The 141,488-nt window shown below is 44.0% G+C and overlaps 3 protein-coding genes across 3 annotated transcripts; all 3 read left to right on the top strand.

The window, feature by feature from the left end:
• Nucleotides 1-21,625: 21,625 nt before the first annotated feature.
• Nucleotides 21,626-110,115, top strand: kcnd3 (potassium voltage-gated channel, Shal-related subfamily, member 3; the record flags this gene model as incomplete). Its single annotated transcript, XM_080548696.1, has 7 exons — nucleotides 21,626-22,728; nucleotides 90,844-91,012; nucleotides 101,321-101,428; nucleotides 102,983-103,015; nucleotides 103,461-103,553; nucleotides 108,613-108,872; nucleotides 109,845-110,115. The coding sequence occupies 7 exons, from the start codon at nucleotides 21,626-21,628 to the stop codon at nucleotides 110,113-110,115; spliced, it is 2,037 nt and encodes a 678-aa protein (XP_080404822.1).
• A 10,084-nt stretch (nucleotides 110,116-120,199) lies between these two features.
• Nucleotides 120,200-121,536, top strand: LOC308173059 (polyadenylate-binding protein 1A-like; the record flags this gene model as incomplete). Its single annotated transcript, XM_080548025.1, has 2 exons — nucleotides 120,200-121,000; nucleotides 121,120-121,536. The coding sequence occupies 2 exons, from the start codon at nucleotides 120,200-120,202 to the stop codon at nucleotides 121,534-121,536; spliced, it is 1,218 nt and encodes a 405-aa protein (XP_080404151.1).
• Nucleotides 121,537-124,626: 3,090 nt separating this feature from the next.
• LOC308173058 (polyadenylate-binding protein 1A-like) lies at nucleotides 124,627-127,023 on the top strand (the record flags this gene model as incomplete). Its single annotated transcript, XM_080548024.1, has 3 exons — nucleotides 124,627-125,427; nucleotides 125,547-126,062; nucleotides 127,000-127,023. 3 exons carry the CDS (start codon nucleotides 124,627-124,629, stop codon nucleotides 127,021-127,023), a joined length of 1,341 nt encoding a protein of 446 aa, XP_080404150.1.
• Between the last annotated feature and the right edge of the window lie 14,465 nt (nucleotides 127,024-141,488).

Genomic DNA, 141,488 nt, shown 5'->3' with positions numbered 1-141,488 from the left:
AGCTTGCTTGCTCGAACACACGGCTAGCTGGATGGAAAACAATGAGCTAATCTTAAACTGTAAACATGTCCAAACTACAGATATTCAGAGATGTTGTCAACGAGCGATTAAATCTGTCTTCTCAGGGACAAAAGCGCAGAGTGAAGGGTTTACCGTCATCCACTAGGGGGCAGTATTGGATTAGGTCTGCGACCTGTTTAGTTAGAGTTAGTGTATTTCTTCACAGAGCAACAAAGAATGTAAAAAAAATTGATATGGAAGAATATTAAATTGACTTGTGATAAAAACGAAATCGACTACATTAAAAATAAAACTGTTCAATAAATCCTAAATGTTGTCTACCTATTGATGTATAAATCGCGCCAGAATCTCGCCGACTTCCGCGGTCATTTTAAGCACAAGTATTTGGCCAAATGAGCTATTATTTTCAGGGATAATAGCCATGGGTGTTCTAGACGTGTCCTGCAAAGGACAATTTGATAGGACACTCGTAGCTACTATGGCGAGTGTTTCTATGACTGAAGTGACTGCGAATTCTCAAAATGGCTTCATGTGATTGGATGAACAAAATGTCAATCTTTCAGCCCTGGACTCAATGCATGGTGAGGCCAGGCCTCCTCTGCCCACCGATTTTCAGTGATTTGGCCAATCACATATTGCCATGAAAAAAATTGCATTACATTGACTTCTATGAGAAACCACTTTCCTGGGGGAGGCCTGGCCTCCCTCAATACAAACGGATAGGGATTCTGGCCTGTAGGTGCTTTACAATTGCAATATTGGGTTTTAGCCATGGAAAACTTCAGATTTATGAACAAAACGGAAATAATGTTAATATTAAAATATGTTTTTTGTTAAATAAATAAATAAATAAATATAATTATTGCTTTTTTAAATCTCTCTCTCTTCTCTCAAATTATTGGGGAGGCCAGGCCTCCTCCACCTCTATGGAGGAGCCTCCACTGGTAGCCACTACGCGTCTGACTGTCTATCGCAGGCAACCAATGGCAGTTTAAAGCATACAGAACGACACAGAAGCCATTAAAAAGGTTTCTTTTGAAAGTCTCACCCTGCGTCTGATCCTGATGTTGTAGCAGCAGCGTAGCCTTAAGGGGTGACAAGCCAGTCTAGGGGTCAACCACTCGCAGACTCGAAAATTAAAGTGAAAGTTATTGTGTCAACAATATCTGGTTTTCGTTTTTTTTCCACAAACACACAATTCAAGTTTCCACTCGATATAATAAAGGACAGTTTCACGATCACTAAATACTTTGTAGATTGGATTCACTATTCTCATTTGCTGTAGGCTACTGCTATGGGAGACATTAGCTACTTCGTTACTTTCGTTTTGGGACGTGTTGTTCAAAAGCAAAGGTTTTGTTTGATCATCTAATTATGTGTAGTTATGTTGTAATGGAACGGTTTCCATGTATTATTTGAGTCCTTCTTCTGCCACTAGGAGGCATAGTTGTTTTATCTTTAGAGTCTTTCGCCTAGGCCATCTAGTGGTGTTTTGTTTAATGCTGCTTCTCTGACTTTTTTCTCAGAAATTCTGACTTTAAACTCAGAATATACCCCCCCCTACTTTCGGGAGAAAAAAAACAACTCAGTTTGTGGCCCTAATACTCTTCCGTAAGTAGGGAATAGAAAGAGAATATAAAAACCAAACAAAGAAATGAAGGAAAACAAAACAAACAAACAAACAAATGAAAGAACAGGAAAAACAAATGAGAAATTAAAGTAACGATTATTTTACATGATAAACTTAACATGAGAGAAAAAATGTAAGTAAATCAATCGTGATCAAGTTTGACAACCTTTGACAACCTTTTTGAACGAGTAGGGTGAGAGGTCAAAGAAATGAGAATGGAGTTGATTAAATACTTTGGCTCCTCTGAAGTGAAGACTAAATTGAGACAAGGATGTACGAGTGGATGGCAATAAGAGTTGAATCTTATTTCTTGTATTGTAAGAATGATTTTCTTCGATTCCCCTAAAGAAACTATTGAATGTAGAAGGAAACTGGTGGTGAATTGCTTTGAAAACAAACTGTGCTACGTGGAGAACGTTTACTTGGAAGATGTTGAGTATACAGTACATAATTCCTCAGAGAGGTTGAGTTTTTGAAGAAGATAGAAATGATTCAGCTTGGTTGGATGGGTACTGGCCCAAATAATATTACAATAATTATTAGTATTTATTATTTGTTCTTCATAGAAGAAATCTAAAATGCGGCCTACAGCCTATAGCCTGTGCGAGATTTTCTGAATTCAGTTATCAAGGACACTTAAATGAGCTCTTACTATTTATTATTATAGAAAATGTTCACTGTTTGTTATATGGAGATCTTGCTTAGTCAGGTGGCCGGAAATGACATTGATGACTCAGAGAGAAGGTTGAATCGAAATCATTGTATTATGCAGTAACAGGGTTACATTCTCTTGTACAGATGTTTCCAAGGCAGCATGCTCTGTTAGGTCCCAAGCTTCAAGCATGGCTGCGACATAGGGGATGCCGAGCCTGGCTGCGGCATAGGGAATGCCAAGCAAAGTACTGATTTTTGTTACAGCTTATATACTTGTTCACAGAGAGGGAATAGCTTTACATCTGTCCCTCGTAACTTACAATACTGACATTGGTTTCCATACATGGCTCTATCCTGTGTCCATGCTGTTCTACTCTGCTGACCACTGGGCAAGGCTCCTATGTCCTTAGAGTTAAACTGGTCTCACTTGTTACTTGATATATATGTGCCTGCTCCTAAGGATGTGTTGTTTACTACTGAGAGTGGGCAGTTTATGTCCACCATTTAAAGTATGTTTAAGACTAAACAATGAATATTGCAATATTTGATAGGCACACAAAATTGGCATATAGGCACACCAAAACGCATCATATCACTGTTGAACAGAGTTTTCATTGGCATATTAAGTTCTACTTAAATAGAAAAGAATATGTACAAACAGATATTACCAGCACATGTACCTTTTGCGTTTGCTGTGACGCACTGTGACCCTCCATGACAAACAAACACTCAGGCTTATGCAGATTTCCCATCTGGGCACTTTCACTCTCAAAGGTCAAAGGTCAACTGCTGAGGCAAGACACTGAACCCCAAATTGCTCCCAGTGAGCGGGCCAGCGCCTTGCATGGTAGCTTGCCGCCATTGGTGTGTGAATGTGTGTTGTAAAGCGCTTTGAAAAAAGGCGCTATATAAGTGCAGTCTATAATTTGCATGTCAGGTGAACGCCGCTGAAACAAATCAACTTGCCACCCAAGCACGCATCCTCTTTCACTGGTGTGACGGCTGATACTGTGGCAGGTGTGGTCGTGTGACCGTGTGGTGTACCGTAGCTGTGTGACAGGGGAAGCTGAAGGGTAGAAATCAGGGGACAGGCTCATTGCAATGCATATGTTTGATACCTCCATTCCTCATTCCGTTCCAGGCAGTACGATGGTCTCCCCTCCTGGTGAGATGATTGATTCAGTAGGAGTTGCATGGGGGGCTACATCGTCCTATGCTGTGGCCTCCTCAGAGCCAGAGGACTCTATATCTGACTGATATAGAACGTTGATGACTTCCTATAACCCCTACAGCACTGGGGGCCAGCCAGGCAACAGTCGCTGATAGCAGCCACAGGTTAGGTCTTAGATTGATTTTATTATACACATGAATAAACCAGTTGGTTGAATAAACCAGAGGAAGCTCCACGAACCACGTTCAACCGCGTTGCACCACAAACAAGGGTTTAAACTCGTTTACAAACTATGCAGTAAAGATGTGGAACGCCCTTCCTATAATCTTAAAGGAGTGCAAAACACTGCCCACCTTCAAAACCACTCTCAAAAAACATTTACAGGAGGCTGCAATCCGTAACTGGACCCTCTAAAACAAAAAACAAAAATCAGATTAAAAGACCCGAACTACCCACTGTACATACTTTGTGTTTTGTCCCCCGCCCCCACCTGTGGTGTATGTCCCCACCTGTCCTACCCGCTGTACATACCTTATGTTTTGTTGTATTGTTCTTCCCATGATGGATGTACGTTTATCTTGTAGATAGTAATAGTTATTTGTCTGTATTATCATGTAGATAGTACTAGTTCTTTTCTTATGTCTGTCTTACATGTAACGATGAATTGAAAATCAAGGACCCCAATTGAAATAAGCCAGTGGCTTTCTTGGGTTTTTATCCTTTTAGTTTGACCTTGTATGTAATATGTACTTTCATGTACCTACTTCTGCAAACATTCTAATAAAGTTTTCAATCAATCAAATTGGTAAATGAGTCAGTGTTAGCCAAATGGCTACTTTTCTACTGTTGTCCCTGTGGCCAGATGTCATAAGTCGTTCTCTAAAAGAATAAAAAAAATAAACATTGTATAAAAGCAAATTTATCAGAGCAGTATAGCAATAGGCTCTCATTAACTAACCAGGCCTACTAGACATTATATACAATATTATTTTCAGAGAAAGCATGTAAAAGCATGTAAGACATACATTACAACAATGAACTACATTTAAATCTAAGAGATACAGAGCATATATAACAAATACAGGGCATATAAATAACAAGTGCAGAGTAAAAGGAACAAGTATTAAACAGTACCAGGATTTACATGGAACATTGAGAATAACATTGTAATTAGTGCTCACACAACTGATTAGCAATAAGCCAGTCTTTAAGATTGTGCTTGAACGTGTTGTACGTTTTACTATTGCGTATATGGAATGGCAAAGCATTCCAGAAGTGTGCCGCTTTCACTGAAAATGCGGACTGGCTAAAGAAGCTTGTCCTATATGGAATAACACAATCACCTCTCCAGACAGATCTAGTGTGTCTGCTACTTTGAGTATTTTTGTTTGATAAAGTCACTAAGTGAAGGTGGGGCCAGTCCATGAAAAACTTTGAAAACAAGACATGCATCAGAAAATGTAATAAGGTTGTCCCAACTCAAAAGATTGTGTTGGGTGAGTGTACTGCAGTGATGGTAGCTCTTGTTTTTTTATCCAGCACTTTTAGAGCCTGTTTATGTAGAATTTTAACAGATTTTAATGTTGTGCTGCTGGCTTGTGCCCAACTAGTTAAGCAGTATCTCAGATAAGGGACGATCATTGCATTAAAGTACAGCTTTGCAGCCTCTATAGTTAGACTATCTCTTATATACCTAAAATTCATCAGATTATATTTTATGATCTTTGTCAACATTTTTTACCTGTTTTTTGAAAGAGAGATTAGAAAGAGACATGGCTTCCGCCAGGACACTGAAGCGACCTCTCCTTCCTTCCCCAGTCCCTGCCCTCCTCCTCTAATCCAATGGTGAGCCTCCCCTGTGTCATCTCAGTTTTGGCGTCTTGCATTGACCATCAGGTGGATATGAAATATTCATTTTCTTGAGGTAGAATCCAGGCTTGAGTTGCATAGGGCAAGGCAGAGGTGGGACACATATTGCACCCAGTGGAATTCTAGACATTTTGAATGAAACTAAAATGTTCTGGACAAAATGAAACAAACAAAAACAAATTCACATGGGTCTGACATTTAAAAAAGAAAAGTGAACAAACAGCAAACAGCATGAACTAATAAGAAAGCTGTAGAGGAAGGTGACACATGGAGCGATTTATCGCATTTGCAAAAAGGTATTGTCCCTAGCCTAATAAACCTGCCCTATCAAGGATGTTCTCTGCCTCTTAACAGTGTGTTTTGTAAGAAATATACCCAAGTGCTGGACCCGTGGAACAGAAGGCATGAAGAGATTAGATCAGATGGATTATAAATCTGTCTGGATGTGTTTCACCAAGTTTATTTTGTGTATTATTTTTTGCAGTTATATGCTGCAGTTGCTCACCACTGGGAGTTGACCAATCAGTTTGCTATGAACTTCACTTTGTAGTTATATTTACTAACATAATACATACAATTTAATGAGCAGACAAGATTGACATTGAAACCATGCAAATGTGATTTATTGAACACTGCTGAACATGATTTAGTAATAGAGAAATATGACGACAAGGAGTCCTTCAAAAAGCAGTTTAATCAGCTCCGATCTAAACAATTCTGGGATTAATCAAGAGTCCACACTCCTCCATTTCTGTATAAACAGCTGTGACATGGAGGGTTGGAGGATAGCTTCTATAGCTCTAGTGGAATTCTAGACACCACAAGAAAATATCACAGTTACAAATATGGTGAACAAATGGAAATACAAATGAACACAGAAACTGTGTGACTGAGGGCTGAGGCCTTGTCTGGCCTGCTGCCCGCCAATAAGATTTTAAAAAGTATACTCTCACAAACACTATTTAGACAAACAAGAGACAGAGAGAAATGTTCACACAGACCAAGATGGAGAAGCAGCCAGGCCATTGCACTGCTGCCAAGTTCCAGAAGGCAAAATTATGAATGGTAATTTAATCACATAATGGCACTCTCTCTCCAAATGGCTAATTTCTAGTGCCTGCTCCACTTTACCATGTATGCGGTGTGAATTCTAATGATGGATATCGGGGTAAAATGTATTACTTTATTTTAGTCAGGCAACCTCAACTTTCCCAGATACGAATATGTTTTACAGATCAGATCAGGGGGGATGAAAACGTAAGATGTAGTATGAATGGACTTTTGATGGTCAGATCAAAACACAGCCTGAAGACTTGACAAGCCAGATTTGACAGCAATAACATATCAATGAATGAGAACAGTAGATAAGCATACGATCCACCAGAAACTAAATTATACAGCACTATATCTATTTCTGACATTTTTCCTTTTTTCTTTCTACAGTAAGTAATGCATCAGATTCCACTTCATTGGTCTGTTGGAGCTTAAATGGATTTTCACGAGGCGGAGGAGACCAGCGCCTCCTGCTGAGTAGAAGCCCAATCCCAAGCTGTGTGCCAGAGAAATACTAATATTTTGTCTGACACACCAATTGTATATGCTCACTTTATAGTGTTGAATAGTTGATTCATTCATTTTCACATTTGTCATTTTTACAGGTTGCAATCACAGTTGTAGAAGTATGACATAATAATAGCATGAGCGTTTGAAGAAGTGATTTTTATTTAACATTTAACATGACATGACACATAATATAATGTATTCCCCACATAGTATAAGAAAATGAAAAAGGTGTCTCGGAGGTGTGAGTGCCACACATACCAAGTTCCCTTTTTTTGACAATGCTGTGAAGAAAAGAATGGGCTGATATTCTCCATCTCAGGCTACACCTAATCTATATTCTGGATGAATTTCTTTTTTGACCAACTGAAAGTATCCCACAGGACATCCAACTAGGACAGGATATTCCTCAGCTAGTTTCCTGGTGAAGACCTGCACACTGTAGTTTAAGTTGAAAAGGCTTCAGTATCGATCCATGCATCAACTGGCGAGGCCTTTCAATTGCTTGGCAGTACATCAAGGCTTTCTTTGAGAGGATTTGCAGATATACTGTATATTCCTGCTAGAAATCCACCATCATAAGCTCATGAATAGCACACCCAGAGAGACCAACGCAATGGTGTGAATAGAAGTGATTTTTTAAATGACTATTACAAAGGTAATGATAATAATACATTCAGAGAATTTAAAGTCATTTCAAGGTTTCAAAACAACAATAGCCTTGAGGAGTTCTGTAGTGGAGAAAAAATGCTATTCCTTTCTGGCAGACTCACACAGAATTTGTGAAAAATGAAGGTGTCTGAGTTTATATCTTTCTAATCCTAATTCACAAATGTGATTCATTCAGACAGAGATGAGAAGCAATTGTTGTCACCGTCTCTCTGATGGCTTAACAAAAACAACAGTATGAAATGCATTTAACATTATATTTAATCAAGAGGCTATAAAAAAAGATGCCTAAAAAAGTAATTCCTCCTCTGTGGACAGAATGCCAGGACGTTCCCGCCCGTGGAACTATCTGGTGACTGGCCCACTTCCTCATTATCCCCTAACCAGACAGATTGATCCACAGGTTCAAAGTCCCAATAAAGAAGATTGCCTTGTGTGTGTGTACGTGTTTGTGTGTGTGTGTGTGTGTGTGTGTGTGTGTGTGTGTGTGTGCGTGTGCGTGTGCGTGTGCGTGTGCGTGTGCGTGTGTGTGAGTGTGAGTGTGAGTGTGTGTGTGTGTGTGTGTGTGTGTGTGTGTGTGCGTGTGCGTGTGCGTGTGCGTGTGTGTGAGTGTGAGTGTGAGTGTGTGTGTGTGTGTGTGTGTGTGTGTGTGTGTGTGTGTGCATGAGTGCATGCATGTGTATGTGAGTGTGTGTCTCCCCCTTGCCAATAATCACCCAGCATGCAAAAAATCTTTAAAGACCGAGTGGTCTTTCTTGTAACATGGGTACTGAATGTTATAGACTGATTGATGGAGGAGAGGGAAATCATTAGAAAGAACAAGAGAAACATTTAATCAGTGGTGAATAGAGGGAGAAGAGGCTTTTTTGTGAAAATATAGGGATGCCAAATCATTATTATTATGATTATGATTATGATTATTATTATTAACAATTATTATTGTTTAACAACTCAACAAAACACTTGCTTACATGTTTTATTTATAGTGCATTTCAAACATACCACAACATAGGAAAAGGGGGTAGTTTGGATTCCACTTGCAAATATGTTAAGCACCACCCATCATGCTTCACTCTAATTACATTGGAAATTAAAGTTCTAACATCCAGGCTGAGGTAAGTGACAGAGGCTTTTATAAATGAGGTACTGGTCTAAAAATAGCCAGGGAGAAGATGGTGTAATGATATCCAGTCAAATTTAGGATAACCAAGTCCATCTTTATTTCATGAAATGCAAAACGTTCTGTGATGGTAAAATGTCATGTACCGTATGTTAAACGTGTCTAAAAGAAGCATAACCTCTGTTAGATATACATGCTTAATTATTAAATATCCTGGACCAAATTATCCATCAGAGAATGTGTAAAAACAACAAAAAAGAGTTGTTTATGAGAGTGAGTTCACCAAACTATCATTTCAAGTTCAAGTTTAGTTATTCAATTCACATAGCAGGTGGTCATCAAGACCTCTGAATTGCATAATGAATAACAGTTACATGAAATGAAGGCTGAAATACTGTATTAGAACATCAACATCCACTGCTACACATTCCTCCTACTACTTGTGAATGGTTCAACTAGTTCTGTCTGGCATTTTAAACCAATTAAAAACCAAGAGAAGGCCGTGTACTGTAGGTAGGTAAGTTCTCTCAGTTCAGTGTTGGTGAAAATACCATCTAAATGTCATCACGATTTGACACCCCCTCCCCTCGTGTGGCGGTGTCTGGCCGCTGACCTACACCTGAGTGGTCACAGTCTGCACAAAAAGTTTGTCTCCCTGTCTCCACGTCATCTTGGGTCAGAGGGCCTCCCAGGCCAGGACAACAACCCAACTTTCAACACTGTGGCATTCTCTGTTTATTGATGAAATGTCACCTGTCATCAGTCTGCTTGCATCATGATTATTTGTGTCACAAATGGAATCACAAAATCAGAACATGAAAGACATTATAATGCTGGTCAGTGAGGCAATGAATGAAAATATACATTAAAAATATACATAAATATGTACATGATAATAATGATGTGATGTCTTTTCTCTGTCGTAATTTGAATTTCACCGCAGTGGTTTAATGTACAACAGATTGCCTTTTAATGCATTGTAAATGTGTCCTTTGTCAATAAAAAAAAAGCACTTTCTATTTTCCGCAAAAAGTGGGGGGTATTTGATGATACAATACCATATACAACATCTGATTATTTTGCTATTGATTTAGTTCAGAACATAACTTCAACATTGGGAAACAGTGAAATCTGTTCAGGAGCATTGAAAAAAACATTAATTGAGCTTCTTCCTCCCACCCTCAGGCTGTCTCGGTGCCGTGTGTCTCCTAACACTTTGATGTCATTGCACAACTGTGAAGTGTTTGTGGATAATGATGCAAGCCATTATAACTAGGTCAAGAAAGGAGATGGGTATAATAACTACCAAATTGCCTACTCGTCACACTTCCATCATCACAATTCATAATGCATGATAGTGGGTTTACTGTGTAGGGGTGTGGGATATGGTCACACTTCCATCAGGAAAACTGTTGATAGTGGGTTTACTGTGTAGGGGTGTGGGAAATGGGCGAAAGTGTGGTTTGACTGCAAAAGTCCATAAGGAGAAAACAATATAGACAATATAGATTAAGCTAGATGCATAATGCCTCATTATTCCCCAGAACTATTACAGGAAAGTTAATTTCTCTGCTTTGAGACTTTTCGGGTGCATTTGTCATTGTAGACGTCTCTAATTGAAGATATTCATTACAGTGTGTAATTCATTACTCTGCCTCCACCAGTATCTGACATTAACCTGCCGGAGTCTCTACCACCCCATGAGTGATCATTTTAGTTTTAATTAAAACATAGTCTAAGATAATGTATTTTTTCCAACACATTTCTAGGAATAGAAACAAGAAAAGTAATGTTTTAAAGAATAACAAAATAAATTTGTGACACAGTCTAATCATTTTGGTCCGCATGTCGGCAACCAATCAAAATGTTCTGACTTTTCTTTTGAAACACGGAACTACGTTTCAACGTTGTTGAGAATCACAACACAAACTCGCTAGACAAGCCAAAATACTGCAACGAAATGGATCTGGTGAGTAATCCCCACTGCTACCTAGTTAACTATAACACTGCTTTACATTGTTAGCAGGCTCACAAAACAAGCTGTGTTAATTGACTAGCGATATGTCATTGATTTTCAACTTTTCGAAAGAAAAGTCAGATCAGATCAGATCGCGACATGAGGACCAAAATGATCAGACTGTGTCACATTTGACTTTTTCATATCGAGTGAGAATAGTGCCTTCTTTCTCTGACAAACTCAGGGAGGGATCCGTCTCTGTCTTAGAATCTCATTCACTCTCTCTATCTATTGTTTGGTTATTTCACAAAGATCTCTGCTGTCTCTGTCTTTACCTCCCTCTGAAGGTCTCAGCATGCCCAGTCATCTTTGGACATTATTGATGCCCTTTGACCCCTCTCCTCCTCCCACTCTTGTTATTCCTTTGTTAGTGATCCTGTGAACCCTTGTCCTCTTCATTACCACACTCTCCTCCGAGGGCTGTGTGACCCAACGATACTGTTCCACCATTCACTTTGTTCATCACCGCCTGCCCTCTCGCAGGTTCACCTTTGATGCATCCCAGAGAATATGAAGTGGGCTTTACTTTCACCTGTGTGTGGTAGGAACACAGGTAGTTACCCAAGGGAGGGAGAGGGAGGGATGGAGGGAGGGAGGGGGGGGGGGGGGGGGGGGGGGGTGGAGAACGAGAAAGAGAAGGGGTGGGTGGGGGGGGAGTAGTAACTAAATTGACATAGAACAACAGTGTTAATACAGTCATTGTTATTACTAACTACAGTAATTACATTGTTATTAGGCAAGCATCTTAAATACTTGCGGCTGAGCGATCCTGGCTCTATTCTGGTCCAATGCCGCCTCAATCCTGGTTTAATCTACAGGTGAGGAAAGTACAGCTGTTGATATTTAGCGTCATTCACACCAGATGGACGTGTGCGTCAGTCTCACCGTTCATTCACACTATGAAGTTGTCCCACAGAATTTGGCAGCCAGACAACTGGAGGTTGGCAGCAAGTCAAGAACACGTTCATTCATCTGCTGCTGCTAAAATAGACATGAGTCAAACAAAGCTATCATGCAAAGCTATCAAAGCAAATCGATGAGATATATCAGACAGGGTATACAGTAGATAGACCCATAAGCCCAATAGAGCTCTCAGGTCTTCTGACGCTGGTTTTCTCTGTGTACCACATGTACAAAAGAAGAGATTTGGTGAGGCTGCATTCTCATTTTATGCACCCAGATTGTGGAATGCATTGCCAGTTTACATTAGGGATGCAATGAACCATACAGTATGTTCAAGTCAAGACTAAAAACCCATCTTTTTAATATTGCCTTTAAATGACTAAATAATGAAATGAAGATTATAAAAACCCATCCTTTTAATATTGCATTTAAGTTACAAAATAATTAAATTAAGATCATATAATGATTAAAGCACTTTGAGCTGCAGCGTTTGCAGGAAAAGCGCTATACAAATGAAGTTATTATTATTATTATTATTATTATTATTATTATTATTATTATTATTATTATTATTATTATATGACCAGGATAAGGCTGGAGCTAGAGTAAGGGCTAGGGCTAGAGCTAGGACTGGGTTAAGGCATTTAACATCTGAGTGTGCCAAAGGCTGGTGAAAGGTGAAACCGTTTGCCCACCCTGAAACCTTGTTAATTGTAAAAAGAAAAATAGCTTTCTTTTAAAAACAAATGTATATATTTTGTTCATTATAGGCAAATTTAAGTTCTGAAGTACCCACTCAATATAACAAACAACAGTTGTACGATCACTAAATAAGCCTAATTTGTCAGCAAATAACGAACTGCTCAGAGTATGGTTTGGGGGTGGAGGGGGTTTTCAAGAAACCAATCAAACCAAAAGTGACGAAGGGACGGGATAAACAAAAATGTCACAACAAGATGGCGGCTACTTCATTGGAAACACGTTCTCTTTTACTAGCTGTTACTAGCATAGAGATGGCCATGGAGTTCACATTCAAGCGGAGGGGAGAGACACTTCACTGGCACGGAAAAACCCCACTCTTAGCAGATGCTTTTATCCAAATGTATGGCCACGGGGTGAAATGGGATTGGGCCTTGAACTCATGATCACCAGTCCAACTCACTATCCATTAGGCTAAACTACCCACTACCCCTGAATATAGGCTAATCTAAATTGGGATGGAAAATAACCGGAGTTGGGATGGAAAACCCTATTTCAATTACTGTGAAAATGGACCTACGAAAGTAGACACTTTATAAACTTGATAATGAAGATGCGAATATGCACTTATCCTAGAATATCAGCAACCTTACATAATGAACCAGGTCTGGGGAACAAAGAAAAAGACGTTGCATTTGCTAATGAGAAATCTGATAACTAGAGCAAGGTGCCAACCTTTCTAAATCCTACTCTTATTGGATTTAAATCCCTGAGATTCAAACAGAATACACATGGGTACCACCCACACTCCACTCCCTCATTACTGACAAAAAAAAGTTGTGTTCATGGACTAGCAATTTGATTTGATGAGTTTATTATTAATATTCCAATCCTAGATTTCCCCTTTTAAGGATGCTATGCACAAATCTGGTTGGTAATCTGCTGATCTTTTTTTTCTTTCAAAGCCTTTGGCTTAAGCCAGAGAGCGAGCTCAGCTCCCTATAGAGCAAAGTTTGTGCACTGTCTGGGGGATGAGAGTGAATCAGAGGAGAAGTCTCTGAGGAATAATAATGGCACAGACTTAATTCACAATTTGTGGGAGATCACATCTAAGGAACATCTAAGTGATCTAGGGATACATCTGTTGGTTGGTTGAACTGGTTGATTAAACTGACCATCAAAATTAAGCTTTTCTTTTGAGAACATTCACCCCACTACTGTATGTCTACAGTTGGTCGAAAATCTATTCTTCTCCTCTTTTTTGCATTGTGATGATGACATCACGGTATATCCACTCAACAATCTGATATTTCAATCCATTACCACACAATAGGGGCACTTTATCCAATAGCTGGTATCTCTGGTGCCTCCTGAGAAGGGTGCCAGGCCTTCCATGAATACAAATCTATTTAAATACTGCCTTGACAGTTCAGTATTTCTCACTCATCTAAGGTCGTTTCACAATAATCTTGTAGAGACCAAGCTTGCCCTTGTTCAGAATGCCTGGGGAAATTCAAGGCAGAAGTGTGTTAGCAAGACACCCCCTGCCCGTCAATAGGCAGCTCAGTACGTAACATCCAACACTGTTCACTGATCCCCACGCGGGTTAGGGCTTCAACAACAAACTTATAAATCATTCCAGGAAAAATCAAACCACTTCAGCAATGTGGATTTAGAAGAATGTAGATTTCTACACGTTAGTTATTTTTTCATGAAACATTTTCTCTGTGTACCACATGTACAAAAGAAGAGATTTGGTCAGGCTGCATTCTCATTTTATGCACCCAAATTGTGGAATGCACTGCCAGTTTACATTAGGGATGCAACCTCAGCAAATATGTTCAAGTCAAGACTAAAAACCCATCTTTTTAATATTGCCTTTAAATGTCTAAATTAAGATGATAAAAACCCATCCTTTTAATATTGCATTTAAGTTACAAAATAATTAAATTAAGATTATATAATGATTAAAGCACTTTGAGCTGCAACGTTTGCAGGAAAAGCACTATGCAAATAAAGTTATTATTATTATTATTATTATTATCACTTCTGCTCAGCTAATCAAAATTAGACCATTCACACAGCCTGCAGTCCATTCAAACAAAAACGGCTAATAACTGTGATATGCAAGTATGGCTACGCAAGATTAGTTTCATAACAACAACAAAAATACTCAAACAGACACACAGGGAAACGTTAGTAATTCACTGAGCTATTTGGGAAAGTGAGACGCCAGATATAGCTACTGTTGGAGCAGATATAGCTACTGTTGGAGCAGATATAGCTACTGTTGGAGCAGATATAGCTACTGTTGGAGCAGATATAGCTACTGTTGTTGGAGCAATTTTCACACAATGTGTCAAAAGGTTGTTTGATTCATTTTGCTCACATCCTCTCCCTTACAACCAGCTCTTGAATACTTTTGGTTGGAATACGGATATAAAACAGAATGATGAGGAATATACCCCCCCCCCCCCCCCACACACACACACACACACACATCTCTCTCTCTCTCTCTCTCTCTCTCTCTCTCTCTCTCTCTCTCTCTCTCTCTCTCTCTCTCTCTGTCATTTACCATGAAGCTAAAATGTTTTCTTTATTTTGTATTTGCCTTGTAATTGATGTATGTTACGGTAAATGTGGGAATACAGTACATGTGGGAAAGCTAGGGTTAGGGTTAGGTGCTACGTCGACTTGGTACATGCTGGCATGTCTAACCCTAACCCTAACCCTACCCCTACCCCTAACCCTACCCCTACCCCTACCCCTAACCCTAACCTTAACCGTAGCACCCTAGCACCTAACCCTAACCCTAGTTTTCCCACATGTACCATAACATATACATTTACAATGTTATTAAATCCTCATTTAATTTGTTCTCACTTGATCATTCTTTCTCTAATCAATCGAACACTCTGCATATAGTGTTAATTAAATTATTTGGAATTAGATTATTGTTATTAAGATATGCTTTGTTATGAACGATACATAGACAAATGTCTTTGCTAATCCTTCATTGTAATATAAGGCTATAAGGCTGGCAGAGGTGCAGTGGTGCAGTGCATACCTGAGGGATTAGAGCATCGAGGGTTTTAGGGAAAATAGACAGTTTACAATAAACACAGATGATCACATTATCTTGAAAAGCTACTGTATTTGAATGATGGTTGCCATAGTTACACGCTTACAGCATTCCCTCTCACTCTCCCTTTTCCCTCTGGAGAGCACTGCAGCAGCAGCAGCCTTTTCTGCATTAATTTCATTCAGTTTCAAACTCTCTAAAAAGTGTCATCTCTTCTTCTCTCTGATAGTCACTGTCTCTTTGTTTGTGTGTTGTTTTTGATCGCGAAAACACTGTACATAAAAGTTTTTCGCTTCAAAGTTCAACAATCATACCAGGGGGTGGGGGGACCTTTCACTGAAAAGGGCGTATACGTGCTTCAGTGATGTTTGTTATGATATGCAAAACTCCCCATCCTCTCCTAAGGTATATATGGAGAAATAAAGTCAAGTAAATGGACTTACTCAAGCAATGATTTTCTCTCATTGGTTGAGCTCCGAATCACTGCCTTCTTAGAAAGGCACATTTCAAAGGGATCTTTTTTCTTCTTCTAAATCTTTCCACAAAGGGGCAGCGTCAAGGAAGGTGACACCAAGAGGGTGAACAAGCTTATCAGGAAAGCTGGTTCTGTCCTCTGTGTCACCCTGGAGACTGTGGAGGAGGAGGTGGCTAATAGTAGGATGAGGACCAAACTCTTGGCCATTATGGACAATCCCTCCCATCATGGCACTTGTGGCAGAGCAGAGAAGCTCCTTTAGCAACAAACTGTTACAACCACGTTGCACTCAGGAAGCGCTATAGGAGATCTGTTCTGCCTGCCGCAATAAGACTGTACAACACCTCCTCCAGCTGGCTTGATCTGGGTGATCAGAGTCAGGCTGGGGGATGGTAAATCATACTGGTATGTTCTTACTGTATATCATGTTTGATCATTCATCATTTTTATTTTATTTTATTATTCAATTGTGACTTTCTATCTATCTATCTATCTATCTATCTATCTATCTATCTATCTAGTATATAATATCTGAGAAGATGAAAGGAGTTGATATGATGGCCAAGGACAAAGTAAACCATATCAATATCCCTCTAGCTGCAGCTACTGTATGTATAGTGATAATCTATAATATAATATTATATATAACCATAATCTAAGAGATACTATAGTATTCTAGAGCATTCCATAGATCTCAAATCAATTATGCATTTCTATTCAAAGTGTTCAAAAACGGTATCCCTAAATGCTTTTAAATATCGTCATCTGAACAAACAAGACTCTTCATAGCCTTTTTCATTTCAACACCACATCTCCTCACCATCTCTCCTATGCTCAGTGCCACAAGATGTCTAATTGAAAGGCCTGCATACCACAGTCCCTAAAGGGGTCTGAATGGAGCCTATCCACTGGGATTGAAGAGGGGGATGTGAGGAAGAACTGGTGCTCTCTCCTCCCTCTCCCTCTGTGATGAGAAGGCTTAGGACCTCTCTCTCTCTCTCTCTTTCTCTCTTTCTCCCTCTCTCTTTCTCCCCCCTCTCTCTCTCTCCCCCCCTCTCTTGCTCTCTCTCATCACCACAGGCTCTGACTTTTTGGGCAACTACTAGGAGTCTACTAGGAAAATACAGAGAATTCAACAAATACCCTCTAAAAAGGCCCTATAGGTTATCATAGTAATGTGAGTGGACTTTAGACAGGAGCTGGACATGAACTGCTTTTCATCAAAACTAACTAAGCCTAAGTTTAAATAAAAGTACATGTGTTATGTGTACCTTACTGCATCAAGAATCATTAACATACTGTTATTAATAAGGCTCACTGTAGGTCTACTGTAACAAGGGGGTTTAATGGGCTCTAGATTCAAGACAGACCATATTGACTGCCGGTCTCTTGGGTAATAAGGTTGGATATACCGTGCTAGTAATACTGGAAATTATTCTCACCTGATCGAAGACAGTTTATTTGACTCTCAACCCATGAATATGCTTATAACACCTTATTCATGAGCATTCACAACATTTCATTTAGTTGTCTTGCAATTAGACATCATCATAAAGCGCACACACAAGTGGCAGAACTAGAGTAATTGGCGATGAGGAACCGAGGCGAGGGAATGCAGAAATATTTACGAATTAACTGAGGGGAGACTGTTCCGTTTGTCGGTATCTGGTTTGAGAGGAGGGTGAGTAAAAGAGAGAGAGAGAGAGAGGAGCACCTGGCATCCCCCTAGTAGACACAGAAGTCAAATGTCTACTGTTTGCTGATGACCTGGTGCTGCTGTCCCCAACCAAAGAAGGGCTACAACAGCACCTCGACCTTCTATACCAATTCTCCCAGACCTGGGCCTTGACAGTGAATCTCACTAAGACGAAAATTATGATTTTCCAGAAAAGATCCAGCCTCCAGCACCACAAATTCAAATTCTTCCTAGAATTCTTCCTAGAAATTGCCCTAGAACATACAAAGAATTATACCTACCTCGGCCTAAACATCAGCACCACAGGTAGCTTCAACAAAGCTGTGAACGACCTGAGAGATAAGGCAAGGAGGGCTTTTTACGCCATCAAAAGGAACATCAAGTTAGACATCCCTATTCAAATCTGGCTCAAATTATTGGACTCCCTTATAGAACCCATTTCCCTCTATGGTTGCGAGGTCTGGGGTCCACCTGCCAACCAAGATTTTGCAAAATGGGACAAACACCAAATTGAGACTCTGCATGCAGAGTTCTGAAAATCCATTCTTCGTATCCAACGCAAAACACCAAATAACGCATGCAGAGCAGAATTAGGACGATACCCACTAATTATAAAAATTCAAAAGAGAGCGTTTAAATTTTACAACCACCTAAAAGAAAGTCACCCTGACACGCTCCACAACAAAGCCCTTACCCACAGAGAGACTCTAGGGAGATGCCCCCTCAGCCAGCTAGTTCTGGGACTCTCACAGTCACAAGCAGAGCCACCTATTAGACTAAACCAAATTATAAGAAAACAAAAAGAAAACTACCTGACACATTGGCAAGAATCAACCAAAAACCAGAGCAAATTGGAATGCTATTTGGCCCTAAACAGAAAATACACAGTGGCAGAATACCTGAGTACTGTGACAGACCCAAAGCTAAGGAAATCTTTGACTATGTACAGACTCAGTGAACACAACCTGGCCATCGAGAAAGGCCGCCACAGGCAGACCTGGCTCCCCAGACCAGACAGACTGTGCACCCACTGCACACAAAACCAGGTGGAAACAGAGCTGCACTTCTTAACTACCTGCCAGCTGTACAAGGACATCAGGGACACATACTTCCCACTGATCACTAACATCCAGGGAGACTTTGAGGACTTGACCAATGTCGAAAGGCTACCATATCTGCTGGGTGAGGTACAGCAATGTGCAAACACAGCAGCAAGATTTGTTAGCTGCTGTGATGGAAAAAGGCAATCAAATGGGCTAAAACCACCATAAGAATTGAAATAAGTTTTATTTCATTTATTTATTCTAGTATGTAATCTATTTGTAATCTATTTATTTGTAATCTAGTATGTAATCTATTTATTTATTCTAGTATGTACATTACATTCTTTTTGTTTTTGTTTTTTATCTTCACACTTCACATGCTTTGGCAATGTAAATGTATGTTTCCCATGCCAATAAATCCCTTTGAAATTGAAATTGAATTGACAGACAGAGAGAGAGAGTGATAGAGAGATATAGAGAGAGTGAGAGAGAGAGAGAGAGAGAGAGGGAGAGATAGAGAGAGAGAGAGACAGAGAGAGTGTGTGTGTGTGTGTGAGAGAGAGAGAGAGAGAGAGAGAGAGAGAGAGAGAGAGAGAGAGAGAGAGAGAGAGAGAGAGAGAGAGAACGAGAGAGAGGACGAGAGAGAGAGTGTGTGAGAGAGAGAGGAGAGAGAGAGAGAGAGAGGGAGAGAGAGAGGAGAGAGAGAGAGAGACAGAGACAGAGAGAGAGAGGGAGAGAGAGAGAGAGTGTGTGTGTGAGAGAGTGTGTGTGTGTGATAGAGAGAGAGAGAGAGAGAGAGAGAGAGAGAGAGAGAGAGAGAGAGAGAGAGAGAGAATATAATAGCAGCCTGGGTTCCGACGGGCGCTTTGCGGACCTCAATCTTCTCTATCAGCCACTTTGCAGCTCCTTACGGAGAAGGTCTGAGAACGTCTAACAGACAGACAGGGGGACTCTCTCGCTAAAGTCTCTCCTGAAGCTACTTTTCAGGTATGGTTTATCAGCCAGGTATCGCTCCCTTTTATCAACACGATTTTGGTATTTTACCATACCTCCTTGCTTCGTCCGTTTGCACGGAGATCTTTGATCAATGCGGAGCTTAAGACACTTTCCTGTGAGCGTCTTTCTTTCGACCGTTAGTTTTCCTGGAGCATTTCTGGCTGCAATGATCTGGACCGTTCATTCATTGCTTGGAGGTGAGTGATCAAAAAAAATAATAATCGAGGTTTATTTCTGGTGTATTGGTATAATGTTTTAGTTCGATTTTTGATTTGATTTGTCATTTTGTTCAGATTAGTTAATTGAGAAATTAATTAATTAATTGTCAATTATTATAATCACTTTGAGCAGCAATTAACGGGGTTTCATGCATTCAAACACTGGATGCGTATGCTGTAGCCTACTGTAGTTCTGTCCTAGTACAGTAACTGTAGAAGTGTTTTTCACTCGATTTGATTGTGGACTATTTCCACAGTAGCTAGATTGGTAGAATGAATCTCGTACTTTATATTCAACAGGTCTCGACTCATCATTTTTGTAACAGAACTTTCTAAGGAGACTTGACTGTCTAAAACCTGGTCAGTTCATCTTGATATCATTTGATTATTACATGATCATACAAACATGACACTATTGCGTATTTTACTGTGCAGCACTGGCGGACTCACGTGGGGGGCAGGGGGGGCGACCGCCCCTCCTGGTGCCCCCATGGTTGAAAAAAGTCTCTCTTAAGTGCCCGTTTGAGTGGCAAAAATGCCCTTTTGAGTGGCTAAAGTGCCCTTTTGAGTGGCGAAAATGAGAGGATGTGCCCTATTGGTGCCCCTCCAATAGGTCTAAACTTGACCATGTGCCCCCACAGTTGAAAAACGTCGCACTAAAGTGCCCTTTTGAGTGGCAAAATTTGAGGATATGCCCTATTGTCTGCCCTTCCAATGGTCTAAACTTGACCATGTGCACTGATGGGGTCCCATGTTGTGCAGTAGGTGCCTTTTTTTTCTTTTCGCCCCTGCCCTTCAAACAGCCTGAGTCCGCCACTGCTGTGCAGTACGTCTGGCAGTTCGTGTACAGTATTTCAAATGTGTGTTAGTGGAACACTCCACCAGCAGTTCCACACTCAGGATAAGTGTTGTGATTCATTGCCTTATCATGTCAAATAATTATGTCAAAAGATAGCTCTAACCTATCAAGAGGTAGGCCGACGAGGAGCTGAACTGAGATCCTTAACTGCATGGAGAGAGGGTATACTAAACAAAGACTAATCACAATACAATCAGCTCATAATCAAAGTTTGGTTTTTGCTCTTCTGTACAACTCTAACCGGGTTGCACCAACCTGGTTTAAACTAATCCTGGTTTAGGCTTAATCCATCTTTATCCTTAAACTAGGTTTAAAGTTAATCAGAGATGTGTTGCACATCATCATACAATGATATCACGATAAAATTATTATTACAATTAAAATGGAATAAAATTCTATTAGGTTTAATCTGTCTTGAATTTTCCTGTGAGAAACTCTTTCCTTTATTCCCATCTAACGAAGATATGCAGCCATATTGTCATTAAAACTGAAATAAACCTAACATAAACCTCCTCCAGGGGTGGTTTAAATATAATTGCTAATCCAGGTTTAAACTAGGTTTAAAATTACTGGTGCAACAGACTTTATTTAAACCAGGTTTAAACCAGGTTTAAACCTGGATTAGCAGAGGCTTAGATTTAAACCAGGATTAAATTAAACTAGGTTTAAGATTTAAGATTTAAAATAGGATTAAAGTTTGGTGCAACATGATTAGTAGATAGGACTTGATTTAAACCGGTTTAAAATGTAAACCAGGTTGGTGCAACCCAGCGTCACTGGCCTTGTATAGACTAACCCCATGATAAGCAACTGTTTTATTATGGAAATGATTAATGCCGTAGTCTGTATTTTGTGTGTTTGCTTCCTTCAGATGACAGTTGATTTCATGGCACTGAGAGTCTGAAGGTGGTACGCCTGTACCCAGAGTCCCTGCGTCATCACCATGGCAGCGGGCATAGCTGCATGGCTCCCCTTTGCCCGAGCGGCAGCCATTGGCTGGATGCCCGTGGCCAACTGCCCCATGCCCATCGCCCCCAGGGACCACAGAAAGGGACGGGACGAGCTGATCGTCTTGAACGTGAGCGGCCGGCGCTTCCAGACATGGAGGACCACGCTGGACCGCTACCCAGACACTCTGTTGGGCAGCTCGGAGAAAGAGTTTTTCTACGACGAGGAGACCAAGGAGTATTTCTTCGACCGCGACCCGAACGCCTTCCGCAGCGTCCTCAACTTCTACCGGACGGGGAAGCTGCACTACCCCAAGTCGGAGTGCATCTCCGCCTACGATGAGGAGCTGGCGTTCTTCGGCATCATCCCGGAGATCATCGGCGACTGCTGCTACGAAGAGTACAAGGACAGGAAGAGGGAGAACCAGGAGCGTCTCCAGGAGGACCAGGACGACAAGAAGGATGTTAAGCCGCCTAACATGACGTGTCGCGAGTCCATGTGGCGGGCGTTCGAGAACCCCCACACCTCCACCTCCGCCCTGGTGTTCTATTACGTCACAGGGTTCTTCATCGCCATCTCTGTCATCACCAACGTGGTGGAGACGGTGCCCTGCGGCGCCACGTCCAGCCAGAAGGACGTGCCGTGCGGCACGCGCTACACCGTGGCCTTCTTCTGCATGGACACGGCCTGCGTCATGATCTTCACCGTGGAGTACCTGATGCGGCTTTTCGCGGCGCCGAGCCGCTACCGCTTTGCGCGTAGCGTGATGAGCATCATCGACGTGGTGGCCATCTTGCCCTACTACATCAGCCTGGTGATGACCAACAACGACGACGTGAGCGGGGCGTTCGTGACGCTCCGGGTGTTCCGCGTGTTCCGCATCTTCAAGTTCTCGCGGCACTCGCAGGGCCTGCGCATCCTGGGCTACACGTTGAAGAGCTGCGCCTCGGAGCTGGGCTTCCTCCTCTTCTCCCTCACCATGGCCATCATCATCTTCGCCACCGTCATGTTCTACGCCGAGAAGGGATCCTCCTCCAGCAAGTTCACCAGCATCCCCGCCTCCTTCTGGTACACCATTGTTACGATGACCACATTAGGGTAAGTACCCCTTCCCCCACCTCCCACCCCTCTTTTGTTTTTCTCTCCTTCTCTCTCTCACTCTCTCTCTCTCTCTTTTCTCTCGCTCTCTTTCACTTTCTCTCTCTCTTTCTTCTCTCTCTCTCTCCGTCTTTATTTCTCTCTCTCTTTGCTCTGCTCTGAGGTGGTTTTTAATGATTATCTGACAAACAGTCCTTATTCCACTGCTGTAATAACACAACCCACTTAACTCTATTACTCAGCAATTACATGAGCAATTCCTAATATACCATGTAACAGCGTGTTAGTACAATGTTATTACTTAAGTGATAACAGTTGAGTTGAGTGAGTTACACAGGTATAGGGCAACTTAATATTATGTGTCATCACTCTCTTGTACTAAATGTGTCCCTGTGTTTTACTGCAAGTGATGTTGTTGTATATGCTGTTGCAAAATACAATGTGGACTAATGCCAGACTTTTTGCTTAATTAGAGGTTAATCAAGTACTGTATAAATAAGACAGCTTCTTCTCTCCTCCAATAGATAATTTGGTGTTAGACCCTGCCAGTGTGAGTAATGGTGCGTACTGTAGCATCACATTCACCCACCAGTATAAACTCTCATGACAGTGAGATTAGTGTGTGTGTGTGTGTGTGTGTGTGTGTGTGTGTGTGTGTGTGCCTGTGTGTTCAGTGTTTAATTCCCCACTAAAGGCAGACCGAATAAGGACATACTCTAGTTGCTACATGCTGGGACAGAGACTGTGTGTGTGACCAGTGAGAGGTACTGTATGTACAGTAGGCTTAGTGTTGTGTCCGTTAAACGACCTTCTCTCCTGACTTTTGCGGGGACTTAAATAACTGTGCCGCAAGGTTCAGAAAGGTTCTTTTGTTCGCTGGGTAGCTCCTCTTAACTCAATATCAAGCATATAGTTTTGTATTCTACAGGCTTGCATTGGCATTGTTCATGTTTCCATAAATCTATTATTTATTTATGTTTATCTGCTTTCAATATAAATGTGAGGTCAGGTTTGGGCTAGTATTCATTGAACCAGTGGGGTTTTGTCATTCGGGGTCAGCCCCACCAGCAGATGGCGCTGCTGCAGGAATTAAGCATCACTCCTATGTGACAGCAGCTGGTGAAACCGGGAACAAGTCGCCAAACGACTAGGTTTACAAGCTAACTAAGCTAAGAATGACACACTAGCTAATCAAGCAATGTTTAGAATACAAGTCTGAACATTTTGATTGGTTGGTGACTTGTTCCTGGTTTCACCAGCTGCTGTCACATATAATTGTGGTTAATGTGGTTAATGTGGTTAATGAAACATTCACGGCTGTGGTTTACTTTATTTTCCTTGAGTTTGGAAGCTCTGACATGCGTGAAATTAGCTGTTTTTCAAAGCTAGCTGGCTAACTCAGTGCTACTGTTTTCTATGGTAGTGGGGCCACTCCTGGGGCCAACCCCTCTCTGTTGGTTGTGCTCCTGTTCAAAGTATGCCTCTCCGTTGAGTCAAAGGCTCCACCATCCCCCACGCTGCCTAGTGGTTCAAAAAGGTAGTGCAGCCAGAGAAAGACACTGTTGCCTTGTTTATTGTTTAGATCTCTGCCATACCTTTCATTACTTTCCCGCAGGGTCTGCTGCGTGCAAATTGAACTGGCGAAAGTAGTCACATAGCAAGTGGTCATAGCTAAACGGTGATGTGACTGATGTGCCTTGTGTTTGACAGAGGCCCCACCAACATTTGGTGTTAAAAACACCACTGCATTTAACATTTACTGTAAGATCTGAGAGTAAATTACGGCAGGCAAAGAGGAGGACATACCTTACCACTGAATCAGTCTTTGCGAGCAGTCTTTGTAAGAGTCTATTTTATTCATTCCATTGCTGTAAAACACAATGCATTTGGATTAAATCTTTTTTTTAAAGAACTGTTCTTTATTCATGTAGAGTATTTATTTAATTTCATTTGGTTCTTTCTTTCTTTCTTTCTTTCTTTCTTTCTGTAGAGTACATTTATCATCAGCTCTGTTTCCCGCCCTCTCGTGCTTTTTCTTCTCACCATTTCTTTGTGCTCGCTGCTCTAGGGGCTTTCTGTCTGTCACTCCGTACAGTATTGTGTTAGACTTTAAGAATGACCTCAAACAGTGAACGCTTCACTGGGAGACAAGTTCTGTTCCAGCTTTCCTGATTGGCAGGGTCTAACACCACACATAACACCACACATACCTAAGTACGTACCATACATAAGTGACCTTGAGGCCCTCACCAAGCAAGCAGCAAGCTAGTTTAGGAAAGTCTACTGTAGACAGTGGATCCAATCAAACTGAGCTCTGCTCTCCCAAAAATACCAGCTGCTTTCAGTACGGACTGACAAAGTAGTTGACCCTGAATTTTCACATTCTAATTAAATTGTCTTGCTGTCTAACTGATACTGAGTTTAGTTTGCACTACTCATATTTAGAATATGTTTACCTTTTTCAAAAATAAAAAAGTCTGTGTGAAAAGGTAAAATTCGGTAAATGAAATGTAGGTCAAATGAAGAAAGTTTCATGCTTTGTTTTATCCTACATTGGAAATAAAACTGGTGAAAAACAAACAATCCCAAGAGCAATGCTAATTGGTTGGTAGTGCTAATTTCATGTAAGAGAGGTTAAGTTATTCATTATCTCAGGCTGGCTGGTGGTAATCACCACAGAACCCAGCCAAGCAGCTTCTCCGATACAGTGTCTCTATAGTAACCCCGCCCCTTTGCTCACCTGCTGAAGGGGCATATGCTCACTGATTTCCCATCTGTCTCTTTATGTAAGAGCCATGGGGGCAAATCAACCGTCTCCATCACGAAGAAACTCCAGCAAAATCTTCCTATTCAGACAAAACGTTCTTTCTTTCCATTTGCAAGAGCTGCCCATCCCCTAGACCACTCCCCCATGCCCAGGGTAGGGTAGATGTGTTCGGGATAGATGCACTGTGCAAAGATACCTGGGCTGTGGAGGAAAGGGGCATTCAATCAAACTCAGGTAGCTGATAAAAGGATCTTGATTGAATCCCAGCGAGGAGCCAATCAGAGCTGCCGTGTCACTGTATTACCCAGTCATTGGCAGCAGTCAGGCAGGCAGGCAGGGAGCAAGACTGGATGCCGTAAGATTGATGAGGAGGATAGAGGACGAGGAAGGCCTCAGTTTATCTCCCCCTTCACCACATTGGTTCCCAAGGGGACGGACAGCCATTTTGGAGAACATCACATCAACAAGTGTGATGATATCTGTTTGAAATGAAATCTGATGGGTTAGGGTTAGGGACAGGACAGACGGCAATCGTGTTTATTTATTTAAGATTGCAAATGACAGGACAGGACCCCTCATGGACCATCTGGTTTTAGTTGTAATATTTACCTGCACCCAACAAGCACGGACGTTCACTTCACTTCACTTCACTGGCTATGTCATTGACTCCTCAAAACATTAACCCGATAACGAGAAACACATTAACGAGGTGTGTCTTGAAATATGACTCTGTGGTATAATTAGAGCACTTTTCCCAGTTGCAGGGTCCTGAAGAACGTATCCTGTAGCAGAGCAGAAGTGAGAGAAGTGTTGTTATGCATGTAGGTCATGTTCCCGGCCGCCTTAATCAGTGGCTATATTTAATCTGCTTCAGAGAGACGTTTAGCCCTCTCTCTCTCCAGCGCTCAGGCCGTCACTCTGAGAAAGAACAGAGTGACTGGGTGCCATGGAGAGAGACAGGGAGGGAGGAGAGAGAGAGAGAGAGAGAGAGAGAGAGAGAGAGAGAGAGAGAGAGAGAGAGAGAGAGAGACACACACACACACATGCACACACACACTATGCCTCTGTCCAAGTAACCTCTGGAGAAGCCTGGAGAAGAGAGAGAGAGAGAGAGAGAGAGAGAGAGAGAGAGAGAGAGAGAGAGAGAGAGAGAGAGAGAGAGAGAGAGAGAGAGAGAGAGAGAGAGACACACACACACACACACACACACGCACACACACACTATGCCTCTGTCCAAGTAACCTCTGGAGAAGCGGCATGCTGTGTTCGCCTGTCTGGATCTTGGAACTTGTTGACAAGTTGGTTGCAGACAGAAATTAGGTTTATTATTGCCCTATTCCACTATCGATCCTCGTGGCACTGAGACGTGGAGCCGAGTGAAACTGACTTGACAGGCAGCAGTTGATCAGCGGTGGGGAAAGAGAGGCAATAATCTCACAGTTAGTTACGATGAAAGACAATATGGCTGCGGTCTCGTATCCTTGGCATCAGTCTGTCTCAGACTCAGTGTGTTCAATCAACATTCCATTGAACAAGTCACTCATACTTATTGATCCATTAACATCATTTTGAAGCAGTTTGTTTGTCTGCTATCAGTGTCTACTATTGTCTGCTAAACAGTACAGAAGTTTCTATGTTTGTAAAACTGTTGCAAATTGTGGCATGTTACTGTAGACAAAACTCTCAACAAGGAGACTAGAAAACTAAAGAGAGAGAGAGAGAGTCAGTGAGGAGAACCTGTAGGAGGGAAGTGTTTGAATGGTCAAATGCAATCTGTAAAATGGCTTTAATTCTTTCCGTTTTTGAGTGGCAGCCGTACATCATGGGTGAATAATTCAGCTCCTCTGTAAGCTAGATGAAACACAAATGAAACACAAACGGTGCTGCACCGTTACGGTTTTCTAAGCATAAGGAGGAAGTTTCACCCGAATCATCTGGCAAAGCGATCCTGGATGGCAAACCTGACTTCAAATAGAATTAATGGTGCGTTTTGCTGCCCTACAGCCAACGCAGATCAAAATGACCAAGCCTGGTATGTGTAGGAAATTAAAAATATCCCCTTTTATCTGGGAAAAAACTGTGAGCCAATTTCCCAACACAGGCATCTTTAATGGGAACCTTTCTAATGATAGCTGTGGAATTTAATTTAGCTCTGTCAGAGGGTTCATTTACCACCTAAACTCATTTAAAAAGAATTATACTTACAGACGCTAGCCGTGTCTGGAATGCTTAATGACCCGTGGTGCTCTCAACTGTCTCAACACGCAGGCTTGGCTATGGACAAAGGTCTGATACCCCCCCTACACAACTGCAGTCCCTGAAGTTACCTGTGTGTGTGTGTGTGTGTGTGTGTGTGTGTGTGTGTGTGTGTGTGTGTGTGTGTGTGTTTGTGTGTGTGTGTGTGTGAGAGAGAGAGAGAGAGAGAGAGAGAGAGAGAGAGAGAGAGAGAGAGAGAGAGATACTGTTAGCAGAGTGTCATGAATACCTATCAACACATTGGAATGTTTGATTATATAGCAGAAAGGTTGATATGGTGGCCTGGGGTGGTCTAGTGGTCTGGCACCACGGTCTACGGTGCACACGTGTGTCCATGTCGGCATGGGTTCGAGTCTCTCCATTCTTCTCCTTCCTTTCCTGTCTGTCTTCACTGTGTCTGTCCAATGGGATGAAGAGTGTGGGTGGGACTGCCCCACTCAGAAAAAAAAAGCTTAAAAAAAATAAATGGAAAGGTTGACATGATACAGGGTAATAATTTTATATCCACTAAATCAGGGGTGGGCCAACTTTGGCTCGGGGGCCACAATGAGTTTTACAATTTGACAGATGGGCCGGGCCGGGCCAGTAGCAGAGAGTGTTTGTGTGAACCAATATAAATTACAAGTAAAAGCCATTACCTAAAAAGTAAAGAAAACTTGCCAGTGCATCAAAGTTTGGTGTCAGTTTGGTTGTGGCAATTCTCAGGACAGATCTGAGGTGTTCATCAGTTTACTAGGATCTGTGTCGTGATTTGTTGAACTGGAACGTAGTAGACGTGAGACTGCCATATACCATATCTATATCTGCCATATAATATACTTCTTTATATGTATTTATCATCATATTTTTCACATTAATAACAGTAGTAGCAGTTAGTAACAGCAAGTTAATTTGTATTATGCTTACCATTACCAAGTTCGCTCCCCAACTAAAGCACTTGATTACCGTTGATAAAAACATACTATACTAGTCCAAAAGCACAGTATGGGAGAATTTGGTGATAAGCATAATATGAGTTAACTCAATTAGACATATTGCTAGTAACAATAAACAGACAGAACAGCGCAGCGCGCACAGTATTGTCGGCCTGAAGCCCAATTTATACTTCTGCGTAAAATCTACGCCGTAGCCTGCGTAGGCCCGGAGCCTACGCTGTAGCTTTTCGTGCACCTCTCCAAAAATTTAACCACGCCGCACACCTACGCAGACCGTAAGAACTGTGATTAGTCCACATGATTCCGACATGATTCCGACTCTCTCGTAGGCCTAAATGCGGAAGCCATGACAGAAATGTCATTTACTTTTTCTGTAATTACTTATTAATAAAGATTTGAAAAATTATGATAACCTTATTATCTTAGTTTAATGTCATTTCAATGGATTATAGACATTTTCTTTAGAACAAGCATAAAATAGCGCTATTATGCCGCTATGAGTACACCGACCAACGCGACGCAGACCGACCAACGCAGAAGTATAAATTGGGAGAGCCCTTGCGTAGGCTACGGAAATATAAATTGGGTTTCAAGCCCAATTGAGTAAGCACAGTAGAAGCGAGGGAGTGACTGGAAGTGCCACTGGTGCGCACTGTGTAAACATATCACACATGTGCATTTGATAAGTAATCTAGCTAAGTAATTAAGATAGTTAACTATGATTGGAAATGAAGTAGTATCCAGTTGTGGAATTATATTTAGTAGTAACGATATTCAGGGTCTGGGGCAGGTCTTATGCGCTCTGCGGTGCGGGCTCTCTCCCTGCTAATTGCGCGATGCATCTAGTATATCACAAAATGTACATTTGATAAGTAAGTAATCTAGCTAAGTAAGTAATCTAGCTAACTATGATTGGAAATGAAGTAGTATCCATTTGTGGAATTATATGAATCACTACTTTGGCTGATGTGATGTGGGTTAACTAGCCCACTCTGTAACATTAGCGGAGCAAACCAAAAGTACTAAGTGAGAAACTCCCAGCTGTGATTGGTTAACTTGTTCCACGTGAGAGGATAGACCAGACTCCAGCAAAGGTCAATTGGGCCTGGAGTGCGGCATCTAGTGGGATCAACTGAAACGCCGGGTATTGCAGGAAAAAGCCTAAATGATTGCGGTCTTTACTATAATTTGGACAATTTTGTACCAATATTCGACGGCCCGGTTTAAAAAGCCCAACGGTAGTAGTTTGCCCATGCCTGCACTAAATGTATTTCAAAAGAAGCATTGAAGTTCTTCATGAAGGCATCATACTTGGGATGGTGATTGGGCATCATTCTCAACAATCAAGTGTATCAGGGGAGGCTGGTGAGGGTGGAAATCAGAGGATAGGAACATTGTAATGCGTGGATTAGAATGGTATCAAATTCTGTTTGAGAACAGTAAAATGAGCCCGACCTTTGATTTCTACTTACATCGGCCTCCACTGAAGTGCAAGATGCGGTACATACAGTACATACACTCCACTTGTTAGCTACATGGATTACATCCATGAGTTGGGGTTAATGTGTCCTAACTGCTGCTCCCAGTAGCTATAGCTGGAATGGAGCAGCGTGCCCAGTAGCTATAGCTGGCATGCAGGAGCGTGCTGCAGGACCAGAGACAGATGGATGTGCAGCCTGTCAGTGGGAATGTGAGATCATCTGTTCACACTCTGGCTTAGCATGGCAGAGGGAGGTCAGGCCAGAGACTATGGGAGTGTGTGTGTGTGTGTGTGTGTGTACGTACGTGTGCGTGCGTGCTTGCATGTGTGCGTGCCTGCCTGCCTGCCTGCCAGTGTGCGTGCGTGCGCGTGGAGAAGGGCGTCACTGTAAGCATAGGTTTTGGCCAGGTTTCTGGTTTATGTTTGTGTGTGTGTGTTGTTGTTTTTTTTGCACAAGCTAATTTACATCAGAGCAGAACAGCATGCTCTCCCCAAATGAGCAGGCTATTTTTATCTGGGGCCTTATCTCTTCAAGCAGCTGGTGGGGGGTCAGCTCAGGTACACAGGGGAGGTAGAATCATGTTAACCTCTCATACTCATGCTACGCAGTACGCACACAGACTGAGTCACTGATGTCTGAGAGAAGATACAGCCTTCATATGAAGGTATGAACATGCCCAGTTAAATCAGTGAATATGGAGGTAGAAACGTTACCGTCGTGGAGTATTGACATGAGTGAGATCCATCAGTGTGAAGTATAGGCCGGCTGTAATAGCATTATTCATCGAGAAGCCACCATACCCTAACCTTGCTCAACTTAACCCAAATTAGATTGCGACACGGCCCCAGACAGTAAATTCCGAAAGGGTAAGGCTGTGCCTGTATCTGTCTCTCTCCTCTCTGTCTGTTTGTGTGGGTATATGTGTGGGCGTGGCCCAGGCTCCAGCAATCCAGTCTCATCATCACCACCTGCTCAGTCTTCACACCTGTGGTTCATCAGCTCATCTACCCGCCTGTCTACCCGCCTGTCTACCCGCCTGTCTACCCGCCTGTCTACCTGTCCTGTCTGTCCTGCCTACCTGCTCTGCCTACTGGCCCTGCTTTCCCAGTCTACCCTATCGCCCAGCCCTGCTTATCTTACCCAGCCTTCCTATTCCCCTTGTTCTTTCATTAAAACCAGTTTTTTATATATACACTACATAGACTAAAGTATGTGGACACAATTATGGTCTGGGGCTGTTTTTCATGGTTTAGCTTAGTATGCTTAGTTCCAGTGAAAGGAAATCCTAATGCTACAGTATACGATGAGATTCTAGAGAATTGTATGCTTCTAACTTTGTGGCAACAGTTTGGGGAAGGCCCTTTCCTGGTTTCAGCACGACAATGCCCCCATGGTGTGGAAGAGTTTGGTGTGGAAGAACTTGACTGGCCTGCACAGTGCCCTGATCTCAACCCCATCAAACACCTTTGGGATGAATTGGAACGCTGACCAGCCAAGCCTTCTCACCCAACATCAGTGCCTGACCTCAGTAATGCTCTTGTCGCTGAATGGGAGAAAATCCCCACAACCATGTTCCAAAATCTAGTGGAAAGCATTCCCAGAAGAGTGGAGGCTGTTATAGCAGCAAAGGGGGGACCAACTCCATATTAATGCCCATAGTTTTGGAATTAGATGTTCAACAAGCACATATGGGGGACCGCTGAGAGAGAACTCTATATGCACCACATATGGTTGTGTCACGTCTCCGTGTCCTGCGCTTGGGTTCCTTAGCTCTGACCGTAATCGTACGATCTGGCTCTTGACGATCCCAGTAGATACAGAGGCTTTCCGCCCAAGCCCTTACCAATCAAGGCGGCATTCTTGGACAACATTCTCAAGCCCTCAAGGCCATCTCCGGTACGTGGGAGTTTCTTGCTCTGAACGAAACCATCAAGGACCCGGGATGAGCCTCAAGGCCTCAAGACCTCAACCAGATCATTTTCCTTGTCATCAGCTTGGACAACGGTCTCCGCGAGCACCGCAGGGAGAGATCCCTCAGGTCACTACCGTCTATCTCGTTCCCGAATTGGTGACTCCCCGATGACCTTCTCCGAAAGGAGCCCCGTCGAGTCTCCCCGAGCCACTCTGACCCCGAGCTGGCGAGCTGATGCAGAGGTAGAGCTTGTCTATCCCCAGAGGAGAGGGCTTGCCGCCTCAGAGATGGGGCTTGCCTGTATTGCGACCGGGGTGGTCTCCTGGTGTCTGCTGGTACCTGCCCCAGGCCATTCAGGTAAAGGGGTGGCTCGTCAGTAGTGGGAGGGATACGGACGAGTCAAGCAACCCCTCTCCGAGGTTCTCCTCTCTCTCCCATCCCTAGATCCATGACACCCTCATGTGGTGAACTCAGTCCCTGCCCCTCTCGGGTTGGTAACTCACACACACACGCTGGTATGGTATTGAGATCGGGGGTATTGAGATCGAGGTCCCTGAATTGCTACTGGAAGCCAAGGCCCTCGCCCTTTCGTAATATGCAAAAAACAGAAAACACGTTATTTTAAAAAATGTATAATAATAAGAAGCTTTTTGCTCATTTGCACAACTTGAGAATTGCCGACATGCGGCCCTTTTCACCAAACCATGTCACAATTGTGTGCTAGCAGTGGGTCTGTGTGCAGTGGGTCTGTCTGGCAGCCAACATGCCTGTTTGCAGGAAACTGTAGTGATGTGCTGGCCTGTATGCAGGAAACAGAGGTCACCCCGACTTCATGTCAAATGTGTGTGCTGTTTATCTGTGGTTTAGAATGGTCGTACTGGACTGGGCTTCATTTTACACACACTGCCCAGCTAATACTGCATTATGTTCTGAGCAAATTAGCTGCTGGATGCTAATATGTATTTAGTGATCCTAAAACTGTTGTTTGTTATATTGATTTATATTGATTTTCACAAATTCACGGTTGTTGACTTGGTACACCTTTCTCCAGCCTGCCACACATGTATTAGCCTATTATTGTAAACAAATGTACATTTTAGGATGTGTTCAAAAGCAAGGCCTGTGTGATCATCTCATTATTTGCAGTTCTGTGTGACAGAAAAAGTGATTTTTTCATAATATGACCCCTTTAAAATGTAGTTTTTTGTCTCTAATTCTCTCATTCTCATTTCTCTCTCATTCTCTATTACCAATGATTTGGTAAAGCATGTATACGCAGATATGTAGCTTAGGGAAATTAGAGCATCCAAGATCAAATATTTGAGATCCATTAAAGAACATTGACTTTGTGATTGGATCAGATCAGCTTGGCCAAACACCATTAGCGTCTTGTCTCATTCATGCCTTGTGAACACATTAACATTAATAGACTCATGAGCTAGTAATTCTGCCATGTGTCCATTAGCACAAGAGAAGAGGTTGCAATGCCTCATTATTTATGTCACAGGATGACAATTTGAATTGGAATTCATGTTTTACAAACTTGTTGAATGGGTTTTAGTGCTTTGTGAATTGTACGTCACTTAAAATAGTATAGTGCTCTACACTTTTGCAGTAACATTGGAATTACGCTAGTTTGAACGGCAGGTCAACATTGTACATAGCAATCTAATCTAGTAATCACTTTGTACCGGTAATTGCATAATAATAGAGTTGTATTATTCTTTTCATTACATAAGTGGAAAAGGAAGTGGGATGATTCTGTAAGCCTCAGCTTTGTGGAAAGCATAGAGTTTCCTCTGCATTATACAATATCTTCATTTACCGTACATCACACTGACAAGTTCCTCCATCCACAGCCACATGCAGTGCATACTCAAGCTGCTATTTCAATATAAGAGAGAGAAGAGAGAGAGAGAGAGAGATACAGAGAGAGAGAGAGAGAGAGATACAGAGAGAGAGAGAGAGAGAGGCGGAGAGAGAGAGAGAGAGAGGTGGAGAGACAGAGAGAGAAGAGAGACAGAGAGAGGTGGAGTTTCATATTGTGACCCTTTATGGAATGGAATGGAATGGAATGGAATGGAATGGGCTTTATTTGTCATTGCTACAGTACAGGTACCAAACAACGAATTTGGACACACTCCCCCATTCAATTGAATGGGAAAGTGTGTCCAGACTTTTGACTGGTACTGTATGAGAGGGTTGGCAAGCTCTTGGGCTTATTCATGCTTACTATTCAGAGAACACACCGGTCACTTGATGACATGTTTCACTGAAGCACTTCAACAATACTGCTAGTGGCAAGGCTAATGGCCACCTTACAGGATGGCTGTTGGAGTCACGGACAAGATATAAGGAGAGAGAGAGAGAGATAGATCTTTAGCTCCCATCACTTAAAATGTGAGTTTCATTCCTGTTGACATTTGTCTGTCATAAGATACAAGACATAAGACACTCACTGGGGAGGTTGTTAGCTAGCCAACCATTCATTGCCGATACAGTATTTCTTCTTTGTGTTTGGCCAGAAATGGAGGAAGATAGTTGTTGCATTCTGTGGCATGCTGTCGATAATAATCACTTAGTCAAGTCTCGAACCCACAACCTTCGGAACTCTAGCTGGTTGCCTTAACCACTGCGCCAGCCAGACCGCTGTGTCAAAAGCAATGCAAGTTGATAGACATACCTATTTATTTTATTTATTTTTTTACACTTTTTAATTTATTTATCTATCGATCTATCTATCTATCACACTTTCAAAATATCAGGTTATCTATCACACAATCAAACTATCTATCTATCTATCGATCACACTTTCAAATTATCAAACTATTTATCTATCTCGTAAAAAGTGGGAACTAATATTTCCTAAAAGACACTTGATGGAACTGTCGTTCGGGATATAGTTTCCGCCTGTGAGACAATTTTGACGCACGCATTACTTTAGCCAGCCTTTTAGCCTGCTCGCGACCAGGCTAATTATATCTGACTCAGAAGGATATGTTGCATAGCAACCAAACAGCGAATTATTTGAGCCACATTGATGGCACCGAACGCAAGCTAACATTATCGCCGATTAGAACTTTATCGAGGCTTAGAAGATAATTTCGCTTAGTGGAACGGGCCCCTGGTGTCACTGTAGTACTACATTGACTGGGGCATTGGTCCTCTCATGCTTAACTAGTGGGCTGTTATGAGACTGAACGGTCATGGCTCGTCGACAGAGCCTGATTGATGAAAACCTGGGGCAGAGACGGTCACCTGACATTTGCTGGCAATTATGACGGTTAATCACAATCTATTTATGCGGATGGATAAATTCAATCAAACTTTGCACAGGGTTGGCTGACACGAAGCAATGTCAGGATGAGGCCCATTACATTACAATGTGGCAATCATGTTGAATTTTTTTTTATGTGACACTACCTGACTTACAAGAACAGCAATCAAAAGGGAAATAATGTCCCCTGCTTTTCTTCAGAAGGACTAGTAGCAGGCTAACTGTTTAGACTAGTATCACGCAGTGTTTTTCCACTTATTTTCCATCCCAACTCAATTACCTTAATTCAATCCATTTCCGATAGTGTGTTTCCAGGATATCTAAAAAAAAAAGATGTATTCAGACTTTAGAATACTGTTTGGGGCTCACGTTGTAGACGTTGTTTTCCTAAGGGCATCATGAATCATAATGGCCATGGGAGGAGAATCATGCTTGTGTGTTGTCCTGAAAGCCAGTATGTTGATTACATTGAGGCCTAAGTATGATTTCATTAGAGGCAGTTCCTAGCCGTGGAATCTAGTTAACATATCATCATCATATGTATGATATTTAGGCAAGAACATAATTTTCCTTAAAAGTGACATAAGCCATTCTTTTAAAAAGGTGACGTATCACATCATGGAATGTATGATATTGTTCATGTGATTGGTTGAAAAGTCAATAAACACCCCTGGAGATATTTTCAGCAGGGCCAAACAACTTCAGCCTAAATCTCCTACTTTAATCTCTGTTCTGATGAGAACAGTTTCCCTCAATGTCCAAACTGTTGCCACTGACTACGGCTCCAGGAAATACTGCCTGTGCATACACAAACAGCAGAGGATGCTGGGAGTGTGTGTGTGTGTGTGTGTACGTGCGTGCATGCGTGCGTGGGTGTGTGTGTGTGTGTGATTTATGGATGTAATCTATTTCTGTGCAGTAAAGGTATCGGTGCCTCTCATAGACCATAATAGGAATCAAATGGTCTCTTGGAGTTGACCCACGAGAAAGGAACAGCGGAGCAAATCCCTTGGCAAACGGCCCGATCTCGATGACAATCTGATATTGTGGTTTTTTAGGGCCACTGGACCCAACCACAGCGGTTTTTGTTCTTCATTGCCATGTTTGTACATTGACTTACTGCCCTGAGCCCTTGGCCTTTAGCATGCGGAACAGGTACAGTCACTCCACGTTGATGGCTTTAAACCTCAGGGTGGCCGGCTTCTCTCGTGGGGGAAACTATGTGGGGATATTATGAGAAGCTAATGAATTCGGTGTTGTAACGTGTTGTAAACAGTGTTTGTAACTATGGTGAAATTCAAAAGTGTAATCACTTCATCTCTATAAGGGTTAGGGCAACGCTGGTGATATTAAAGAGGGAGGCTTTGTACTGTATAAGTGTTCAAGTGTGTCTCTCCTGTAGTGAGAGAGAGAGACCTGGAGAGAGACGTCCCTCCTGTAGTGAGAGAGAGACCTGGAGAGAGACTTCTCTCTCCATTACCTTTGTTATTGTAACCTGCGGGAGAGGCTGGTGAAGGTACTGGAGACATCGTTGTGATGCTCATTGTGATGCATGGCTTGGAATGAGGAAGGGTATTCATTTGATCGCTCTTACTCCTATGTCTCTATTATCTCTTTTTCTCAGCTCAAATTAAATTAAAAATGTTTCCATACACCTGCAGCGACAGCTGGGCTTGGCAGAACAGATTGAGGTTTGTTCATTTGATGAGTCGTTTACAGATAATGTCCTGAGTGTCCAGGAATTTGCGTATTGGCAGTACTACAAAAGCAGAAAACAAATTATACACAGGATCCAACATTGAAATGCCTTTCAAGTGGGCTGTTAGAAAGCAACTTGAAGTTTTCCACAGATCAACTCTCAAGATGAATGGTGATCACTTCCATTGATCTCTCTTGTTAGTCTGCCTGTATGTTGTTGGCTGTTGAGGCGACTGAAGCTCACTTTTTGTTCATTTGAATCTCTTTTTATCTCCAGAAGAGAACACAGATCTATAAGTCCAGACAAGACTGATGGCAAAAGCTTGTGCTTGAACCAGAGGCTGATCCACATAAAGCCTGTCAGCTGTCCTCTATCTATCCAGACTATCCACTGAGAGTTGATGGGATATTAAAAGACCTTGTGTTCAAATCAATTATGTAGCAATTGTTGGCATGGTTTGGGTCTGTCCCCTGTTATGCATATATCAAAATTTGATTGCTTGCCTGGCTTATCCTTCTCACCCTAGCAACAGGCGTTCCCATAGTAACTTTGTTAGGACTGGGGATGAGCAATTCCACCGCCGCCCCCCCCCCCAAATAAATAAACATATAAATAAATGATAAAGGTTTGACAAGGATAACAAATCCACTCATTTGTAGAGGCAAACATTCTTAACTCATTTTCTTGTCAGTTAGACAATGAACATCTCCTCTCCTCACAATGGACACATTTTTTCTGTCACTGGAAACTGAATTTGTATGACTGTCTCCTGATTGCAAGCTCCCTATTTGAATACGAAGTGAATATCGATCAGTCTTAACTACTAATTTATGGTTTATGATTGAATCATTATAAATAAACAGATTATAAGTGATTTATTATATAATTGTAAACCATTTTATGAACGTTTTACAAATGTGACCTTAAAGTAAAGTGTTACGGTGATGGTTTATGCTCAAACAATTAGAGAAGAGGTGCTGCTTTGAATACAAGAAATGACTGTATGTATGTAGGTGAGGGTTTGTTGGATGGGCACAGGGACGGTCCTAGCCATTTAGGTGCCCTAGGCGAGAGTATGATTTGATGCCCCCCCTGTCCCCCCAAATTTTAGGGGCGCCACCACCACCACATTAAGCCACCAGTACTGCCTCATCACCACCCACACATTCAACAGTAAAAATATGGACAACAATGGTTTCAAGACAAAAATATTAATTTGTATAAATTAAAATGACAGAAATCAGAAAACAAGGTACAAATAAACATATTCAAACATTAATAGTGCAATCAGAAATCAGAAAACAAGCTACAAAATGATTTAAATGTAAAAAAAATAATTAAAAAGCCTAGGACCGGCCCTGTATGGGCAATACTGTAGTTCCTGTTTTCTTGGTGTTGATGCGTCTCTTGATAGATGAGCGCCAGCTGCTGAGCCTGTGACCTGTGAGCGTTTTCAACTTTCATATCTGGAAATATCTCTCACTTCTCCTCAGTGGCGTTCAGTCTCCTCATCCTGGAAAATCCTTGACATCCTTTTTTATGAGGTTACTTGAGAGCTTAAACCACCGGCCTATATTTAGTTGATCCCATAATGATGAATCATTTGTTCTGACAGAATTAAATTGGATAAACCAAGCGTTTTTCAAAAAGGACCACAATCTCACTAGGATGTGTCCATTTAAGAGGTCATCATAACTGGATAAATATAGACAGATTGTTCTCTTTAAACGTTTAAAAAAAAAAATCCCTTCATCTCCAGCTATAACAGAGACCTAGTTTTCACAGAAGCATACAAAATCATTTTGCAGATAACTCCCAAGATAAGCTATTAACGGTCCCTATAACTCATCCTTATCCTAAAAGACCCCTCTGTCTGGTCAGTACAGACGTCTTTGTTTCCAAAATATTTTCCACAGCAATAAGTCACACTGGAGGAGCTGGTCATGGGTCACCATGGAGACGTCAGGCACAGTTCGAAATCGTCCTAGCCTATTCATCATGTCACTGTAACACAGGCACACAACAGCAACACTCTGTGTCTTTTCTTCTGTCAGTTTTGTGTTCTTCGCCTGTTCTCACAAGGCAGAATGCCGTACTGTATGGCTCAACCCGGGACTTCAGACTTCAGACTATCTGGACCTGTTTGTGTTTGAGACAGTGTCGTTGGAAAGCAGCAATAGAATTCTGGAATAGAATATGAGCTGGTGAGATCCATAGAATATAGTCGATTTCTATTACCTTATGTTTAGGTCACCCATGTCATGACTGAAGGAATACTGCCTGAAGTGGTGAAGTTGATTGAATTCTGTCATTTGGAAATGTTCTACATACAATATGTCAATATTTGTCTTCATACATGACTGAGTTGAACTCCAAATGGTTTCTATGGACACAGTATGTGGCCATTTAATCTACTGGAAAACAGTGACCTATGTAGCCTAATAGTGAGGTTAGGCAACCATCTGTTTCCACTGTCTCCAAACACACCTATTTACTGCATGGCTACACAGTGCAAACACACGGCTATGATTCCAGAGAAACGAACGCGCTGATGGCTTAACATGGAACAGTGGGCCCTCCATAAAAGGAGGCCATAACATGCCCACTTAAACAGTGAAACAACCAACCAGTGATGCACCAGGAGCTGAACGCTACGATCAGTACCATCTCCGCTTCCGTCTCCGTCGACAAATATAATCTGTATAATCTGTTAGTTCTCTTAGGAAATATGGCAGACCGAGTTACTGTAGCACAACTAAATCCTAAAGCAAAGAGAGTTAATCGTGGTGTCAGAGGTCGTATATCCACGTATCCATCTCCTGTATGAGAGAGATGCTGTGCTGGAGGCTAACTGACCACAAGGGACAATACAGACACTAAAAGAGAGGCCTAAATCCTAACCCAAAGGCAAAGAGGGTGAGCTACAGTGTCTGGCCAACAGTACTGAATGAGGCTATCGTCTTTCCTTTATGAGTGAGATGCCTACCGACCCACCTAGCCACGAGGGAGCAGACGGACACTAGCAGAGTGCATCATGGTCATAAAAGAGAGGGCAGCCAATTAGCCTCGTAACCCTTAGATGGGACAATAGACTAAGTGACTGACTGGTCTGGTGAACTTTATCGCAGGAGGCATTAGGTTGTTTGACCAGTGATGATGCCGGAGGTAAAGGTCTCTACATTAATTTGGAGATGTTGAAGGCAACTATGTTCATCTGAGGGGACAAGAAAGGAACTGTGCCGCTACCTCGTTACTTACTGACCAAGATGCACGAATCGAGCAGTAAACTGAAGTGAAGAGGATAATGGAAATGGAGAAGAAATAAATACTTTATCGGGATAGCCTTCATCAGGGTAATCTGAGTGGAGGACAGAGGTTAAAGTAGGAGATATGGCTGCAGTGGTCTGGCCCTGACCTGGTGGGCCTACTTCCTGCATGATGGCATCTTTGGATATTTGCGTTTTAGGAAGACACAGTTACAGCATCCTTCCTCTGTCCTGCTTGTTGATCCCACTGTTGTTCTGAGGTAGATTGCTCCCCAGCACCAAGCCTTGCAATGAGATTTTAGGCTTTTTCATCTCTTTGCATCTGTGATTTTTCTTTTTATTGGAAATGTTCAAGTACATAATCTGTAGTGCATGCATCTGTGATTTTCTTATTACAAATCATCCTCTTTCTTGAAGCGTTTCACTGTAGGCCCAATTAGTTTTGCAAAGGTAGTGGTTTGTTTTCTTTTTTGCTGAAATGTACTTCTATCTGACAAAATAACACACAAGCACAGACCATAAGCAGAGTGTTCTTTTAACAGCTTCCAAGCACAGCACCCAAACATAGTACTTGGTTTTCCCCCATATAGGGTTGAAAATGTATGCTAATTAAATTGTAAGCGCTAAAAATAGATGTCTGAAAGCAGTTTGTGTGGGGGTGGGGTGGCTCTGTTTTCACAGCCTAAGCGAGAGAGACAGAAAGACTTTACATATTCTCAAATATACACTCAAACGAATCAGAAATGTCATATAAATGACAAGAAGAAAGAAAATATAAAAAAAATATTACATTTATATAGCACTTTTCGAAGCAGGCCACAAAGGGCTTCACACAAAGAGAGATATGCTTTTGACTAGACTATGCTATCAGGGTGATGGGTGGATAGATAACGTCTGTGGAGGGAAGTTGGACTTCTAATGGAGTGAAAAGCAAATTTCAATTAGTACTGTCTGGAAGCAAATAATGGATTATGAATAATGTATGCAGAAGATTACAATAGTTTTCAATGATTTTAAATGAATGAAATTAATGCACACATGTAGTTATTTTAGACCTATTTTAGACACTTTGCTGACAGTTGACATGCAGTGTTTTGCAGTGTAGTTAATGTCAATTTGCTCTCCTTCGTGTTGCACTTAACGCTCAGGTTTCTTGCGTGAGAAATCTATTTGAATGTAAAATCCCATTCATGGTCTTGATCTCTCATTCTGGATTTATCTCAGTGTTGCATATTGTTTCATATGACACATGAACATTTGATTCCTCAAGTGTGTTATTTCAGTAACAACATGCTGTCTTTTCAGAAACAGATGAGATAGCTCTTGAAAAGTCACCCTGCAACCCTTATTTCAAACATTTCAAACCTGAAACTGCGACACTTTAAATGAATGTGCAATAACACTATGTGCAATATGACAACCCTCGCGTACATAAGGTTCAGAGATAGGAAATGTTAGAATAGGTATAGCATAGCATAGAGTACAGCACAGTATTTTATTTGTATAGTATAGTATAGTGGATAGTGGATAGTGTACATAGCCTTTATTTATGTAAACCAGCTCTTTTCCCTTCTTGTTTTTAGTTTTTTTTTCCTAGCACCAGGGGAGCCCCCCCTCCCAAATGTCGTTGTTTGGTACCTGTACTATATCAATGACAATAAAGACCATTCATTCATTCATTCATTCATTATGAGATAGACAATACAGAAATACCATACTACTTCTAGCGAAGAAAGCAACTGCAAGTTCATATAAGGTAACCTATTATGCGGGGTGGCTGTGGCTCAGGTGGTAGAGCAGGCGTTTAATGATCGCAAAGTCGGCGGTTCGATCCCTGGCTGGCCATGTGTCGAGGTGTCCTTGAGCAAGACACTGAATGAATAGCTTGCTGCCATTGGTGTGTGAATGGGTGAGTGAGAGGCCATTGTAAAGCGCTTTGGAATAAGGTGCTATATAAGTGCAGTCCATTTACCATCTATTATATATACATGTATGTATGGTGGTGCCTGAGATACCAAATCCAGTTTATACATACATACTGTGGGATGAGACAACTTGGATGGCAGATGTCTGCTCAGACTTATAGACAAAGCCCAGTAGCAGACCCCATCAGCTAGCAATGGAGATGATTCTTGGATGATGATTAGGTCCCTGAGGGCCTGAAGATGCCTCATTCAGGGGTTAACTCCAAACACTGGATCCCTGAGGGCCATAAGGGAGAGAGGCCTCCAGATGAGGATTTGAAGCAGCTGTGGAGGGACTGTATACGCCAAGTGGTGTATTTATAGACATGCAGTACTCCTTTATAATGAATAGGTGGCCTTGATGAGGTATCTACGTATAAACTGGATCGATAGGTATCTCAGGCACCACCATATTGTACAGCTGTGTAATGACCACTATCGTTGGCTTCAAATCACAAGGTGAAAACCAAAAAGGGTTCTTCAAAAGGGTGCTCCTACACTGACAAATGTGACAGCAGCTGGTGAAAGAGGGAACAAGTCGGCAACCGACCAAATGTTCAGACTTTTTATTCTGAAAAATGTAAATACATTTCAACATTATTGAAAATCAATGACACCCTCGCTAGTCAAGCCAAAACATTGCAATGCAATGGATTCGGTGAGTAATTCCCACTACTGCCTAATTAGTGTAGAGTAGTGGGGATTACTCATGGAATCCATTGCATTGCAATGTTTTGGCTTGACTAGCGAGGGTGTCATTGATTCTCAACAACGTTGACATTTATTTAATTTTTTGGGAATAAAAGTCGGAACATTTTGATTGGTTGCCGACTAGTTCCCACTTTCACCAGATGCTGTCACAAATGAAGAACCCTTGTTTTCTAAGAGTATAACCTCAAATGTGAGCTTCTAGGATTGAAAATTGATGATGGTATGCAAACGTTTGACAGAATCAATGCGTCCTTGTCTGTCCTCTATTGATTGAAATCCCCTATTGGTGCTCTGATCCACTTTTCATGGCTTATATTACTGAAGAGGGATTTTTCTAATGCGATACTCATTATGCAAAATAGATCATAACTGGATGCAATTTCTCGAATCAAAAGAAGATTGATAACTCCTTGGAAATGACGACGAGCCCATGAATTGGTTCTAGTGCTTGTGGAAAGGGTTCGTCTCGGGTTCTAGGCGCTTTAAGTTGCATTTCATGTACGAAAGGCGCTATATAAATAAAGCTTTACTTACTTTACTTACTTAGGCAGAACCAATAAGGGCTATTCTAAATGGACAAGCTGACAAACCCTTTTTTTATTCTAGGGAGAACCTTTTTTTTGTGCAGGCAAGTTTGTGAGTAGGCAAAAACAGTGTTTGGTTTCTCGGGGTTAAGTCTGTTTCCCCGAGTTGCGTGGTTGTGCAGTCAGACTTCAGATGAGTGCAGGCCTCCTCGCCTCTACAGCCAGCAACACTGTAATTGCACAGATGCTGGAGGGAAGTCAGTAAATAACGCAATTTAAAGGGAAACTGTGTAATGGCTCCCACTGACCTCACCTATCATTGGGTTTGTCACATTGCATTATGGCTCACAGTCGTGTGAGTGCCGTTGATCATTTTCATAAGAAAGAAACTCAGACCTGGAAATGTAATGACTCTCAGCTGTGGTGAACCAAGATTGAATACTAAAGAAATGACCAGCAAGGGGCCAATGTGTAATTCAATACGGCTATGTATTGTATTTACTACGGTATGTTTGATAGGTTGTACAATAGAGAGAGAATTGACCTAGAGCCTGGCATGCATGCACAATGTGAATAGGAGAAGGGAGCACCTACACATCGCACACCTACACATAAACAGATACACACATACAGATATACACACACACACACACACACACACACACACACACACACACACACACTCACAAACTGTCTGTTCTGTAGAAAGAGTAGCGATGTTTCACTTTTAGAGAGTTTTTAGTTAAGAAATATTTTAAAGGACTTGAGGGAGACCATTTACAGACTGAGGCTACTCTCACCCACTGCTTCTCAGTAGATGTCGAAACGTTTTTTTACACGTGTATTTATGTCTAGATGTGTCTGAAGTTTAAATGCAAGAGGGAATTTGAAGTTTTGTGTAATTCTCACTCCCCGATTGCACAGCTCTGAATCTCTCTCTCTCTCTGCACTTACTTCAATGTTGCACTCAATGCAAGTTGTTTCCTCAAAGGAAAACCATTGGATGCTTCAAGATTCTTAATGATGGTTAATCTCAATCATTTTCCCCCTTTTTTTCGGTACAGAGGCTGTTTTCCTCAAAAGCATGTGGCAGACTACAGAACAACCCCCCCCCCCCCATGTTTCATCCCCACCATGAATGCGGCGTATGAAAGAGAATAGACACAGAGGAGATGTTTAAATGAAGAAGTTAATAATTCCAAACTGGCAAATGCCACAGGCACCTCTTTTTTGAAACGGGATGAATTGAATTTGGAGAATCTTTTTTTATTAATCACGCAGAAGCTCATTAATTTACTTCTTTGTCAGAAAGCTTGTGTGTGATTAATTCCCCATCTGATTCTGACTTCTCCATTGCGATAGTCCCTTACTTCCATGGGGCCTCGATCCTGGTACGCTTGATTTGTTTTTCATTTCGTCAGTCGGAGTGGGTGTGTCTAAGTGGGCTGATGTAATAGGCTAGGTGCACGATCTCCCTACTTCCTGAAAGGCAACTGGGATGAACATATCCTGTCTCACTCTATTGGTTTAATTGATTAATCAGCTGTGCACTGTGTGTTCCAACAGTTTACCGCACAGCTGATAAATCAATTAAACCAATAGAGTGAGACAGGATATGTTCATACCAGTTGCCTTTCAGGAAGTAGTGAGATTGTGCACCTAGCCTATTGTTGAATCTGCGATAGCTCTCTGTGCTGTGCCCTGTCGGATCGTAGTAAACAAATCGCTGGGCTCAGACACCAACAGCTGGACACTGCAGGCGTCTCAGACAGGAGAATAAAGGTGTCTCGCAAATTAAATCTACGGAGGTAAATTGCAGTCAATGCGATGGAGAGTGAAGAGGCTGACCGGGTGATTTGATTTGAGAGGCTTTACGAGCTGCTCAGAAGCACAATATTTGCGGTCCAGTTCTCTTTCTCGTTGTTTACGTGTAAACGTCATCTTGAAACATCTAACAAACTGTTAACTTTGTTAAATAAAATGCACACAATAGCTCAATCCTATTGCAACCCTTCTCAGCATTGGACATCATAGCCCCCATGTGTACTTTAAAAGGGACGTACTGTATTGTGTAGTTGTCATCGACCATGCCTGTAAAAAATATCCCTCTAAGTCATATTTCAGACAGGCCCTGTGGTACAGAATACAGAACATCAACGTCAGGGAGAATTCCATTTATAGGAACTCCGTTGGAATAGGAAATGCAGTTCAAAGGTGCTCCTTTCATGAGGGTCCACTCTCTACTGTGAAAAGGGGAAAGGCTTTGGTGGCAGTACAGAGATAGAGAGTGTCCACCTGCCTGTCTGTGTGTCTGTCTGCTGGTGGTAAAGGTTGGGGCCAGGCTTGAAAGGGCCCAGGGTGAGGTCTCAAAGCCAGGAGGGAGAAGGGCCAGACATGCAGCAGACTCCCCTGCTGAGACCTCCGTGGGAGGGAGAGCTGTGAATAGTCTGAGCATGTTCTGTAGCTACTTGAACCCACCACCCTGTGTGGGATGAAAGCTGCATGGTGGTGATGAGGAAGACACGGCTGTGGGGAAAGTGGAGTTTTTTTTTAGTTTTTTTTTTTTTTTTTAATGTAACCTTTATTTAACCAGATAGGTCAGTTGAGAACCGATTCTCATTGGCAATGACGACCTGGCCGAGAGGCAAAACAGAGGCAAGTCTGTACAACACAACACAGTATATACAATATAAAACATGAGTACAACAATAAACAACAAAAGTTCATTTTAAAAACATCCTAACAAATACAACATCATAATACCGTATATAAAAACAGCAGGGACCAGGGGGAAGTTTTTTTTAAAAAGCAGGTACAGTGATCAGAGACTATATCTAGTAATGAGTTTTTAAAAGAGGGTAACGAGATGAAGGTGTTATAACGCAGTCAGTAAATAACGCAATTTAAAGGGAAACTGTGTAATGGCTCCCACTGACCTCACCTATCATTGGGTTTGTCACATCGCATTATGGCTCACAGTCGTGTGAGTGCCGTTGATCATTTTCATAAGAAAGAAACTCAGACCTGGAATGTAATGACTCTCAGCTGTGGTGAACCAAGATTGAATACTAAAGAAACGACCAGCAAGGGAACAATGTGTAATTCAATACTGCTATGTGTTGTATTTACTACGGTATGTTTGATAGGTTGTTCAATAGAGAGAGAATTGACCTAGAGCCTGGCTTCTGCAACTCATTCCAGTCAGTAGGGGGCAGCAAACTGGAAAGAGTGACGGAGGCCAAAGGAGGTGTGGACTTTGGGGATGACCAGAGTGATGAATTTGCTGGAGCGTAGATTGCGTACGCTGGTGGAAATGTTCAGTAGTGGGCAAAGGTACGGGGGGGGGGGGGGGGGGTTTGCCGAAGATGGATTTATAAATGAACTGATACCAGTGGATCTGTCTCCTGGTGTGGAGGGATGGAACTGATACCAGTGGATCTGTCGCCTGGTGTGGAGGGATGGCCAGTGGGTCTGTCGCCTGGTGTGGAGGGATGGCCAGTGGGTCTGTCGCCTGGTGTGGAGTGATGGCCAGTGGGTCTGTCGCCTGGTGTGGAGGGATGGCCAGTGGATCTGTCGCCTGGTGTGGAGTGATGGCCAGTGGGTCTGTCGCCTGGTGTGGAGTGATGGCCAGTGGGTCTGTCGCCTGGTGTGGAGTGATGGCCAGTGGGTCTGTCGCCTGGTGTGGAGTGATGGCCAGTGGATCTGTCGCCTGGTGTGGAGTGATGGCCAGTTGACTTGGGGATACAGGTCGCAGTGATGAGTGTTGAAAGGGGCACCGGTGGCAAAGCAGATGGCAGTGTGATAGATGACGTCCTGTTTATTGAGACGTTTTTTCCCAGAAAAAAGGCCAGAATAAGTAAAATTGTCATTTTAACCAAGGTGTGTTTTGCAGAGTGGGTGAAAGATGCTTTATTGCGGTACAGAGAAACCGATTCTTGTTCTGACTTTGGTGAGCAGGGTATTGATGTGGGTTTGAAAGGAGAGTGAACTGTCAAGCCAGATACCTAGATAATTGTATGTGTTGACAAATTCTAGTTCTGACCAATCAAGTGAGGTGGTTTTCGGGGGACAGGTGGCTTGAGGTAGGGTCTGGTTGAAGACCATACATTTCGTTGTTTTGGTATTTAGGAGAAGGTGGAGGAATTCATGCTGTTCATTCCTCCTTTGTGAAGATCACATTGTGAGAAGAGAAGAGAATTTGTTGGGCTGGAGTCAGGAACACTCACACTGTAGTTTAGCTATTTATTGAATATGAAATGGTAATACTAATAATAATACTAATAATAATAATTATCCTTGGCATATTTGGATGGCTCTGCTCTTTTGAGAGCTCCCTGCCTGGGACTTATAAACGACGACAAAACATACTGTACATGTACCTGTATATTAAATGGCAGGTAGCCCATACATCTATCAGAACCGAGCAGAACCAAAGCAAGTGGAGGCGGCAAACAAACAAACAACAATACAACAAACAAACAATGGGAACAAAACAACACAACACTGCTCCATACAGTTGTTTGACTTGTAATGTCCAACTTGAAATGTTGTTGCAGTCCGTTTGTCCATCACATTCCATTACAGTCTATCCATTATCCATGTTACACAGGGACCACAAAGCCATCATGGGATTGGACTCAGAAAAGTGTAATGTTCCATTCTGTCTGTTCCATCCTACCATCCTGCCTGTGCTAAATGACCCTTCTGATGTCCACTGAGGGACAGTCATTACGCTGCCACCGCTGTGTGAGCAGAGATGGAGTCAGTCCAACGGTGAACACTCAGAGCTGCTGGTGGGGATGAAAGTACTCTCTGGAGTGAACATGCACAGAGAAATGGGGGAGAATTATATACATTTATTTTCAGCTGTTTACTCGAGCTAGGTGTCACGGTTTATGTATTAATACCGAAAATCTTCGGTACGGGTCTTTCAGTTCGGTTCACGTGTACCGAACAAAATCTGCTTTACCCACAGCACGCGCATAACTTTTTTGTGTGTTGAAGTAATCCCAGCCAGTACGCATGCGCACACACGCCACCGAGAGATTGTCAGTAGTTTAGCTTAAACTACTACTACTACTACTACTACTAATAATAATAATAATAATAATAATAATAACTCTTTAATTTATATAGCACCTTTCACAAACCCAAGGTCGCTTTACAAGGGAATGGGACAAACAGAACAGAGCCAGAGAGACAAACACACAAAACAAGAAACAGTAAAACATCAGAACGAACTAAAAGCTGACATGCAGACTATAGGTTGAATGCAATGGTGAATAGGTGAGTTTTAAGGGCAGCTTTGAATATGTCCAGGGTTGGAGAGTCGCGGATATCCTTGGGTAGCCCTTTAATAATACCAATTGGTATTGTTTTTTATATCGTTGATAGCCTGATTAGTCACCTTAATTAGTCAGCATAAAATCTGGAGATTCTCTCTTTACAGACAAGCTGGATGTGGCTAAGTGCTTAAACACTTTCTTTACAACCATAGCCACTAAATTAGTTAACAATCTACCACCCCACTCAGGGCGTTATGGTGTAGAGCACATCCGTGCGTTCTACAATAAACTGGGTGTACGCAAAGATGATTTTAAACTCTTCATGGTGTCAAACGATGAGGTGTTTAAAAAACTGGGCGCTCTACACTCTGAAAAGGCCACGGGCCATGACAATATTCCAGCCAGATTTCTAAAAGACTCAGCTGCCTCCATTACCCCAATCATCACCCACATAATAAACCTCTCCATCAAACAGGGACACGTCCCCCTTGACTTTAAAATAGCAAGGGTAACCCCACTGTATAAAAAAGGAAGCAAATTAGACCCAGGCAACTACCGACCTGTTTCTATTCTTAATTCCATCTCGAAACTTATGGAAAAAATAGTTTATGAACAGGTTGATAGGTACCTTACCGGAAAAAATCTGATGTATGAATTTCAATCAGGATTCAGAACATCCCATTCCACTGACACATGCCTTCTCTATTTGAACGACCACATCAACCATGAGGTGGACTCGGGCAAGTACTGCGGCATGGTCATGCTGGACCTCCAGAAGGCCTTCGACACAGTAGATCACCACATATTGTTAGATAAACTGAAAGCAATTGGGTTCGATAGAACATCGGTGAGCTGGATGCAATCCTACTTAGAGGGGAGGGAACAGGTGGTTAGTGTGAACGGAACACTGTCCCCCCCCCTCCCAGTGACCTGCGGCGTTCCACAAGGAAGCATATTGGGACCTTTACTGTTCCGAATATATGTGAATGACATGTCATCAGCATGTGATTGCAATTTGTTCCTGTTCGCGGATGACTCGGCTCTGCTGGTCTCTGACAGGGACATATTGCAGGTGGAAAAAGCGCTAAGCACTGAACTGAGTAGAATCTGCATCTGGCTAGCTGACAATAAACTATCAATACACCTAGGTAAAACTGAAACCATCCTATACGGATCCCCATCTAAACTCAGAAAGGCTGTACATTTCAAAATAAAAGTGGGTAACATTAATATCACAAGAAAAGAGGATATTACATACCTGGGCTCCATCTTAGAGGCAAATCTTTCCGGAGATAAAATGGCAGCAAAAGTAATCCAAAAAGTGAACCATAGAACTAGATTCTTGTACAGGATATCCTCACTTGTCAGTAAAAACACTGAGGACCCTATCAGGAGCTCTCATTCAATGTCACTTCGACTATGCCGTAACATCATGGTACTATAGAACCACAAAGGCCCAAAAAACAAGACTCCAGACAGCCCAAAATAAACTGGTTAGGCTTCTGCTAGGCCTCAACCCTAGGACACATCTAACCGCTGCTCATTTTTTGAGCCTTGGTTGGCTACGAGTAGTTGACAGAGTGCAGCAGCTTGCACTGGGCCTGGTCTTCAAGATACGCTACACCACAAAGACACCCAAGTACCTGTCAACATACTTCCAAAAAGTGAACAACGTCCACACATACAATACCAGAGGAAGCTCCACGAACCACGTTCAACCGCGTTGCACCACAAACAAGGGGTTAAACTCGTTTGCAAACTATGCAGTAAAAATGTGGAACGCCCTTCCTATAATCTTAAAGGAGTGCAAAACACTGCCCACCTTCAAAACCACTCTCAAAAAACATTTACAGGAGGCTGCAATCCGTAACTGGACCCTCTAAATCAAAAATCAGATTAAAAGACCCGAACTACCCACTGTACATACTTTGTGTTTTGTCCCCCGCCCCCACCTGTGGTGTATGTCCCCACCTGTCCTACCCGCTGTACATACCAAATGTTTTGTTGTATTGTTCTTCCCATGATGGATGTATGTTTATCTTGTAGATAGTACTAGTTATTTGTCTGTATTATCTTGTAGATAGTACTAGGTTTTTTTTGTCTGTCTTACATGTAACGATGAATTGAGAATCAAGGACCCCAATTGAAATAAGCCAGTGGCTTTCTTGGGTTTTTATCCTGTTAGTTGACCTTGTATGTAATATGTACTTTCATGTACCTACTTCTGCAAATCTTCTAATAAAGTTTTCAATCAAAAAACCTTTACAACGAGGTACAACTTGTAAGGATCATGCATTCATGGAAGGAGCAACACAGCTAAACGTGTGGGTAGAGGCCCAACATTTTTTGCCAAAATCCCCTGCAAAAACAGAACTTGTCATCATTGAAGGCAATCTCAATGCAGTGAGATATCGGAATGATATTCTGGAGCCAGTGGCGATCCTATATCTCCAGAATCTGGGACCAAACTCCATCCTCCAGGATGACAACGCTCGCCCCCACAGAGCCAGGACCAGAGTGACCAGCGCAACCATGTTGGCTGACTTGCGGCAAATCCTAGTTGAGGAATGGGATGCCATCCCACAGCAGTGTGTGACCAGGCTGGTGACCAGCATGAGGAGGAGGTGCCAAGCTGTTGTGACTGCGTATGGATCTTCCACACGCTACTGAGGTCCCTGACAGTGTAAAATTAATAAAGTATAAAAATGTCAATATGTATTGTTTTTTCCTTATTACTGTGGGAGAGTGCAATCATCCAATCCACCAAGCAACTCAAAACGAGAGTGAATACCAACAGAAGAATATTGCTGGGGATTTTGGCAAAAAATGTTGGGCCGCTACCCACACGTTTAGCTGTGTTGCTCCTTCCACGAATGCATGATCTTTACAAGTTGTACCTCGTTGTAAAAGTGACTAATCAGGCTTTCCAACGATATAAAATACAATACCAATTGGTATTATTAAAGGGGAGGAATAATCGACCGAATTAACGTCTCCGAACTTTTTTTGAGGAGTTTATATATATACGTATATACGGTATATATATGTTTTGTGAATTTTTACCCTGCTGTACCGAAAACATACCGAACCGTGACTTCAAAACCGTGGTACGTACCGAATCGAAATGTGTACATACATTGTTGTTGTCCTTCTTTCCTGTATTCAGGATAATTTTCAGTGCAGGAATAGGATTGATTATTTTTTACTACAAGGGATACTTTGAAACACACCACAACAGTATCTCACAGCTGACTGTGAGAAACCCCTATGGGAGTGAGAGATGGGTCCTGTCCATCTCTCGCTCCTTCTCTAATCCTCACATCCTCTTCCCTCTCCTTTGATGGAGTACTTCTCCCTCGCTGCCATTCTTCATCTTCATAGGTCCCTTCATCCCTACAGGCAGCCGGTCCCATCATGTTCCCTCTCTCCGCCTGAAGCACAGGCATAAGCCACGCGGAGCGACCTCTACTACCTGATGACATCGTCACCAGGGGGATCAGAACAGGGCTCTGCCAGCATGCTACACACCTCCCTCCCACCCCTTCCCTCTCTCTCTCTCGTCTCCCCCTCATCCCCCCCCACCGCTCGTCTCTCCTCCCCTGTCTGCAGCTGTCTACTGTAGGGCATCGGTGGCGTTCTGGTGACTGATGACGTGATGCTGCAGTGCAGCCATGACTTGATGATTGGGATAATTTTTCATGTTGAGAAGCATCTCCTGTCCTCCTCCTCCATTCAATATGCGTAGTGTTCATAATACTTAACATGTCAGGATCATATATCGTGTGTGATGTTACCATCTGTTTGGAGCTGCTGGTTAGAAACGCCAAAGTGTTGCCTGCTGCCAGAGTCGGGCAGCAGCCCATCTGCATTCTACAATGGCCTGTTGGGTTTTTTCCCCATCCACATCTTTTTGTCCCCTTTTGTGCCTACCTTCTGTTTTTCCGTCATTTAATTATTTTGAGAGAGAGAGAGAGAGAGAGAGAGAGGGAGAGGGAGAGGGAGAGAGAGAGGGAGAGGGAGAGGGAGAGGGAGAGAGAGAGAGAGAGAGAGAGAGGGAGAGAGAGAGAGAGAGACAGAGACAGAGAGAGAGAGAGAGAGAGAGAGAGAGAGAGAGAGAGAGAGAGAGAGAGAGGGAGGGAGAAATGGGGGGGTAGAGAAGACAGACAAGGTGGCCTTAGAAATTCACAGAGGAACACCTTCCAAGTTTTTTGTATACCTCTGCAATAACTACCATGGTATATTTGGAAAGACAGTGTCTTGAATACACACATGAGAGTAAAAAAGAGACAAGCAATGATTCTATTTAGCTGTAGCACCACAGACCCACTTGTGTGATCACCTTCTGGAAAATATCAAATATCATTTAGTCTGGAAGTATGGAGCAGCTTGTGGAGCAGAGCATAGCCGAGCAGCTCAGCAGCTGTTTGCTAAAGGGAATGGGGCAAGTAAATGATGTTTGTTTTAAGGCCTATAAAGTGCAATGACAAGCATGGTCAGATGCTATGGGATTTTAATGATGTTTGTTTTAAGGCCTAAAACATGCAATGAAAGCATGGGCAGATGCTATGGGAATTACATGACATGTGTCTGTAAGGGCATCCAGAAACTAGGTAAATCCATGTTTAAATATCAATATGTGCAACATTATTGTGATTAATGTCTGCTTTGCCACTTTGAATTACCACTTTTTCACTGTTTGTTTTGACTCCTCATTGATTCTACCATCTTCCTCACGTAACGCTACAGATTTCAAAGTTACAGTAGTCGCCACTGTAGTTGCCATCCGGAGCAACAGGCATGAATGAAGTGGTTACCCCCTGTATGTGTTTAGAAACATGGTAATGTATGCACACATCCCCATTTTTTTTTATCAAATTCACAATAGTTGAGAAATGAGAGAGATCTCCCAAAAATGACCCCAACTTCGTCAGACAGTAGTTTCACAATATCTTTCTTTATTAAATACCGGGTAAATACCCGCTGATACAGATGTCACAAACCCGAAGGTAGTGTCAAACATAAGGGAGTCCACACGTGTTTAACTTAGACAACTTAAGTTTTATTATCCTAATAAAGCAAATTAAACTAAATAACATATGTATAAGAATATGGATATGGAACCAGTAGTGTATGCCATGTGTGAATGAGTGTAAAATGTGTGTTGTATGTGTGAGAGGTGTATGTAGGTATGTAGTGTAAATAAAAATAGGAGGCCCAAAACCCAGGTAACCAGAGACCTCACAGAACCCTAAATGGAAGAAAGGTAAATGGAGGAGAGAAAGAGCTGAGGACAATCCCACCATCCTCACCTCCCCAAACCCAGGTGACACTAGTTGGCTCCCAAGGGAAACAACAGAACAGCCAATAGGCCGGCAGAGTGGGAGGCTCGTAGAAGAGCCAGGGTGAGGCTGCGTGAGGCTGTCTCCCCTGGGCACGGTGTTGTTCCACTCAGGAAGGAGCAGTTAGGTCCCAGGGGGGTCTGTGTGATTGAGGTCTCCATGCCTCTCCTGTCATTTGGATGGGCTGATGACATTCATAATGATGTCCTTCACAGGAGAGTAGAGATGTCAAAGTGATGTTGTGAGTTACAAAAATGTATGTGTTTGGGGCTATGCTTAGGTGGCGTAGCGGACCAAGCGTTGACCATGTATCCGCAGGGTTCCCGGTTCGATTCCGGCCGCGGACATATCCTGCATGTCATCCCTTCTCTCTCTCTCACCCATCCTTCCTGTCACTCTCTACTGTCTCTATCACAATAAAGAAAAATATGAGTGGGACTGCCCCACTCAGAAATAAATACATAAATGTATGTGTTTGTGTTTGCTTTGGCTCTTGGTTGGTTGAGGATGCGGTGATGGATCAGCTGTGCTACATGAATGAGGCACTTTTTAAAAGGATTTTGTTAGTATGCTTAAAGACTTTCTTTTTTCCTGTTTACTGACATTAGTTGAAACAGAAGTTCAGCTGTCATGACCATGGTACAATTGTAATGCTTTCTCCACTTTAACTACTTTGTTATTATTACATCCAGGCTCACTGTTCCTATTCATATTTAACACATGATAAAAGAGAGGCCTGCTGTGTTGTTTTGAAAGAACTTAGTTTAGTCAGGGTGTTTTTTTATTTTAGCATTCAGGAAGTGTATTGTTTATGTCCATTGAGTATAACATTGTCGAGGCCCATGTGGTCCAAGCATCTCACTGCTCTGCTCGCGGGGTATGTGACAATAAAGAACGTTAAACTTTGCACTTGAAATTTAGAATCACTCAGCTCCGAGGCACTGTTTACAGAGACAACAGGGGGAAACATTCTGCCTGAAGCCTCTCTCTCTCTCTTCAGTGAGAAATGCACCACATTAACTCAATGAATCTAGCTAGAGGAACACTAATTGGAGCCTTCTGACTGTAGAGAAACGGTTGCTGCTGTGAATGATTGAGCAATATGCATGCCTAACGGGTATTCCACTGCAGAACTCCAACTATGATTATACTGCGGTGAAAGCTAAATGTGTTATCTACATTAAATGTAGAGTGGGTTGGGTTGGGTTGATGCGGTGCTCACTGTGCTCACATCTTCCATACATAAATAACCAGATTGCATGTAGTAAGACCAGAAGGAGCCATTCACAGTCATGCCAGGGTTAAGGGTTAATGGGATTTAGGGTTAATGGGATGCGGGTCGAGCGTGTCCACTTTTCTGTCGCTCCCATATATTTTACAAATCTCATATTTGACATATTGACACTATATCATCTGCCGCCGGCTACTGGGTTAGTGATACATGGCTTGTAAACAAACTTTAAGTTTTAGGACGTGTTCAAAACGTGTGAGCATCTAATTATGTGCAGTTATGTGTTTTTAGCATGTTGATGTTCTATCAGCATGATGTGATGTGCTGTGATGTTGTGATGTTTTTTGGTTTGAGGTGTACCAACATTCAAATAAGCATATGTGACAGGGTCTGGTTAAAAAGTCCTCAAGTAGGGCATGGGCATTTTTCCGTTTTTCCAATTGCTGAAGAAGATATGCTCATTTGAATGTTGGTCCACCTCAAACCAAGTAGCGGAGAATAACGCTCTAAATCAAAATACACGCAAAACAGCTGCTAATAGCTAGCGGCTAAAACGGTACATCACTATGAACATCTAACTTCGTGTTTAGCCCATCACAACATGCTGATAGAACATCAACATGTTAAAAACACATAACTACACATAATTAGATGATGAGCAGTGTTCCTAATCCTAGACTTAAGAAAGGCCTTTGACACCGTCAAAGTCCTCATCTCAACATTATCTGGGTTAAATCTCTCCCAGACTGGCCTCAAGTGGATGAATTCCTACCTGGCAGACAGAACTCAGTATGTCAAAGTACTTTCCACTGCTGGGCACCCACCTACTGGGGTCCCGCAAGGTTCCATACTTGGGCCGCTGATATTCAACTTGTACATTAACAAACTTCCATCAGTATGTGTTGAAACCCAGATGTACGCAGATGACACAGTTATTTATGTACACGATGAAAATAAACAGCAAGTTGCATCAAAACTGACTGATGCAATGGCCCGAGTTGCCATATGGTTGGAACGTGTCTGCCTACAATTAAACGTCTCCAAAACAGTTGGCATGTATCTCAGTAAACGGTGAAACAACAACCTACCTGATCCTGATATACTAATCTCTGGTGAGAAAATCACACTGGTCAATGAATTCAAATATCTTGGGATAATGCTTGATTCAAATCTGTAATTTAAGCCTCATGTCAAGATAGTTATAAAGATAATTAAATTCAATCTCGTAAACTTCAGATACACCAGAAACGGTATGTCTAATTGTGTTACAAAAATGTTCATGAATGCAATGATTATGTCTCACATAACATACTGTATAACAAGCTGGGGGCAAGCTAGTTCATCCACACTGAAGCCAATTGAATCACTATATAAACAGTCAATGAAAACATTGGACAGGAAGCCTATTAGACACCATCACTGCAGTATCCTAAGGAAACACAACCTCTTGAGTTGGGAAAATATCATTACATTTGCTAATCTCTCTTTAGTTTAAAACAATTCCACACAACCTTGCACCTCCTCCACTATGTGCCTTAATTACACCACTGCCACAGTACCACCAGAGCTGCTGTGAGAGGACACTGCTCCATACCATTCAGAAAGAGCACATTCAGCCAGACTGCATTATCAAACAAAGCATCTCATGATTGGAATAAACTACCTGAAAACATAAGAAAGTGCACCACCAACAGATCATTTTCCAACCACTTGAAATCATGGCTCATTAGTAATCAGCAATGCAGTCACTAATAGGCTAGGTGCACGATCTCCAAATACTTCCTGAAAGGCACCTTGCATGAACATATCCTGTCTCACTCTATTGGTTTAATTGATTAATCAGCTGTGCACTGTGTGTTCCAACAGTTTACCGCACAGCTGATTAATCAATTAAACCAATAGAGTGAGACAGGATGGGCCCTATTATGCACTTCTTAACTTGCCGTCTTAAGTCTTAATTGAGACGCACCGCCAGGTTAAGACCTACCGCCACCCTTATTATGCGCTTCATACGCGCTACTGCTATTATGCAGGTGTCGATAGGCGCCCACACATAAGACGTAATACTCCCGTGCATATATTACTCATTGTGGGAGTGTTCATATGTTAATGAAGTGCACTAGGCGCCCCTGCTATTATGCGATCTGACTTTGCTCCTAGCACTAAGAAGTGGTTTGAAAAGTTCTTAAGTTTAGACTTCATGCACGTTTTGAAACACGAGCGCGCCTCCGCGGTTTGCGCATGCATGTGGGCACACATGAACACGCACGTGGCTCCACGGCAAGACGTCAATTACGGTCACAGTATAAATGCTTTATTTCAGAAGGGAGAGGCCAGCGCTGTACAGTATGTTGCCTCCGCATACTGTGCACATACAGTACGAGCATGCCGTGCGTAATATAATGACATCAACATCTGTCATTCCTGCAGTCTTCCAGCGACCCCTCTGTAATACTTCTCAACTCACAAGCGGAGGTATTGCCGTGTTTATTCAGAAAATAATCATGCACGAGCTTGTTACTTTCTTCTGCAGAGAAGCGCGCTGACCTCCTTCTTAGGACTTCCATAATAGCATAGCGCTCATGACTCAACGCAGCCGGTTCTTAAAGGGAATGGCACCTGGCACGCTGATTGGGTTGATTGAGAAGACGCCCAAAACACACCCATGACTAATTTCTTTGCTTAGCGCCGGGTTTTAGGCGCCCACTACCGCACGCATAATAGCAAAGTGGCCTTGACCACGCCTCCACGTCTTAAGTTTAGATCTACCGCCTCGTCTTATTGCTTAAGACTTATGAAGTGCATAATAGGGCCCGATATGTTCATGCAAGGTGCCTTTCAGGAAGTAGTGGAGATCGTGCACCTAGCGTCCTAGCCTATTCCACTAGCAATGGATCGTGTTGTGCTGATGTCTTTATCGTTTCTATGATTATGTTTTTATGCTGATATTAACTGTATATTGGTTGTTTTATTTTTTAATGCTGATGTGCTAACCATGTGTGCTAACCATGTGTAATGCAATGTAATGTAATGTGTAATGCAGGGGCGGCGCTAGAGGGTGGCTACTTGGGCTCAAGCCCCGGATGTTTTCTGAAAAGCCCCGAATGTTTTACTTTCAAAAAAAAAAAAATAAAATAAAAAAAAAAATACAAACTCTCGTGAGTAACGTGCAGTACCGGAGTCCAACAGAGAGGCAGCAGCTGCGCGACATTAGCCTGCGTACTGCGTAGCCTGCCCTGCCCTGAAGAAGAAGTGATCTCATTCAGTGCCTGACTTGCAAAATTGTAAGGATGGATATCCCAAAGTTGTTTTCAACAAAACAAGCGCCAATAACTGTTGCAGCAGCAGTATCAGCAGCTGACAACAATAACATCACCAGCAGTGATGACATAGATGATGTTTCAGGTTTGTGAATCTTATTAGAAAGGTGACTGACTCACTGACACTACTTTTCCGCTTTGCTAATGCTAGCTGGCTATCATAACATAACGTTATGTTATAATGAAAATGAAACATAGCAAGGTACTGTTACGGTACATGGTAAGAAATCAAACAAAGGATAATACTTATACAAATAAAGTGAATAACAGGCTGATAGTCTTTGATATCTGCACTCTGGTTGACTGAGTGAAAAAGAATGATGTAACGTTAATGTTACAGCTAGTAAACATGGAGTAACCACATTAAGTATGCCCTTATGGTAGTATGTATGTATACAGAACATGACTCAAATCTATCCTAAGATGTAACGCTAACTAACTAAGTTTGTTTAATGTCCCAGGGGGGATTTGATTTCACAGTACTATACACAGGCCAACAATACATGTAATATATCGTCATATAACACAGGACAAGACAATCAATACAATATAAGTGGTGAGCACAGAGTCTGCCCTGATATACATACTGTAACATAACTAGCCTCAGCCCATCAATTATGTAATTCTATACAAATATAAATGATGGTGACTGACAGGGGGAGCTACGTGTGCTGACCTCCCTCTGTGCCCAGAACCACCACAATTAGTTTGCTTCATTAAAGGGTGTGAATGTATATGTGTTCTCCAGTGCCTTTTGTCCGCTTTAAGGTGGTGGTAAGTTGAAGATTGAAGGCAAAATTTTCCGGCGCGCTCCACGCGCATTATATTCTCCATCTGGGCTAAGCCCCGGATCTGATGCGATCCTAAATCCGCCCCTGGTGTAATGCAATGTAATGTAATGTGTAATGCAATGTAATGTAATGTCCAATCCCTGTCTTTCCTTTTAAGCTGTTCAGGGACTACGGATGAAAACTAGTTTTCTTGGCAAATTCTGGTGCATTCTTTGATGTACACTGTCCCTGCCAAATAAACAATAATAATAATAATCAAACACAGTCCTTGCTTTTGAACACGTCCTAAAAGGTAAGTTTGTTTACAAGCCATGTATCACTTACCCAGTAGCCTATGGCAGATGAGACAGTGAACCCAATTCACAAATTCACAAAGTATTTAGTGATCCTAAAACTGTTGTTTGTTATATCGAGTGCACTTCACTATACACTTCAACTCTCGTAATATGCCCAAAAAAACGGAACACGATTATTTTATTTTTGGGGGCTTTTTGCTCATTTGTGTGACATTTGTCTGACATGCATGCAGCCCTTTTCACCAGACCGTGTCACATATCATCTTGAACTATTTTCAAATGTCAGTGTATGTTACATACAATCATGTTACAATCTGCACTTTCAACCTCTCCCTCCCCACGTGCATAGTGCCCTCCTGCTTCAAGTCATCCGCCATCATCCTAGTACCGAAAAAGGGCACGGTAACATGCCTAAATGACTGGCACCCTGTTGCTCTCACTCCCATAGTGGCCAAATGCTTTAAAATGTTTATCAAGGTCCTGATCTACAGAACGCTACCAACCACCCTGGACCCTCACCAGTTTACTTACCGGGACAACAGATGGACAGACGATGCCATGGCCACAGCACTCCACTCTGCCGTCACCCACCTTGATGCCATGGCCACAGCGCTCCACTCTGCCGTCACCCACCTTGATGCCATGGCCACAGCGCTCCACTCTGCCGTCACCCACCCACAGCACTCTGCCGTCACCACAGCACTCCACTCTGCCGTCACCACAGCACTCCACTCTGCCGTCACCCACCCACAGCACTCCACTCTGCCGTCACCCACCCACAGCACTCCACTCTGCCGTCACCCACCCACAGCACTCCACTCTGCCGTCACCACAGCGCTCCACTCTGCCGTCACCCACCCACAGCACTCCACTCTGCCGTCACCCACCCACAGCACTCCACTCTGCCGTCACCACAGCACTCCACTCTGCCGTCACCTCGACAAGAGAAAGAAACTCTTATGTGAGGATTCTGTTCATAGATGACAGTTCAGCATTCGACACCATAGTCCCCTCCAGACTCGACAGCAAGCTCAGGGTGCCTAGCCGTCGACCCCAGCCTGCGCAACTGGATCCTGGACTTCCTGTCGGAAACATGAAGATGTGATGAAGATGGGCTCTAAGACTTCCGCCCCTCGGACCATCAGCACAGGAGCCCCCCAAGGCTGGTTTCCCCCCAAGGCTAAGCCCCCTCCTCTACTCCCTGTACACCCACGACTACATGGCTACTCACAGCTCCAACACGGTGATCAAGTTTGCCAACAACATGACGGTGATCGAGCCTGATCACCGACAGCGACGAAACGGCCTACAGGAGTGAGGTCGACCGCCTGTCTCAGTACAGCCAGGACAATAACCTCACTCTCAAGCCCCGCGGTGGCCTAGCGGTCTAAGCACTAGCCACTAGTGCAAGCTGCCCACCGGGGATCGAATCCCGGTCTCGCCAGACCCGGATATGACCGAGGCACACAGGGAGCGGCATATTGAGCGGCCGCTCCAGAGGGCGGTATAGGACTATTTCCGGACAAGGATCCGTCGCGGAACAGCGCCCCCGGGGTGCCGGAATGGTGCTGTTTGCCGGAATAACGGTGCTGGGCTCGAGGAGCCAGTCAGCTAGTCTGCCTGGCGATCTCCTCTGGGGCTGCCGGCCACGGGGTCGTGCGGCGGATCCTACGCAATAGGCAGGGGATAATTGGATGCTAGGTTGGGTTCAATTGGATACCAAATTGGGTGAAAAAGGGATAAAATCTGAGAAAAAAAAAAAAAAAACTCACTCTCAACGCCGACAAGACCAAGGAGCTGGTGGTGGACTTCAGGAAGAAGAGGCAGGCACAAGACCCCATCACTGTCAACAGGTCTGCTGTGGAGAGGGTCAACAGCATCAAGTTTCTGGCCCCGCGGTGGTGTAGCGGTCTAAGCACTGGCCGCTAGTGCATGCTGCCCACCGGGGCTGGGGTTCGTATCCCGGCTCGCCAGATCCAGATATGGCCGAGGCACACGGGGAGCGGCATATTGGCCGGCCGCTTCCGAGGGGGGGTATAGGAGTATTTCTGGACTAGGATCCGTCGCGCAACACCGCCCCCGTCTGGTGCTGGAGTAACGGTACTGGGCTCGAGGAGCCAGTCAGCTGAGTCTGCCTGGCGGCCTCCTCTGGGACTGCCGGCCACGGGGTCGGGCGGCGGATCCTTCGCAATAGGCAGGGGATAATTGGATGCTAAGTTGGGTTAAATTGGCTACCAAATTGGGTGAAAAGGGGATAAAATCTGAAAAACAAATTAAAAAAAAAAAAAAAAAAGTTTCTGGGGGTTCACATCACCAACGACCTCTCCTGGGATGAACACACCAACCAGGTGGTGAAAAAAGCACAACGTCCCCTCTGTCATCTTAGGCAGCTGAAAAAGTTCGGCTTAGAGCCTAAAATCCTAGGCGTCTTCTTCAGAGGCACAACCGCAGGCCGCATCATGGCGGGATGCATCACTGTCTGGTATGGGAACTCCACTGCCCAAAATCACAAAACGCTGCAAAGGGTAGTGCGGACAGCTGAGAAGATCAGCAGATGTGAGCTTCCCTCCATCCAGGACACCTACAAGGACCGCTGTGTCAGAAAGGCCCTCAGGATTATTACTATTATTACGATTATTACTATTACTATACTATTATTATACCCCAGTCACCCATATCAGAAACTGTTTGAGCTATTGCCATCGGGGAAACGGTACTGAAGAAAGAAGGTCTTTGACCGAAAACTATATGTTTTTTTGCACAGATTTGAGTGTGCGGATGCTGTGTAGATCAATAACAAAAGAATATATTACATTAATTGACAGTATCTTCAGTATCAGGGACATGGTTTCGTTTGCAGGGAAAGAGATACAGTAAATCTGTCAACAACAGAGACGAGCAACTTTAAAAAAATGTTTTTACTCTCATAGGATCACATTCAGGATCATAGCTATTTCTCAGGCACTTTTAAAAGTAGCTGAAGGATTCAGTGCTGTCTCAGGAGATGGTATGTCATTTCAAAGATAGCGATCCCTGAGGTCACACAATTTGGGCACTGAAAAGACATAAACTGTCAACTCACTAATTAAAAGTTTTCAAACCATAGTTACTGGCTCCCATTCACTTGAAAACTCTTGGTGATGACTTGGAGTTTCATGAAGGGATGGTAGGGAGGGGGCAGACGTTGTCTTTATAGGGATTTCAATAGCTGTTGTGTTGTGATTCAGAGCCTCATGCAGTGAGATCTTTTGGAAGACTCTTACCGTCCAAACACACATCCAGTGTGAAACTCAGCAGCTCGTGATTCATTTCGGCGTCCATGGTAACGGGTTAGAGCAGCCATACAGCTCACGTGAGAGGCTGTGGTGCAGGAGGTAGAGCCAGCGTCTAATGATCGCAAGATCGGCGGTTCGAACCCCGGCTGGCCACATGTTGAGGTGTCCTTGGGCAAGACACTGAACCCCAAATTGCTCCAAATGAGCGTGGTAGCTTGTTGCCGCCATTGGTGTGTGAATGTATGGGTGAATGAGAGGCCACTGTAAAGCGCTTTGGAATAAGGCGCTATATAAATCTGTCCATTTACCATTTTTTTACCATTATCTAAACTAAGTAAAGTTAACTTACATAAAAAAGAAATAGATAATACGTTGTCCTAGACAGTCTATTTTCTTCATGATCAACATGCAGTTTCACAATTAAACAATTGACGTGACTGCTTTCCGCTTAAAACCATTTCACTTTTCGAACCACTTATTGAGGATGACAGCAGAGACTGAACCCAGAACTAATTTATAATCAAGTGAAATTAAACATTATATTATTGACGGCCATTATCGAAGGCAAACTCAATGTACAAAGATAGGGCTGGCTGTAGCAGCTCCGCAGTACAGCCACAGTAGAAACGCTTCCAGTAGGGAAGACGCGACAGGAAGTCCAGCAGAAGGATGTTTCAGCCTGTGTTCTCGGAGGCGTGATGTGGTCCTTACCAGCCAGATGATTTGGCCCATGTCTGCAGGGCTCATGCCAGCCTCATGCTTCTGCTCTGACACTGTTCACCTCTGGGTGTCCTCTGGGTGTCCTAAGCTGACCCTGTAAGTGTTGTTTTATAGCTATTATCTCCTTCTATATCTTGAAACTATGTTTCTTTTTTGTTTTGACAGTCAACCAATCTTTTGAATGTTTTTTTGTGGTGTATCAATTATGTTATTCAACATGGAATAGCATGGCATGAATGTGGCAATTAATGAGCCCACAAGAGAGACAGAACAGAAAGTTAATACATTTACATGAACATTTTTGGTATTTAGAAGACGCCTTATTCCAAAGTGACTTACAGTCAAGCAAGTGAATCATCAATTCACCAGTCGCAGCAGGAAGAGTAGAAGAGTGTCAGGCCAGTGGCCACTGGCAGTCGTCATGATAGATTTTTTTGTTTGTAATTAAGTAGACACTGGAGAAACAGTACAAGGGGGTAGTAGAAGTCTTAGGAGACACATTATAGGGGGAAGTATAATTAATTAAGTTAATACTGGTCCCTGTCGTCTAAATAGCCAGGAAATATAAACAAATATGAAGAAATTTGTGAGAAAATGGCGTCCTATCGGACCAGGAAGTATGTATGTATGAATGATGTACTACTACAACGTCCATAGGGATTAGTGCCTCCAAGCCAGCCACAAAGGCACGTCAAAGATGAGATAAGCAATGTTTATGTATATAAACAAACCAGGCAGTAGCTAATTCAGGAACGATAACCTCACTCCTCCCTAAACCTCCTCTTGTTTTCAAAAACCATTTGATTACCCCAAAAGGGTGAAATCCTCAAACTAGCTGTACCTAGCTTTTGATCTACAGAACACATTTTTAAGATGTTTTCACATTCGTAAGGTGATCTGGACAATGATTTCGAGGTAAAAAAATCAAAAGTGTCCTTTTGATTGGATTTAAGATTTGACTGATTACGTGTTACAACCAGGTTTTGGACAAACCTAAATCTCATCAGTGTTATGAACAATACAGAAATGTGCTGTAGCTGAGTTGCTTTTATTTTTTATTTATTTATTTATTTATAGTTCCTCTAGCAAAAAGAAAATAACAAAAGAATGGTGTAAGAGGTTTTCAATTAACTCTCTCTGTCTTAAGAAAATGAACAGAAGAACATTACAATGCTTGTTCTTATCATTTAATGAGCTTTGTTTCGTGCCACCTGTCTTAAATGAAGGGATTTAATTACAACATCTCTTAAGAGTTTGCTGAAATTGGTCTCGGTCTTCTTAACAGAATTTGCGATCTCTTTAAAAATCCCTATTGATTTCTGTACCTAGTTAGCAATGTTGGCTTGTCTGAAAGGGCCATACATCATACAGTTTAGTACGGAGCCCCCCTGGGTCACATGGTAGAAAACAATTATTTGATGTGTGAATCCGTTCCCTCGATTTTGTAAATCTGTTCCTTCGGTTTTGTAATCTGTTCCCTCGGTTTAGATCGTTCTGGCTCGTAGGGCCTAACCCTAACCCTAACCCCAACCCCAACCCTAACCCTAACAAAATGAATAACTAAACCAAGGGAACAAATTACTAAACAGAGGGAACGGATTACTAAACCGAGGGAACAAAATATATTTTTTCTACCATGTGACCCAGGGTGGCTCCGTAGTTTAGGACAGATGACAGTGCACTACCACATTTCAGTTTCACTACATTTACCATGTACAGTATACTGTATCACAGTGCCCCTGATGAGTGAACCTTGAGACTGAGCTTTTAGTAGGGTCCAACCCCATACCTACTGCCTTACACATGGCTCCTGCTCTCCTTCCCTTGGTGTGGACTCCTGAAGTGGCATGGCCCCCTGCAGAGTGATACGATGGTAGCTGCTCAGGTCTCCCGGGCCTCACCGGCAGCCTAGTTCTGCCTGTAACCTACTTTAGGAGCTTTTTTAAAAGGCCAGCATGGGAACCAACCAGGAATTATTCCTGTTCTTGTTCCCCTCGTTCGCTGAGATAAAGCAGGTTGAAGGGAGAGTTTTTTTATTATTATTAAAGAGTGCTGAACTGAAATAGAGCCTGCAGGTGTGGAGAGAGGTGCCAGGATAGGCCAGGTGTAACTAGACAGGCCAGGTTTATCTGTACAGGCCAGGTTTAACTAGACAGGCCAGGTGTAACTAGACAGGCCAGGTGTGAGTGGACCGGCCAGGTTTAACTAGACAGGCCAGGTTTAACTAGACAGGCCAGGTTTAACTAGACAAGCCAGGTTTAACTAGACAGGCCAGGTGTAACTAGACAGGCAGGTTTAACTAGACAGGCCAGGTGTGAGGGGACAGGCCAGGTGTAACTAGACAGGCCAGGTTTATCTGTACAGGCCAGGTGTAACTAGACAGGCCAGGTGTGAGTGGACAGGCCAGGTTTAACTAGACAGGCCAGGTGTAACTAGACAGGCCAGGTGTAACTAGACAGGCCAGGTGTAACTAGACAGGCCAGGTGTGACTAGACAGGCCAGGTGTAACTAGACAGACCAGGTGTAACTAGACAGGCCAGGTGTAACTAGACAGGCCAGGTGTGACTAGACAGGCCAGGTGTAACTAGACAGGCCAGGTGTAACTAGACAGGCCAGGTGTAACTAGACAGGCCAGGGTTATCTGTACAGGCCAGGTTTATCTGTACAGGCCAGGTGTAACTAGACAGGCCAGGTGTAACTAGACAGGCCAGGTGTAACTAGACAGGCCAGGTGTAACTAGACAGGCCAGGGTTATCTGTACAGGCCAGGTGTATCTGTACAGGCCAGGTGTAACTAGACAGGCCAGGTGTAACTAGACAGGCCAGGTTTATCTGTACAGGCCAGGTGTAACGAGACAGGCCAGGCAGGGCTCTACGCTAACCTTTTTCACTAGGAGCACATGTGCTCCTAAATGAAAAATGTTAGGGGCACACAAAGAAATTTAGGAGCACAGTGAAAAATGTAATTATAACACATTTTTATTAGTGATTTTGCCATTTTTGCACCAAAATCACACATTGGCCCATGCCTACAGCCCTACTAGACGCAGAGTTGATGGCATTGTATTATGGTAACTAGCTGTGTCAAGTTCTCCTGGTTAGCAGCATGTTCATTCATTCATCCATGTCATGCCTGTCAGCTAGCAGCTAGCAGCCCAGCCAGGCTTTAGGGCTAGGTCTGTCAGCTAGCAGCCCAGCCAGGCCATGCAGAGGTCTGTCTCCATGCTGCCCACCTCCCTGCTGCTGGGTCAGGCTACATCAGTCACACACGGTGGCCAGACAACTCCACATCTAGGGGTATTAAACTACCCCACATCCAGATGACCAGTCCCCAGCCCCATGCTGCCCGGGGTGGTGACATGTGGAGGTGGCCAGCCCAGCACGGTGCCTCTGCGGCGGCTAGCTGTTAGCACACCACCATCCCCGGGGGTCCCACCTCTCTGCCACACTCAAGTACAACATGTTGCATTTTCATGCCATTAGGCAACTTGCTTCCTAGGGTTTCCTAGGATTAGAGATGCATTTGGACTTCTGGAGTACCTCCACTACTTTCAATGGGTTCTGAAGGTCTGAGAGCTTTCTACTTTCTACCCTGGGTAGTTAACCCTGGTTGTAACCTTGGGTTCAAATCTGGAGTGTGTGGGACCAAATCTGTAGATGTGGTGAGCTAATGAAGCTAATGAAGCTTGAGATGAGAAAAGGGCGCTTGTCTCTTTAAGGCCCAGGAGGGAGTTAGCGATTAGCGTTGTTAGCTTAGCGCCAGTTTAACAGAAGTAACTTCACTTTTAACATGACTTCCCGTGGTCGTAGCGGGCTGGCTGACGGCTTAAAATGTGGCCACACGGTTCGCGCAGATTTATTTTTAGAATTTTAAAAAATAAATAAATAAATAATAATATTCGGTACTCGCACGTGTGCTCGTGAATTTATTTCTCTAGTCGCACAGATGTATTTTTAGTCGCAAATGCGAGTGAAATGGTCGCACTGTAGAGCCCTGCCAGGTGTAACATCAGTTCATCTCCCTCTCCGGTCACACCTCCTCCTCCTCCTCTGTCACACAGGGGGTCCCACAAGGCTCAGTCCTCGGCCCCCTGCTCTTCCTCTGCTACACACTCCCCCTCGGTCACATCATCCGCCAATTCAACCTGGACTTCCACTGCTACGCCGACGACACCCAGATCTACATCACCACAAACTCCACCCAGAACCCACCCCTCACTCACATCGAAAACTGCATTTCAGCAATAAAAACCTGGCTCACACACAACTTCCTCAAACTCAACAGTGAAAAGACCGAAGACATCCTCATCGGCACCAAATCCACCCTCAATAAAACCGGACCCATCACACTCACCATCGATGACACTACCATCACCCCCTCCCCCCTGGCTCGCAACCTCGGCTTCATCCTGGACCCCACCCTCTCATTTGATCCCCACGTCAGCTCCATCGTCAAGACCTCCTACTTCCACCTCCGCAACATAGCAAAAATCAGACACTGCCTCTCCCCGTCCGCTGCTGAATCCCTCATCCACGCCTTCATCTCCTCCCGCCTTGACTACTGCAACTCCCTACTCACCGGCATCACCTCCCGCTCCCTCCATAGACTCCAGATGGTCCAAAACTCTGCTGCACGCCTCCTTTCAAACACCCGCTCCCGTGACCACATCACTCCTGTCCTCCACTCTCTCCACTGGCTCCCCATCAAAGAACGCATCCAATTCAAAATCCTCATCCTCACATACAAAGCCCTCCATAGCCTGGGCCCCCCTTACCTGACTGACCTCCTTCTCCCCCACCGCCCTACCCGTACCCTCCGATCCTCATCCATTGTTCCCCTCACTGTCCCACCCTCAAAACTCAAAGGCTTCGGTCACCGTGCCTTTTCACGAGCTGCACCCCGCCTCTGGAACTCTCTCCCCCAACCACTCAGAGACTCACCCTCACTTCTCCCTTTTAAATCCTACCTCAAAACCTACCTGTTCTCTCATGCCTACAGCCTCCCCTACCCCTAGCCATCTCCCCCATCCCGGCGCCCCCGCCCCCTCCCCCCCCTTGACACGCATACAACCTCCCCTACCCCTACCCATCTCCCCTAACCCTGCTACCCCCCTGATATGCATACAGCCTCCCCTACCCCTCCCCTGTCCCCCCCACCCCCCCCCCCCTCCCCGTTCGCTGACTCTGTGTTCCATGTTACTTGTTGTTTTTCTGTTTTCCGTATCCCCTATATTGTCAGCGTCTTTGAGCCTCGGAAAAGCGCTATATAAAATCAATTAATTATTATTATTATTATGATTAACTAGACAGGCCAGGTGTAACTAGACAGGCCAGGTGTAACTAGACAGGCCAGGTGTAACTAGACAGGCCAGGTGTAACTAGACAGGCCAGGTGTAACTAGACAGGCCAGGTTTAACTAGACAGGCCAGGTGTAACTAGACAGGCCAGATGTAACTAGACAGGCCAGGTTTATCTGTACAGGCCAGGTGTAACTAGACAGGCCAGGTGTAACTAGACAGGCCAGGTGTAACTAGACAGGCCAGGTGTAACTAGACAGGCCAGGTGTAACTAGACAGGCCAGGTGTAACTAGACAGGCCAGGTGTAACTAGACAGGCCAGGTGTAACTAGACAGGCCAGGTGTAACTAGACAGGCCAGGTGTGACTAGACAGGCCAGGTGTAACTAGACAGGCCAGGTGTAACTAGACAGGCCAGGTGTAACTAGACAGGCCAGGTGTAACTAGACAGGCCAGGTGTAACATCAGTGGCTATGGCTAGAGAAGGTATGTGCTGATGCTACACACATCAGCTTGTGATGTCATTTTGTTATTCACACAGTGTTTGAAATTCCCCATGGCATATCTCTCCTCATGCGGATAACTCCACTCCTGCATAATTGCTGACATCTGGACACAGTCAACTTCCAGTCTGATTCTTCAAACAATATCACCCTCTTCTAATTTTTGAAGTTACATGATGCTCTGTTATTGCTTCTTCATTTGGGTTTTGAATCACAGGTTGTTTCTCAAAGCAAACAATTTGAAAGTATTATTTTATTGGAAAATATAATGGCTGAAGAGTCTGCTGTAATAGATTGTTGTTGAAATGTGTTGAGGGAATATGCAACTGCTTTCAAATTCTGCCTGTGTTCTCCATGAGATAATGTGTATCATTAAGCGGATGCTTTAATACAAAGCGATTTACATTACAGTGAGTGGATACATTCATTACAGTCTCAGGATGTGGGTTGCACTTCTCCTCTTGCAGTGGAACACTGAGACTCCGGCGTCGGGCGTTTCCGCTCATCAATGCACAGATGGGGCTTGGCCCCAAATGCGTCGTGCGAGTGTGGCGCAGAGGACCAAACCGCAGACCATGTTATCCTGGATTGCCCGGTGTACCACCCACCCAACGGGATGCCTGGTCTGTCGGTATTAGATGACGAGACGATGACGTGGCTTCTGGAGGGGTGTCCAGAAATATACCAGGCCTCAACCAGGTCTCGGGGTGGTAAAAGGGTAGCCCCTCAACCAGGTCTCGGGGTGGTAAAAGGGTAGCCCCTCAACCAGGTCTCGGGGTGGTGAAAGGGTAGCCCCTCGGCCCCGAGCCTGGTGGAGTGGAGAGGAAACAACAACCCATACGCCGAAGAAGACTGAGACTCCTTCCTTCCTGTTGGGGCCGTCTGGCTGACCGTCTGGACCAAACAGAGGCCTGTGACCTCTGACCTACCTTCCCCCAACCTATACCTGTCTTACACACTCCAGGGCCACACTCTCCCATCACACAAGGCATCTACAGTATGGAATTTCAGTGGGATTTTTAAAATGTATTTAGCTATAAAAATAAATAAATATACAGTATACTCTGTACTCAGGTTAATACTGTTTACATTAAGTTGTACCTATATATGGCATTGAATAAAAGTTCTAGAGTAATTACAGCTTTACTATACAAGTGTAGTAAGTGTAGTATATCAAGTGCAACTTGATAGAGTGAAGTGTATGTATTAAGATGAAGCAGAATGTCCAGGCTGATATCGATGTTGGAGTCACTCTCTTATACTGTACTCACCTCTGACATGAGATGTTTGTGACAATCGTTTGTGACAATCGTCTGTGGGTCAACAGACAAACTTCAGCTGTCCACTGATCCCATTCCACAGTTCAACCTGAACATTATTACACACAGTACTGTGCGCGAGTGTGTGTGTGTGTGTGTGTGTGTGTGTGTGTGTGTGTGTGTGTGTGTGTTCGTGTGTGTGTGTGTGTGTGTGTGTGTGTGTGTGCGCGCGTACGTGCGTGGTGCGTGTGTGTGTGTGCAGGTTTGCTCACACGTGTGCTCTGGTGAGCCAGACTGCTGCCAAATTGCCTATTAGAACGAAGGAAGGACAAGCTGACAAGCTCTTGCTTAATTGCTATCTTTTCATTTCCCCCATTTCCTGTGTCGACGTAACTCCCGAGGACAGCCCCCCTGTTTCATTCCTAATGGTTCGCTGTTCCCTTATGTTATGGAGAAATTGAAGCGGCATTGATCGTAGGGTATAACTCCTTCGACGAGAACGCCTGGCCAATGGAGAGATTAAAGCCGTAGAGGAAACCACCGCTTAGAGAGGAGAAACTAATTGGTTACGAGTTCAATCATCGGGAGCAATTATATACGGTTCAGCATTAGTCTCACAATATATCACACCGATTGATATTTCTAAGTGATAAAAGGAGAGATAGTTATGTTGTTATGAGCAAAAAAATTGGCTTTTAGCACGGTAGTGGAGGTGATTTGGAGTCGCGCTCCTGTGATGAGGTAGCCCTGCCTGCAATTTTTAATCCCAGATATAGCTCTCGTAACCCCAAGGATCATATAACGGATATATCGTGTCTGTGGAATCCATGTGAGAGGTCCTTGGTTCAAACCCTGCCGGTTGCAGCAGCACTTGGATGCCAATAATTCAGTGGACTTGGTCGAGCCAGGTGCTTGACGATATATCAAGTCCCTAGGCATTTAGCCGATAGCCCAGGCAATCTTCATGAGCTCGGTGTTGCTGGGCGCCTGAGAATCGTGTGACCTGTGCAGTGCCATGAGATTACTGACAATGAGGAAGACTCTCTATTAATGTCCTAATTAGGCAGACCTTTTTACTCCACCTGTCGACTCAAGCTATGCATGCTCACTATACTCACTATACTCACTATGCCTTCTCAATAGAACGGAGGTAAGCAAAGAACACAATCTGTTCAAAAAGTGTCAAATGAATGCTTTGCAATGCCTCTGATGAATGAATGAATGAATGAATGAATGAAAACCTTTATTGTCCCCAATGGGGAAATTTTGTTGTCAAACAGCCCAGTTAGGCCAGACAGAAAACACTCAATAAATAAACAAACAAAACAGTGCAGGCTCAATAAGTAAAAAGTGCAAGATAAAGTGCTCAAGTGCATGTAGTCCAAGTAGCAGTCTTAACGGCCTCTCAGCTCCAGGTCTCCCCCACCCTGCAGGGCCTGGTTGTAGAGTCGGAGTGCAGCTGGAACAAAGGACTGTCCAAATCTTTTTGTACTTTGACGGGGGAGAACAACTCTGTGGCTGAACTTGCTCCTCATCCCCGCCAGCTCGCAGTACATCGGGTGGGAGGGATTGGCCAGCATGGCCGCCAGTGTTTTCCCCATCCTCTGTTCTGCCACCACCTCGAGGCTGTCCAGCTGTTGTTATCTACTGTTACTTAATGTTATTCAAATTCATACAGTACAACTTTCTGCATCCATGCAAATGCATCGATGCTATCAATAACATTAATAATCCTGGTCTAATGCTGCCACCAAACCTCTGGAGCGTGGCTGTAGAGTGAAACTAAAGAAACACATGTACATTATCATCACATTCTCTGAATATCATGGTCCATTACTCCTCCTGATTGCATAGCTGAGATTGTCAATGAACAGTGTGGCAACATGCCTTCCAATTCTAACAGGGCCACTCACTCACACACACACACACACACACGCACGCACATACACACACACACACGCACGCACATACACACACAAAGACTGAGACTTGAAGGGGCACTTTAGGTCTTAGTTGTAACCCCATAATAGGACCTTCACAGCATCAAGATCATGTTCAGAATCAGAATCAGATCAGAATAAATGTTATTGCCAAGTATATTCACACATACAGGAAATGTACTTGGTGGTTGGTGCTGCATAGGACATAAAGATAAAAAAAAAAACAATGCAATAAAACAACAATATTTAAGCAGAAATATCTATTATAAGTTAATTATGTAGGCTGTAAATTAGAGTAATGTAAAAGTAATATAGATTACATTGTCAGTTGTATGTGTGTGTGTGTGTGTGTGTGTGTGCGCGTGTGTGTGTGTGTGTGTGTGTGTGTGTGTGTGTGTGTGTGTGTGTGTGTGTGTGTGTGTGTGCGCGCGCGCGTGTGTGCGCGTGCGTGCGTGTGAGACGGGGGGGTGGGGGTGGGGGGGGAGTGGAAGTCCCAGAGTTCGCCCATCACCTACATTACAATGGATTTAAGATGATGTTAGTGCTACAGTATGAAGCTCTCTGGATACTCCCCCCTACGGGCCCTGGTTGGGTACAGAAGCGTCCAGTGTCCAGCTAGTGTCTGCAGAGGAGCTGTCCTTGGGGCCGACCCACCCCCCAAGCTGTGATAGAATAGACTGTAATTGACCCTGGCTCTGTATTGAGCGAACCTGGGCCATGATGGATGGTGTCCCCTCCCAAAGGTGAAGGAGTCACACACGTGTTTGATACGATACCTCTCCTTCCATTCCATGCGTCCATGCGTTCCATTCCATGCATAGAAAAGTAGAGATCGTAGCAGGTGGTGCCGGAGAAGATTAACCGAAAAAAAACTGGTACCCTGTGTACCTTGCAATTCTCCCCTGGGTAGTTTTTCACTTATTGCTTGTGTTCACTCTGTCGACGTTCGTTTAGCGGTCCAGATTGGTTTCTGTGTTGGCAGAACATACGATGATGGGCCCGAGGAGGAGGGCCACGAAATGTGCCTTGAAGTGTGAAAGTAGAACAAATAACCAGAGAGGGCTGTGGGTTTGACCGGTGAAAGCAATACCTCTTTTTGCAAGTCTCTTGTGTTGCTGTACACAAGGTGAAGAATAGACATTGATCATTAGTTTGTCTCGCTAGTTAGACTGAATGACTTTGCCCAGAGTATACACCTGAATCCTTGTTGTTTCAATCATGTCCGATCCTTTGAGGGAGTATTCATACTGATTCTGTGGATAGGGGGGGACTACGGATCTAATCCAGGTTATGTTGATGACATGCTGTCAGATCTGATAAGAATTCTTAGGGCCAGTTTCACAGACAGTTTCTTAAGCCTAATCCTGGACTAAAAAACATCTTCAATGGAGATTTTACATTGAAAGTGTGATTTAGTCCAGGACTAGGCTTAAGCCTTGTCTGTGAAACCGGCCCATAAACCCAACTAATAGCTTGCAATGTCACAAAAGTATGCAGTATACAGTACCATAGAGCAGCTCTGAGGAGAGATTCTGCCATCGCATCCATAGATTAATAACCTGTCAAGGCCAATGCACACGGCGTGCGATTTTTGTTGCACGACAACATTCGATTTTGAAGTTTGAATGGAAGTCTATGAGAAAATCTCATCCCAATGCACACGGCCCCGATTTTAAAATGATTAAATGGATGACAAAAAGCTCATAACTTGTCAACCAGTCAACCTGACATCTTCAATTGTGGATGGAGCAATCCTCTATTTTAACGGTTTGACAGTCAAGGGCAAGATATGAACATCACCATCAGCCAGCCACTACACCTAGCCCACAGCTGCCACTATACACATTACTAGCTATACAAATTACTGCATGCATGATTTATTTCCGTGTCATTGATTGATTGAAAACTTTATTAGAAGATTTGCAGAAGTAGGTACATGAAAGTACATATTACATACAAGGTCAACTAACAGGATAAAAACCCAAGAAAGCCACTGGCTTATTTCAATTGGGGTCCTTGATTCTCAATTCATCGTTACATGTAAGACAGACAGAAAAAACTAGTACTATCTACAAGATAATACAGACAAATAACTAGTACTATCTACAAGATAAACATACATCCAACATGGGAAGAACATTACAACAAAACATAAGGTATGTACAGCGGGTAGGACAGGTGGGGACATACACCACAGGTGGGGGCGGGGGACAAAACACAAAGTATGTACAGTGGGTAGTTCGGGCAGGGGGACAGACATATAATATGTACAATGGGTAGTTCGGGCGGGGGGACAAAACAACAAGTATGTACAGTGTGTGGTCATGGTGGGGGGGGGGGGGTACAAAAACACCAGTAGATTTAGGCGGGGGGGAGGGGGGGGGGGCGACATAATAACATTGCGTTTGCTCAGAGTGTAGACCAGGTAGGGGGGTGGGACAAAACAACTAGTATGTGCAGAGGGTATTTCGGGTGGGGGGGGGGGGGGGGGGGGTGTGGGAGACATAACAACAAAACCACAAGAATATATAGAGGGTAGTCCTGGTGGGGGTGTAGTCTTTTAATTTGATTTTTGATTTAGAGGGTCCAGTTACGGATTGCAGCCTCCTGTAAATGTTTTTTGAGAGTGGTTTTGAAGGTGGGCAGTGTTTTGCACTCCTTTAAGATTATAGGAAGGGCGTTCCACATTTTTACTGCATAGTTTGCAAACGAGTTTAACCCCTTGTTTGTGGTGCAACGCGGTTGAACGTGGTTCGTGGAGCTTCCTCTGGTGTTGTATGTGTGGACGTTGTTCACTTTTTGGAAGTATGTGGACAGGTACTTGGGTGTCTTTGTGGTGTAGCGTATCTTGAAGACCAGGCCCAGTGCAAGCTGCTGCACTCTGTCAACTACTCGTAGCCAATCAAGGCTCAAAAAATGAGCAGCGGTTAGATGTGTCCTAGGGTTGAGGCCTAGCAGAAGCCTAACCAGTTTATTTTGGGCTGTCTGGAGTCTTGTTTTTTGGGCCTTTGTGGTTCTATAGTACCATGATGTTACGGCATAGTCGAAGTGACATTGAATGAGAGCTCCTGATAGGGTCCTCAGTGTGTTTTTACTGACAAGTGAGGATATCCTGTACAAGAATCTAGTTCTATGGTTAACTTTTTTGATTACTTTTGCTGCCATTTTATCTCCGGAAAGATTTGCCTCTAAGATGGAGCCCAGGTATGTAATATCCTCTTTTCTTGTGATATTAATGTTACCCACTTTTATTTTGTAATGTACAGCCTTTCTGAGTTTAGATGGGGATCCGTATAGGATGGTTTCAGTTTTACCTAGGTGTATTGATAGTTTATTGTCAGCTAGCCAGATGCAGATTCTACTCAGTTCAGTGCTTAGCGCTTTTTCCACCTGCAATATGTCCCTGTCAGAGACCAGCAGAGCCGAGTCATCCGCGAACAGGAACAAATTGCAATCACATGCTGAGTCATTCACATATATTAGGAACAGTAAAGGTCCCAATATGCTTCCTTGTGGAACGCCGCAGGTCACTGGGAGGGGGGGGGACAGTGTTCCGTTCACACTAACCACTTGTTCCCTCCCCTCTAAGTAGGATTGCATCCAGCTCACCGATGTTCTATCGAACCCAATTGCTTTCAGTTTATCTAACAATATGTGGTGATCTACTGTGTCGAAGGCCTTCTGGAGGTCCAGCATGGCCATGCCGCAGTACTTGCCCGAGTCCACCTCATGGTTGATGTGGTCGTTCAAATAGAGAAGGCATGTGTCAGTGGAATGGGATGTTCTGAATCCTGATTGAAATTCATACATCAGATTTTTTTCGGTAAGGTACCTATCAACCTGTTCATAAACTATTTTTTCCATAAGTTTCGAGATGGAATTAAGAATAGAAACAGGTCGGTAGTTGCCTGGGTCTAATTTGCTTCCTTTTTTATACAGTGGAGTTACCCTTGCTATTTTAAAGTCAAGGGGGACGTGTCCCTGTTTGATGGAGAGGTTTATTATGTGGGTGATGATTGGGGTAATGGAGGCAGCTGAGTCTTTTAGAAATCTGGCTGGAATATTGTCATGGCCCGTGGCCTTTTCTGAGTGTAGAGCGCCCAGTTTTTTAAACACCTCATCGTTTGACACCATGGAGAGTTTAAAATCATCTTTGCGTACACCCAGTTTATTGTAGAACGCACGGATGTGCTCTACACCATAACGCCCTGAGTGGGGTGGTAGATTGTTAACTAATTTAGTGGCTATGGTTGTAAAGAAAGTGTTTAAGCACTTAGCCACATCCAGCTTGTCTGTAAAGAGAGAATCTCCAGATTTTATGCTGATGTTTGTAGACCTGGTTTTGAGTTTTTGACTGCAACCTAGTTGGCTATTAAGTAGCTTCCAAAGGTCACGTGGTTTTCTTCGATTTTGTTATCGAGGTATTTTTTCTTAGCAGATTTGGTCATGGTAATTACCTGATTGCATAGTTTGTTGCATTGTTTTTTAATTTTCTCAAAGTGGGTTTTGAGATCTTCGTTTTAGTGTTTCACTAATTTTGATTTGCATTTTTGAACTTCAGAGCATTTTAGGTCTCTGACTTTCATAGCATTTAGAATGTCCGAATTCATCCATGGTTCCGATCGGGCTTTAACCCTGGTGGTTCTCATGGGGGCTATACTGTCAATAATATTTAGGAATTTGGTTTTGAAACCTAGCCATGCCTCCTCAACCTGTGTGCTTATCCATGCCACATAGCTACACGGCCCATCTCACATACAAGACGCCTATATTACATAATAATAACAAAAATTGCACGCCGTGGGCATTGGCCTCTAGGGGTGAATAGCTAGATGTTGGACTGTCTCCGTCCTCCGAATCTATGTCTGCCTGATCATCGCCCATAATAATAAAGTGGCTTTTATAATACACCTTTCTGGCTGTGTGTTTTGTGCGCTCCCTCTCCTGACCAATACCCTTAAATCAGGGGACCCACATATTTTATCACAATATGTCCAGTTGTATCTTGTAGAAATTGTGGAAGCAAGGCAAGCAATATTGGTAGAGCCTATTGTAATCAGCCTGCCTGGTCCGACTACGTAACAATAAAGTAACATTTGAGAATGGAATGTTGTGGTGCAACACAAATTGCACGCCGTGTGCATTGGGATGAGATTTTTTATGATTTTCTCATAGACTTCAATGGTGTGAGTTGAAAATGGAATGTTGCGGTGCGACAAAAATTGCATCGCACGCCGTGTGCATTGCAATCGAATGTTGTCGTGCAACAAAAATCGCACGCCGTGTGCATTGGCCTTCAGTAGTCAAGTTTATGCATTTTAACACTGGTTTAGAAGATTTGTAGATTTCAAATCCTATATTTTCAGTAAGGATTAAAGGTAGCATACATAATACGTCAGAGTCAAATGTTATGCTGTATAATGTTCAAACTCAGGGTATGTGTGCCTTTCCTGCTATTCCGACTGCACTAACCCTACACATGACCAGATTCCACTAGCTTTCTGATCTAGATGTTCAGACTTTCCTATTCATTACAGTTTTTAGTTAATATTTCCTATTCATTACAGTTTTTAGTTAATATATATATATATACTGTATATATGTTACGGTACATTATACGGTATATTCCCACATGTACTGTAACATATACATACGGTACCAGTCAGTTAAATGGGGAAGTGTGTCTGAACATTAGTCTGGTACTGTGTATATTGTATGGCATTTAGCAGATATTTTTATCCAATGGAAGTAACGTTATAGTGAGTGCATACTGTATATTTTTGGTGTATGGTCCCAGCTGAAATCAAACCCACAACCTTAAAATGGCTTGCATCAGCATCATGCTCTGTCACCTGAGCCACGAAGGACCAAGCTCTATGACTGGTCAGCTCTATGACTGCTCTATGACTGGTCATACAACATGTATGTACCACAGACCTCTGGAAGAGTATTCCAATGGCTATTGTTGTGGAATTCTTTACTTTAAGAAATAACAATAATCATAATCACAATAACAATCATGATAATAATAATAGTAATATGAATAATAATAAAATAACAAATACTTATTATTACAAATAACAAAGCCTGAGGCAGTCCATGGAGTGTCTCCTGGGCCACCTCAGCACATAAACCCATCTTTTTAATATTGCATTTAAGTTACAAAATAATTAAATTAAGATGATATAATGATTAAAGCACTTTGAGCTGCAACGTTTGCAAGAAAAGCACTATACAAATAAAGTTATTATTATTATTATTATTATTATATGTTAACTGTTTGAATTCTGTCATCCTTCTCTGTTTACATTGCTCATATGCTAATTAGTCATACCTCATTGGATGTTTGCCACCAATATTCCATGGCTGATGGATGTTCCAGTACCAGTCTGCAGCGCTCTCTGACCTCCAGGGTACCCAATGTTCTGATATCCCCAGCCCCATAACAATGTTCTGATATCCCCAGCCCCATAACAGTGTTCTGATATCCCCAGCCCCATAACAATGTTATGATATCCCCAGCCCCATAACAATGTTATGATATCCCCAGCCCCATAACAGTGTTATGATATCCCCAGCCCCATAACAATGTTAGGATATCCCCAGCCCCATAACAATGTTCTGATATCCCCAGCCCCATAACAGTGTTCTGATATCCCCAGCCCCATAACAATGTTAGGATATCCCCAGCCCCATAACAGTGTTCTGATATCCCCAGCCCCATAACAATGTTATGATATCCCCAGCCCCATCCCCAGGCTTCAAGCACACAGCTGTTGGGCCTATATCTCTGGGCCTGTGGCTGTTTTAACCTAAATATACATTTTCTCTGTGTTGCTAGGATTTATAAAACAGAAATCTTGACCTTTAGTATGTTAATGTATGCACTCAATACTTGGTCTGGGCTCCTTTTGCACAAATTACTGCATCAATGCGGAGTGCCATGCAGGCAATCAGCCTGTGGCATTGCTGAGGTGTTAGGGAAGCTAGGTTGCTTTGATAGCAGCCTTTAGCTCGTATTTAAAAAATAAAAATAAAAGTTTTTTTCTGAGTGGGGCAGTCCCACTCATTTTTTTCATTTGTTTTATTGGACAGACATTGTGAAGAGAAACAGGAAAGTAAGGGAGAGAGGGCATGTGCATGTGTTGGATTCGAACCCATGCCAACATGGGCATATGTGTGCACTGTAGACCGCAGTGCTAGACCACAGGACCACCCCAGGCCACGGATATGGGTTATGATGGTTCTGTTGATGGCAGCAGAGTTCTGGTCATTTATTTAACTCATCACAGTTATAAACAACAATGGAGGCTGGTGGAGGTGGTTACTACGTTTGACAGACGTCCACCGTTTCATTATTCTGTCCGCACGTAAACAGAAATCAAGCTAAATTGATAGTTTTGTTTTTTATAGTGGCGCTTTGAGTTGTTGCGACTGATTCGACCTATTTAATTTGATGTCCATCAGAGTCACAATCAAGAAAACAAGAGGGACCCGCTGTAAAACATCCTGACCGTGTTGTAGAAACAATGGATGAGTTTCCTTTAATGAAAGCAAACACCAAGCCAGAAATCGGAAGGGATAAAACACAAGCTGAGTACATTTCTTCGCAATTGATTTTCTCTTCCTCCTCCTCCGTCCTGATTAAGAATCACAGTGTAGATGACGATCACCAGCCCATTTAGTAATAGGCAACAGCAGCAGCTGTGGGGGAGCCTTATACACTGCCCAAAAACATGAAGGGAACACTTAATCATCGCACCAAGTCAGTTAAACCTTTGGGATATCGATCTCTCCAGTTAGGAAGCATAAACGATTGTTAATCAATTTCACCTGCTTTGGTGCGAATGAACGCGACAACAGGTGGACTGGAGAGGCAACAGCAAGACAACCCCCAAAAAGGAAATGGTTTTTCAAGGACCCCAATTGAAATAAGCCAGTGGCTTTCTTGGGTTTTTATCCTTTTAGTTGACCTTGTATGTAATATGTACTTTCATGTACCTACTTCTGCAAATCTTCTAATAAAGTTTTCAATCAATCAATCAGGTGGTGGCCAGAGACCATTTCTCTCTCCTTATCCTTCCTGACTGCTTTTTCTTTTGCGTTTTGCTAGTGCCCTTGTCACTATTGGTAGCATGAGGCGGTACCTGCAGCCCATTCAGCTTGCACTGGTAGTCCAGCTCCTCCAGGATGGGACATCCATACGTGCCGTTGCAAGAAGGTTTACTGTGTCTCCCAGCTCAGTCTCAGGCATGGAGGAGATACCGGGAGACGGGCCATCACACAAGGAGAGACTGCCAGAGCCCTACACAATGACCTCCAGCTGGCTGCTCATGTGCATGTTTCTGACTCAACTGTCAGAAACAGACTCCATGAGGGTGGCATGAGGGCCCGACGCCCTCTAGTTGGACTCATGCTCACAGCCCAGCACCGTGCAGCTCGGTTTGCATTTGCCAGAGAACTGGCAGGTTCAAGAATTGGCGCCCCGTTCTCTTCACAGAGGAGAGCAGGTTCACACTGAGCACGTCATGTGACAGACGTGACAGAGTCTGGAGACGCCGTAGCTATGACAGGTTTGGCGGTGGGTCAATGATGCGGTGGGTTAATTTCTTTGAGCAGTGTATTATATTTAATTTAATAAATCAAATGAAGCAAGAACAACATGTACTTTTTGCATGTGCCCATACTGTATCTCTACGATACAAAGAGAATGGGTCCACTAGGGTTGGGTGGATATCAGATATGATCAAATATCATGATATTTAGAACATATTGTGATCTTGTTCACTTACAAAAAATGTGCAATTTCCAACAACAAGTGCAGTGTCCCACCTTTGTCAAGGCAAAGGACATCTGGTGATGATAGAATGCCTCTTTGATTTACCAGACTATTTACAACACCAGCTATACACTCTAATGCTGCAGTTCAGTCATTTTTGATTATGCTGGCATGTCTCCATCATACATCAGCAATGAATGATATTATCGGATATCGGGATATTTTAGAAAAGTAATAAGAAATTTAGATATTGTACAGTACAGTCCACAGCTTTGTATGTTTACCCATCTGTGCTTATGTTGCGTCTCTTATGATTTGTTTCTTGGAGGTCTGGTTTGATCAGGCTAGTGGTGGTACAGTGGGGTTCCTTCTTGTTCAAATTGTTTTCTTAAAAAAATCTGTCCTGTCTTTTAAATGCAGATTTCTTTTTCTTGGAAGTCGTAGGCTCTTCTTCTTCTGTCTCCTCGTTGGGCCTTTTCCTCTTTCCAAAGAAGCTCTCCAAAGATGTTTGTTTTTTACTCGTTTTTGCAGCTTTTTGGGATAACGTATTGTTAGAATTAAACAGATCCGGTTCTTTTGTCGACTGCACCAAGAAAGAGGAGAGAAGTTCTCTAATGCACACTTGGTATATTTATTGAAAATCACAGAGTACAGAGATCAGCTGGACCTAACTCCTGAGGCGGTCTCAGAAGACAAGGTAGTTCACTTCAGATTTTACATGATATTATATAGTTTAGGAAGCACAGTCCTTCCCCCTTTTGGCCACTATGATGTAACACCTAATGGCCTTGATTATAATGAGCTAAAACTATGAATTGAATGTTGTCTTGTGTTTGACGTGAGAGCTAAGAAAGGAGTATTCTGCTGCACCTGGTTTGAAGGCCAAACAGAACAGTTCCAGACAGAAAGTAACTCCCTAATGCCTTGATAATTGGTCTTGTGTAGGGTACCATACTGATAACGTGCCTATCAATACAGGAAAACTGATAAGATATCTAACTAACTGGTGCTAGAAGGAATTAACAATAAAACCTTAGAAAAATATATATCCTAACAGTATCATGTGACTGAGACAAGCGTCTTGACATGTGTCAAGAGGCACAGACGGATGTATCCTGTCATTTTTCAAAATAAAACATCTAAAACACAAATCACAGTCCCCAGACTTTAATATGAATTGAAAATCTGTGGAGAGATCTCAAGCATGCCATGTGTGCAAGAAGGCTGAAGAATCTTTCTGACCTAGAGGTGTTCTGTCAGGAAGAATGGGGAAAGAATTCTTAACTGAACTCTTCGCTGGCTACAGGAAGTGTTTGCAAGCTGTTATATTTGCCCGAGGAGGAGTTATAAAGTACTAGCTGACAGGATTCCCAAACTTTTGCACAAGGCCTTTTTCCTTGTTTTATTATTTTGAAACTGTACAAAGTTAAAAATGTTTTGATTTGCTTTAAATGAAATTAAATGTGTCATGTTTAACTTTGTACCATTAAAGGTTAGGTTTGCTTTTTTTCACTTAGATATTTATTGTGAAAGGCATTTTGACTAGGGGAGCCCAAATGTTTGTAGAAATCACTGTAGAAATCCAAGGACAGCTCTTTGTAATGCATGCTGGGATGTCACAAATCCAATTGTGCTCTATTCTATTATTATAGAATTATTAAATTCTGTTTTTACACTATTCAGTCAATGTTGGGGCTAGAATTGCTGTATACTGTTCTACCAAGGTCACAAAGGAAAGCTTGTTGTTTTTCAATTCGGTTCGTCTTAAACTGCACTACTGTGGCTTCTCTCACAAAGATGTGTTACTGTGTGTTTCTATTTTTCATATTCAGAGTGCAAATATGAGTCCTTGACTCAGTCCTTGACTCCCTGGTTCGTTTTAATTACTTGGTTATAATGGTAACCATAATAATAATAATAATAATAATAATAATAATATTGGCATTCAGACTGGTATAGGAGCTCTCTCTGCAGCTCTTTATCACTGCTCTCCTAACTCCCTTTGTCCCCTCTGCCATTGTGTGGAACGGTTGCCAATATGTTTGTGTGTGAATATCAAACTCAGGATATTAGCTCGTAAATGCCCCGTACAGGACTCAATACCATTTTACTGTTATGTGCGTGCGTGCGTGCGCGCGTGTGTGCTGGAGGCACGGATCTGATGAAGGGCTGCCTTGAGGGCAGCTTTGTGATTGCATGTTGGAGACGAACCACTAAAAGCAGATGGTTTATCTCTTTATCTCTCTCTTACAAACCTGGGTTGGATCTGTTTAATCAGGACAGAATCAATAAGGCTCCCTTTGCTCCTTTGATTTGCTCTCAGTCGGCCGTTCAATTGTTTTGTATCAGAAATAGTATATACAGTATATCACAGTATAGGGGCCGGATTCAAACCCATGCCGACATGGGCATGTGTGTGCACTGTAGACCGTGGTGCTAGACCACTGGACCACCCCAGGCCACAGTATTCTCTTATCCGAAGCTAGAAGAATGTGTCTGTGAAGGAATCCAATGTTCTATAGCTGTTTCCTTCCACTTCAGAGATCCCAGTTTGCCCACATAGGATCATACCTGCCTGCCATGAATTTCTGAAATAGGGACGTTTGTTTTTTGTTCACCATCCAGAGAACAAAGAGCAGGACACAATGAAGCATCCTTGTGTTTGTGTGTGACTGGCTGCAGACCCGACAGGGACAGACAGAGACAGACCGGGGGGGGGAGTCATCAGTCATGGTGCCACAGACCGTATGGGCTGTGAGATTGGCTGTTTGGCAGCCAGGACACAACACACTCCAGCTCCAACCTCCACACACACACACACACACACGCACACACACACCCATTTCCATAGCCAGAGATGTACACACACACACACACACATGCACAGTTTTGCCAAGTTCCATGCTCCGTGCTTCCAGAGAGACGAGATCTCCCTGACTCTACTCTGACAGTAGTGAGATTGATGCGAAATGTGATTGCAAGACTCTGCTAATAACTCAGAATGTAAAACTAGAGTGTGGGCAGTCCGAAAATATATTCAAAATAGATACAATTGCTGAGGCAGATTGTTAACTGTCTGTTTAGTGTCTATGGTAAGACGGGATTCTGTCATTGATGAAATACTATAGATACTGTGTGTGAAGGGAATCTTTGTTAAGAGAGGATTCTGTCCAAAGAATAGCGAACTAGGAACAGCATGAAGAACAGCTTACCGTCTCTCTGGGGAGCCCACTCGAGTTATTGCACCCTAGAATTCTTCCACATAACTGTACACCAGTTATTGAAAAAATGCCACCTTCAAATAAGAAGGGTGATATTTGAGCAAACATCGCTTTTTCCTTTCCTACACACATACAAACAAACACACACATACACACACACACACACACACATTCAGGCAGGCACACATTTCTCCTGTAAGCTGGAGGTTGTGGGCAGTGAGGCGTGGCCAGGTGAGTCTGCCCATGACAGCCCCATAAAACAGCCATGAAATGGAGAGGGAGTTTGTGGCGAGCCGCTGCCCATCAGGAAAGTTTGATGCCAAAGCCCCACATCGTCTGTGGGGGTCCTGAGAGTCCCCCTGAGGACGCCCGCAGTCAACAGTGCATGGGCTGAGCTGTCAAGTCACCAGAAATGCAGCGGAGAGGAAATAGTCAAGCGAGGGAGAGCAGACAATTTAGAGAGCGTGCGTGTTGGGGATCTGTCTCACACCAGGCAGCATGAATCTGGCTTTTAATTAGAGCTGAAATATGATATGACACCTCGAAGGAAAAATGATGTTCCACTGGTTCTCATTTTCATTCTCATTAATTTTCACTCTCTCTCTCGTTATCTGTCACTTGAGAGAGGTTGTGATACTCGGGTTGATAATCATTTGTGCTCAGATTGTGGAAACAAAAGGCCAACACGGGAGCAACATCTGTTCATTCCATTGATTCAATAATTGATCTTCCTCTTGAGATTTGTCTTTGTGTGGCTAGTACCTCCGTCTCCCCCAGCTCCTGGTGTGTCCTTGTCCTTGTGTGGCTACACTTCAGACTGCCTTTGCTGCTCTTCAGAAAGCCCTTGTTGGTACTTATTGCAAGAAAAAGAATCGAGCGAGTTCCTCATTCTAAATACCTAGACTATCTATATCGATGATGATCTTTCTTTTCAATTACATAGAGAAAATTGAATGAAGAAGTTTAGAATCAGACTCTGCTTTTTCTTTCTCTTTATGAAAGTAGGAAACAGATAGTCTAAGCGACAATTTGACCAGTGACTGACTATGGCGATATGTTACAGTATACATGCAGACCAGTGGAGGCTGGTGACTTCCAGAATTGAGGAGGCCAATTTTTTTTCTGCTTGCTCGCTTCACTCGCGATGGAATGTTCCCTGTTCTTCTTATCTGTCTTTGTTAAAAATTATTAATTTGTGTTTGGCGGTACTGAAGGGATTGGAACACTCTCAGGATGGTGGATGAAGCAGCTTTTATTGCCTGCACAATGGGTCATCAAATAAACAAAACAATTGGCATGAATCTCTGGTCCGCCTGCAGCAGCTATTGTCCCTTCTGCTCAGGCTCACAACATTCACCACAACATACTACATACAATCAATGACATGTCAAAAGCACTCAAACACTATGTCAATCAGACACACAACATACAATTCAGAACAATACTTCATCCATTTCTAATATTTATCCTGCAGAACAGCACTCATACACGCGTGTGGCGGAAAAAGGTACCACACGGAGGCCAGGCCTCCTGTGCCCACCCATTTTCAGTGATTTGGCCAATCACATATTGCCATGAAAAAAATGGCATTACATTGACTTCTATGAGAAACCACTTTCCGACAGGAGGCCTGGCCTCCGTGTAGTACCTTTTTCCGCCACACGCGTGTATGAGTAATAGAAACGGATAGGGATTCTGGCCTGTAGGTGCTTTACAATTGCAATATTGGGTTTTAGCCATGGAAAAGATTTATGAACAAAACGGAAATAATATGAATAAATAATATTAATATTAAAAAATTTAAAATATGTTTTTTGTTAAATAAATAAAATAAAATAAATGTAATTATTGCTTTTTTAAATCTCTCTCTCTTCTCTCAAATTGTTGGGGAGGCCAGGCCTCCTCCACCTCTATGGAGGAGCCTCCACTGATATACTGGTGGTGTGTGGTGACCCATATAAAGATTATCTTCTGATGTTGTACATTCATTCATTTACAAGTCTCAAGTCGAGACACCCATTTGTGCCTGCCGCACAGGATCTCAGGCAGCAATGCAGAGATCTCAACATCAGTGCGGCAGGATGGGCGGATTATATGTGGCGCGCGGAGTGGGAGGCTAACACCTCCAAACTCCGCGACCACATCCCAGTCGCCGGCGCTGAGCCCCTCGGGATGGACTTGCCAAGGCTATCCTGGGTGAGGCTCAATCGTCTCCGGACCGGCGTCGGGCGTTTCCGCTCATCAATGCACAGATGGGGCTTGGCCCCAAATGCGTCGTGCGAGTGTGGCGCAGAGGACCAAACCGCAGACCATATTATCCTGGATTGCCCGGTGTACCACCCACCCAACGGGATGCATGGTCTGTCGGTATTAGATGACGAGACGATGACGTGGCTTCTGGAGGGGTGTCCAGAAATATAGCCCGGGTGAGCCCCTCAACCAGGTCTCGGGGTGGTAAAAGGGTAGCCCCTCGGCCCCGAGCCTGGTGGAGTGGAGAGGAAAAACAACTACCCATACGCCGAAGAAGAAGATTCATTTACAACACCTGAATGGTCTCCTGGATTGAACAAATGTTATTTTTTAATTTTTAATTTTGCCATTTAGCAGACGCTTTTAATCCAAAACGATTTACAATTACGAATTACAGGGACATTCCCCCTGGAGTAATCGAGGGCTAAGTGCCTTACTCAAGGGCGAAATAGTGTGGTCTCAGGCGGGATTTGAACTCACGACCTTCCTATCAAGAGTCCAATTCACTATCCATTAGACCACTAGTACTAACATAAATACATACAGTATGTACACAGTATAATGTATCTCATCAACCAGCACTACTACTGGCCCTCAGCAGACTGTCCGTCTGTCTAACATTACAGTTAACACAGTATCACAAGTGCATTTCGTGAGCTTAGAATGATAAGGTTCTATCTCCGTTTAGAATGATAAGGTTCTATCTCCGTTTAGAATGATAAGGTTCTATCTCCGTTTAGAATGATAAGGTTCTATCTCCGTTTAGAATGATAAGGTTCTATCTCCGTTTAGAATGATAAGGTTCTATCTCAGTTTAGAATGATAAGGTTCTATCTCTGTTTAGAATGATAAGGTTCTATCTCCGTTTAGAATGATAAGGTTCTATCTCCGTTTAGAATGATAATGTTCTATCTCCGTTTAGAATGATAAGGTTCTATCTCCGTTTAGAATGACAAGGTTCTATCTCCGTTTAATGACACGGTTCTATCTCCGTTTAGAATGATAAGGTTCTATCTCCGTTTAGAATGATAAGGTTCTATCTCCGTTTAGAATGAGAAGGTTCTATCTCCGTTTAGAATGATAAGGTTCTATCTCCGTTTAGAATGATAAGGTTCTATCTCCGTTTAGAATGATAAGGTTCTATCTCCGTTTAGAATGATAAGGTTCTATCTCCGTTTAGAATGATAAGGTTCTATCTCCGTTTAGAATGATAAGGTTCTATCTCAGTTTAGAATGATAAGGTTCTATCTCTGTTTAGAATGATAAGGTTCTATCTCCGTTTAGAATGATAAGGTTCTATCTCCGTTTAGAATGATTAGGTTCTATCTCCGTTTAGAATGATAAGGTTCTATCTCCGTTTAGAATGACAAGGTTCTATCTCCGTTTAGAATGACACGGTTCTATCTCCGTTTAGAATGATAAGGTTCTATCTCCGTTTAGAATGAGAAGGTTCTATCTCCGTTTAGAATGATAAGGTTCTATCTCCGTTTAGAATGAGAAGGTTCTATCTCCGTTTAGAATGATAAGGTTCTATCTCCGTTTAGAATGATAAGGTTCTATCTCCGTTTAGAATGAGAAGGTTCTTAGTTCAGAGATATTGAGCGTCAAAGTTTTTACATTCCATTATGTTTTGTGAGATGGAACCTTTGTATTTTATTAATTACTAACTCAAAAATGTCAACATTTTTAAAATAACACCACACAGGCATTAATAAACACCCAATGGATCAGATTATGTAAAAAAACTCAATTTTGACAAAAATAGCGAAGGTACGAAGGTACACAGAGACACAATATACTGGTGGTGTGTGGTGACCCATACAAAGATTATCTTCTGATGTTGTACATTCATTTACATACAACACCTGAATGGTCTCCTGGATTGAACACATTTAATTTTTAAATTTTTAATTTTTGCCATTTAGCAGACGCTTTTAATCCAAAACGATTTACAATTACGAATTACAGGGACATTCCCCCTGGAGTGCTAAGTGCCTTACTCAAGGGCAAAAAAGGGTGGTCTCAGGCGGGATTTGAACTCACGACCTTCCGATCAAGAGTCCAATTCACTAACCATTTCGCCACCCACATACATACTGCATCTACGCCAGTGGAGGCTGGTGACTTCTAGAGTTGAGGAGGCCAAATTGCTCGCTTCACTCGCGATGGAATGTTCCCTGTTCTAATAGAAGAATATTAAATTGACTTGTAATAAAACGAAATCGACTACATTAAAAATAAAACTTCAAGAAATCCTAAATGTTGTCTACCTATTCGATGTATAAATCGTGCCAGAATCTCGCCGACTTCCGAGGTAATTTTAAGCAAAAGTATTTGGCCAAATGAGCTATTATTGTCAGGGATAATAGCCATGGGTGTTCTAGACGTGTCCTGCAAAGGACAAGTTGATAGGACACTCGTAGCCACTATGGCGAGTGTTTCTTTGACTGAAGTGACTGGCGAATTCTCAAAATGGCTTCATGTGATTGGATGAACAAAATGTCAATCTTTCAGCCCTGGACTCAATGCATGGTGAGGCCAGGCCTCCTCTGCCCACCCATTTTCAGTGATTTGGCCAATCACATTGCCATGAAAAAAATGGCATTACATTGACTTCTATGAGAAACCACTTTCCTGGGGGAGGCCTGGCCTCCCTCAATACAAACGGATAGGGATTCTGGCCTGTAGGTGCTTTACAATTGCAATATTGGGTTTTAGCCATGGAAAACTTCAGATTTATGAACAAAACGGAAATAATATTAATATATATATATATATATATATATATATATGTTTTTTGTTAAATAAATAAATAAAATAAATATAATTATTGCTTTTTTAAATCTCTCTCTCTTCTCTCAAATTATTGGGAAGGCCAGGCCTCCTCCACCTCTATGGAGGAGCCTCCACTGATGCAGACTCCCACTAGCACATTAACATCCTTGGATGTTATGTATCATGCTACTCTATATCAGACTGTGGGTTGGGTTTCCCTGGCCAATCGATGATCATGCCATTGGCTTACTTTTGTTTATAAATAAATAAAACAACTTCTCCAGAAACTACCATCATACCTAACCATACTTTTTAATTGGAGGGTCACAAATGATCACCAAATGATCACAATGAACAGATCTCGAGACTGGCTAGTTGTGGAGGTTCCTTATTCTTCGACAGTTGCTGGAAGAATTACTTTTAGCGTTCATGCCCCGTCCTCTCGGAATGGCGGAGGACCTAATTTACAGAGAATGCGGATATATTCATTTTACCTGTTTTAGTGGGTCCTTTGCTATGTGTCTATTACTTTTGTTCTGTCATCAACATAGTTTTTTTTGTTAATGTAGGATGTGCTTATGTCTTAAGGGTTTATATTATTGTTGTTATTATACTTTTTTTACTTTCCATTCATTATTTTGTAGATTCCCATTTTTTTCCTCTCTGCTTTTAGTCGGAGGAAAGGAGTTCGTATGGGTTTTAGCCCACAGGCAAACAGCATAGACCTTGTTAGCACAGCACACACCAGGGGAGGCTGGTGGAGGTAGACACCGGAGAACAGGCTCATTGTAATGCATGGAACGGAACGAGGAATGGTATCAAACACACCTCCACTGGTACACACAAGTATTCTAACCTGCTGAAACATTCTCCCTCTCAAGGGCCACACATACAGGACTGTAGACTGCATTCAATATGTGTTACCATAACTAATCCCTATTTTTCGACCTCTCCATCTTCCTCTTCTCTCTATTGCTGTTTCTCTCTCTGCTCTCCCTGCTCTCTCTCTCTCTTCCCCCTCCCCCCCTCCGCCCCACTCTGTAGTTATGGAGACATGGTCCCTAAGACGATTGCTGGGAAGATCTTTGGCTCCATCTGCTCTCTGAGCGGGGTGCTGGTAATCGCCCTGCCTGTCCCTGTCATCGTCTCCAACTTTAGCCGCATCTATCACCAGAACCAAAGAGCTGACAAACGCCGTGCGCAGAAGGTCCAGGTGAACACCATTAACCTTACCCTCCGATGAGCTCCATCCAGCTGTACGCCATAGGGGGGACGAGGGGTGTGTGTGTGTGTGTGTGTGTGTGTGTGTGTGTGTGTTTGCGCACATGTCTGTGTGTGTATGTGTGTTTGCGCACATGTATGTGTGTGTGTGTGTGTGTGTGTGTGAGTGTGTGTTTGCACACATGTCTGTGTGTGTATGTGTGTGTGTGTGTGTGTGTGTGTGTGTAACCCCTCGCCCCCCTGACTTCAGAGGCTCCACCACAGCAGTACTAACCCCTGGCATGTGGGTCTGTGGGACCTACTGACTGCATGTCCTTGGCCTGGGTTCAGCATCAAAGTGACACCATCAAATAACCATCACAGCGGCAGGATCATTAGCAATGGCGGCCGCAAAGATTAGATGAAGAGATCAGCTCTTATGATGATGAGTAGGCAAATACCGTAGGACGTATCGCGTCGGACGCAGTTCAACGAGGTTGCCGTCGGTGACCAATCACAGCTGAGCTCTCGTTACCCCACCGTCCATTCTTCTGCCTGACTATCAGATCTTTTTTCCTTCAGGGAAAAAAACATTAGGGGAGTAAAGACTCCCACCCCCTGTGTTTTACTGCCTATGCCCCCAGAATCTCAATCGACAGATTTAGGGATTCTGGGGTCTGAGATGACATGCCCCCCCTCTGTGGTTTGCTCCAGAGTACCTTTGAAGGACTTTTCTCCACAGGTGTCCTCTGCACGGACACAGCTAGCATTAAGTGCCGACGCCTATCCGCACTGAATCAGTGGGGTTTGACCTTTCGCTGACGCTACATAAGAGGGCTATTAGGGCAGAGAGCAGGTGAGTGGGAAGAGGAGATACAGACAAGAGGAAAAAGGCAGGGATAGTCTTGCTGATGCCCTGGCTGTCAACTTATGGATATATCTGTTGAGTATGACCTTGCTGGAGTATAGAAGCAGAAAAGAGGAGATGTAGTACGTATACACCAGTTGTAATATACACTAGCACACTAGCGTTATCGCTCCTGAGGGCAGGCAGAGAGCATTTGAGTGGGAGAGGGTTGGACATAAAGAACAGACACTCCTGAGGTCCACTATTAAGGTCAAAAGATAGTTTATGTTGCTGGAATCAAAGAATTTTTAGCAGTATCATTTATCGTAATCGTAATCTTAATCACAGTGGACACTTACACATACTGTCAGGGGAAGCTGGTGGAGGCAGCGATCGGACGTCAGGCTCATCGTGATGCATCCTACGATGTCTGCCTCCACCAGCCTCCCCTGTACTGTATGTGTGACAGCAGCTGGTGAAAGCGTGAATAAGTCGCCAACCAGTCAAAATGTTCAGACTTTTATTCAGAAAAATGTAAATAAATGTCAGCGTTGTTGAAAATCAATGACACGTGAATGTGCTTCCCTTATTTTTTTGGGACGTTTTTCAATGCATCCCCATTTCTATTGCGAAATCATTCTTTCGTAAATTGGATGGCATGATTCTATAATTTATTTGGGAAGGTAGGAATCCAATAATTGGTAAACAAGTATTGCAGAGACCCAAACTGTCAGGGGGAATGGCTCTACAGTGGGGGAAATAAGTATTGAACTTATCAACATTTTGTCCAGTAAATGTATTTCCAATGAGCCTATTCAAGTGGAATTTGCACCAGACTTTGGTATGAACTCAAACAATCCAGACAAAGAATCTAAACATTAAAGCCCATATGTAAATAAAGCTATGTGTGATAAAGTGGAATGAAACAGGAAAAAAGTATTGAACACACTAACTGAAATTAATAGTGGAGAAGCCTTTGTTTGTAATGACAGCTTCAAGGCGCTTTCTGTATGAAGTAACTAATCGCCCGCAGTATTCAGGTGTGATTTTGGCCCATTCCTCTTCACAGATTGTCTTTAAATCCTGAAGATTGCGGGGGGCCCTCTTGTGAATCTGGATCTTCACAAATGTTGCTTCCACAAATGTTCAATTGGGTTTAAGTCAGGGGATTGACTAGGCCATTCCAACAAGTTGATTTTCTTTCTCTGAAACCAATTGCGAGTTTCTCTCTGTACATGGCTCCATTCATTGTTCCTTCAATGATATGAAGTCTGCCAGTACCACGAGAGGAGAACCAGCCCCACACCATGATACTTCCACCTCCAAACTTCACTGTTGGTATAGACTTATTCGGGTGATGTGCAGTGCCATTTCTCCTGCAAACATGGTGTGTTGTGTGACAGCCCAAAAGTTCAACTTTGGTCTCATCTGACCAGAGTACATGCTCCCAGTTGTTCACTGGCTTGTCCAAATGTTGTTTGGCAAACCTTAAACGAGCGTCAACATAGCACAGAGGCCATGGCGGTGGTGCATTTCCTTCTGTCCTTTCTGTCACAGTTGTACCTGCTGCCTCCAAGTCTTTCTGGAGCTCTTTCCTAGTGGTCCTTGGCTCTTTGGCTACTCTTCTAAGTATACTTCTGACTCCCTGATCAGAAATCTTGAGAGGAGCTCCTGTGCGTGGCCGGTTGATGGTGGAGTGATGTTCCACTTATGGATAATGCCCCAATGGTGCTTACTGGAAGATTCAGAAGTTGTGAAATACATCTGTAGCCAATTCCACTTTCCTGTTTTGCAACAATCTGGTTACAAAGGTCTTGAGACAGCTTTTTGCTTTTACCCATCATTAGATGTTTGTTGTGTGGCACCTTGGTAACAAAAAAAAAACTTTTATAGCCCATCAATATATTCGAACCCAGTTGACATTAATTATCACAGATTTAGAGTTGCCTCTTAATTAGTTATGGTTTTCAGTTGGTTCCTTGCCTTTCCTTGCTGTGATGTACTGCTTTTTATTAGTGTGTTCAATGCTTTTTTCTACTTTATTACACACAACTTTATTTACATATGGACTTTAATGTTTAGATTTTTTGTCTGAATTGTTTGAGTTAATACCAAAGTCTGATGCAAATTCCACTTGAATAGGCTAATTGGAAATACATTTACTGGACAAACCCCTAACCCACACACTACAAAGACGTAACGTTAAATATTTGACCAACAATGTGTTGGAATTTACAGTCATTTCCACTCAGCTCACAGTGTCCACAAACATGATGTTGACCATTATTACAGACAGATTATGCATGGCGGGACTAGCAATAGCCTATCCATAAGCAAATAATAATAATGACAATACCACAAGCATGATATTAACTATTACACTGCACGGGGGCAGTAACCAAACATGAATAATAATGCATGTCTTACCTATTTGAACACCCCAAAGGTGGACTTCCGTTCAGGTGTGTTGTTGAATGTCCTCATCAGTGGCTGGATGTCCATCCGTTCAAGAATGTCACTATGGACGTGCAGTAACATCAGGTGTGTGAGTCATCTCTGTGTCATGTTGTTCCTTAGCCATGTTTTTAGGCGGCGAAGGGTAGAGAAGGACCGCTCAGAAGAAGCCGCGGAAACAGGTAGACATAGACACAGCTCTATAAACTTCTCCACCTCTGTGAGTAGCTTTGGGGATGCAGTCCTCCGATGAATCCAGCGACATCTTGAGCTGACTTGAGTCCTTTGGTCTTGGAGAGGTCACCAAGCATTGTGAGCTGCATATGTAGACGAAATTTGTCAAGCTGATCTGCAGAAGTGATCTCAGTCAACCCTGAGTATACTCCATTTGCGGCATTGATTATGGTTTGCACTCTCAGGGCAGCGACGTGCAGTCCTTCTTGGTCAAATCGGTGATCCAGCTAGGTTGTCACAAGTTCCAAGGCCTCATAGAACTCACGCCGCCACTGCTGCGCTCCTACATCAGTCACGACGGCCTCGGTCTTCTCTGTATCCCTTAAACGGGCAGGGGTTCTGCTGGTTCATGGAGGAAGGGGCATTTGCAGTTTGTTTCTTTCTGCACAAGCGGTCACTTTGGAAGTCATCTCCTGGACTAATCCATCTTCTCTCAGTGCATGGATGCGCTGTCGTAACGCACTCCAATGCCCCACTTGCACTTGCCTTCTCACTTTGGAGAGTTAAGTCCAAAGTATGTTCTGGCTTTAGTGGCTTGTTTGTATAGACCTGATATTTTTGCACGAGTATCTCCCCTGACTGTCTTATTCTGTCTTGCTCATAATGCCAACAAGTTGCAGACCACCTCATCATCACTACCAAACATAGACTGGAACAGCGCCTTACTCTTTGACGACTCCTCTATCACCACTGAGACACCCTGTACAAAGTTTAATGTGTCTGCAACAACACAAACTTCTCTCGCCACTTCCTGAAGTACCAGATCTAGTGGCAAATTCAAGCGCAAAAACATCTTTGATACACGAAAAAAGTGTTTCTCCAGTTGAATCAGGCGCACTGTAAAACCCGAGGAAAACATCCACAACATTACTGCCTCCGGTTTTGAATCCACATATTGCAGACTAATGTCACCATCATCAGTTTCCAAAGCACTCCATCTCGATTGTTATGGCCTCTTAACGGAAGCCCTTCGCTGCCTAAGAATCTCATGAATCTGAATATCAGTTCTAAGACGTTTCTGGCCGCCTGTTGCTCTTTCTCAACAATGTCCGACAGTAGAGCGTTAATGGGAGTGTTGTTAAGCGAAGCAAGCATTTTCACCGATTCTGAATGTATGTCAGACATCTCGTGTTGGCTAAACTTTGTGGTTGCTTTCCGCACAGTTACAAAAGCCTCCTACTGTAAATGCACTTGTCTTTCTGTCGGGGTGCCTTAACCCCTTCTCTATAGCTTTGCAGCAAGAGAAGAAAAGAACAGTGTCTCTCTCAGTGACATAATGCAACCATTTCCACCTGGTAAACCAGCCTTTCTGAAATGACCGCTCAAATGTCACTGTTCCAATTTTCCTCCCAGGAAAACGTATTTCTGGTCTCCTCCTGGTCAGTGTTGGCTAGGGCTAACATAAGCCTCAGACCTGCTAGGTCCTGCTGCTACACTGGATGGGGTAACAGCCTGGTGGTGGTCTGTAGACAAAGTGGAAGAAGGCCCTGACCCTGCATCAGCATCTTCTTCCAACTCCACTTCAATTCTTCTGGCTGATTTTGCATTTTGCACCTGAAAAAATGCCATGTGATCACTAAAATTAAAACTAACAAACATATTTTTACATTTATTACAAAAAACAAATCTATTTGTATTCCCAAAAGCAACAATATTTATTATATTGTTTTAAATTATTGTTTGAATTTATAAAATAAATAAATACAAAATTCAGGCAAGAGGAGCTCCTTCTGCCTGCCGCTGGGGGGTGCTGCAGCACCCTCAGCATCCCCCTTCCCGCGCCCCTGTTTCCAACAGTATTTTTGGGCTGCCAATTTGCGCTCTATCCTTCATTGGCTAATGTTGATTCTATTGATTCCATTCCTGCGTGGCTTTGCAGTGAATCTGCTTCTTGTGCTCCAGCCTCGCTGGCGGCTCTCTTGTGCTCACCCTCCTTGTCATCACCACCCAAATTCACTAAGAACATAATTGTCAAGAACAGTTTAAAAATCTGGCTCCAATTTGCTCCAATTACAAGCTTAGCTCACTTCCTCTATCATCCCCTCTCCATGCCAACCCATTATCCCCCCCCCCCCTCTGTGCTGGATAAGCCTACAATCTGTGGAACAGCCAGGGCATTTCCACCATCCAGGGCATTTCCACCATCAGTAGCCTTTATGTGGATGGCATATTTGCTTCCTTTAATGAGCTGGTACATATATATGACCTTCCAAGAAGGTCTTTTCAGATACCTGCAAGTCCGTAATTTTGTCAGCAAACATTTCTCAGGCTTTCCTGCATTTCCCCAATTTCCTCCATTGATTCGCTTCTAAAACAAGACCCAACTATAAAAGGTGCCATTACATGTAATAAATGTATGTTTATATAATGAAATATTTATGCTACAATCCCCTGGTCCTTTCACATTACGTACAATCTGGTCACAGGACTTGGGGGAAGAAATAGATCTTAAGACCTGGGCAGCTATCCTCTACAGGGTTCCCCACTCCTCCAGAGGTGCCAGACATGGGGTGCTGCAGTGTAAAGTGGTTCATAGGGTACATTGGTCTAGGTGTAAGTTGGCGAAGATTTTTCCTGACATTGATCCTATATGTGAGAGAGGTCGGCAGGCCCCTGCGGATCTCTGTCATATGTTTTGGTTGTGTCCCTCTCTCTCTTCATTTTGGGAGTCTGTTTTTGACAGAGGTAAAAAAAAGGTCACCTCTGTCCCAATTGAACCCTCCCTAATTGTTGCTATGTTTGGAGTCTTGTCGGCCGATCTCTGCCCAAATATGTTCTGGAATTTGTGGCATTTTTTACTCTATTGGCAAGGCGGTCAATTCTTATGAATTGGAAGTGTCCCTACCTGTTGGCTGGGTTAGCGCATGCGGGTTAAGGGAGAGGTGGGGCTATGGCGTCATTGGTTCAGGAAAGATGTGTATAGCTTGTAAAGACGGAAACGCAAGGGTGGCGTTTTCAGATTTGTTCACTCTGGGCGTGGCCATCTGACCTTTGTACTTTTCTTTTTAAAAAATTATATTAATAATAATAATTATAATATTATATATAATATAATAATATTAATATTATATTATATTATTATATTTTTACCTATGTATTTATTTAAATAATATATATTGTTGTTGTTGTTTTTCTTTTCTTTTCTTATTATTTTTATTATTTGTCTACTTTTTTCGTGGGTATGTTGTTGCTTCCATAGTGTTGCATTGTGATGTACCTGTGTGTTTGTGAACCTGAACCTGAAAACCCATAAATAAATCACCCTTACTCACCCAAAAAAAAGAAAATCAATAACACACTCGCTAGTCAAGCCAAAACATTGCAACGCAATGGATTCAGTGAGTAATCCCCACTACTACTCTACACTAACTAGGTAATAGTGGGGATTACTCACTGCATCCATTGCATTGAAATGTTTTGGTCTGACGAGCGAGTGTGTTATTGATTTTCAACCACTCTGAAATGTATTTACATTTTTTGGAATAAAAGTCTGAACGGTCCGTCTGTTGGCGACTGGTTCCCGGTTTCACCAGCTGCTGTCACATATAGAGACCAGTTGTAGGTCTCTAAATATCTATAGCTGTAGTGGTTCATCTACATACTGTAGCCCTCCGAGGTCACGGTTCCTCGTTAGCCATCTACAGTTACCTGTTGCATCAGAGAGAGAGGGGGGGGGAGTTTGTCTCTCGAATTAGCCATGCTCACCCCCCTTCCCTCCCATTGGTCTTCAGGCTCCCATTATGATTAAGGGGCCACCTGGGGGAGGGGGGGTACGGTACAATAATACATACCTTATGTATCCTTATCACCCGCATTCAGATATCATAACTTTCCCTCTGGTTGATGTCCACACCTCTGGGAGGATTCACTGCTGCAGGGGGAGAGGAGGGGGTGGAGGGGGTGGAGGGCCAACTCTGCTTAGTCAGTCACCCAAAGAGGACATCTCCAAGTAGAATTTCCCCATCGCGACTAAGTCACTGCTGTCAGACGCTCAGTGCGGGGGCCAAGAGTCAGTTTCTTTTTCAGTGTAGCACAAATCACAGGCCCCTATTTGCCAGACCATTGGGGAGAGAGAAGGCCGCTCCGCCAGAGCACAGCGGGGCTCTAAACGGGCCGGGGGTCACAGCCGTAATGGCCACGGCAAAGTCAAGTGGAGCCGTTTGCACTGAGAGACAGTGAGGGACCGTCAGAGGCCAGAGTCCAGGGAGAGAGAAACACATCAGTGGGGGGGAGTGAGACAGGGAGGGGGGGGAGACAGAGAGAGAGAGAGAGACAGGGAGGGAGGGGGGGAAGACAGAGAGAGAGAGGGGGAGGGGGAGGAGAGAGAGAGAGACATGGAGGGGGGGTAGACAGAGAGAGAGAGGGGGAGGGGGAGGAGAGAGAGAGACATGGAGGGGGGGTAGACAGAGAGAGAGAGAGAGAGGGAGGGGGAGGAGAGAGAGAGAGACAGGGAGGGTGGGTAGACAGAGAGAGAGAGAGAGAGGGGGGAGACAGAGAGAGAGAGAGGGGAGGGAGAGAGGGGAGGGAAGGCAGATAGAGAGAGAGAAGGGGAGGAGAGGGAGAGAGAGAGAGAGAGAGAGAGAGAGACAGGGAGGGGGGGAAGACAGAGAGAGAGAGAGAGAGAGAGAGAGAGAGAGGGAGGAGAGGGAGGAGAGACAGGGAGGGGGGGTAGACAGATAGAGAGAGAGAGAGGGGGGGGAGAGACTGGGGTGGGAAGGCAGATAGAGAGAGAAGGGGAGGAGAGGGGGAGAGGTCACCAAGTTGTTTCGAGGCTCACTCGCCTTTGAAGAGAAACTTGTGGCTGAGAACCAGAACAGAGAAGCCTGGGCAGAGTCATAAATACACATGATACAACTGTAAGAGCCCACCAGGGTTTATGATTGGCAGAGTTATGGAATTCAAAGCCGTGGTCAAATAATGATATACCACGACAAAACTCTATGATCTGCCTATTTGGGGCTGTTTTGTGATGGGGTGCCTGAGCCCCCCTTTAATTGGAACCCTGCTACTGGCTTGGATGTCCACCAGGGGAGGCTGGTGGAGGTAGAAATGGAGGACAGGCTCATTATAATGCATGGAACGCAATGAGGAACGGCATCATATGGTATGGTAATGGTAATGGTATATTTGATACCGTTCCTCCTTTGATACCATTTACATTTACATTTACATTTTTGGCATTTAGCAAACGCCTTATTCCAAAGCGACTTACAATCAATACATTTGAAAACAAAGCAAGTGAATCATCAATCCACCAGTCGTAGCAGGAAGAGTAATCCAGCTCAGGCCCGGGGCCATTGATAGAAGGAAAAACCTTCTCCTATCACCTTCTTCTAAACCTAGTTTTTATTTTATTTTATTTTTTTACACTGGAGAAACAGAGAAACAGTACACGGGGGGCAATAGAAGTTTTTAGGGACACAGTAGAGGGGAAAGCGGGTCTCTTTAGGAGACGCAGTGCTGAGGTTTGTGGAATACCATTCCTCATTCCACTTCATGCATTACAATGAGCCCGTCCTCCGATTTCTACCTCCGCCAGCCTCCATTGCTGTCCACAGTCATATAGGTACATGAAACCACCACGTCCCCCCAGTCAGTCAGTGAGAGAGGATAGATGGAAGTTTTAACTTGTTAAATTGCATTTTCAGTCATTGAAAGTTCCCAAAACAAAACCATCTGAGCATGTGATACACATGACAACATCATGTTGAACGCCTTTTTTTCGGTTTTCATTTTTCTCATTTCAATTTCTCAAGCGAAGCGAAGGCCTTTGATTTAACATGTCTGAGTAAGGCAAGATGCTACTTTGTGAGACAGCCTGCTTGCTCACTGTCAATTACTTGAAGTCCTGTAGCAGTGTAGAGGTGGTCGCTCAACCAACACACAAACACACATACATTCACACACACATACACACGTACACACACACACACACACATCACTGTAATTCCCTATGAGCTATTCTTACTGGAGCATCCATCACATTTTCAGACTGTCTGAATCCCAATCTCAGAAGCACCAAATGGATTCTATTACATTAGAGCAGTCGGCAGGGAGAAGCATTTGCCCAAACGTTTTTTGGGAGTTATCTAAAATGTATTTGCCGAGGCAATCACAGGACATGGTTAAATAAATTATTACTCTCACCTTGGATGATTGAAAAGCACTTGAGGCTGATATCTTAGGGAGTGAAGCTGAATCAGTCTGGCATCAAATACAATTTCTATTACCGGTATATGAGTTACAGACGGCAAATCGTTTTCTAATATTTTAATTTATTTGTGTCTCGCATGGATGGACTAAAACACTAATGCCACACGCTATCATCCATTGACTTTTTGTTATTGATAAAACTGTTGACTAGTTTTACATTGCTCTGATTGCGATTTCAAGCCTCTTCATTTAGCCTCCATTTAACTTAACTGTTTATAATTGCTTCCTAGTTGAGTGGGTTTAGTCTTTGATAGGATGACTTCATTTCGCCCTTCAAAGTGATCCACTTCAAACACCTCAAACAGAGAGAACACTGCCGACGGGCAGAAACCACACCGACTTGAAATAGATCACATGGGCGATTCACACATTTCACACAAGCATAATAAAACATCTAGAAAACCCTCTGTCATGATGGTATCACCCTCGTCCTTAAAGTCACGGTGACCGACCCAGCGGGGCGTAATGAGGCAGCACATTCTGCTCACCATTAGAGAAGGCTATTAGTCTGAGTCTGTGTCTGCCATGTTAACCCCCCCCCCTCTCCCTCTCCCCCCCCCCCCCCCCATACAGAAAGCCAAACTGGCCAGGATAAGAATAGCCAAGACGGGCAGCTCCACCGCTTTCCTCCAGAACGTTCCCAAACGCAACGGCCTCTTCAACGAACTGCTGGAGCTCACGGTAAGAGAGACCTTTGACCTCCCTAGAAGCTTGGAGGTGAAAGGCTTGACACAACAAGTCGAGAGTTTAGAGTTGGCCTAACATGACAAGACCAAGAGTGAGTTTAGCTTTGTAAAAGAGTTCATCTTGAGTTCACTGTTGGCTGTAATGAACCAAAGATTATCTCAAGTGCTTACAATACAAAGGATTTCATTAGGGAGAGAAACTCACACAACACACACAACAGTTAAAGGACATAATGAACGACCCTCCACAGACATTATTTAGGGAAGGCAACAGAGTCGTCGACGGCCTTGCTGTGAGGGAGGGAGTGGTGATTCCATTGTAAGTCTTCAGTCAAAGTGTTCAGACAAGTACAACATGTAGCTGTAATAACTTTGCAGACAGATGACTGTTGTTTTAAACGGCTGAGTAATCAGTGACGAGGCGGTGGTGTCTACGCTGTCTTCACCGAGGTTGTCTTGTCGGGACAAACTGACATGTTCTGCCTGCTTCCGTATAATCCTGCCGTTGGTGCTGTTCTGCTCTGCTGTGTCTCTCATCTCAGGGTGTATGAAGCCCAGCCAAGCTAGACATGTTGCATCCCCGAAACGAATTAGACGTGTGGAAACGGGGACGGGACGACACAATAATTGCGTCGACAACAACAAGCACAGTCGTCGGCGTTGCGTGACTCGTCTCGTGTCTCTCTTTGTTTCGTGCTCATGCCTGAATGTACTGCTCGCTACATTAAAGCGCCATGAGCAGCATAATGTCTAAAAGTTAGAGCTAGCTACTCAATCAATTAGTCACCATTAGGATTACGTGTGTGTGCGTGTGTGTGTGTGTGTGTGTGTGTGTGTGTGTGTGTGTGTGTGTGTGTGTGTGTGTGTGTGTGTGTGCGCGCGTGTGTGTGTGTGTGTGTGTGTGTGTGTGTGTGTGTGTGTGTGTGAGTCTCGTACTATGCACATCCACACCCTTCCACTGACATCCTATCAGCAAACGCTGAATCCTAGCTGAAAGTACATGGCTTTTTGGAAGTGTTAACATTATCATATAAATGTGTTCCGTAAAGCGTTGAGGGGTTGGAATGTTTTAAAGAATCTGTGATAAGGCTGTCAATGTTCTGGCACATCAAATTACAGTCATGTCACTGCAGCCTGCGTGGGCCTGGATCTCGGGAAGAATAACTGGCTGACTCTGGCCTCCATTATCGAGCGTGCCATTGAATGAATGTGGAATCGTGTGTGTGCATGTGCGTGTGTGTGTGTGTGGGCACGTGCGTGTGTATGTGTGTGTTTTCTGGATTGCACACTCAGGCACTGTTGACTGTTGATGCCGTTGTAGATGGTGAAGAGTGTTTTAAAAAGTTCCAGTGTTCTGTTTTTAGAATAGTTCTATTGATATATAATTCAATTGAATGTAAATGAAACAAATGGTTGTGTTTTTGTGGGACTAGATTGAGTCATTCATGAAAGGAATATGCTGATATGTTTTACTCAGATACGATGTAAAGAAATGTGTCTCTCTGTTTTCTTCCTGCCTGTGTCTCTTCTCTTCAACGCGGCCCTGCAGCAGCCTCCCTACAAGCAAAACCATTTCCATGAGGTATTTAATCAACCAGCGAATGCAGACGTTGCAATGAAAGTTTTAAACATCGTCTATACTAGTCACTTGAACAACGTTCATGACAGACTGAAATGCATTTGGATGGAATTGTTGACAATCGTTGTTCTGTGTCATTGATTGGTTCTTTACCTGTTTTGTCAGCCATATTAAAACAATAAATAGATGTCTGGAACTCAAGTAGCTTATCCACTATACATTTGAATGACTGTTTATGACATTATATTATAAATGTGACAGATCACAAGAGTGTGTGTGTGTGTGTGTGTGTGTCTGTGTCTGTGTCTGCGTGCGTGTGCGTGTGCGTGTGCGTGTGCGTGTGCGTGTGTGTGTGTGTGTGTGCGCGCGCGTGTGTGTGTGTGTGTGTGTGTGTGTGTGTGCGTGTGTGTGTGTGTGTGTGTGTGTGTGTGTGTGTGTGACCACTCAGGGCTCAGAGGAGGAGGAGCAGCAGCTCAGCCAGGCCCAGTCTTTATTAGAGAGCCAACACCACCACCTATTGACCTGTCTGGAGAAGACCACCGTGAGTCTCCACGGCAACCACCTACAAACATCTTCCTAGTTATAGACATCCTTTTTTTCTGTGCAACAAGTTAAAACGGAGAGCATGTCTATTTCACTGTTCTATTGATTATGGTTCATTAATTAAAGACCAAAATATCTTACAGTACAGTACTATTATTTTAATTAGAGTTAATTAGTTAATAGATTGTAATATTGCACTCTTCCTTGATTACATTGGGTGGAATCCTAACTCGGGATCCAAATTGCAAATTTCCTGACGACATCGATGCAAGATCGCCGTCAGACGAGAGGATCTTGAGTTACAATTCCACCCGTAGTGAATATATCGGCTGCGTTCGTAAATTCCCTCTGAGAGCGTTACAGGTGTAAGTACCGGAATTTCCGACCCGCGAGGTTTTTCCGACCCTACCAGATCCGGTCATAGGTTCAGCCCCTTCCGGCCGTAGGTAGCGCTATGATTCGCTATGATTCGCGATGACAACGAAGACCCGTTAGTAGATCTGAAACTGTGTGTTGTGTGTGTGTGTTTCGCGCGCATCGCGCGTGCGCGCCCGCGCGTGTGACCAATGTGTCACAGTGTGTGTGTTCAAGTAATCATGACACGGTAGACATTTCTAAGAATGTATTTCACTATTTCTGAGTATTTCACTACTCTGTTATACATTTTCCATAGTTTGCTTCAAATAGCTGTTATGTGATAATAAAGTAATAATAATAATAATAACATATATTTCAACCCTTTGTATATATATACATCTCTGCATTCTCTGTGCCATTATGCTTGTTAATCATTTTAATTCGTTAGAGTAAACTAATAGGTATGAAATGAAAAAAAGATTCATTACCTTTAGCTATGGTTAATGTAATAGGGTCAACCATTACATATCTTCTCCTATTATCTTTTATCACTTTCTCTTCAGAGAATGGTAGAGATGTATTAATTACTATGGCCACACCCCTCTTCTTACCATAATATGACGCATGAAATACTTGGTTTACCAAATCCTTTCTCAATGTTTTGTAGTCTTCCTCAATCAGATGTGTTTTTTGTAGTAAAGCAACACGATTGAATGAAATGCAATGAATTTATTGTAAATCAATACAGCATGAAACCATATTTACATAAAAATGGATTGACCATACACAAACAAAAACGTATTCATTCACAAATTAGCTGGAATCAAGTAAAAACATTGTGTAGGTTAACCGAAATATAGCATGTGTACATATACATATATATCTTATTTGGGAAATGTTTGGGGCCTGTAGCCACATCTAACCCACGCCCATGGAGAGGATGGACTGACTCAGACAGCATGCACGTGTCAAAAGCCCCTCCCTCTGACATGACTCTAACTCTAGCTAGATCCAGACTCTAGCTGGAAGGAATAAGTGAATAAGGCCATCGGTCATCCACCGTTATCATTTGGGGTAATGTGACCAACATGTAGTTCACACTACTGTTCAGATTCAGTTTTATATTTGCGACTGCAAGCACACTAATTAATCAATCACTCTTCCGAACTGGGAGCCTTGAAACTTGCGCACACAGGGATGCCAAGATTGTCCTTGACCTCTAACAGAAATAAATCATAATCAATTTTAAGTTCAAATTCAAACAAAAATATTTCCAGCAATTCTTGACGTTCTTCTTCGTCTTCAATCAGTGTCAATTTAGCCTCTATTTCCTCTCTCTGTATTTTGTCCAATTGCAGAAAAGCAGGCTCCTGGACCTTCCCTTACAGCCGGTGGGCGTTCTTGTTCATCCACTCCGCTCCCAGGAGGGTGGACTTGCCACGGTCTACAAGACAAAAACAGTTTAAAGTCCTCTTACAGTGGTCCATAGAAACAGTTCTACAGCCAGTGGTGTAGTGGCACCGTTTTCATATAAGGTTATAGTAATATACAGTACTGGTGAAGAGAAACATACCCAAGTTGTCGTCTTCTGTCCTCTTTTTCTTGGCGTCTTCCTCTTGCATTGTTGCGGCATAGCTGTGGTCATTTCTTATGGCATTGCTGCCCACCACACTGTCAGACCGCTCACACTGAAGGAATAAAATGCATGGTGCAATCACAACTATTGAACTAACAAAAAACACTATTATTTACCATTCAGCATCATGCTCACCTCCTGTTCCCTCTTCCGCTTCTTGGGGACCCTGAAAACCGGCTGCAGTGACCCTTGGAGCAACGCTCTGGCCTCATCGGTCCAGTGGGCAAACCTCTGCCCGTGGCTTTGAGTGAGATAGTGACAGAATAAAAAAGTAAGCCAATGTATAACAAATGCGGTTTCGGAAGTTACATTTAAAGTGAAGTCTTACCCCTCAATCTGGAACCGTTCCATTAGAACGATGCACCACCATCTCGTCCCATATCCCTCTAAAAAAATTGAGAGAAGAAATGTAAAGTCAAAATGGTTCTGTGCGCTTGGGCAATGGGTGTTTCCAGAGATATATATATGCTACAACAGCCAAACCGTTATGGTTTAGAATGTTAATGGTAACAGATTTAGTTTCCTCCTTGTCTCTCCTCACCGTCGGAGAAGAGAAACACTGACCTCTGTGAACTGAAGTGGAGCGTCAGTGGTGAGACAGAGTGCATACTGTGAAAGGCAAAGATCTGCTTCGCCTGTACATCCTCCTCTGGCAAATCAACCACAACCACAGCTGAGTCGTCACCCTCCTCAGTCTGTGTTGTGTTGATGACACCTGGGCTGCGAGGGTGCCGTCCGAACAGTGCCATGTACGGGGTGTACCTGGTTGATCGCTGTAAAACAAAACAAAAGTACAATCAATAGCATTTCACCATCTTTCTATATTGTTTAAATTGTTTTTTGTTTCTTTCTATGTTTGTTTGAATTGTTTACATATGCAGTTGTTACACAATAGTAGGCTACCTGCTTAGAGGTGTTGATGCTCATTATGATGCCCCTCAAATGGACATCCCAGTCGTTCTGTCCCTCCCCACAGTACTTGGCAAGCGCAGTCTTCACGGTGCGGTTTGTGCGCTCGTCCTGTCCATTGGCCTGGGGGTGGTAGGGTGACGTGATGCAGTGTTTGACACCCAGAGCCTCAAAAACACCACGGTTGACCTGCAGATGCATTAGTGTATGCAATTAAATTAGATTAAATTACAATTATCAAATGTCACACATCACATACACTGTGTCTTATATAGATAACTGTACCTCATTCACAAATTCCCGTCCTTGGTCGGTAATGATCCTCTCTACCAGTCCAAAGTCAAGAAGAATGTTAACTATCTTCCTGGACACCTCATTGGCTGTTTTGGTGTAGAGGGTTTTTGCCACAGCCCACTTGGTGAAGAGGTCGGTTGCAGTCAGAATGTATCTGCAATGAAAAATGCAGATTGTTCTTCATTAGCTACAGCATTGCAGCAGCTATTCCTAATGGGGTCCACCAAAAACTTGCTTCATAACTTTTATTGACTTATCCAATACATGATGTCAGCTTATCTCACTAGCTTTAACCAAAAGGGGTTACACATACTTCTGCCCAACATTCAGTAGCTACCTTTTGCCCTTTGCAGTGGTGGGAAGTGGACCAATGAGATCAATCCCCAGGACACTCCATGCCTCTTTCACTTGGATGGGATGGAGTACAGGTGCAACTGTCTTTATTGTCTCATGATGTTGACAGCGGGGGCACTCATCAACCTTTAAAACAGTGACATTTCAGAGGAAATTATCTAGAGTCAGAGAATTCTTAATGTGGTTGAGGCGTCATGTTGGTGGTGGTGGTCAGCTGCTGGGCTTAGTGCCTTAGGTGCAGAACCGCTGTGGTTGAGGGGCCGCGGCCTGTATGATGGCCTGGGTGTTCCAGTGCAGAATCAGATTGTGGTCAGTATGAGAATTACACAAGAGTTGGAGATCTTTGAGTAAAAGATCATTGCTAATGGGCAGTGTATAAATTACAATGTTCACACACACCATGCACTAATAACATCAAAAACTCACCCATTTTGTGACATCCTCCCGCAAGGTGGACCAGAGGTAGGACGCCGTCACCTTCTCCAGCGTTCGGCGTCTCCCTGGATGACCCCCAGTCCCATGGTTGTCGTGGCACTCCTTCAGATCAAATCAAACTTCATTTGTATAGCCCATTTCTCACAAAAATGTGATACAATGTGCTTCACAGAGAGCAAAGAAGATAAAACAACAATAGTACAGATGAATCAACAATAAAGACAGACATTTAAAAGGCGAGATTGAATAAGTAGGTTTTGAGGTCTCCAACAATGATAATCTTGTCATAATTGGGAAAGATGATGGACAAGAACTCAAGTCAGATAAGAAAGTTACCATCAGGACATCACGAACTCCATCTTTGTTGCACACCACCAAGCGATGTTTGTCCTTGTATTTGTCCTTGTAGTACAACTCCCCACCTGATGCAGCAGGAAAATACAGCATTCATTTAGAAGTGCAAATATAAAGCCACTGGAAACAGGTTTTATGCACACAATAGTTAGCAGATGCTTAATGAGACACTCAATTTTGATACAGGCCTATGCATTTTCGACATTTTCGACATTTCAAGCAGTGGCTTCAAGAGTGGATATAACATAGTTATTCACACTGACTTACCTTTCATCAAGTAATTCTTGGACGCCTTTAGAATCCTTGATTTAAGGTGTCCAACCTTGGGTATGCCAGGAGGATACATATGATGCATCATGTAAAACTTGAGTGCTGTATGAAACTCCATCTTGTCACCTGTCTCTCTTTCACCTAAACTCTCTCACGTCGCGCGCAACATCCATGTATCTTAAGGTAGCTACAGAGATTAGATCTATAAACAGCCAAAATTACTGATGGGTAAAAATGGCGGTCATCATGTGATCGTAAATCATCGTCGTCAGCGAATCATAGCGCTACCTATGGCCGGAAAGGGCTGAACCTATGACCGGATCTGGTAGGGTCGGAAAAACCTCGCGGGTCGGAAATTCCGGTACTTACACCGGAGCGTATTTACAAACGCACCCCGCCGTATCTAGTCGTGCAACAAGTGCCGTGTGCTCTCCGTCGCCCCCTACAGGCTCACGCGTTTGTGGACGCTCAGCTGTACGAGCAGAACTGTCTAGAGAGCGAGCTCCAGACCGACCCCCCTTCACCCTCGCCCAGCCGCAGCCCCTCCCTCTCCGGCCAGGACGGGTCCTGTGGCACCTGCTGCACCCGCCGGGCCAAGAGGAACCTCCCCCTGCCCAACGCCAGCCTGACCCCCTGCCCCCAGAGGCCCCTGCAGGAGCTCAGCGCCATCCACATCCAATGTGGGGACCAGATGCTCCACAACATCAGGTTAGTAGGTAGATACTAGAGAGAGAGAGAGAGAGAGAGAGAGAGAGAGAGAGAGAGAGAGAGAGAGAGAGAGAGAGAGAGAGAGAGAGAGAGAGAGAGAGAGAGAGAGAGAGAGAGAGAGAGAGAGAGAGAGAGAGAGAGAGAGAGAGAGAGAGAGAGAGAGAGAGAGAGAGAGAGAGAGAGAGAGAGAGAGAGAGAGAGAGAGAGAGAGACAGAGACAGAGACAGAGAGAGGGGGACTGAGAGAGAGAGGGACTGAGAGAGAATAGGTAGATAGGTAGATAGAGATAGATAGATAGATAGATAGAGGTAGGAAGGTAAGTAGATTTTTGCAAATCCTAGATCTGAACTGGGCTTAACAACAACTTTTATCACAGCAAGTGATGGCAGTAGTCATGGTGGGGTTGAGTGCGATCTACGTGATCAGAGGGGAATTCTGTCAATCCAGACTCATCATAGTTTAAAGTTTAAAGTTTATTGTTACATCCCATTATACAAGTATAAAAGAGTAACATTCGTAGGCTTCAGTTCCTCAACCTTTCAGGGGTTGATGCGGTGTTGGACAACAGAGTGGTCTCTCATATCAAACTCATTATTATATTTGAGTGTGATGAAGCATCAGGAACTGTATGCTTCCTCTGTATACATGCAAATATCAGAAGGGCCACAAGAGAGCACTGCTAATTCCTGTCTGTTACTTCTGCTGCCTGCAACGTGGTTGGGTGGTTCTGTGCTTTCATGTACTGTATTATTATTATTATTATTATTATTATTATTATTATTATTATTATTATTATTATTATTATGTATTGGCCTATGTTTCTTTAATTTAGAGATTTGGAGGGGGTTGTGTGTGTGTGTGTATGTTTGTATGTAATGCTCTTACTCCTCCCTCTCTCCCTCCCTCCATCCTACCTTCCCTCCCTCTATCTCCCTCCCTCCTTTTCTCCCTCCCTCCCTCCCCCTTTCTCAGTCGCTCCAGTCTCAACATGAAACCTGACGACCTACGAGGTCGGATCAACTGCAAGGGCGGCCAGATCACCACGGCCATCATCAGCCTCCCCACGCCCCCCTCCTTGACCTCCGACAGTGACGGCCTCCACGCACTCCCCCAACGACGACCCCTCCACCCACCGCCCGATCCTCCCCACCCCCACCCCCACCCACAACACCTGGCCCCCAGCATCCAGACCACCGCAAGCTCCAACATGAACGTGAACACGGTCAAAGTGTCTGCTCTGTGATTGGCTGGCTTCGTCCAGTGTGACGAACTGACTGACTCAGACAGTGAGCAGGAGGAGGAAGAGGAGGAGGAGGAGGAGAGGTGAAAGGAGGGAAGACGTCTTTAGAGGTGCACGGTCACAAAGGACATACAGTAGAAAGGAAAGAGAACCTGCAATCGTTAGAATTACTTTTGAGTAATTGAGGAACGGTCAAACGGACGCATCGTTCGCTTCTTCAGTGTCTCCTGGTGAAATACCTAGCTAGCTGGTATCAATGGGGTTGTCTCTTTTACTAGACAGGCTATGAAGGAGAGACATGACGGTATGTATGTACCTGATGGTGTGTACATTAAAGACAGGCCAGTGCCAGAGTACATTGTGGGATTTGGTATAACAAGGACGTCACTGTGCACGTACAGTAGCACCTAAACATACTGTCTTCATCCCACTTCAGCACAATTCCCGTAGAGGTATGTGGGAGAGGATTCTTCTTCCACTTGAAAGGAGTTGGAAGGAGAATGAGGATCTGTCTCATCTTTTTATTTGGGTTTTGGTTTGGTCTACTTTGTGTTGTTTGTCGTTTGTCTTATCTACTTTCAAATTTGATCGTTTTGGATTTCTTGATTCCTAGTGTCTTGTCGAGCATGTGCGTGCATGCATGTGTGTGTGCGTGCATGTGTGTGTGTGTGTGTGTGTGTGTGTGTGTGTGTGTGTGTGTGTGTGTGTGTGTGTGTGTGTGTGTGTGTGTGTATGTTTTTATGTATGGTAAAGGCTACTTAATATTTGGGAAATATATTATTAGCCAGGATGGACACACTGTAGAACCATTGCTGCTTCCTAACCTTATCCACCTTCTTCTCTCTCTCTCTCTCTCTCTCTCTCTCTCTCTCTCTCTCTCTCTCTCTCTCTCTCTCTCTCTCTCTCTCTCTCTCTCTCTGTCTCTCTCTCTCCTTCTCTCTCTTTCTCTCTCTCTCTCTCTCTGTCTCTCACCCGTAATACCAGAATGTTGTCATTTTAATACTTTACAATAACATTGTAATTGTTGTTTCAGCTCAGTGGAACAACGTTGATAATGTTCTTCAATGTTGTACCTTTTACCCAACAAGGTATCTTACAGTATACAGAACACTTGGGAGTATATGTCATGGTCATACAGTACAATACCATGGGCAATCTCTTGAAGTTCACTGTATTTCCCAGCTCAAACATGGCCTATACTTCAGCCTACATACTGTTATTTAATGGAGGTTCATACACTAGGTAGCCTAACTGTTTGGAATAGCTTGGGACTACTTGCCAAAATGTGCTACAGCAAAACTAAAATATTAAATTTTGTGAAGTGTAGATTATCATTTTTGAATAATTAAATACAGTACTATTTGAAATTGCATTTGCAGTATCAATAAGTTTTGTATTGACTTTGTGCAGCCTACTCAACCATGTCATGGCATAATACTGTCCCCAAATGCTTCATTGTTATGTGGTCAAAAGTAACTATGGACGCTAGAAGGAGACCCACAATATCATTCCCCATGTCATGTAACAAAGAATGAAGGATTACTGTGAATGTAATACAAACCCAGTCTACTTGTTTTACTATCATTAATGCTAATGTACTGTATCTCCAAGTGAAGACATTCATATTGCGTTTACGCCCTTTAAAGAATGCTGCTTGTTCATCTGGTTCTTTTTTGGTTCATGGTTTGCCAATATGACAGTGTCATGCTTATTGATTCAGAGAACCCAATCCAACAGTAGTCTCTCAGAGGTAGGTCATTATCTTTTTTTTTTGTTAGACAGAATCAAGAAGGTCGCTTGTCAGAAATGTCTTTGTGTTGTTGTTGTGGTTGTTGTTGTGGTTGTTGTTGTCGTTCTTTTTTCTCTACGTTTTGCCTTTTTTCTGATCTGTACATTCTGTTAGCTATTGTTTATCATTTGACTTTGTCTTGTGTCATAATGACTATGAAGTGCCAGATAAAGATGTAAAATCTGCCACCAAAACTTGACTTGTGAGCTTTTTTTGTCTGTTGACTTGACATGGATTTCCTCATAGTTTCTCACACTCAAGACCCACCTCATAGACTTAACACACATACATACCAGTGGCGGCTGGCCGATAGAGGGCGCTGGGGCGCCGCCCCCACCTTCACTTCCTGGTTGCGATTTGTAAAAGTATTTTTTTTAAATAAACATTGTTTATTCACAAAATGCGGCTGATATTCTGTCGGCGCCTATCAGCATTCATTAAAAATCCTCCAATACAATAAACATTTTTATCTGTGTGTGTGTGTGTGTGTGTGTGTAAAACTCACTGTTAAAATACATAGGGAGAGAACGCGGGGCGCCGTGTCAATGCAAGTCTATGCCAGGACGAATACTTTTCGGTTACACGTGAGCTGTAGCAGCGCTCCAATTGGCTGTCTCTATTTCTTGGCCAGGACGCACATTTGTGCGCCCTGGCCAAGAAATCTCCGGTTGTATTGCAGACAATGCATTATGCTGAGGACTCCCGACTTCCGGTTTTCCGGACTTCGGGCTTCCGGAGTATTTTAAATGAACATTCGTAATGTCTGTCTCTGATGTTCATGGTCAATTAAATCAGCCTATTTTGTGCAACTAATAATGTTCCCGCTAATGGGTTAACCAAGCAGCCTTGCACCTAACGTGCAAGCACCTATCTTCGAACTATTCATAGCAATATGCGCGGGGCAAGGCGGAGGTACGGGTAAACACGGCTCATGTTCTGTCATCAAAGGTAAGAGTTGGTTTTCTTTAACTCAGCTGATGCATTGTTGTGTTTCTGACATGGTCTGGTTGTGTTTCTGACATGGTCTGGTTGTGTTACAGACATGGTCTGGTTGTGTTTCTGACATGGTCTGGTTGTGTTTCTGACATGGTCTGGTTGTGATACATCATTGAATGTGTTGACCTGCTGTGATGTGTTGACCACCATCACTCTCCATCATCATCCATCATGTGTCTATGAAATAGATAGTTACTGTACTACTGACTGCAGCATTCATCTCTGCTCATTGATGTAGCCATGTCACACAGACACATAGTACACATATTCATCTGCTACCTTTATTAACCTGAGTGTAGCTGTGAGGCCTGTACTAGCCTTGTTGACTAGACTTCCTCCTTGTCTGACACTGGGTATTGGACCGTACCGACGTCCATAGACCGGTCACTCTTCCACCTCAGTGTCTGTAGTTGACAGGGTAACTTCTCCATGGCCCACACGGTCATTTTAAGGGTGAAAGTTGAAATTATACAGTGGTTGTAATGCCAGTGCGTGTTTTATGCGCGTGCACGCGAAAAAAATTCGTGCACGCACGAAAGAGGACCCCCCCGCCACACTGCTGTGCCCCACCCAAAATGTTTTGCACCAGCCGCCACTGATACATACTGTATATTTTCGGCTCTACACTCCAAAAGTTTACATTTGAAATCATATTTGATAGTATTGTGTCCATATTGGTTTCACCAGAATTACACCACATTTTATATGCATGCTTAGTGTTTAGTCGATAATCTGCTTGCACTCGAGTAAGCAACATGTTTCTGTCCACTTCAGAATACATTCTGCTGCTGCTGTCAGCAGTTACAATCATCAAATCGTGACGTTAGAATTATAAGGTTCTATCTCCATTTTTGTCAAAACATTTTTTTGTTTAGATTTGTTTTTTACATAATCTGATGCATTAGGTGTTTATTAATGCCTGTGTGGTGTTATTTTTAAAATGTTGAAATGTTTTAGTTAGTAATTAATAAAAAAAACAAAGGTTCCATCTCACAGAACATAATGGAATGTAAATACTTTGACGCTCAATATCTCTGAACTACCCTAAACGGAGATAGAACCTTATCATTCTAAGTTCACGAAATATAGTGGCAATTAAGGGCACATGGGTTAACCTCAAATGTACACATTGTTATGGCACTGACTCAAAACACACTAACTTTGAGATTGGTTAGACTAACAATGACTGACATAGACCTATTTGCATAATTATGTCAAAATGTATGGTACATACAGTACCAGTAAAAAGTTTGGACACACCTTCTCATTCAATTGAAAAACGTTTGACTGGTACTGTTCATTTGCATGTAGCTGTAGTATGAACTTGTCCTTCGTCAACTTTGCGGGGACTGGTACAAGCAAACTGCAACACATGTTGTGTCAATCCGACTTGCAGTGCATGAGAAGAAGATTTTTAAGCATTATTATTTTATATTTTAAAATGGCTGGAAATGCAGAATATTGAGTGGCATGTGGCAGCCATGTTTTGTTTTTCATCCGATCATGTCGGTATTTGGTACACATCTATGTCATACTACTGTCTTGATGCCCATCAAATTTCATAAATATTAATTTACATTAATATGGAAGAAATAGCCTAATTTGCATATTTAACAAATTATCACACTACAGCACTCAATATTCTGCATTTCCAGCCATTTATAAATATAAAAAAGCCTTCTGCCATTTTCATGACAAATGGCCATGACTGGTAACTTTTCTGTGTTTTTGCCAGGCATGTAGACCACACCCTCACAACAATTCTGATGCCACAATTCCATGAGAGGGCGCTATAGATACACATTGAATTTGACTAGGGCACTTGTAGCCTTGAATGTCTCTCAAAAGCACAGGGCTCTTTACTTGAATGCTTTTTTTCTTTTCTTTCTAAAAAAACAATCAAAGGCCAATCACAGACAAACCCATACAGACTCACAAAGATACTATATGTGGTCCATCCCATGCCTGTCTATATGTTACGGTACATGTGGGAATACGGTACATGTGGGAAAACTAGGGTTAGGGTTAGGTGCTACGTCAACTTGGTACATGCTGGCATGTCTAACCCTAACCTTAACCCTAACCCTAACCCTAACCCTAACCTTAACCCTAGCACCGTAGCACCTAACCCTAACCCTAGTTTTCCCACATGTACCGTCACATATATATCATAAGTTATACTCGCCTCATACCTTCATGTTGAGGTTATAGATTTGTATGTTGTTTAACCGGGTGGGATTTGGGTCGGGTCGGATCGGATGTGTCTTAGCCTGTAGAACCCCAAGCTGCTTTTTTAACTAACGTGGGTCTTCACATTGTTTGCCTTGACATTAGTATGAACCTTCTCCTAACAAGCTTTGCCTTGACTATGTGCTCTTGTTAAGATTGTTCATGGGGTGTTGTTGTGGTCTTTCTCATTCAAGTTTACTGTCTATGACTTTTCAAAAGACAGAATATGCTGTGCAATCCCCCCAAAGCACCTTGGGATATCCTCTGCCACTTTGTAGTTCTTAAACATACACTCTTCAAAAAAGGTTCCCAAAAGGGTGCCTCGGCTGTCCCTGGGAGAACCCTTTTCCACAGAGGTTTCTACATGGAACCCAAAACGGATCTTCCCACAGGGTCAAGCCGAAGAACCCTTTTTGGTTCTAGTAAGAAAAAGAAGAGTGTAGAAGAGGAGAGTCAGAGGGAGAGTTTTCACCTCCGCCTTCATCCTATATTGTTTCTTTCCACATCTCCTGTCTTGTATGAGTGTTTCAAAGACAAGAGAGAAAAAAAGAGAGTAAATTGTGTCAAAAGATAAGATGAGTCCGGTAATGACGCCGAGTTGACCAGACGCATGTGTTTGCTCCGCAACAAGTTTGAACTAAATCCTAAAAAAGCTCACTTTTAAAGGTCTTATACTAAGAATTTAGTATAAAAGCTTAGCCGCTTGAAAACCACAATGCCATCTAAGAAAAAGTAGACCAAAGAGATGAACGTAATGACTGCCTCTGAGGACGAAGACGCCATGCCAGCTTCAGATGCTACTGATGATGCAGAACTAAGACTCTGGGCTTGGAGGATGTCCTTAAGGCCATCCATGGTATGAAAGAAAAATTCTCTACACAACTTGAAAAATCCCCAGCATCTCCAAAGGGTTTGCTTTTTAGTGCTTTCGCACCCAATGCATACAATAGGATTTATCACAATCTATGCTTGATGGAGGTGCTCTATGTTGATAAGCCATGGTGGCCAAGTGGTAAGGCTTCGGTCTCATAAAATGGAGATCATGGGATCAAAACCCCCTCCGTGGAAATTCAATGATAGAAAAGACTTTGCTTGGAGGAGTGCTTTAAATGAGAAAAGGCATGGTGGAAGAGTTGGTTTTATTGTAAATCAAACATCATGGGTTTGAATCCTGTCTGTGTGTCCATAAATATGTGATTAACAACTTCACCATTGAGAATTGAGATACGTTTCAGAGGGAAAAGGAATACACAGGCACTGGCGAACTCAGGGGGGGCAACTGCCCCTCCTGGTGCCCCCACGCTTGACAAACGTCTCGCTTAAGTGCCCTTTTGAGTGGCAAAAATGCCCTTTTGAGTGGCGAAAATTAGAGGACGTGCCCTATTGGTGCCCCTCCAATGGTCTAAATTTAACCATGTGCCCCCACCGTTGAAAAACGTTGCACTAAAGTGCCCTTTTGAGTGGCAACATTAGAGGATATGCCCTATTGGCTGCCCTTCCAATGGTCTAAACTTGACCTTGTGCATTGATGGGGTCCCATGTTGTGCAGTAGCCAGTAGGTGCCCTTTTTTTCTTTTCGCCCCTGCCCTTCAAACAGCCTGAGTCTGCCACTGTACACAGGTGATGTAACTTGGGGATGTAGCTCACTGGTAGTTTTTTCACAAAATCAATTTTAGTTCATCTTGGGGAGGCAGACCTGCCAGTGTTCATTTAGCGCATGGGTCACCAACAGGCGGCCCGCGGGCCAAATGCGGCCCACCAAAGCTTCCCATCGGGCCCGTGTAATATTTATGTTTTTTTAAATATGAATGAATTCAGAAAATGTGAGGAGGGAAATACCGTTTAGAACATATAGGGCGCGTTCGTAAATTCGTCGGAGCGCACACTGGATTCAACGTCGTCATGGAACCAAGTAATTTGATTGGACTAGAGGCAGTCACGTGGACGCTCTGATTCTCTCAGAGCGAATTTACGAACGCGGCCATAGCATAGATTCATATCGTTCTTCCAATGCAGGACGATTCAGACCTAACTCATTCACAAAGCTGCAACCTTGCATCTAAATAGCAGTAGCAAAGCTGAAACTAATTCCCGTCTTTTAAATGGAATTCGGCAGACGTAGCGCCTATTCGCATGCAAGAATGGGGACACACTCATAGCTCTCATTTAACTTTTTTTTTTTTTTTTTTTTTTTTCACATACTCATTTAACATTTCGTGTTTTTTTTTTCTCACATGCTCTTGTTTGACATTTCGTGTTATAGGCTCTTTTTTCACATGCACATTATAGTGACTTAAATAACAAATAACTTCTCAGTCAAAACATTTATGAGGTAAATGGCTCGTTATGCTTGTAGAACCCAGACAGCCCGGAGAGATGCACTAGCTGCCCTCTCGTTCAGATAACGTTCTGCTAATAATTCCACTGGCATGTCCGTATCCAGCTTTTAAGTTGCTTTTAAGTCTATTTTTCTGTGACTGGTCTCAGGGTATGACTTCTCAGGGTATGATTCTCTGAAAGCTACATGCCTTGTATAATTGTAACGGCGAAGATTGTATTGTTTTTCAATAGCTTCAGTGCAGATGAGGCATACAGGTTTTGCGTTACTAAATGTTGGCAATCTGAATGCGTACTTGTCGGTCCATTCCTCATTAAAGCTGCGTTTTTCCACATCAATTTTACGCTTCAGGTTCTTTGAGAGTGACATTTTGCTTGATTGATAACTGAAAATGATTACTCAGTGGCTGCAGTATAGGTGTCAGGAGTCTGTTAACACTGATAATAAATCAATAACATACATTTAGTAAGAAAGTGAAGATATTAAACAATAATATGCTAATTATGCCTAAATTTAAAAAAGGCCGGCCCCCACAGTGTAAGCTTCGAAAAATGTTGGCCCTTGGACAAATGTAGTTGGTGACCCCTGATTTTTAGCGTCTCTAGGACAAACGGTTCAAAAGTTATGTCCTCTCAAAGTTGAACAAATCAACGTGTTGCTATAGCGCCCCCTTCTGGACTTTTGGCATCAAAATTGTTGTGAGGGTGTGGACTGGGCTCCTCTACGTGCCTGCCAAAAACACTAAAAAGTGATCAATATTTGTCATGGCCATTTTTCATGAAAACAGAACAGGGCTGAATAACAGTTACAATAATTAAGACAAGTTAGTCCATTCTAGTGGCAGCTATACATGTCCAAACCTAACACTCTCTTTTCAAAAGAATAGTGTTGATTCAAAAAGTGATGTAATTATGAAGAGTTTCACAAGCTCAAATAAAGGATCCGCACCATTGTATTAATGATGTATTAATAGTATTAACATCACATGATAATGGAGTTAAATGTATTTTTCTGATCCTCTTCAGCCATGATTTGATCCAAAGGGTTCTTCAGCTCTCTGAGGGGAGAACCCTGTTGTTTACTTTGCCTGCTGTATGTTGTATGTATCGTCTCTGTTGCACTTGAAGCATGAAAGTACCATGCCCAAGACAAGTTTCCCCTCTGGGACATTAAAGTATAATCAATCAATCAATCAATCAATCAATCAATCAATCAATCAAAAAACCCTTTAAGAACCTTTTGAGTTCCATTTAGAACCTTTGTTGGAAAGTGTTCTACGTGGAACCTAAACAACTCTCCCACAGGGTTCTCCCATATCGTCAGCAGACGAACCCTTTATGGTTTTAGCAGGTAGCATATAGAGTGTACATTTCTCCTTACTGTGTCAGTGATCAGAATATCAACAGTGTGGTCCTGTAGAGAGAGACTTGATAGCTCTGCATTTTGGATTGTACATTTTGGAAAGTCATTAAATACCGCTGACTGTGATCAATTCTCAAACTATCTTCAGAGGCCAATACATCTCTGTGCTTCTAGATCTGGGCCAAACAATAACATTTGAGATCAGCAAGATTTGTTTACCTCTATTTGATTAATCTCATTTTGGAAAACTAAGTAAGAGCTTTTATTCAAGTGCAGTGGGCTCATTTATTATACAGTATACAATCGTTCAATCATTTGTTATACACTATTAAAAAAAATCCATTCTGTTTGCAAGATAGGACTTTGATTTCACTAACTAGTCGTTTCATTTACTACACATTATTGAAAAGTGATTGCTATTCTGTAGCCGTCATCAAACATCAAAACATCTCTGTGTTTATAGATCTGGGAACAAACAATACGATTTGAAACTAGGGATGTACCTGAATACGAAAATGTTATTCAGAAAAGCATAAATAATGCAATACACATACAGTTTCTAGTTGCTCATTATTATTCTGAAAAAATGTCAATATTGACATCAACGCAATCAGTCATTATGTTTCTTAAATCAATTCATATAATTGTGGATGGCCACAAGATAAAAATGCCCATTATGTTTGCGATATATGAGTTTGATTTCACTAACTAGTCATTTAATTCACTACACATTATTGACCGAGTCAGCGCAGAGCAGGCAGCGAGAACAAATTCCACCGGCTTTGGTCGTGTGACTAATAAACTATCTATCTATCTATCTATCATAAGAAATGCATTGCTTCTTTAGGGTCTTTGATGAAAACAGTGCTTCTGATATATATAGTATATATGTGCAAAATACTTTTCTCCTCCGAATATCTATTCCCTCCATACTGTATGTGGTTCAGAGTGCACCAAATACATCTGCTAGCGAAGGTCTCCTGAACCCCAACATGGGAGAAAAACCCAAACTCTGTACAACATACACTGCTGGCTACGGCACTTCAGGTAACAATGAGTAGTTAACATATTTGCATATAGAAATGCAGATATAACATCAAGGATTTATATGGTTACATAGAAACAGTTCACAGTTGAGAAAGTGATGATGTAACAAACGAGGACCACACAACTGGGGTTCTAGAACCAGTTCTAGTGTAAACAACAGTGTTATCATTTAAATGACCTGCAATTCCTCTGCATAGAGCACACATTTGATTATTATCAAGAATATCCAAAGCTAAAATATTAGGGTTAGGAGAAGTTTTCTAACATAACTAAATATGGCCTGTATGTTGTATGTTGGAGATCTCCACCAGGATACCACTGAGACAATGTTGGATGAGAAATTCAGCTCTGCAGGTGCAACTACCATCCGAGTGTGCAGGGACAAGATCACCCAACGATCCTTGGGGTATGCCTATGTCAACTTTCAACAGCACGCTGATGCAGAGCTTGCTCTGGAAACGATGAACTTTGATGACCTCCAAGGAAGACCTATGCGCATCATGTGGTTTCAGCTTGACCCTTCACTGAGGAAGAGTGGGGTAGGCAATGTTTTCCTCAAGAACTTGGAGGAATCTATTGACAGCCAGGCCCTCTACGATACGTTTTCTACATTTGGAAAGGTCCTTTCCTGTAAGGTGGTTTGTGATGAGAATGGCCAATCTAAAGGCCATGCCTATGTGCAATATGAGTGCCAGGAGGCTGCTGAGAGAGCCATTAAGAGGCTGAATGGCATGCTGTTCAATGACAAACCAGTGTTTATTGGACACTTCAAATCTAACAAAGAACGAGAGGCTGAACATGGAGCCAGGGCCAGAGAGTTCACCAATGTGTACATAAAAAACCATGGCAAGGATATGGATGACCAAAAACTGAAGGAAAAGTTTGAAATATATGGACCAACCCTGAGAGTCCGGGTCATGACTGATGTCAAGGGTCAGTCCAGGGGTTTCGGTTTTGTTTGCTTCGAAAGGCATGAGGACGCCCAGAAGGCTGTCGACGACATGAATGGTCAGAACATCGACGGGAGAAAGGTCTACGTGGGCCGTGCCCAGAAGAGAAGAGAGCGCCAGACCGCGCTGAAGCACCGGTTTGAACACATGAAGCATGAGCGTATGACCAGATACCAGGTTTGTGGCCTCCAGTTCTCTGATACTAACACAGAAGTTGATACTATTTACACATAGTTATTGTTGATGTATTTGAGGTATGAAAAACATCTCACTAAACAGGTTTTTTCGCTTACCAGGGTGTCAATCTGTACGTGAAGAACCTGGATGATGGCTGGGACGATGAGCGTCTGCACCGAGCGTTCTCCTCCTTCGGAACGATCACCAGTGCGAAGGTGATGATGGAAGGTCAACGCAGCAAGGGCTTCGGCTTCGTGCGCTTCTCCTCCCCCGAGGACGCTACCAAGGCCATGACTGAGATGAACGGCCGCGTCGTGGCCAACAAGCCGTTGTATGTGGCCCTGGCCCGGAGCAGGAAGGACCGCCAAGCACACCAACAGGCGTTTATCACAGAAGAGTACAGTGTCTGCGGCATGCCCGACCTAGTCATCGACCCCTACCTGCTCCACCATCTGGATACGTCATGGCTCCCGTTCCACAGCCCCAGACCTGTGGTGGTACTACCTACTACCTCACCAACCAGCTGGATCAACTGAGACCTCCTCCTGGCTGGGCCACCCAGAGTGTGCAACCTCAGTACTTCCAGAACATGCCCTCCTACATCATGCCTCACTACCCACAGCAGCACATGGCTCCTCCCCAGCTCCAGGTCCCCATGCAGCAGCAGCAGCAGCCTGCTTCGTTGACTGCCTCCATGCTGGCCGCCACTCCTCCTGAGGAGCGGAAACAGCTGCTAGGTGAGTCTACTTTACGATCTTTAGATCCCCCATTAGCTATACTGTATAATAACTGTTACTGATTTGTTTGATTCTCCATCCCTCCAGGTGAGCATCTCTTCCAACTTATCAAGGAAACTCACCCCAGTCTAGCTGCCAAGGTCACAGGGATGCTGCTGGAGATGGACAACGAAGAACTTCTCTACATGCTGGAGGCTCCAGAGTTCCTGAGCTCCAAGGTGGATGCAGCGGTCGCTGCGCTGCAGGCACACTGGTCCCAGGTCCCCATGCAGCAGCAGCAGCCTGCTTCGCTGACTGCCTCCATGCTGGCCGCCACTCCTCCTGAGGAGCGGAAACAGCTGCTGGGTGAGTCTACTTTACGATCTTTAGATCCCCCATTAGCTATACTGTATAATAACTGTTACTGATTTGTTTGATTCTCCATCCCTCCAGGTGAGCATCTCTTCCAACTTATCAAGGAAACTCACCCCAGTCTAGCTGCCAAGGTCACAGGGATGCTGCTGGAGATGGACAACGAAGAACTTCTCTACATGCTGGAGGCTCCAGAGTTCCTGAGCTCCAAGGTGGATGCAGCGGTCGCTGCGCTGCAGGCACACTGGTCCCAGGTCCCCATGCAGCAGCAGCAGCAGCAGCCTGCTTCGCTGACTGCCTCCATGCTGGCCGCCACTCCTCCTGAGGAGCGGAAACAGCTGCTGGGTGAGTCTACTTTACGATCTTTAGATCCCCAATTAGCTATACTGTATAATAACTGTTACTGATTTGTTTGATTCTCCATCCCTCCAGGTGAGCATCTCTTCCAACTTATCAAGGAAACTCACCCCAGTCTAGCTGCCAAGGTCACAGGGATGCTGCTGGAGATGGACAACGAAGAACTTCTCTACATGCTGGAGGCTCCAGAGTTCCTGAGCTCCAAGGTGGATGCAGCGGTCGCTGCGCTGCAGGCACACTGGTCCCAGGTCCCCATGCAGCAGCAGCAGCAGCCTGCTTCGCTGACTGCCTCCATGCTGGCCGCCACTCCTCCTGAGGAGCGGAAACAGCTGCTGGGTGAGTCTACTTTACGATCTTTAGATCCCCCATTAGCTATACTGTATAATAACTGTTACTGATTTGTTTGATTCTCCATCCCTCCAGGTGAGCATCTCTTCCAACTTATCAAGGAAACTCACCCCAGTCTAGCTGCCAAGGTCACAGGGATGCTGCTGGAGATGGACAACGAAGAACTTCTCTACATGCTGGAGGCTCCAGAGTTCCTGAGCTCCAAGGTGGATGCAGCGGTCGCTGCGCTGCAGGCACACTGGGCTAAGGAGGCTGCACAGAAGTCTGACCCCCGACCAGCTTGAGTTCAATGAGACTAAGACAAGGGATGGAAATCCAGACATTTAAAACCTACTCCTACAACATTTAAACATCTTTTAACATAGAACAGCTTTTGCTATATTTTTTGATATTACAGTATTAATAAATTATTTCATTACCAAATGAACAAAATGTACTCTGCTATGTCTGAGTGTCCTTTACTGTGTCAGTGATCAGAATATCAACAGTGTGGTCCTGTAGAGAGAGACTTGATAGCTCTGCATTTTGGATTGTACATTTTGGAAAGTCATTTGGAAAGTCATTAAATACCGCTGACTGTGATCAATTCTCAAACTATCTTCAGAGGCCAATACATCTCTGTGCTTCTAGATCTGGGCCAAACAATAACATTTGAGATCAGCAAGATTTGTTTACCTCTATTTGATTAATCTCATTTTGGAAAACTAAGTAAGAGCTTTTATTCAAGTGCAGTGGGCTCATTTATTATACAGTATACAATCGTTCAATCATTTGTTATACACTATGAAAAAAAATCCATTCTGTTTGCAAGATAGGACTTTGATTTCACTAACTAGTCATTTCATTTACTACACATTATTGAAAAGGGATCGCTATTCTGTAGCCGTCATCAAACATCAAAACATCTCTGTGTTTATAGATCTGGGAACAAACAATACGATTTGAAACTAGGGATGTACCTGAATACGAAAATGTTATTCAGAAAAGCATAAATAATGCAATACACATACAGTTTCTAGTTGCTCATTATTATTCTGAAAAAAATTCAATATTGACATCAACGCAATCAGTCATTATGTTTCTTAAATCAATTCATATAATTGTGGATGGCCACAAGATAAAAATGCCCATTATGTTTGCGATATATGAGTTTGATTTCACTAACTAACTAGTCATTTAATTCACTACACATTATTGACCGAGTCAGCGCAGAGCAGGCAGCGAGAACAAATTCCACCGGCTTTGGTCGTGTGACTAATAAACTATCTATCTATCTATCTATCATAAGAAATGCATTGCTTCTTTAGGGTCTTTGATGAAAACAGTGCTTCTGATATATATAGTAAATATGTGCAAAATACTTTTCTCCTCCGAATATCTATTCCCTCCATACTGTATGTGGTTCAGAGTGCCCCAAATACATCTCCTAGCGAAGGTCTCCTGAACCCCAACATGGGAGAAAAACCCAAACTCTGTACAACATACACTGCAGGCTACAGCCCTTCAGGTAACAATGAGTAGTTAACATATTTGCATATAGAAATGTAGATATAACATCAAGGATTTCTATGGTTACACAGAAACAGTTCACAGTTGAGAATGTGATGATGTAAAAAACGAGGACCACACAACTGGGGTTCTAGAACCAGTTCTAGTGTAAACAACAGTGTTATGATTTAAATGACCTGCAATTCCTCTGCATAGAGCACACATTTGATTATTATCAAGAATATCCAAAGCTAAAATATTAGGGTTAGGAGAAGTTTTCTAACATAACTAAATATGGCCTGTATGTTGTATGTTGGAGATCTCCACCAGGATACCACTGAGACAATGTTGGATGAGAAATTCAGCTCTGCAGGCGCAACTACCATCCGAGTGTGCAGGGACAAGATCACCCAACGATCCTTGGGGTATGCCTATGTCAACTTTCAACAGCACGCTGATGCAGAGCTTGCTCTGGAAACGATGAACTTTGATGACCTCCAAGGAAGACCTATGCGCATCATGTGGTTTCAGCTTGACCCTTCACTGAGGAAGAGTGGGGTAGGCAATGTTTTCCTCAAGAACTTGGAGGAATCTATTGACAGCCAGGCCCTCTACGACACGTTTTCTACATTTGGAAAGGTCCTTTCCTGTAAGGTGGTTTGTGATGAGAATGGCCAATCTAAAGGCCATGCCTATGTGCAATATGAGTGCCAGGAGGCTGCTGAGAGAGCCATTAAGAGGCTGAATGGCATGCTGTTCAATGACAAACCAGTGTTTATTGGACACTTCAAATCTAACAAAGAAAGAGAGGCTGAACATGGAGCCAGGGCCAGAGAGTTCACCAATGTGTACATAAAAAACCATGGCAAGGATATGGATGACCAAAAACTGAAGGAAAAGTTTGAAATATATGGACCAACCCTGAGAGTCCGGGTCATGACTGATGTCAAGGGTCAGTCCAGGGGTTTCGGTTTTGTTTGCTTCGAAAGGCATGAGGACGCCCAGAAGGCTGTCGACGACATGAATGGTCAGAACATCGACGGGAGAAAGGACTACGTGGGCCGTGCCCAGAAGAGAAGAGAGCGCCAGACCGCGCTGAAGCACCGGTTTGAACACATGAAGCATGAGCGTATGACCAGATACCAGGTTTGTGGCCTCCAGTTCTCTGATACTAACACAGAAGTTGATACTATTTACACATAGTTATTGTTGATGTATTTGAGGTATGAAAAACATCTCACTAAACAGGTTTTTTCGCTTACCAGGGTGTCAATCTGTACGTGAAGAACCTGGATGATGGCTGGGACGATGAGCGTCTGCACCGAGCGTTCTCCTCCTTCGGAACGATCACCAGTGCGAAGGTGATGATGGAAGGTCAACGCAGCAAGGGCTTCGGCTTTGTGCGCTTCTCCTCCCCCGAGGACGCCACTAAGGCCATGACTGAGATGAACGGCCGCGTCGTGGCCAACAAGCCGTTGTATGTGGCCCTGGCCCGGAGCAGGAAGGACCGCCAAGCACACCAACAGGCGTTTATCACAGAAGAGTACAGTGTCTGCGGCATGCCCGACCTAGTCATCGACCCCTACCAGCCTGCTCCACCGTCTGGATACGTCATGGCTCCCGTTCCACAGCCCCAGACCCGTGGTGGTACTACCTACTACCTCACCAACCAGCTCGATCAACTGAGACCTCCTCCTGGCTGGGCCACCCAGAGTGTGCAACCTCAGTACTTCCAGAACATGCCCTCCTACATCATGCCTCACTACCCACAGCAGCACATGGCTCCTCCCCAGCTCCAGGTCCCCATGCAGCAGCAGCCTGCTTCGCTGACTGCCTCCATGCTGGCCGCCACTCCTCCTGAGGAGCGGAAACCGCTGCTGGGTGAGTCTACTTTACGATCTTTAGATCCCCCATTAGCTATACTGTATAATAACTGTTACTGATTTGTTTGATTCTCCATCCCTCCAGGTGAGCATCTCTTCCAACTTATCAAGGAAACTCACCCCAGTCTAGCTGCCAAGGTCACAGGGATGCTGCTGGAGATGGACAACGAAGAACTTCTCTACATGCTGGAGGCTCCAGAGTTCCTGAGCTCCAAGGTGGATGCAGCGGTCGCTGCGCTGCAGGCACACTGGTCCCAGGTCCCCATGCAGCAGCAGCAGCAGCCTGCTTCGCTTACTGCCTCCATGCTGGCCGCCACTCCTCCTGAGGAGCGGAAATAGCTGCTGGGTGAGTCTACTTTACGATCTTTAGATCCCCCATTAGCTATACTGTATAATAACTGTTACTGATTTGTTTGATTCTCCATCCCTCCAGGTGAGCATCTCTTCCAACTTATCAAGGAAACTCACCCCAGTCTAGCTGCCAAGGTCACAGGGATGCTGCTGGAGATGGACAACGAAGAACTTCTCTACATGCTGGAGGCTCCAGAGTTCCTGAGCTCCAAGGTGGATGATGCGGTCGCTGCGCTGCAGGCACACTGGGCTAAGGAGGCTGCACAGAAGTCTGACCCCCGACCAGCTTGAGTTCAATGAGACTAAGACAAGGGATGGAAATCCAGACATTTAAAACCTACTCCTACAACATTTAAACATCGTTTAACATAGAACAGCTTTTGCTATATTTTTTGATATTACAGTATTAATAAATTATTTCATTACCAAATGAACAAAATGTACTCTGCTATGTCTGAGTGTCCTTTACTGTGTCAGTGATCAGAATATCAACAGTGTGGTCCTGTAGAGAGAGACTTGATAGCTCTGCATTTTGGATTGTACATTTTGGAAAGTCATTTAGAAAGTCATTAAATACCGCTGACTGTGATCAATTCTCAAACTATCTTCAGAGGCCAATACATCTCTGTGCTTCTAGATCTGGGCCAAACCATAACATTTGAGATCAGCAAGATTTGTTTACCTCTATTTAATTAATCTCATTTTGGAAAACTAAGTAAGAGCTTTTATTCAAGTGCAGTGGGCTCATTTATTATACAGTATACAATCGTTCAATCATTTGTTATACACTATTAAAAAAAATCCATTCTGTTTGCAAGATAGGACTTTGATTTCACTAACTAGTCATTTCATTTACTACACATTATTGAAAAGGGATCGCTATTCTGTAGCCATCATCAAACATCAAAACATCTCTGTGTTTATAGATCTGGGAACAAACAATACGATTTGAAACTAGGGATGTACCTGAATACGAAAATGTTATTCAGAAAAGCATAAATAATGCAATACACATACAGTTTCTAGTTGCTCATTATTATTCTGAAAAAAGTTCAATATTGACATCAACGCAATCAGTCATTATGTTTCTTAAATCAATTCATATAATTGTGGATGGCCACAAGATAAAAATGCCCATTATGTTTGCGATATATGAGTTTGATTTCACTAACTAACTAGTCATTTAATTCACTACACATTATTGACCGAGTCAGCGCAGAGCAGGCAGCGAGAACAAATTCCACCGGCTTTGGTCGTGTGACTAATAAACTATCTATCTATCTATCATAAGAAATGCATTGCTTCTTTAGGGTCTTTGATGAAAACAGTGCTTCTGATATATATAGTAAATATGTGCAAAATACTTTTCTCCTCCGAATATCTATTCCCTCCATACTGTATGTGGTTCAGAGTGCACCAAATACATCTCCTAGCGAAGGTCTCCTGAACCCCAACATGGGTGAAAAACCCAAACTCTGTACAACATACACTGCTGGCTACAGCCCTTCAGGTAACAATGAGTAGTTAACATATTTGCATATAGAAATGTAGATATAACATCAAGGATTTCTATGGTTACACAGAAACAGTTCACAGTTGAGAATGTGATGATGTAAAAAACGAGGACCACACAACTGGGGTTCTAGAACCAGTTCTAGTGTAAACAACAGTGTTATGATTTAAATGACCTGCAATTCCTCTGCATAGAGCACACATTTGATTATTATCAAGAATATCCAAAGCTAAAATATTAGGGTTAGGAGAAGTTTTCTAACATAACTAAATATGGCCTGTATGTTGTATGTTGGAGATCTCCACCAGGATACCACTGAGACAATGTTGGATGAGAAATTCAGCTCTGCAGGTGCAACTACCATCCGAGTGTGCAGGGACAAGATCACCCAACGATCCTTGGGGTATGCCTATGTCAACTTTCAACAGCATGCTGATGCAGAGCTTGCTCTGGAAACGATGAACTTTGATGACCTCCAAGGAAGACCTATGCGCATCATGTGGTTTCAGCTTGACCCTTCACTGAGGAAGAGTGGGGTAGGCAATGTTTTCCTCAAGAACTTGGAGGAATCTATTGACAGCCAGGCCCTCTACGACACGTTTTCTACATTTGGAAAGGTCCTTTCCTGTAAGGTGGTTTGTGATGAGAATGGCCAATCTAAAGGCCATGCCTATGTGCAATATGAGTGCCAGGAGGCTGCTGAGAGAGCCATTAAGAGGCTGAATGGCATGCTGTTCAATGACAAACCAGTGTTTATTGGACACTTCAAATCTAACAAAGAACGAGAGGCTGAACATGGAGCCAGGGCCAGAGAGTTCACCAATGTGTACATAAAAAACCATGGCAAGGATATGGATGACCAAAAACTGAAGGAAAAGTTTGAAATATATGGACCAACTCTGAGAGTCCGGGTCATGACTGATGTCAAGGGTCAGTCCAGGGGTTTCGGTTTTGTTTGCTTCGAAAGGCATGAGGACGCCCAGAAGGCTGTCGACGACATGAATGGTCAGAACATCGACGGGAGAAAGGTCTACGTGGGCCGTGCCCAGAAGAGAAGAGAGCGCCAGACCGCGCTGAAGCACCGGTTTGAACACATGAAGCATGAGCGTATGACCAGATACCAGGTTTGTGGCCTCCAGTTCTCTGATACTAACACAGAAGTTGATACTATTTACACATAGTTATTGTTGATGTATTTGAGGTATGAAAAACATCTCACTAAACAAGTTTTTTCGCTTACCAGGGTGTCAATCTGTACGTGAAGAACCTGGATGATGGCTGGGACGATGAGCGTCTGCACGGAGCGTTCTCCTCCTTCGGAACGATCACCAGTGCGAAGGTGATGATGGAAGGTCAACGCAGCAAGGGCTTCGGCTTTGTGCGCTTCTCCTCCCCCGAGGACGCCACCAAGGCCATGACTGAGATGAACGGCCGCGTCGTGGCCAACAAGCCGTTGTATGTGGCCCTGGCCCGGAGCAGGAAGGACCGCCAAGCACACCAACAGGCGTTTATCACAGAAGAGTACAGTGTCTGCGGCATGCCCGACCTAGTCATCGACCCCTACCAGCCTGCTCCACCGTCTGGATACGTCATGGCTCCCGTTCCACAGCCCCAGACCCGTGGTGGTACTACCTACTACCTCACCAACCAGCTGGATCAACTGAGACCTCCTCCTGGCTGGGCCACCCAGAGTGTGCAACCTCAGTACTTCCAGAACATGCCCTCCTACATCATGCCTCACTACCCACAGCAGCACATGGCTCCTCCCCAGCTCCAGGTCCCCATGCAGCAGCAGCCTGCTTCGCTGACTTCCTCCATGCTGGCCGCCACTCCTCCTGAGGAGCGGAAACAGCTGCTGGGTGAGTCTACTTTACGATCTTTAGATCCCCCATTAGCTATACTGTATAATAACTGTTACTGATTTGTTTGATTCTCCATCCCTCCAGGTGAGCATCTCTTCCAACTTATCAAGGAAACTCACCCCAGTCTAGCTGCCAAGGTCACAGGGATGCTGCTGGAGATGGACAACGAAGAACTTCTCTACATGCTGGAGGCTCCAGAGTTCCTGAGCTCCAAGGTGGATGCAGCGGTCGCTGCGCTGCAGGCACACTGGTCCCAGGTCCCCATGCAGCAGCAGCAGCAGCCTGCTTCGCTGACTGCCTCCATGCTGGCCGCCACTCCTCCTGAGGAGCGGAAACAGCTGCTGGGTGAGTCTACTTTACGATCTTTAGATCCCCCATTAGCTATACTGTATAATAACTGTTACTGATTTGTTTTATTCTCCATCCCTCCAGGTGAGCATCTCTTCCAACTTATCAAGGAAACTCACCCCAGTCTAGCTGCCAAGGTCACAGGGATGCTGCTGGAGATGGACAACGAAGAACTTCTCTACATGCTGGAGGCTCCAGAGTTCCTGAGCTCCAAGGTGGATGCAGCGGTCGCTGCGCTGCAGGCACACTGGGCTAAGGAGGCTGCACAGAAGTCTGACCCCCGACCAGCTTGAGTTCAATGAGACTAAGACAAGGGATGGAAATCCAGACATTTAAAACCTACTCCTACAACATTTAAACATCTTTTAACATAGAACAGCTTTTGCTATATTTTTTGATATTACAGTATTAATAAATTATTTCATTACCAAATGAACAAAATGTACTCTGCTATGTCTGAGTGTCCTTTACTGTGTCAGTGATCAGAATATCAACAGTGTGGTCCTGTAGAGAGAGACTTGATAGCTCTGCATTTTGGATTGTACATTTTGGAAAGTCATTTGGAAAGTCATTAAATACCGCTGACTGTGATCAATTCTCAAACTATCTTCAGAGGCCAATACATCTCTGTGCTTCTAGATCTGGGCCAAACAATAACATTTGAGATCAGCAAGATTTGTTTACCTCTATTTGATTAATCTCATTTTGGAAAACTAAGTAAGAGCTTTTATTCAAGTGCAGTGGGCTCATTTATTATACAGTATACAATCGTTCAATCATTTGTTATACACTATAAAAAAAAATCCATTCTGTTTGCAATGTTGTGAATCCCTCATCGGCTCCGCCCCCTCCTGCCTCGTTGGCGCTCGTTGAGCCTCATCAGGCTCAAGTGGAGACAGCTGGGTCCAGCTATCAACTCAGGAGGAGGCAGCCCTATAAGAAGCCCCAGAAACCTTCCTCCGACGCTTGATTATTTTGACCCATGTGGTTAGTAGTTTGGCTCTCCCTGTTGTCTATTCTCGTTCAAGTAGTTTCACTTCAGAGTTTTGTTTGTTTGTTATTTTGCTAACCTTAGTTGTTTTCTTTGTTGATCCTCGCTTCCCAAAGGAACCTGCCTCCCCCTGCCTAGACCACCTGCCTGCCTATCGACTACGTCTCCTGCCTATGTCCCTGCCTGCCTAACGACCACCCCTCCTGCCTATGCCCCTGCCTGCCTGCCGCCTACTCCTCCTGCCTAACCCCCTGCCTGCCTGCCGCCTACTCCTCCTGCCTAACCCCCCCGTCTGCCTGCCTGCCGACTATTCCCCCTCTCTGCTCTGGACTGGTTAGTACACGTACATATTTCAACACTTCACTCATCTACATATCTACACCACACTAGTTTTGCACGCTAGACACTCACACCCAGACACATAGTGTACAGTCCCACTCACACCTCATTTACATTATCCAGTTCTCTGGCATCCACACATTCCCCCCACTTAGGCCCCGTTAGAGTAGGTTTATTCTTTTGTCCATCATTTTAATAAATCCTTTTATTGTTAGTTTGCCTCTTGTGTCCGTCTGTTCTGGGGTTCTGCCACACTTGACTCTTTTGCTAGTGCTACCATAACAGAATAATCAAGCCATCATGAGTCAAGGCAGCACCTCGGGGCAGACGCCCGCAGTTAAGCCCAACCCAGTATCCCATTCAGTTGACGAGCTTGTTTCCGCCCACACGGCCGAGCTCGCGTCCCTCCAGGCGGAGTTGAGTAAGGCTTTCCCCTCCGTTCAGGGTAACATCGCTGAGCTCCAGAAGTCGTCCACCTCCGCCTCAGCTGCTCTCGCCTCCCTTGCTGTCCAGATGGGCACTCTTGCCTCTGCGGTGGCTTCCATCCAGCTGAGGCTGAACACGCTCCCTGGAGGAGCTGCAGTCCCTGCTCCCCCTGCTGATTCACCGGGGGTTCCAGCCCCCCCAGGGCGAGCTCCCGCCCAACCCGAGCCCAACCTGGTTACCCCTCGACCCTTTGGAGGGAACTTTGATCTGGGCAGAGGGTTCCTGACCCAGTGTGAACTTTTTTTTGCTTTCCAACCGTCCAAGTATGGGTCAGAAGAGGCTAAAGTAGCCTTCGTTATGTCCCTCCTGGTGGACAAGGCTCTAGACTGGGCCATAGCCGTGGTGGGCAGAGACCCACATCTTGCCCAGGACTACGAGGCGTTCCGCCGGGAGTTTTCCTTTTTGTTTGACCACCCCTCTGACGGCGCGGACGCCGCCTCCAGGATGCTGGAACTCCGGCAAGGCTCCAGGACCGTCGCGGACTACACCCTAGAGTTCCGGATCCTCGCCGCCGACAGCGGGTGGGGAGACATAGCGCTCCTTTGCGCCTACCGGCGGGGTCTGAGTGAGGCGGTGAAGGACCTTATCGTCCGGGACCGCCCAGGCTCCCTTCAAGAACTGGTCACCTTGTCCCTACAAATGGATGAGCGCCTGCGGGAGCGCCGCCAGGAGCGCAGCCAACGCGCCGTGGGGCCCCCTCACTCGGTCCCCAGCCGCACGTCCTCTCTCCCCCGTTTTGCGGCCGCCCACTCGGCCCTGCCCCCTCGGGTTCCCATGCTCTCCCCAGCCCCGTCCACCTCTGAGTCAGCGGAGGAGCCCATGCAGGTCGGCCGGTCCCGCCTCTCTCAGGAAGAGAGAGAGCAGAGAATGCGGGGCGGGCTGTGCCTGTATTGCGGAAGACCCGGACACGTCCTCCGAACCTGCCCGGCGCGGCCAAAAGACCCGGCTCGCTAAAGGAGGGTTTTTTGGTGAGCCGTGCCTCGATCCCCCAACCCATCAAGAACCACAACCGGCTGTTCCCAGCCACCCTCTCCTGGGGTGAGGAGTCCATTTCTGCCGGCGCCCTCATTGACTCCGGGGCCGACGAGTGCTTGATGGACATCACCCTCGCTCGGCAGGCCGGCATCCCGCTCGTTCCCCTCGACCATGCCTTGTTCCCCCAAGCCATCGATGGGAGGCCCTTAGGTAGGATCACGCATAGCATTGAATCCCTCACCCTCACCATGTCCGGTAATCACGTCGAGACGGCACGTTTTCTTGTCCTCCACGCCCCCACTGCACCCCTAGTATTAGGTAGGCCGTGGTTGGAGAGACACGATCCCCACATCTCCTGGACCACTGGACGGATTTTGGGCTGGAGCATCCCCTGTCATGCCAACTGCCTACGCTCCGCCCTCTCTCCGTCCAGCGGTCCCAGGCCCTTAGTCTCTCCCCCGGACCTCACTGGTGTTCCCTCTACGTATCTTGACCTGGCCATGGTGTTTAGTAAGGACCGCGCCCTTTCACTTCCTCCTCACCGGCCGTATGATTGTCCCATCAACCTCCTTCCCGGGGCAGCCCTTCCCAAGGGTCGTCTCTACAACCTCTCGGTCCCGGAGAAGGAGGCAATGCGCAATTATATAGCTGAGTCCCTAGCCTCGGGTGTAATTCGACCATCGTCTTCCCCCCTCGCGGCGGGCTTCTTCTTTGTGGCGAAGAAGGATGGTGGCCTGAGGCCCTGTATAGATTTTCGTAGTTTAAACACCATCACTGTTAAGAATAAATACCCACTCCCCCTTATGAGTTCCACTTTCGAGCCACTCACTCACGCCCGGGTGTTCACTAAACTTGACCTCCGCAACGCCTACCATCTGGTTAGGGTCAAGGAGGGGGACGAGTGGAAGACCGGGTTCAACACCCACCTCGGTCACTTCGAGTACCTGGTCATGCCCTTTGGCCTGTCCAATGCCCCCGGAGTCTTCCAGGAGCTGGTCAATGACGTGCTGAGGGACATGATAAATGTTTTCGTGGTTGTTTACCTGGATGATATCCTGATCTTTTCCCCGACCATGGAGGAACACCACCAACACGTGCGCCTGGTCCTACAACGGCTCCTGGAGAATCGTCTCTTCGTCAAGGCGGAGAAATGCGTCTTCCACTCCTCCTCTGTGACGTACCTGGGTAACGTCGTGGAAGAAGGGCAAATGCGCGCCGACCCGGCGAAGATTAAAGCGGTGGCAGAGTGGCCACGACCCACCGACCGAACACAACTCCGGCGCTTCCTCGGGTTCGCCGGGTTTACCCGGCGGTTCATCAAGGGGTTTAGCCAGGTGGCGGCCCCTCTCACTGCTTGTACCTCCACTGTTCGCCCGTTCTCTTGGACCCCTGAGGCTGAGGCGGCCTTCTCCACCCTGAAGGGCCTCTTTACGACCGCGCCGGTGTTGGCCCACCCGGATCCAGCCAGGCAGTTCATCGTGGAGGTAGACGCTTCAGACACGGGCGTCGGGGCCGTTCTCACCCAGCGGTCGGAGGAGGACCAGAAGGTCCACCCGTGTGCCTACTACTCTCGCCGGTTTGACCCTGCCGAGAGGAACTACGATGTGGGCAACAAGGAGTTGCTGGCCATCCACGCTGCCCTCGGAGAGTGGAGGCACTGGCTGGAGGGGGCTAAGCTGCCGTTCCTTGTGTGGTCTGACCACAAGAACTTGACCTATATGAGGACGGCAAAAAGGCTTAACCCTAGACAGGCACGCTGGGCCCTGTTCTTCAGCCGATTCGACTTCACCCTCACCTACCGCCCGGGGTCAAAGAACGTCAGGGCGGACGCCCTCTCCCGGCTGTTCCCGGGGGAGTCCCCGGATATGCCGGTGACCCAAGACACCATCCTCCCCCCTACCCGGGTGGTAGGTGTCGTCACCTGGGCCATCGAGTCGGTGGTCAGACAGGCCCAGCGTGCCGAGCCGGACCCAGGTACCGGACCCCGGCACAGACTTTTTGTTCCCTCCACTGTCCGGCCGCAAGTGCTAGAGTGGGGGCACTCTAGTCACTTTGCCTGCCACCCTGGCTCCCACCGGACAGCGGAGTTTATCAGCCGACGTTTTTGGTGGCCCACACTCCGGGGGGACGTAAAGGAGTTTGTGGGTGCCTGCACCATCTGCTCCCGGAGTAAGGCCTCCCATCGTCCTCCTTCGGGCCTCCTATGTCCCCTCCCTATCCCCGGTCGTCCTTGGTCCCACATCGCTTTAGACTTCGTTACGGGGCTCCCCTTATCCAAGGGTAAGGACACCATCCTAACCATTGTGGACAGGTTTTCCAAGGCTGTCCACTTTGTCGCCCTTCCCAAGCTCCCCTCCGCGGCCGAGACTGCTGACCTCCTCACGCTCCATGTGGTGAGGCTTCACGGCATTCCCCACAACATTGTGTCCGACCGGGGCCCCCAGTTCATCTCCAAGGTGTGGCAGGCCTTCTGTAAGGGAATTGGGGCCTCGGTCAGCCTCACCTCTGGATACCATCCGCAGTCCAACGGACAGGCCGAGCGGACCAACCAGGCCCTGGAGGCAGCCCTGCGTTGTGTCACCACCAGCAACCCCGCCTCCTGGGCCAAGTACCTACCATGGGTGGAGTATGCCATCAACACCATGGAGAGCTCCGCCACGGGTATGTCCCCTTTTGAATGCTCCTTGGGCTATCAACCTCCTCTCTTTCCCCAACAGGAGCTGGAGGTGGCAGTCCCGTCCACCAGGGTCCACCTCCGCCGGTGTCGGCGCATCTGGAGGACCACCCGGACCGCTCTGCTGCGGGCCACTGAGCGGTCCCGTCGCTGTGCCGACCGGCGGAGGGTGCCAGCCCCGGCCTATCGTCCCGGCCAGAAGGTCTGGTTGTTGGCCCGGGACCTGCCCCTCCAGACCGCCCAGACCTCCTCCCGTAAGCTAAATCCCCGTTATGTTGGGCCCTACACTATTGACCGGATTATTAACCCTGCAGCGGTTCGATTAAACCTTCCCCCTGCTCTCAAGGTCCACCCAGTATTTCACGTGTCCCTCCTCAAGCCTGTTTCCACTAGCCCCCTGTCCCCCCCCGTTCCAGCCCCCCCACCTCCCCGGGTCCTGAAGGATGGCGACCAGGTGTGGACGGTTGACCACCTACTGGCTGTCCGCCGTAGGGGACGGGGGTTCCAGTATCTGGTGGACTGGGTGGGTTACGGCCCCGAAGACCGGAGCTGGGTGCCCCCATCCTACCTCGCCGACCCCACACTCCTGGAGGATTTCTATCAGGCCCACCCGGACGCTCCAGGACGGTCGTCAGGTGCCTCCCCTAAGGGGGGGGGTACTGTTGTGAATCCCTCATCGGCTCCGCCCCCTCCTGCCTCGTTGGCGCTCGTTGAGCCTCATCAGGCTCAAGTGGAGACAGCTGGGTCCAGCTATCAACTCAGGAGGAGGCAGCCCTATAAGAAGCCCCAGAAACCTTCCTCCGACGCTTGATTATTTTGACCCATGTGGTTAGTAGTTTGGCTCTCCCTGTTGTCTATTCTCGTTCAAGTAGTTTCACTTCAGAGTTTTGTTTGTTTGTTATTTTGCTAACCTTAGTTGTTTTCTTTGTTGATCCTCGCTTCCCAAAGGAACCTGCCTCCCCCTGCCTAGACCACCTGCCTGCCTATCGACTACGTCTCCTGCCTATGTCCCTGCCTGCCTAACGACCACCCCTCCTGCCTATGCCCCTGCCTGCCTGCCGCCTACTCCTCCTGCCTAACCCCCTGCCTGCCTGCCGCCTACTCCTCCTGCCTAACCCCCCCGTCTGCCTGCCTGCCGACTATTCCCCCTCTCTGCTCTGGACTGGTTAGTACACGTACATATTTCAACACTTCACTCATCTACATATCTACACCACACTAGTTTTGCACGCTAGACACTCACACCCAGACACATAGTGTACAGTCCCACTCACACCTCATTTACATTATCCAGTTCTCTGGCATCCACACATTCCCCCCACTTAGGCCCCGTTAGAGTAGGTTTATTCTTTTGTCCATCATTTTAATAAATCCTTTTATTGTTAGTTTGCCTCTTGTGTCCGTCTGTTCTGGGGTTCTGCCACACTTGACTCTTTTGCTAGTGCTACCATAACATGCAAGATAGGACTTTGATTTCACTAACTAGTCATTTCATTTTCTACACATTATTGAAAAGGGATCGCTATTCTGTAGCCGTCATCAAACATCAAAACATCTCTGTGTTTATAGATCTGGGAACAAACAATACGATTTGAAACTAGGGATGTACCTGAATACGAAAATGTTATTCAGAAAAGCATAAATAATGCAATACACATACAGTTTCTAGTTGCTCATTATTATTCTGAAAAAAGTTCAATATTGACATCAACGCAATCAGTCATTATGTTTCTTAAATCAATTCATATAATTGTGGATGGCCACAAGATAAAAATGCCCATTATGTTTGCGATATATGAGTTTGATTTCACTAACTAACTAGTCATTTAATTCACTACACATTATTGACCGAGTCAGCGCAGAGCAGGCAGCGAGAACAAATTCCACCGGCTTTGGTCGTGTGACTAATAAACTATCTATCTATCTATCATAAGAAATGCATTGCTTCTTTAGGGTCTTTGATGAAAACAGTGCTTCTGATATATATAGTAAATATGTGCAAAATACTTTTCTCCTCCGAATATCTATTCCCTCCATACTGTATGTGGTTCAGAGTGCACCAAATACATCTCCTAGCGAAGGTCTCCTGAACCCCAACATGGGAGAAAAACCCAAACTCTGTACAACATACACTGCTGGCTACAGCCCTTCAGGTAACAATGAGTAGTTAACATATTTGCATATAGAAATGTAGATATAACATCAAGGATTTCTATGGTTACACAGAAACAGTTCACAGTTGAGAACGTGATGTAAAAAACGAGGACCACACAACTGGGGTTCTAGAACCAGTTCTAGTGTAAACAACAGTGTTATGATTTAAATGACCTGCAATTCCTCTGCATAGAGCACACATTTGATTATTATCAAGAATATCCAAAGCTAAAATATTAGGGTTAGGAGAAGTTTTCTAACATAACTAAATATGGCCTGTATGTTGTATGTTGGAGATCTCCACCAGGATACCACTGAGACAATGTTGGATGAGAAATTCAGCTCTGCAGGTGCAACTACCATCCGAGTGTGCAGGGACAAGATCACCCAACGATCCTTGGGGTATGCCTATGTCAACTTTCAACAGCACGCTGATGCAGAGCTTGCTCTGGAAACGATGAACTTTGATGACCTCCAAGGAAGACCTATGCGCATCATGTGGTTTCAGCTTGACCCTTCACTGAGGAAGAGTGGGGTAGGCAATGTTTTCCTCAAGAACTTGGAGGAATCTATTGACAGCCAGGCCCTCTACGACACGTTTTCTACATTCGGAAAGGTCCTTTCCTGTAAGGTGGTTTGTGATGAGAATGGCCAATCTAAAGGCCATGCCTATGTGCAATATGAGTGCCAGGAGGCTGCTGAGAGAGCCATTAAGAGGCTGAATGGCATGCTGTTCAATGACAAACCAGTGTTTATTGGACACTTCAAATCTAACAAAGAACGAGAGGCTGAACATGGAGCCAGGGCCAGAGAGTTCACCAATGTGTACATAAAAAACCATGGCAAGGATATGGATGACCAAAAACTGAAGGAAAAGTTTTAAATATATGGACCAACCCTGAGAGTCCGGGTCATGACTGATGTCAAGGGTCAGTCCAGGGGTTTCGGTTTTGTTTGCTTCGAAAGGCATGAGGACGCCCAGAAGGCTGTCGACGACATGAATGGTCAGAACATCGACGGGAGAAAGGTCTACGTGGGCCGTGCCCAGAAGAGAAGAGAGCGCCAGACCGCGCTGAAGCACCGGTTTGAACACATGAAGCATGAGCGTATGACCAGATACCAGGTTTGTGGCCTCCAGTTCTCTGATACTAACACAGAAGTTGATACTATTTACACATAGTTATTGTTGATGTATTTGAGGTATGAAAAACATCTCACTAAACAGGTTTTTTCGCTTACCAGGGTGTCAATCTGTACGTGAAGAACCTGGATGATGGCTGGGACGATGAGCGTCTGCACCGAGCGTTCTCCTCCTTCGGAACGATCACCAGTGCGAAGGTGATGATGGAAGGTCAACGCAGCAAGGGCTTCGGCTTTGTGCGCTTCTCCTCCCCCGAGGACGCCACCAAGGCCATGACAGAGATGAACGGCCGCGTCGTGGCCAACAAGCCGTTGTATGTGGCCCTGGCCCGGAGCAGGAAGGACCGCCAAGCACACCAACAGGCGTTTATCACAGAAGAGTACAGTGTCTGCGGCATGCCCGACCTAGTCATCGACCCCTACCAGCCTGCTCCACCGTCTGGATACGTCATGGCTCCCGTTCCACAGCCCCAGACCCGTGGTGGTACTACCTACTACCTCACCAACCAGCTGGATCAACTGAGACCTCCTCCTGGCTGGGCCACCCAGAGTGTGCAACCTCAGTACTTCCAGAACATGCCCTCCTACATCATGCCTCACTACCCAAAGCAGCACATGGCTCCTCCCCAGCTCCAGGTCCTCATGCAGCAGCAGCAGCCTGCTTCGCTGACTGCCTCCATGCTGGCCGCCACTCCTCCTGAGGAGCGGAAACAGCTGCTGGGTGAGTCTACTTTACGATCTTTAGATCCCCCATTAGCTATACTGTATAATAACTGTTACTGATTTGTTTGATTCTCCATCCCTCCAGGTGAGCATCTCTTCCAACTTATCAAGGAAACTCACCCCAGTCTAGCTGCCAAGGTCACAGGGATGCTGCTGGAGATGGACAACGAAGAACTTCTCTACATGCTGGAGGCTCCAGAGTTCCTGAGCTCCAAGGTGGATGCAGCGGTCGCTGCGCTGCAGGCACACTGGTCCCAGGTCCCCATGCAGCAGCAGCAGCAGCCTTCTTCGCTGACTGCCTCCATGCTGGCCGCCACTCCTCCTGAGGAGCGGAAACAGCTGCTGGGTGAGTCTACTTTACGATCTTTAGATCCCCCATTAGCTATACTGTATAATAACTGTTACTGATTTGTTTGATTCTCCATCCCTCCAGGTGAGCATCTCTTCCAACTTATCAAGGAAACTCACCCCAGTCTAGCTGCCAAGGTCACAGGGATGCTGCTGGAGATGGACAACGAAGAACTTCTCTACATGCTGGAGGCTCCAGAGTTCCTGAGCTCCAAGGTGGATGCAGCGGTCGCTGCGCTGCAGGCACACTGGGCTAAGGAGGCTGCACAGAAGTCTGACCCCCGACCAGCTTGAGTTCAATGAGACTAAGACAAGGGATGGAAATCCAGACATTTAAAACCTACTCCTACAACATTTAAACATCTTTTAACATAGAACAGCTTTTGCTATATTTTTGGATATTACAGTATTAATAAATTATTTCATTACCAAATGAACAAAATGTACTCTGCTATGTCTGAGTGTCCTTTACTGTGTCAGTGATCAGAATATCAACAGTGTGGTCCTGTAGAGAGAGACTTGATAGCTCTGCATTTTGGATTGTACATTTTGGAAAGTCATTTGGAAAGTCATTAAATACCGCTGACTGTGATCAATTCTCAAACTATCTTCAGAGGCCAATACATCTCTGTGCTTCTAGATCTGGGCCAAACAATAACATTTGAGATCAGCAAGATTTGTTTACCTCTATTTGATTAATCTCATTTTGGAAAACTAAGTAAGGGCTTTTATTCAAGTGCAGTGGGCTCATTTATTATACAGTATACAATCGTTCAATCATTTGTTATACACTATTTAAAAAATCCATTCTGTTTGCAAGATAGGACTTTGATTTCACTAACTAGTCATTTCATTTACTACACATTATTGAAAAGGGATCGCTATTCTGGAGCCGTCATCAAACATCAAAACATCTCTGTGTTTATAGATCTGGGAACAAACAATACGATTTGAAACTAGGGATGTACCTGAATACGAAAATGTTATTCAGAAAAGCATAAATAATGCAATACACATACAGTTTCTAGTTGCTCATTATTATTCTGAAAAAATGTCAATATTGACATCAACGCAATCAGTCATTATGTTTCTTAAATCAATTCATATAATTGTGGATGGCCACAAGATAAAAATGCCCATTATGTTTGCGATATATGAGTTTGATTTCACTAACTAACTAGTCATTTAATTCACTACACATTATTGACCGAGTCAGCGCAGAGCAGGCAGCGAGAACAAATTCCACCGGCTTTGGTCGTGTGACTAATAAACTATCTATCTATCTATCATAAGAAATGCATTGCTTCTTTAGGGTCTTTGATGAAAACAGTGCTTCTGATATATATAGTAAATATGTGCAAAATACTTTTCTCCTCCGAATATCTATTCCCTCCATACTGTATGTGGTTCAGAGTGCACC

The sequence above is a fragment of the Nansenia antarctica genome (assembly GCF_963989245.1).
Source record: "Nansenia antarctica genome assembly, chromosome: 18".
Taxonomy (NCBI): domain Eukaryota; kingdom Metazoa; phylum Chordata; class Actinopteri; order Argentiniformes; family Microstomatidae; genus Nansenia; species Nansenia antarctica.
The sequence above is the reverse complement of the archived record's forward strand: the minus strand, read 5'-3'. Positions and strand labels throughout refer to the sequence as shown.